Source organism: Apodemus sylvaticus, chromosome 1 (assembly GCF_947179515.1).
Source record: "Apodemus sylvaticus chromosome 1, mApoSyl1.1, whole genome shotgun sequence".
In the NCBI taxonomy this organism is placed as follows: domain Eukaryota; kingdom Metazoa; phylum Chordata; class Mammalia; order Rodentia; family Muridae; genus Apodemus; species Apodemus sylvaticus.
In genome coordinates this window covers 106,290,480-106,412,375 of record NC_067472.1, presented here as the reverse complement: position 1 = coordinate 106,412,375, position 121,896 = coordinate 106,290,480, and the positions used below count along the sequence as shown (strand labels likewise).

General features: G+C 51.1%; 2 protein-coding genes across 3 annotated transcripts; one reads left to right on the top strand and one right to left on the bottom strand.

Moving 5' to 3' along the window:
* The first annotated feature begins 3,694 nt into the window (after positions 1-3,694).
* Positions 3,695-77,313, top strand: Arrb1 (arrestin beta 1). Of its 2 annotated transcripts, XM_052157791.1 has the most exons (16): positions 3,695-4,310; positions 52,365-52,395; positions 54,290-54,350; positions 57,493-57,537; positions 58,233-58,429; positions 59,130-59,189; positions 59,967-60,034; positions 61,599-61,734; positions 62,865-62,949; positions 63,347-63,419; positions 65,195-65,332; positions 66,531-66,614; positions 67,535-67,558; positions 69,142-69,212; positions 70,353-70,404; positions 71,635-77,313. In XM_052157791.1, exons 1-16 carry the CDS (start codon positions 4,291-4,293, stop codon positions 71,744-71,746), a joined length of 1,257 nt encoding a protein of 418 aa, XP_052013751.1. In that variant the 5' UTR covers positions 3,695-4,290; the 3' UTR covers positions 71,747-77,313. The 2 variants fall into 2 exon arrangements, with proteins under 2 accessions (XP_052013751.1, XP_052013752.1); XM_052157792.1 differs by lacking the exon at positions 67,535-67,558 and having other exon boundaries at positions 3,697-4,310.
* Positions 77,314-94,256: 16,943 nt separating this feature from the next.
* On the bottom strand, positions 94,257-98,122 carry Tpbgl (trophoblast glycoprotein like). The gene has a single exon (XM_052157813.1). The coding sequence runs from the start codon at positions 97,848-97,850 to the stop codon at positions 96,696-96,698; it is 1,155 nt and encodes a 384-aa protein (XP_052013773.1). The 5' UTR covers positions 97,851-98,122; the 3' UTR covers positions 94,257-96,695.
* Positions 98,123-121,896: the final 23,774 nt, after the last annotated feature.

The window sequence follows — 121,896 nt, the reverse complement described above, 5'->3', positions numbered from 1 at the left end:
CCTGGTCTACAGAGTGAGCTCCCAGGACAGCCAGGGCTATACAGAGAAACCTTGTCTCGAAAAAAACAAAAAAACAAACAAACAAAAAAAAAAAAACAAAAAAAACCAAATCCAAAAAAAAAAAAAAGAAAGAAAGAAAAAATTAAAACTGAAAAAGTGTTGTAAACTGGTTAGCTGAAGGCATATAGCTTCAGGTGTAGCTGTGTAGCTGCAGGTGGCCCATTTCCTGGGAGCTTCAGGACTGGAATTCATTTGCCTTTTAGGAAAATCTCTCTGGTGTTAAGGATGGAGGATGCATATCAAGTAGGCTGAGATAGGAAGGGTGGAACTTCCCAGTCCTCTGGACCATGACTTCTTTTGCAGAAATACACAAGGAGGGCCCTGCAAGGCTGTTGAGCGGACTGCCCTACCTATACCTCCTGAATCCTCCACCCCCTCAGCTGGTTGCTGAGCAGGCTGACCTCGATCTCGCAGAGACCTGCCTGCCTCTGCCTCCTGGGCGCTGGGACTGGTGGTGTGTGCCACTGTGCCCTGCTTGCCAGAGTGTTCTTTTGTTGCTTCATGCTTACTGTTTGAAGATGTGATCTCAGCTTCCTGTTATGGCTACCATGCCTCTGCTCTACCATCATGGATTATTCTTTTTTTTTTTTTTTCAAGACGGGGTTTCTCTGTGAAGTCCTGGCTGCCCTGGAACTCACTCTGTAGACCAGGCTAGCCTTGAACTCAGAAATCCACCTGCCTCTGCCTCCCAAGTGCTGGCTGGGATTACAGGCGTGCACCACCACCGCCCTGCGCCATCATGGATTCTGGTTCCTCTGGAACCATAAGTGGAAGTCAGCTTTTCCTCAAGCTGCCTTGGCCACAGTACTCTATCTCAGACACAGGAAACTGTAATACAGCCTCCAAGTATAGCCGCAAGTCCTTTCCTCTCTATGCTTTGTGGGCCGCAGCTCTAGTCCCAACCACTGCAGTACTAGAATACTGTACCAAAAGGGATCCAGCCTCCGTTCTCACCCTTCATCTCCATCCAGTGATGAGCAGTCCAGCATTGGAGAACATAAAACCAGGGCTGTCATCTGCACGGATGTCCAAGCTCTTGACATCAGGACCCAAAACCGTCATTTACAAAGTTCACACACTGGAAATGCTGTCTAATCACACAACAATCTCAGAATGCTTTAAAGCACTTTATGTCTCTGTGTTGGGCTGCATTTATGGGTGTTCTTGGCTACAAGTAGCCCATGGGCGAAGGTTAGACACCCTGAGGCCCTAAACCCTCTTCTTAAATTGGCTTCCCAAGCACCTTGCCCCTAACTGTGAGCCCTGTGTCACCTGACTGCTGCCTGCCTTACCTGCAACCACTCTTCCTGTTTACCAAGCCCAGACACACCCTCCTGGCTCCTTGCTGGTCCTTTAGCTGGCAGCCCTTCATGTCACTGGCTTCTAGGTACAGGTCTCTGCCCAAAAGTCACCTCCTTGAAGAGTCTTATCTCTAAGCACGTTGGTCCCAGCCACTGTGTTTTATTTCTTTCATAAGACTTATAACTAAAACTAGATTGTTGACAGGGAGTTCTCGTGACCTCTAATGCAGTTTTATTAATTTTGATTACTGACTGAATATATAAGTGTTTTCCTTGGGCCTGACGGATGAAAGTGCCTTCTTAAGGGGCCTCCGCTCCCGTTCTAGACCCCTCTCTCTATTGAAAGCTCTGTCCTGCTCTGAGACCAAGCTAGAAATTCCTCAGAACCACAACTGGCACAAGGAACAATTATTAAACAACAACAACAACAATAACAACAACAAAACAAACAGAACCAGCCAAATTCTGATTCTCTTCCCTTTGAGGAAAGTTGGAGAAAACGGAGGTTAGAGGCCAAAGTCAAGAGGAGGCTGTGGGGGCCTGGAGAGATGGCGTGGCAGTTAAGACCACTAGCTGCTCTTCCAAAGGTCCTGAGTTCAATTCCCAGCAACCATGTGGTGGCTTACAGCTATCCATATTGAGTTCCAAAGCTCTCTTCTTGCATGCAGGTATATATGCAGATAGAGCACTCAAATAAATAAATCTTTTTTTAAAAAGAGGAGGCTGTGGATTTGGGCGAGCTGTTCAATTTTTCTAAGCGCTGGTTTGCTCATTCATGTTAGATAAGGCAGCACAGCATTTAGCTCATAGAGTTTCGAGCACCAAGTAGCACCAGGCACGCCACTCCCCCCCTGCCCCCATGGCGTTTACAGGCTGGAAAGGATGCCCTTGACGCCTTGCATCACACCACCATCTACCAATCTGTTCAGTGTCCCTCAGCGTTAGAGCCTTACTTTCCAAAGCCGGTCCAGGAAGAACTCCGTGGGGTGGGGGCTACCTGGAGCCATCTGGTGCATCTTTCTGGACTGTTTGTTTACTAAAGTAATCTAAAACATTGCTTGTTATAATGACATAGCCACAGATGCTTATTAAGTAGGATGACGAGTTTGGCTGAATGTGCTTGGAGCATGAGCACTGGGCACTGGACTGAGACCATCAGGCTTGGACAAAGCCTGTGTGCAGGGTACAGGACCAGGCCTCTTGATTTTGAGCTCACAAAGTAGCTTCCTGCTATCAACAGAGGATCCTACTCTGCTCTTTTCAAGATCCCCCCAAAGCCCCCTCAGAAGGATCAGGTGGCTTTCTGCTCTGTCCTGGTTGGAGCAAGGGGGGATCCCAGAGGCTAAGAAAGGGCAGGTGGTAAAGTTACAGACCTTACTCCATTTTCTCTTAGCTCTTACCATTGCCCAGATGTGGACCACCCTGCCTGTCCGTTAGCCTCTACCACCCTCCCCAATCTGGACATAATTATAGTCATTATCCTGGGATATTATTACAAACTCTATAAACAGCACACTCTATGTAAACAGCATAGGTAACTGCTTCTGAACATAATTACAGGAGATGTTTCCAGACCCGCAATTGCATCAGAGTAAATGATAGCTTCCTTTCCTATCGTTAATACTCCGATATTAGGGACCTATCAGTGCCAATTAGTCAAACTCCAGCAGTGAGGGTCTGAGAAAGACCTTACATTCTCCCACTGCCTGCAAAGCAAGAAGGAACCCCTCAAGATCCTTTCTAGGAGAAAATGGATTCAAACCCAGAACCCTTTCCTACCCCTCCTTAGCCTCTGGACTCTACCCACCCACTGCACACCTGCTGCTTCTGCAGGGGTAAGAAACTTGAGAAAAGTCAAGACTTCCAAGGATACCAAGAAAGCTGCAGACAGTAGGCTCTGCTGAACACCACTGTGTGCAGGTGTCTACCCACAAGAACAAGTGGATTCCTTCAACGATTGAACAGGGCATCTGCTGGTCTTAGAACCCAGCCAATAGTCTTGGAATGGCGGAGATGGCTGATGCCCAGAGTTGTCGCAGGCAACTAAGCTAGGCCTGGGTGCTATCAATGATGCTAGATGCTACCAGGCACCAGCTAGTTGGCTCTCGGTCCCTTCTTTATCTCCTGTTCTCACTGCTTCCTCTTTCTGCCTGCCCCTCCCCTCCCCTTTCCACTCTCATCTGCTCTCCAGCATTGCAGTCCGCTACCCGCCCCCACCCCTTCTTCCTGTCCCTGTTGTGCCGTTGGGTGGTATCTCTCCAGAAGGGCGGGGGCGGGGAGGGTGGAGCAAAGGGCGAAGGCCTGCCTAGGCTTTTGGAATCTTTCGCTGTCCTCACACAGGGGCGCCGCTGAGGCTAGGCCTTGGAGTCTGCGGATTTTCCGCTTGCATCTATCCGCAGACACAAAGGCCAGTCCTGGCGTGCGCGGGAGAGCGCGCTCGCACCCACGACTGTGAGCACACACGCACAACTGCACAAAGACGTGCTACCTCTGCGCGCGCGCGCGTACACATACACTCACACACACATACACTCACACACACACACATCTCTCCACCCCCAACCCTCTCGACAGGCTCTCGCGCACAGCCGTGCACACGCACCAGCACTGGCACGCGCTTGCGTGTACGCGCTCTCGTGGACCAGCCGCGGCCGGCCACCCAGTCCTCACTCTCTGGGCGCGCATTCGCAGAGCCGCGCACGAAGCCACACACGCGCGCTCACACCCGCACGCTCCACGCCCCTGGCGGCGGCCGGGGCGCTGTGCTGCTCCAGCGACGGGCGGGGACCCGGGCGGGGGCGGCGGCGGCGACAGCGGAGGAGGCGGAGCGGGGTAGCCGGGAGCGGGCTGGCCCGCGCTTCTCCTGGCGGCCGGGGATTTTCCAGCCTGGACGCTGACGCCGCGGACCTCCCTGCGGCCGCCGCGGACCATGGGCGACAAAGGGACACGGTGAGTGCGGGTGGCCGCCCTGTCCCGCGAGCGCGTAGGGACGACCTGGGCGAGGGCACGGGCGGAGGTTCCAGTCAGCGTCACCCGGGATCTGGCACTCTGTTGTCCGCCCCAAGTCTCTTGTGTGGTTCTCTGGCCAGAACCATGTGTAAGGACCGAGGCACCCAGGGTGGGCCACCCCATTTGGTTCACGGCTCCTGACGGAGACTAGCTCACACACCCAGCTCTGGTCAGTAGACTTGAGAACGCTCTGGGGCAGGCTGACACACGACACACACACTCATAAACACATGAGCACCCTTCTGCTGGCACACACAGACAGTCGCTGCCACACTTCGCATTTGTGACACGAAGACGTCACACACGGGCTCTCACGCACACACCAGTCTGTCAGCATATTCTTGCTGTCAGTCCTGTTAGCATACACAGGTCCTACTCGAACACTCACCAGCTTTAACACACCCTCGCGTTGCCACACACGTGTGGGCATACACCGACATATGTATCCTGTCACCTGGATTCTGCAAAGCATGGTCTAGCTAGTGCTTGCAGTCTGTCAACCCTCTCTGACATGACGCGATGCGGCCACAGGTCTTAGTGACACATCTAGGCTAACCACACACATGCTCGGGCGGAAAATGCCTGCAGGGTCTGACATCCCCAGGGCAGTGGATACACTCCCTTCTGAGTCCCCACAGCAGGACTGGAAACACAGGTCACACAGTGGAAGGCTCTGAGACCTGGAAGGCAGGTCCCATTCACATGGCTTCCTTCCCCTTTGACCTCCAAAGCACAAAGCTGGGGGGTGCATCTAGCTGAGTGGGGGTGAGGGGAACTGTTTTGTAGAGCCTGCCTTGAGAGGAAAGGTTAGGCCCTCGAAATGGAAATTAGGTCAAAGTAGGTGGGCTAGGGAGGAGCAGGGAAGCCCCTGGGGTCAACCCTTATGACCTAGACCAGACCTGGTCAACCTTCTACCGTTTCACCTTCCTGGCCCTTCCCTGAGAGGCTCCAGGCCCCCTTCCCTGGCCCCTCCTCTAGCCTTCCTGCACCTGCCGTTTATCTTTAGCATTGCTTTCCTTATTACTCTTCTGTTTGTGTCCGTCTCTCTGCCTTTACCTCCTTTCTTCCAATATTTATTTATTAAGCCCCTGTTGTATACTAGGCATAGCCTAGGGGATGAGAGATGATCAGGAAGAAAGCATCTCTGCAGTCACATGTTGGGACCCTTAAACATACGACTCCTCCCACTGACAGCTAAGCCTCAGCAGTGAATGAAAGCCGCTACAGAGGTTGTTCCCATTTCCCAGGAGTAGAAACTGAGGCATAGTGGCAACTCAGATACGTCATGTTTAGAAACTGCCTCCCACCAGCCTCTCCCTACTGATAGTTCTTCCTGGAGGTTAATTTTCCTATTCTGGTTTCCCCAAAGAGGAACCAAAGGGTGAGAAAGGTCACTTGGCTGGCTGAAGGTCAGAAGGGGGCAGAGGGCAGAGCCCACTGTGTCTGTGGCTCTCCTTGGGGCTGCACTGTGTGCACCGTGGGTGTAAGGACTAGCAAGGGACCCACTTGGGGACTGCGGAGAGCCATGAGGTGTCTGCTGCATTCACCTTGAGGGCCAGTGCAGCTGGTTGGTCAGCACTGTGACCCAGGCCTCAGTCCATGGAGGAAGGATGCCAGGCTGCATCTCTCTTCAGCCGCAGGCATCGCTCGCCCCCCCTCCCCGCCCGGCCCACCCCTCCCCCCAGATGCCTTAGAGACCCTCTGGCACTGTAGGGTCGAGCTTTGCTCCCTGCTGGGCACAGCAGGGAGTCAGCAGCCCGTGGCTTCTCTTTTGTTCGCTGCTGGTGACCAGGGTGACTCAGCCTTGCTGGGCCTCTCGGAAACTAGGGGAGAAGTGTCACAGCTCCCTGTCCCTTGAATTGTCATAGGATGAGGACACCTGTTGGTGAATCTGTCTGAGGCCAGAGCTTCGTCCTAGACTCCCCCTGCTGTGCTTCTAACTCAGGGGCAGACCCAGTGTTTCCACCTGTGTATTGGAGCAATCTGAACTTTGGTTTTCAAGGCTCCCAAAAGCTTACTGCGCTCCCTGGACAGGAGTAGGAGCTGCCTATGCCGGGAAAGACAGACTAGCGACATAAACTCCACCTGTCCATGTTTGCCTCCCCTCCCTGGGTCCCTCTAGAACCACGAATTCTGCCTTTCTCTTTCTAGATCTATCTGGACATGAAAGGTAAGGTCGTGAAGAGGTTTCTCCACCCTGTCCCATTAGCCATGAGATGTTGCTTTGCCAAGTGGAAGGGACATTGCAAATACTCAATACTCTTAGGCTCTGGAGTCATCATTGAATCTATCCCCATCGGTTAGAGGAAGTGAAAATGAGCATTAACCAAAACTGTCACTGTCCTTGCAGAAACCCCTGGGTTGAGAGGAGTCCCAGGGCGGAGCAAGCTAGCACCAAGGTACTAGCGCAGGTCCTTAAAGAGTGGCTTCTCTGTACCCCTGGGCAGGCGTTCCCAGAGCTGGATCCCCAGACTATACACTGCCAGGTGACTGTGGTGCAGGTCAGGTGCGCTGTGGGAGGTGGGAGAGGAATCCACGCCAGAACTCTGGACTGGATGTGGCCGGAAACTGTCCTGGGTAGTCAAAGTCACTGAGATTGACCTAGAAGCTTGAGGAGGCTGAGAAGTGGAACTGGAGCACCCTAGGCCTGGAGGTGTGAAGAGAAGCCCGAAACCTGGGGGTGGGGCCTGGTAGGGGAACACAGGCCAGTCATCCCCAGCCTCCGGAATGACAGGCTAAGGCAACAGGATTTTTCTCCCACTGCCAAGGTCAGCTGGGAGGAGAGGGTGGAGCAGTAGGGAGACAAGAGCAAGTCTTCCTCTCAGACAGGTGCTTGGGGGTTGGAGGAGGGGAGGCAGAGACCCTCTCCCTCTAGGAAGGAGCCTCAGAGCCAAGGCTGCATCTGTCTCAGAACTAAGGCTGGGGGGGGGGGAGATGGGGCTGATCAGTAAATAGCATATGAACAAGGAAGTGGGGGGGGGGTGTCAGCAAGCTAGGTGGTTAAATGCTCCTTTGCTGCCTGTCTGGGGATAGAATTATGTTCACAGGGGCTGGGGAGGTGACACCAGTAAATGCTTATTGCTTAAGCAGGAGGCCTTGAATTAGCATCTCCAGACCCACATAAAATCCGGGCATGGTGGGCTCTAACCCAATGCTGGGGATGGGGTGGGGGGTCAGGAGGGAAAGCGCTGTGGAGACAGGAATGTTGCTGGAACTCTCTGGCCAGCTAGCCGAGCACTCACAGTTAGTGAGGGATTCTGTCTCAAAGCATAGGGTGGAGAGGGTCTGAGGAAGAGATCTGACATTAACTTTTGGCCTTTATATATACACACACAAACATGCATGCACATGAGCACACATGCAAGAAGTATATGCATAATCTCACCGAATTCTTCCTACAGTTTAGTAACATAGGAATTGCAGTTCCCGTTTTAAAGGCTTGGAGAGAGGAAGCACGCCCACCACCATTCAGCCAGTTAGCATCTGGACAGAAGTTCCCCTGCCCATCAAGGCCTCTCTGTTGCTGTATACGTCTACTCAGAGGGAAAGGGGCCTGTCCTATTCACAGCTGACCTTTCGACTGCCTCCAGCTGGTCCACCAACTCTAAAAGAGACCAGAAGGGTCATCATGAGGCAACAGGAGGGACGGAGCGCAATTTCCTTTGCAGCAGATGTTGATGAACTCTTCCCCCACCCCCCATACATCCCTCTTCCCCACAACTCCATCCCAGGGAGGGAGGGTGCAGTAATGGGGCAATCACCAGCTCTCTGTGGACCTTGGCTGTCTTTCTTGCAGTGGTTAAGCCCTGGGTGACCCATCTTGGCTAGAACATGGGGAAGTCCTGTGGCTTTGGCAGGATTGCTTCTGGGTTGCTGCTGGGCGTGGCTGTGAGCCTGGCCCGGTGTCCCTGAATCCCAGCTGGCTGCTGGGCTGCAGACTCTGTTGACGGCTCGTTTCCTTTCAAGTCTGGACCTCCTGGCCCGAGACTGAAACCTCTAGTTGGCATGGGGTCAGGGGTCCTTAGTTGTGTGCTTGCCTCCCCCCAGGGCCTTTCCCACGGGCTCTGTTGGCGGAAAACAGCCACAGAGAGGGTCAGAGTGGCCTTGTGACCTCAACCAGGCTACCCTCCCTACTGCTTGCTGGGGGAGACACTGCAGACAGTCCAGCTGAGACCTGTGTGGGTGGCAGGGGAGCCAGGAGTGGGCTGAGAAAGATGGAAGAGGCTTTGACAGAGGACCTCCAGCTAGGGACAGAGGGGCAGGTGGGGACTTGAAAGTCTTCTGGGTGGATGGATGTATAGGGCCTTGGAGGATGTAGATGACCTTGATGTAGGGACCGTGACAGCAGGGGTACTGGAGCCTTGGAGAGCACTGGTGTGTTGGACAGAGAGAAGCAGCGGGCAGTGGAGGAGAGCTGGGGCCTGGAGTCCCAGAAGCAGGCAAGCAGTGGGGGGTGGGGGCGCTGCAGGAAGATCCCCACATGTAGGTAGAAGGTGGAAATGGGAGTCTGGGGATTGGGTGGGGTGGTGAAGGTACAGCTGAATACTGTAGACAGTGGAGAAAGGGCGTGGTCTCTGCTCTTTTATGTGCCTTCAGGACCTTCCCTCTGCAAAAATGGTCACAGAGCCCTTGACATCACTGAGGGCTTCCTGGAGGAATCTAGGTCTTATAGGATGGAAAAATCACAGTGTGGTGTGTAAGCTGGCTAGGGCAGGTATGCTTCTGGGGTGAGGGTCGTCTGACTCCAGTGGAAGTCTGGAAGGGCTTCCTGGATGAGGCGACCCTGAGCTGGGTGCTGGATCTCAAGGAAGGCCTAGGTGACAGAAGGAAGAGTCCATGTCACAGCATTGACAATAGCTTAGCTATGGGTCTGTGAAGGTAAGACTGAGAGGGGTGGCAGCCCTGACCCTAGGTGCTAGAGTGACAGAGTAACTTGGCATATTCTTACTTATACAGTGTGTGTGTGTGTGTGTGTGTGTGTGTGTCTGTCCCAGCTGGTGAGCTCTGCTTCCTGTTGGTGAACCCACCAGCCTTCAGCTCTCCGTCTTGGAAGATGCCCGGCAGACTGGCAGAGCTTTGTTGAACTAGACTGAACTCTGTCCTCTTTATGCCTCTGCTCTCAGCCCCGGGGCCCCTAAGTGCTGACGTCAGTTCCATCTCTTCCATTAGGGATCCTTCAGAACCAAAGAACTGCTCCTCACGCTGGGCTGGGTGTTCGGAGGAGGGGGATCACTGCTCATTTAGGCTGGGAGGTTCCAGGCAGAACCTGTAGCACTCTAGACTGGAGGCTGCCTAGGAGAGACTGCTTGCCCTCCATGGGGCATGGGGCTGCTGAGGGTGTGTGTGTGTGTGTGTGTGTGTGTGTGCTGGGACAGAACAAGGGTCCTCCTAGCAGATTCCAGGCACTGCCCTGCCGTGTGCAGGATGGATCCTGTCCCCGGGGGTGGGTGGCTTGATTCCTAGCAAGGGCGTGGAGAACGGGGGTAGGACTGGGTGGCTGTTTTGAGAGGGGAACAAAGGGCTCTGTTGTCCAGCCCCTTCTCTGCCTCTCTCCTCAGAGGAGCCCTGGCTGGGTCATCTCTCAGGAGACAGCCTCCTCCTTCCTGGGACTGGCCCATCTCTAGAACTCCCTCAGAAGAACTCCTTGTTCCTGCCTGGGAGATCCAATGACATATGAGGCCTCAGGAGGCCAGGCCCCAGGGGCTGGCCTCATAGGTCCCTGGAGGAGGTCTGTGTGGTCCCTGAAAGGACAGGGCCCTGTCCTGTGAGGTCCCCATAGGACTTGGTTCCAGGGAGAGAAAACCAACTGTTGACCTAAGAGCCTCAGCAGGGTGTGTGTGTGTGTGTGTGTGTGTGTGTTGGGGGTTGCTGTGGCAGTAGGCAAGACTCTATAATAACTCCTGAGCTGTGAAGCAGAGTGTCCCTGGCCTGGGACCTCTGGATTCACAGTGGCTCTCCTTGGTGCTCCTGTAGTTGCTCCTCCAATGTTGCCACCGAAGGGAGTAGAAAGGTTCGAGCAAAGAACCAAAGAAGTAGACTGGGATGGACCACTCTAGGAGCACTCCAGCCCTTGTTGACTGCTCATGTACTACTTACTGTGTGACCTAGGTAGACTGGGATGGACCACTCTAGGAGCACTCCAGCCCTTGTTGACTACTCACGTACCACTGTGTGACCTAGGTAGACTGGGATGGACCACTCTAGGAGCACTCCAGCCCTTGTTGACTGCTCATGTACTACTTACTGTGTGACCTAGGTAGACTGGGATGGACCACTCTAGGAGCACTCCAGCCCTTGTTGATTACTCACATACCACTGTGTGACCTAGGTAGACTGGGATGGACCACTCTAGGAGCACTCCAGCCCTTGTTGACTGCTCATGTACTACTTACTGTGTGACCTAGGTAGACTGGGATGGACCACTCTAGGAGCACTCCAGCCCTTGTTGACTACTCACGTACCACTGTGTGACCTAGGTAGACTGGGATGGACCACTCTAGGAGCACTCCAGCCCTTGCTGACTGCTCATGTACCACTGCGTGACCCAGGACATGTGATTCACCAACTCTGAGCTCTAGCGTCTCTAGAGAAGTCTATCCAGCCGGCATGTGTGAGGCCCTTCTCTTGTATTCTGATTATTGGCTTTTCCTCCGGGAGCCAAAAATGGAGGATTGGACAGCTCAGGCCTCTCTTAGAGGCCTGGTGAGGCAGAGCCTGCCAAGGAAGCGGGTCCAGGGTGTAGAGTCTTTTCCTCCTGCTTGCTTCTGTGGTTTCATGTCTTCCTTTGGAGGTGGTCTTCACTGTCTGAGTTCATCTCCAGCCTCCAGGAACATCAAATCAACTAGTCGTTGGCAAGTCCCTGATGGTCAATCTCCTCCGACTAGGTGATTCCTTCCTGGACATGTTCTCTTCCCTTCAACTCATCTCTCCATTAGACAGGGTTTCTCTATGTACCCAACTGTCCTCGAACTCACAGAGCTGCCAGAGTCTGCTTTCCTGAGAGCTGGGATTAAAGGCATGCACCCCCGTGCCTGACTCGTTCAAGGTCTTCAGGGGTCACTTCATTCAGGAAGCAGTCTGAGTCTCTGTGGCACTCTGGGGTCCTCTTCTAGGCTGGCCTCTTTGATGCCATCAGATCTATTGCGCATAGATTAGTTTGCCCTGGGTAGAATGGATTTCATGGGTTTCAAATCCCAGTGCTGACACTCAGAAGCTGATAGCCTGTTTAGCTGCTTGTAGCTCCCTGTCTGTAAGGCTGGGATGGGACTGGTTTGAGGGTAAGGGGAGTTGAAACAGGTATAGCTCTGAGGCCTGGCACAAGATTGGGGCTGAAGGTAAGTGTCGAACATTCTCCCTTACCAAGCTGAGCTCCCTCAGGGAGAGAACTGGCTCATCATCCATTTTCAGGTCCCAAAGGCTTCATCCTTGGTATGCAGGGGTAACTTGGCCCCACATAATGCCCTTCCCATTTGACAGGCCCAGTTTCCTCCAAGGAGCCCTCACTGACCACCAAGGCTTTCTGACCCCTGCCGTCTTCTCGTGCACACACTTACCTCTCGCCCTGCTTGCCTCTTGTGATATTCTCACATGAACCAAGAACTCTGCAAGGGCACCCGGCCTGGATTGCCGAGTCCCTGGTATCTGTGCAGGTGTGGCAAGGCACTGAGCACCGTAGATATTTGTTCAGGGAAGGAAGCTGGGTGTAGGCATTTCAGCGGGAGTCGTCCTCATAGGGGAGAGGAAGATTTCAGAGTATCGCAGAGCCACAGGGATTAAGATCAGGCTCACGGCCCAGAGGCAGAGGTCACAGAATGGCCGACTTTCTCTCAATGAAAGAGAGAGTTTCAGATCCTGGAGCTTCCTGTCAGAGGACTGATAACTGCTGTGCCGCTGCTGTCATCTCATGGTCGGGAGCACGGCCTGAGCATCTCTCTGCTTGTCCAAACCTCATGGTGTTAGGGACTGACCCCATGTGTGCTAGACAAATGCTCTGCTGCTGAGCTATAGCCCCAGTCCTGTTCTTGTTTTCAGGCAGAGTCCCTAGCACAGGCTAGCTTTTACCTCCCTAAATAGTCAAGATTGATCTTGAATTTCCCATCCTCCTGCCTCCACCTCCAGAGTGCTGAGATCACAGGCCTGTATCAGTCAGTGTGCTTGGTTTATGTGGTGCTGGGATTGGACCCAGGGCCTCGTGCACACTAGGCAAAGACTTAAACACTTCATCATCAGCTCAACTACGTCCTAGCCCCAAATCCCATTTCTTAAGTGTCTCCATGTGAAGCCATCTTCCCCTGACCCCGAAGTGTGGTCTTCTTCTGTCCTTCTCACCCCAGATACCCCTGAATCCTTCCTTCCTTCCTTCCTTCCTTCCTTCCTTCCTTCCTTCCTTCCTTCCTTCTCCTCCTCTTCCTCTTCCTTCTCCTTTCTCTCTCTCTCTCTCTCTCTCTCTCTCTCTCTCTCTCTCTCTCTCTCTGCTTTGGACAGTGGCATAAGAAAACAAGAGTCCCACTTGCGGGTGGACATCTGGCCTGCCTACAGTACACCCACTGTGGTTTGACCCGGTCTGAGGAGGGGGACGTGGCTTCCCATGACCTGCCCAGATCAAGGAGCTCTTTATGCAGTTGAAGAGCCTGCCCCGGCTGGCAGGGCCTAGGTCTTCCCTTGGCTGCTCAGAACCCACCTCATTATAAGGAACAGAATTCTGGGCACTGGACCCAGCAGGCTACGGTCATAATCAGCCAATTAAACTTCCCAAGAATGGGTGTTTGGCCCAGAGGAGTGTGTGGGGTCGGGGGTGGTGGTGGTGGGTGGTTAGGCTGGGAGGGAGTAAGAGGGAGGCTGGGAGCTGAGCCTGCTGGGCAGGCATGGGAAAGCGTAGCCGGAAGCGGGGAGAGGAGCTGGAGAGTAAGGAAACGGATCGATCAGAGAGGATGCCATCTGGGGAGAACACCCTGGCAAAATGGGAGCCATCCCCGCTTCCTCACTGTCTCTCCTGTGAAGGCAAGCTGCTCCTCTTTGAGCCTCACTTTCTTAATGTGTCAAACTGGAGGTGGGGGAGGCCTTGACCTAGGAGGCCTCCGGGACCTCTCCTTGTTTTGCAGGTTCTGTGATGAGGGAGAAAGACCCCAGCAGCACTGTTCAGTGCTCAAGAGCAGAGGCCCAGCCTCCAGCAGCCTGTATCTCAGGAAGAGTGGACAGTGCCATGCTCGGCTGGAACCCACGGGTCTGACTAGCGTGCGTGGGCCTAGCTGTGATAGGTTAATTGGAAGGAGAGGTTTGCTGCTGCTCTCCCCAGGTGCCTCCTGTCCCCAGACTTAGTCCTGCCCAGAAGTGTCCAAATTCCAAAAAGTGTCCTCAGGGAGGGACTGTTTAAAGCTCCATTCTCCCTCCCCACGGAGGGATGAGGCTGTGTCTTTTCCATTTCCAGGTAGTACTCTCAGTGGTGTGTGTGTGTGTGTGTGTGTGTGTGTTGGGGAGGGACTCCCCAGAAGTAGAGCCCTACATTTTGGAGTGTGGATTTTACTGTCAGACAAATTCATCTACTGCCCAGCAAGCTCTCACTTGTTCACTATCAGGCCCTAGGCAAGGGGCTTGGACTCTCTGGGCCTCAGTTTCCCCATCTGGGAAGTCTACTCCCTCCTGCCACACTAGATGGCAATGGCCTAGAGGTAAGGGTTTGATAAATTCACTACGCTAGACAGGAATGGTGGTGCACGCATATGATCCACACACGCAGGAGGCTTGCCTTGAACTTGAGGCCAACTAGTTTCGGAGATTAAAGGGCCAGTGAGCTGGCTCGGCGGTGAAGGCACTTACTGCGAACTCTGAGCCTGAGCTTCATCTCTAGAACCCGTGCAGTCGAAGAAGAGAGCTGATTCTCACACACACAGGCACACAAAAGAATCAAATGTGATGTAGACGGCACTTGGGGAGTGGACTTTGGCTTTCGTCTCTCTGTCCCTTCCACTCATGCCTCCCTGTGCCTTCTCCCAGCCGGTGCCATGCACGCCGCTGCTTGTGGTTAGTGGGGTTGCACGGGGCCGTAGGAGAAGACCAGTCACGACAGGAAAGGGAAGTAAGATTACCCAGGGCCAGCGTTGTAGTGCTGGGGTGGGGCGCCTCCTCTTTGGCCCCTGTCTGCCTAAGCAGATTCTCTAAAAGGAAGTGGGGAAAGATTGCAGAGCCGGAAGCTGGGAGCAACTGTGGAGAAAGGGCCCTTGGCATCCCAGCCCCAGCTCCTTTAACCCTCACCCCCTGTTCAGGGCCCAGAGCCTGGTTTGCTGCCAGGGAAGCTGGCGGGGCCCCTTTTCACACACTTGGAAGACAACAGCCTTTCCTGGTTCCCAGCATTCAGCAGGAGGGGGCTGGAGAGGTGTCCTGAGGTTCGGGGACTAGCGGGAGGCTGCCTCTGCTTCCCCAGACTCTTGCCAGCCTCAGAGTTGGGTTATGAGTTGCCCCAGCCAGGGCCTCTGACTGGGAGGCCGAGGCCTAGGAATCTGGTTATGTAAGTCAGCAAGACTGCTCACTTCCGCCTTCCCTCTGCAGTGAGGCCCTGCACGCAGGAGGCAGGTGCTGCTTTGTTCAGAATCTCTAGGCCCAGCAGGTTATGGTGACCATCCCGTGCTGGGGCGGAGTGGGGTGTAAGAGTGGTCTCCTTGCCCACACCCTGCGGGGCAGGCTTGTGGGCAGCCTCAGTGCTGGCCACTGGGTTGGCAGGGAGCATTGGCTCCTCCCACACGCTGAGAGCTGCAAAGCCTCATTAGAGGAAACAGGCGGCAGGCCCGACATCATTTGCCTACAAACTGCCCCCAGAGGGGAGCTGGCCTCTGCAGCCAGAAGAACAAATCGCCAGCATTTTTCAGTTTGTTCCACAAACATTTCTCTGGGGCTGGCTAGGCGCCAGACCTCTATTACAGGCTTGTCCCTGGAGTGGCCCAGTCTACCACAGTGGACATTTAAGGAACAGTTCGATTTCATGCGCCACCTAAGGGTGGGCCCTTTCTCCATATTGGCCCTCCCGGAATTCTCATGAATGAAAAGCAGCCTCTTCTAGGCTGGGATGTTCAGAAATGGCTTATTCTCTTTCTCCTGGGCTGCGTTACTTCCCTCACTCCACCTCAGGAGGTTGGGTAAACAGAAGTTTCTCCGAGTGTCTTGCCCGGCCCTGGGCTCTGAGATAGGCAGTGAGGACAACCTCTTCTAGCACCCGTGTGTCTGGGGGGAGAAAGGGGCTGTAACATTCCTTTTGTAGTTTTATTTTAATTTTTAAAAAAACAGGGATTTTCTGTGTAGATCTGGCTATCCTGGATACTCATTCTATAGGCCAGGCTGGTCTTTAACTCAAAGATCCACCTGCCTCTGCCTCCAGAGTGCTGGGATCAAAGGCGTGCGCCTAGCTGCTGCTGCCACCACCACCCAGCTGGCTGTAACATTCTTTTTATTTTATTTTTTTTTGAAGATTAATTTATTTTCTATATGTGAGTATACCGTCACTGTCTTCAGACACACCAGAAGAGGGCATCCGATCTCATTACAGATGGTTGTGAGCCACCATGTGGTGGCTGGGAACTGAACTCAGGATTTTTAGAAGAATAGTCAGTGCTCTTAACCACTGAGCCATCTCTCCGGCTCCGGCTGTAACATTCTTCCCACCCCCCCAGGCTGTAACATTCTTAAGAGAGTGGTAAGGGGGTATCAGTGTACAGATGGACAGCTCAGAAGCCACTAACAGCACAGGGCAGCCTTGAGCACGCTGTGGGAGACACATTTGATAGGACTCAGAGATGAAGTTGGAGCTCTGTGAAACAGGCGTTCAGCTGGGACTGGAACCCCCCCCACCCCCCCTTGTCAGCTTGAGTTCCATAGCTTTCAGTAAGGAGTTCCTTGGGAATGCAGACTGCTTCACACACACACACACACACACACACACACACACACAGAGAGAGAGAGAGAGAGAGAGAGAGAGAGAGAGAGAGAGAGAGAGTGAGTTCTGGATTGAAGCTAGTCACTGTAGTGCAGGCCTATAATCTAAGCACACGGAAGGAGGAGGTCATCTGCTCTGCACTGTAAGCTCCAGGCCGACCAGGGTGACATCATCGTGAGTCCCCCACACCCCCTTTTTGTTAGCAAAACAAAAACAAATAGGTCAAGAAATCAAGGGGGAAAGTGTCACAGCGAACGTTTTAGTGAGATTAGAAATGAGATGTACATATCTACAGATTCTGGGGTGGGGGAAAGCTAAGTCGCAGGAGACACAGCCTCTGGGGCTATGGCCGGGAAGGGGCATGCGTACTGGTCTGTATGTTTAGAGAGCCATCTTTAGGGACATTGAGGCCAAGCGGTGTGGGGGACAGGGAAGCAGCCTGGGTTTTCACCTCCCATACCTGCCTCTGTGGGTGAGATGCTAAGTTGTGGGGAAGTGGTACCCTTCTTTTTCACTGTAGTGTTTGTGCTAATGAGCAAGCCTGATTCTAACAGGGCTCATCTGGTGGATGAGGTTTTTGTCATGAGTCTGTGTGGCCCCAGGGCTGTGGGAGAAAAGTGAAGGAGTTTAAAAAAGACTTAGCTTAGTAAGGAGAATTTTGATTTTTTTTTTTTTTGGCAAGTTTTTTTTTTTCAATATCCTAAAAAGGACAAAGCTGATGACACGTTATAATCAGGCAGTTAATATGCACACTGCTCTTTCTGGCATGCAGCAGTGCGGTGCCTTTTCTGCAGCCATTCAGAAGCTCTGATTGAAATCACCATTTTGCAGAATGAACCCCGTCGTCGGGAATTTTCAGAGGACTGTGGTGAGCCCTACCCTGGCCACAGGCAGTCGTGGGTTTCTCCAGCCACAGTTTCCTTATGATGGTATCTGGGACAGACGTCACCTGAGTCTACACTCCCTGTAGAGAAGCCCCTTCCCTGCCCTGGGCAGTCTGAGCTCAGACATCCAGTCTGAACTGTGATGCTCCCTGCAGCCAGCTGTGGCCTGGACCAGCCCACTGGTCTTCTGCCTTCTGTGGCTCAGTATAGGGCCTTGAACCAACCCTTTTGTTTGGAAACACATCAGACCATGACCCTCCCACCTACAGGAGCATCTCTGGTTTTCAGGTGCTACCAAGAACCCTGCAGTTCCGGTCCCTAACTTCCTGCCTGCTGTCCCCACACTGTGGACATTGGCTTGACCTCAGTGGCCATTGACTTTCCATACCTGGGTATCTATCAGATCAGGCTTTGGGCCTGAAGAACTCTCCCCTCTAATTGATAGGACCTTCTTTATATGTTGTTTTCAAGATGTGATCTCATTATATATAATTCAAGCCGGCCTTGTACTCAAGGCGATCCTCCTGCCTCAGCGTTCTGAGTCCTAGGAATGAAGGTGTGTGCTCCTATTCTTGCCTCCGTCCTTAGAACCTTCCATCCCCTCCACCCATCACATTTTGAGACAAGATCTCATGTATCCCAGGCTGGCCTCAAATTCACTATGTATTTGAAAATGACCCTAAACTTGTGGTTCTCCTGTGTCCACATCCTGAATAGTGGGATTGCAGGCGTGTGCTAGCAGATGGGTTTGTGTGTTTCTGGAGATGGAATCTGTATGAAGCAAGCCTGCCTGCCTCCCTCCCTCCCTCCTTCCCTCCCTTCTTTCCTTCCTTCCTTCCTTCCTTCCTCCCTCCCTCCCTCCCTCCCTCCCTCCCTCCCTCCCTCCCTCCCTCCCTCCCTTCCTTCCTTCCTTCCTTCCTTCCTTCCTTCCTTCCTTCCTTCCTTCGGCACCATTTCCAGGTGTGGGGCTGCTCTGTGAGAGGCTGTCCTTTGGGCCAGAGTTAGGGAGGGAGGTCCGAGAGGGTTCAGAGGAAGTGGGCCTGGGCTGCTGACCCGAAGGAGAAGGAGAAGTACCCTTTCCTTCTTCTCACTTCCTTCCCGGCCCTGGTACTGAAAGAAAGCAGGCAGAGGCAGCAGAAAAGGGGAAATGGATGTACTTTGAACTGGGGACTAAGATCTCCCAACTTGGAGATGACTTAGTGGCTCAGGCCTCTCTCGGCCTTCTCCTTTCCCTACACACGGTCCTGTCTGCCCACGGAGGAAATGCAGACGCAGGCTATGGAGCTGACTCGGCCTCGTCCTGTCTCTACAGCTCTCTCACGTGCGAGCTGGAGCTTACCTATCTTCTTATCTGTCTTATTGGGTCTGAGTTCAAGTCTTGACAAGCACTTGTAGTTCCATAACTCTGGGCAAGTCATGGCACCTTTCTGAGCCTTGGTCTCATCTGCATACCATAGAAAAGATGATACCTACCTCATAGGGTGGTGTCGCTCTGTGGGTGAAGGGCTGAGCGGGTGTCTTTGATAGCACCCATCAGGGCAGAAGCTTCTGGAGAGAGCTGACAATCACCTGGGCCAAGGAAGGTCGGGGCACGCAGTACCACACCAGCCTTCTTGAGACTGTCTCAGTTTTGTGCCTTAGGGGACCCTCCTCCCCAGCTCAGTGCTGGGTACATTAGTAACTAAGTTACTGTCTTAGTTACTGTTCTAATGCTGTGAAGAGACACCATGACCAAGGCAACTTATAAAAGGAAGCGTTTAACTGGGTGCTTGCTAACAGTTTCAGAGGGAGAGTCCATGACCATCATGGCAGGAAGTATGGTGACAGGCAGACATGGCCCCAGAGCAGCAGCTGAGAGCTTACATCTGATCCTGAGGCAGGAGGCGGGGGGGGGGGGGGGGGGGGGAAGGGGAAAGGAAAAGGGATGGGGGAGAGGAAGACCGACAGACAGACAGACAGACAGACACACACACACACACACACACACATGCTGGTCCTTGCTTTTGAAACCTCAAAACCCATCCCTAGCGACGCGCCTCCGCCAAGGCCACACCTTCTAATCCTTCCTCAAACAGTCAGCAACCAAACATACCGCCACAAGTTTCCTTCTGTGTATTTTCCCTAAAGGCTTGTGAATGAGGTGTATCAGTGAATTTATCATTAGTGCTGGACAGAGTGGGATTAGGACAACTGAAGCAAGTCCTGGTTTGTGGTGTGGGACAGGAAGTGGTAAACGCACGTGGAAGGCCCAGGAGGTGGACAGTGAGTAAGGATGGGGCTGGGCTGTGGGAAGAGAGGTGTGCTTGGTGGGAGTGCACGGACACAGGCCCTGAGTGTGCAAGGCGTTTGCTCCGAAGTGCTTCCAGGGTCCAGTGCTTTCTTGGATGTCTGGCGAGAAGGCGAGGAAGGCAGTGGCTGGTTTCTGCTGTGCGGGAGGGTCTGTCAGGATTTCCCAGCTGCTGTTCTTCCCAGGAGCTCAGAGTCCTTTCACTCTGTGGCCACTGCCCTGGAGGTGTCTGCCGACTGCTTCTTCCCTCCAGGCTGAGTGGAGCCATTGCTAGGGTGGGAGGTGGGAGAGGAGGCCCACACTCAGGTCCGTTTTCAGAAATGAAGGGGTCAATTTCTCACCTGCTCCACGTGGTCACAGTCCTTCCACCCAGGTGTCTGTATCATGGCTCTTATAGAAAGCCCCTGGGTGTGTGTAGTGTAGAGCTGGCTTGTTCTGACTGTCTCCTTTTGCAAAATGGGGACTCTCTTAGGATTCCCATTGCTGTGAACAGACACGGTGACCAAGGCCACTCTTATAAAGGACAACATTTAATTGGGGGAAGCTTAGAGGTTCAGAGGTTCAATCCATTATCGCCAAGGCAGGAAGCAGGGCAGCATCCAGGCAGGCATGGCACCGGAGAAGCTGAGAGTTCTACATCTTCATCGGAATGCATCCAGGAGAAGGCTGACTCTCGACTCCTCACTGGGCAGAGCTTGAGCTTAGAAGCCTCAAAGGCCACCCCCTCAGTGACATCCTTCCTCTAACAAGGCTGTCTCCTCCAATAAAGCCACACCTCCTAATAGCGCCACTTCCCATGGGTCAAGCATATTCAAATCACCACAGGGATGAAACACCTTACCCCGTGTAGCTGCTGAGACGCTGCTGTGTAGTAGCTGGCAGGTGGGGTTCTTAGGTACTCTGGGTGGCACGTGCCGCTGGGGGGCAGATCCTGCCAGCCCACTCACAGAAGGATCTTCTCAGAGATGTGCACCAGGATCACCAAGAAGTCCACTGGTGTGGCCTTCGTGAGCAGCAGGCCCTGGACTCAGCTGAGCTTGGCTAATTCAGAAGCTGTGGCAAGACACACAGACCTGGACCATGGCGGCGAGGGTTCTGCACCAGAAGAATCCTTCGGAGCCTCATCTGTCTGTTGGGCTGGGGGCAGGGCCTTTGTGAAGGCGGGTTATGCTTAGATCGCCTCTGGGCCCTTCCTCCAGTCCCGAGGCAGACTGACTTCGAGGCAAAGCTGCACTCCAGCTCCAGGCGCCCCTCGGGGCCTCATCTTCTGTGTCCCAGGGCTCAGAGCCCTCCTGAATTTGTCAAAGAAAGATCATTTGTGCTGTTCATTTGTTTTTTTTTTTTTAATTTGTTTTTGTTTTTGTTGTTATTGTTAAACAGATGTCTGTGATGGGGATATAACTCTTGTATGTGGCCCTGGGCTAGATGTAGTGGTGTATGTCTGTAATCTCAGCACTTGGAGGCAAATGCAGTACACGCTAGGAGGCTGACCTGCTCTATCCGCTGTGGGGCACAGCTGGACTGGGAAGGACAATCAGAGCCCGCATGGGGCTCTCCGCAGGGAAGCGCTGAGGAGGCCTGGGCTGGGCTGAGGAGGCCTGGCCTGGTCCCTGCTCCAGATGCCTGCTGAGGCTTCCAGGGCAGCTCAGCTGAACTTGACAGCTCAGTAAGGAAGCCAGCTGTGCTATTCTCTTCTGTGGTCCCAGTGGGGGCTGCCTGTCCTTCCCCAATGTCGGTACCCAGTTTCCGGAAGAAAGGGGAGAGAGCAGGTTGTAGGTTATGAGAAAGATCAGGGACCTGGTTACTAGGCTAGGTTTCAAACCCCATGTCTAACAGGGATGGTGGTACATACCTGTAATCCCAGGGGCACTGAACAGGAGATCAGTTCAAGACCATCTTCAACATCTACAACTACCTGATGAGTCCAAGGCCAGCTTTGACTTCATGAGACCTTGTTTCTTTAAAAAAAAAAAATGGAATTTCACCCCTTCTGCTTGTCAGGTCAGTGAATGTTAAATAGTTACATAATTTTCCTGAACTTTCATTTTTATCTTAAAAGTGGGTTAATACTATATCCTTCCTGCCATGGGCTTGTGATAAGCCTCAAAAGAGATACTGTAAGACTCAACCCAGGACCTGGCACAGAGCAGGGATTCAGATTGTGCCTCACACATTCCCATAGCCTTCATGACCTTGTATCCTGCCTGCACCTTACCTGCCTGCCTGTGCCAGTGTCAGTGCACACTCCCTGGGCTTTCTTTTGTTTGTCTTGTGACCTTCCTCAGCTCGTACACAGTACCTTTGAGATGCTTTGAAATGGTCAGTAAGAAGAAAAGAACGTCCTTTTAGGTAAAAACCCAGGTTCTGTGCAGCTACTGTGTGCCCCCTCCCCAGGGAGCTTCTGTGTGTGTGTGTGTGTGTGTGTGTGTGTGTTCCCTGCTGGGCCCCAGTGGTTGTGACAGTGACTAGGCTCCTGGAGGCCATCAACTTTGCTCTGCAGAGCCCTGTAATCTAATTGCTGTTAGAGACACTCTGCCATCTGCGGTCTCCCTGCCGTGGAATGCTAGCGCCCTGGGAGCTGTGTCTCCGGGTTCCAGCGCCTGGCACCAGAGGTATGCAGCATGAATTCCATGCCGAGAACATAGCTGAGACTTGCTATTCTCCCTCTCATTAAGTCGAGGCTGCTTCCTCGTTCAGCCCAGGCATTTCTAGGTGCGGCAAGTCCTTCCCCAGGTTCAGATTGGGAAGCCAGATCAGTCAAGTGTTCTGCTAGGAAGAGGTAATGCTGGAAGTCACCCGATCGTCAAGGGTCCTTCCGTTTGAACTGCGCTCTGCCTTCCTGAGGTGGGGGACTGACGGCACAGACTTCCATTCCTAGCGGACACCCACCGCCGGCCTCACAACGGGTTTGGAGCTCTGTGCAAAACTGTTTATGTTTCCACAGCAGAATTTATTGCCCAGCCTGGCCTTCTGCAATTAATTATAAGCCAAACAAATAACTTGTCTCTGTGAGGCTGGGGATTGGCGTAAACATTTATGCCAGTCCAGAGGCTGGGTACTTTCCTCTGGCCTTGGGAACAGAGGGGCAGGATGGGGTGGGTCCGTTTCCGCCTGACCCCTGGAGGTCTTGTACGAGTGTTCTCTTTCTCAGTCTTCCAAATTATCCCAGAACAGGGTCCCTGCTTGGAAAGGGAGACTCAGGCAGAGTTAAGCAGTTTGTCCAAGACCACACAGCTTGCAGGGAGAGTTGTCCATCTGTCCATCTATCCATCCATCCATCAAATATTATTTATCAAGCTCTCATCAAATGGGGAGGGGTTTTCTTTCTTTAATTTACTTTCTTTAATTTTTTTTTTTTTTTTTTTTTTTTTTTTTTGGTTTTGGTTTTTTGGATTTGGTTTTTTTGAGACAGGGTTTCTCTGTATAGCTCTGGCTGTCCTGGAACTCACTCTGTAGACCAGGCTGACCTCAAACTCAGAAATCTGCCTGCCTCTGCCTCCCAGAGTGCTGAGATTACAGGCGTGCACCACTACTGCCCGGCAGGAAGGGGTTTTCTAAGGTGACTAAATTTGTAGGCACAAGGTGGGTAGCCTTGGGGCCATGCATGTGGTTTAGTTGGTGGTGTGCTTACCTGGCATTCATAAAGTCCTGGGTTCAATTCTAGTGCCACATAAACTGGTCAGGTTGGCCACCTGCCTGAAGCAAGAGGTTCAGAAGTTAGAGGGAATGCCTGGTGTGCTGGCACACTCCTTGAATCCAGCACTCAGGAGCCAGGAGCAGGTGGATCTCTGAGTTTGAGATTATAATTCCCTCGTTCTTCTTTCTTTCTTCCCTTTCTCCACACCCACTCATATACCCCAACCCCTTGTTCTCTGTCAAATCCATGGGTTCTTTTTCATTAATTGCTGTTATGTGTGTATACATCTATACCTATATATTCCTAAATGTGACCTGCTCCGTGTGTTATTGTCTGTATGTTTTTAGGGATGACCATTGATATTGGATAACCAGTCAGTGTGCTCGCCCTTGGGGGCGCTGCTGTCACCCACTCTCAGCCTCCTTAGTTACCTGTGAGGCCTGATGGGCTTCCAGACTCTGCAGCATAGCCACTGTGGTTCTTGTTCACGTCATGCCTAGGTAGCAAGACCTTATCTTAAAAACAGATGTTCTAAGACTCAGCCTCGGCTACAGAGGTAGGGAGTTTGCAGACCCTATCCCCAAACAGAGGAAGAAGGAGATGGATGTCTGTGAGGGTCTCTGGTGATCAAATGCCACCTGTCCTATGCAGTGATGGTCTAGCTGGGAACAGCATCTGCAGGATTACCTCAGGGGCAGCCGCATTGCTCAGCTGCCCAGGCAGAATATCCTTCATGCTTGGGAAATGTTTTAGCTTTGAGATTTTGGAATATTTGCATATATATCCTAAAATTTCTTGGGGGCTGAGACCCAAATTAACATGAAATTCACTTGTTTCATGTTTGCCTTATACAGGTAGCCTGGTGGTAATGGTGATTTTATAAGTAGGTGTGTGTGTGTATGTGTGTGTGTGTGTGTGTGTGGTGAGGACTGCCCTGTGCATATCGGGCAAATGTCCTAACACCAAGCAACAACCCTAGCTCCAGTTTGACACCGTTCAGTGCCTCTTTGTTCTCACTGTGACCCTTTCCCTGAGGTCAGGTATGCAGTTTCCCCCCTGCGGCCTGTTGATGTTCACAAAGTTTCAGATTTGAGAGTGTTTAGGACTTTCAAATTAAAACTCAACCTATCTCCTGCGGTTGTGCTAGGTGGCTCAGAGGAGGTGCAAGTTTGTCATGGTCCAAGGCTAGATGGCAGGAAGAGGTAGCGGGGAGTCAAACCAAGGATGTTAAAGATTGAGAAGTGAAGGTGCTGGTCTGGCCAGAGAACCCCTCTGTGCCCTTCCTGTCCAGGCTGCTTCTGGGTTTTCCAGCTCACTGCAGCCAACCGGCTCATGGATCTCTAGGGCCATCTGCTGGGGGCCACCTTCCTCTGTGCAGAGGAAAATGACAGGAGAGATGAAAGCCCTGGGCTCTACTAGAGGAAAATGACAGGAGAGATGAAAGCCCTGGGCTCTACTGTAGAGTCTGGCCTCACACTTGGGGTGTTTGGTCCAGGAAAACCTTGGTTGAGCAAGAGCTGGTCCCCAAGGGTGGGGCTGCCGCGCTCCCACCACTGTGGCTTTGGGCTAGCGTGAAGTCTGGACTCAGCTTAAGCTGTGCAGAGCATGTCAGCCCCCTTTGGGAGCCTGGGGTGTGGACACAGAAAAGAACGGATATGTGGAGTGAGGAATGCTGGGAGGACACCACCGTGGGAAGGCCAGAGGCTTTGGTTCCAGTTATAGACTGTACCCCAGATGACCATTAGTGTTGCCTTCTGGGGATGGGAACAAAATAATCCCTACTTGTGGGGTCAGGGTGGAAGTTACAGTTACTGTCTAACTAGGGGACCAAATTCTGGTCACAGATGTATAGATAGGCAGTGTGGGATATCTGTACTGTAGAATGTTATTCAACTGAAAGGCGACGGGATCCTGACTCAGGCTGTAATTGGGTGAATCAGCATGACGGCAGAAAGCTGAGATAGGAGCTGGGTACCAAAGGCCACGTACTCTGTTAGAGAACTTCTGTGAAATACCCAGAACAGGTGAGTCTGCGAGATGGAGATCCCGTGTGAGGGGATGGGGAGAAAAGACTTACTGGGTAAGGGAGGGCGTAGGGTTTGCAGCTTTGCATAGCTGTGCAGAGATGATAACTGGCCATGACTTCTTCATACAGAGGCTGGATTTTAATTATTAGTCAACTAATTGTGTGTGTGTGTGTGTGTACGTGTACATACATGTACATGTGGAGGCCAGGGGTAAATGTTCTGTCTCTCCATCAGTTGCTTATCCACCTTATCTTTTGAGACAAGGTCAACTCCCTGAACCTGAAGGACATCGATTTGGCTAAACCCCAGGGACCCTTCCATCTTTGCCTCCCTGGTGCTGGGGTATAGGAACTCACCTGGCTTTTTTGGGATTAAATTCTGGGTGATCAAATTCAGAGCCTCATGCTCATGTGACATGTGCTTTACCAATTGACCCATCTCCCTGGTTTCTAACTTATTGGTTCCTTACAGCAATTTGTTGTTCTTATGGATGGCCTTTGAGTGACAGGTGTCTCAGGCTGACCTCAGACTCATGATCCTTCTGCTCCACCTGCCCTCCTAGGATGATGGGTGTGTGCCACTGGGCCTGGCTCAGATTCGATGTTTTGAATGTTAATGGCATACTGTGTGAATTTCATCTCAGCAAGTTTGTGTTTTAAGTTGATAACAATCATAAGACTGGTGGCTTCTTTTGGGGAGGAGGGGGAGTTGAGATCTGGGATTTAGGTTGAAGCTGCTGAAGAAAGCAAAGCTCAGGTCTAAGAGGCTGTGGTAGGTTATCTGCTCAGAGTGGAGCCATTTAACAGTGGTTAAGACCAAAGTTCTTGGTGTCAGTGTTTTCTGTTGCTGTAGCAGAATATCGGAGGCGTATCTAGCTCACGGTTCTGGAGATTCCACGACATAACACTGGCCTGGGCTGGGTGCTGGGGGAGGCCTCAGGATAGATGAATCATCATGGCAGGAGGATGTGTGTGTGTATGATCTCAAGGTGGTGAGCCTGAGAGCCAGAGAGCCAGCCACTCAGGGGTCCACCTTGCCTAGCCTAACGACTGACTCTCATTGTGATAGCGTGTGCATGTTCCTGTAGGTGCACATGTATGTGTGGATGCCCCTGCTCACGTGTGTGGAGGCCAGAGCTGTCATTCTGAACGCTCCTCAGGAGTCATCTAGCTTGTTTGTTTGTTTGATTGTTTTGTTTTGTGAGATGGAGTCTCTTACTGGCCTAGAGCTTACCTACTGGCTCAGGCTGGCTACCAGTGAGCCCTAGGGAACCATTTGCCCGAACCTACAGTGCTGGTACGCTGCAGTCCTTTCACACGGGTCTGTCTGCTTTCCCAGCTGACTGGGCTGGCTCCAGAGCCCACACCTCACTCTTTCAAGAACTAACCTATGATGCCTGCCTTATTCCCTCCCGAGGGCAGTGCCCCTAGCCGCCGAGCTGCCACTGCTACCTTCATTCTTTCCCTTCCTCCCTTCCATGAAGCCCAGGCTTCATGTATGCAAGGGAAACATTCTACCATTGGACTGTACCCCAGCCAGCGCCACTTCTTAAAGGTCCAGCGCCTCTTGATGCCAGCACACTAGGAACAGGCCTTGGTACCTGAGTCCTAGGGGGAAACGCTCAAGTCATGTCCAAACCATACTGATTCTCAGGGGCTAGAGAGATTGCTCACTTGCTATTCAGCCATGAGAATTGGAGTTGGTTGGCTCACGGAGGTCTGTAACTCTAGCCTGCAGGGATCTGATGGCCCTTGGACACCTGCACACACATGCACACATACATTCACACAGACACGGACATACAGACACATAAATATGTTCTATTTAGAGACAGGGTTTCTCTGTGTAGCCTTGACTGTCCAGGGACTCACTCTGTAGACCAGGCTGGTTTTGAACTCAGAGATATCTGCCTCTGCCTCCTGAATGTTGGGATTAAAGGCATGTGCCACCATTGCCCAGCCATAAATAAGATTTTAAAAATCTTAAAAATAAAAACCGTGGTCTGGAGAGACGGCTCAGCGGTTAAGAGCACCGACTGCTCTTTCAGAGGTCCTGAGTTCAATTCCCAGCAACCACATGGCCCCTCACAGCCATCTGTAATGGGATCTGATGCACTCTTCTGGTGTGTCTGAAGATAGCTGCAGTGTACTTATATAAATAAAATAAATAAATCTTTAAAATAAATAAATAAATAAATACGTAATCGTTTCAGACAAAGCCATGTCATCCTGGTTCAGGTTTCTTATCATCTATTTGTTTTCATTTCCCTGCCTAGAAAGTGGGAATAATATAGTTTTTATTATGGAAATTTGAGTCTTCTATTATGAGAATCTTAACGCTTTTCATTTAATATTTTCAAATATTAAATGAGTTAATATTTGAAAGAATTCTACATCAGGAGCTGTTGTTATCACTCAGTCACGGTTTTATTTATTTGTTCATTTGCTGGGCACCCCCAGGGAGCCAGGGCCGGGGCAGGCAGGGTTCTGGAGACACAGCTGCATGCATGACTCAGAGCCCTCAGCGCCTGCTCTCAGGAACGCCTCACATCCTGGGAAGAGTCGGTCGCTGCACCTGCAGCTTGGCTATTGATGAAAAGCCCTCATCCCTTGCTTCTCCAGTCCTGGCTAAGCAAGTGCCTCCCTTAGGACCCAGCAGGACTTCTTAATGGCTTTGAAATGTCCTAGGCTGGGGAGCTGAGGACAGGGCTTGAGGAGGCCAGCAGCAAAGCCCAGGGCTTTGGTTTCCTTGCCTTGTGTGGACTGTTCAGACTGGTTCCCAGCATTTTCCTATCTTCCAGCCCTTGCAACAGCACAGAGCTGAGTTGGGCCTGGGGTTTTTGCTGCTGTTATGAGCACTGGCTGGGTCTGACTACAGAGTTCAGGGGCTTGAGATCCACAGGGTGGCAGGGGTCCCTAGAGGTCCTGAGAAGTACTTGGTGTTGTTGAGGAAGAGAACAGCAAGCTTAGAGGGGGAAGGGCTCTGGTGCCATCTGGCCACACCCATCCTTAGCAGGGCTGCGGGGGCTCAATCCCTTCAATCTCCGGAGCTAGGAAGGCCTGAGCTCTCATGCCTACTGAGACTTGATTGATAAGAAGTGAACTACTTTGAGGGGCCGCCATTTTGGCAGCCAGGGTAGGAATTGGGGTGAAGGATGTGGTTTCTGCCTGGCCAGCAGACATGGAGAACGGGGTCCCTGTCTTCTTTGGATGAGGTTATTCCTGTTTTATTTCCCATGCTGGGCCACAATCCTTGAGCAATCGGTGGGACCTAAGCTCTCCTGGACAGAACAATCTTACTCCAGCTGCAGTTCTTCCTTGCCCTGTCCACTCCTGAAGATTTCTGTTTGAATTTCTCTTCCTGCACCTTCAGTTGCCAATCCTTTCTTACCCTCAGTGGTTAAAACTTGACACACAGAGACACCTGGCCGCAAGTCCCTCCCAGCAAAGACTTCCTCAGGTGTCCTCACATCTCCCTACCCAGGATGCCGAGTGGTTCTAATGCCTGTATCTGCCCCCCCCCTCCCCCCCCGCCTGTTTGGGTAGGGTCTCCATTTACTGAGCCTTTTCTTCATCCACAGGCCTTTGGTACCACCTTGGTACCAGGAGAGTATGGGACAGACTGCATCTTCACTCGACACTGATAAAGGAGAGAGCACTATGGTCTTGGGAGCATATTCATTCATTCGTTCACTCACTCAGCAAGCCCCCACATGTGTCTTCATTTGCAGGGTGCAGTCCTGACATCAGGGCACTAATAGTGAGCAAGATGGCTAAGGGCACTGGTGCAGAGTTGCCTTAGATGTGGGTGTGGAGTGGCATGGCCCCAGTTCTGAGGGCACAGCAGAAGGCATTAATGTAATCACTCAGTAATTAAGCCACAGCAGCGCTCCTTCTCAGACAAAGAAAAGGACAGTCACCCATGATCCCACTATTCAGAAGGAATGTTTACGGGTCTTAGTGTGAGTTCTCAGTGGTGTGTCTCCAGCCTGTTCCCATACATTCAGCGCACCTGGGATTAGACACTCTGAGATGTGACTTATTTCCTGTTCAGTGGCTTCCCTTATTACTGGTGGGAGGAGGTCTGAGGACAGTGTGCAGGAATCAGTTCTCACCTTCTCCTATGCAGGAGCCCAGCTATCAAACTCAGGTCACCAGGCTTGGTGGCAAGCACCTTTGCCTGCTGAGCTATCTCTCTGGCCTCACCAGGAGGCATCCCCAGCTCTGTCCCCCTTTGGAGTGCATAACTCCTTTGAAAAAGACTTTCCTGGCTCCTCGGGCTAACCACTGAGATTCCTGGTACTTTGGAACAGTTTTAAGAGTCACCTGTACTCCTTGGTTGAGTGCTGGTCCTGCAGGACTGTGCTTCCCATTTGCAGGAGAGAGACTGTGGTCCTTTCCCACAGTTCATCTGTGATCTGTGCCAAGATATTCTTAAAGACATGGGCTATGAGAGGGAGGCCTCCTGACTACTCTGGTGGTGGTGGTGGTGGTGCTGGTGTTGGTGACTGTGCTGGTGCTGGTGATGATGGCGGTAGTGGTGTGGTGATGATGGTGGTGCTGGTGTGGTGGTGGTGTTGAACTAGGACATCTGGTTCTGAGAATAAAACAGCAAACAAAGAGTCCTCCATTCTGTAACTCAGCTGACAGTGCTGAAGAACCTGGTCCCAAGAAACCTTTCAGATCCAGCAGGTGTGTGTGTGAGTGTGTGTGGTGTGTGTGTGTGTGTGTGAGTCAGTGTGTCTGTGGTATGTCTGTCTCTCTGTGTGTGAGTCTGTGTGTCTGTGGTGTGTCTGTCTCTGTGTGTGTGAGTCTGTGTGTGTGTGAGTCTGTGTGTCTGTGGTGTGTCTGCCTCTCTGTGTGTATCTGTGTGTGTCAGTCAATCAGTGTGTCTGTGGTGTGTCTGCCTCTGTGTGTGTCTGTGTCAGTGGAAGGGCACTGGCTAAGATGATGCCCCCTCTTCCTTAGTCCCCTGCCTCCTCTGGTGTCTTCATTCCAGTCTGTTGTCCCACTGGGTAACAACCTCAGGCCTGCCTTGTCCCAAACTGGCACAGACCAGTTTCTGCTTGTCGGGAGCCCAGAGTTCTCTCAGCCTGCACTCCCTCCTTGGGGCTCCTTGGATTTGCAGTGGCTCGGGGCTTCCCCAGAGGCTAAACCTTTGTTCCCCCCCTCACCCCATGAGAATAATTTTGCACCATATTTTTGATTTTGTGCTAATTCCACTCAGCCCAGACCTGGGGTCTGGGGCTTGGGAACGTGTTAGGTAAATGAGTGAGGTATTTAATAGGATTTAATAGGCTTCCGGAGGCTACGGCCCCAGGGCTAGTGTCTCACCACGGCCCTGAGACCCGAGATTCTTCCCCTATCTCCTTCCTCACAGGTCTCAGCCTGCTGGGAATTCTGTTTTGGTTGGAAGGAGGCGAAGCGGAGGAGTTTGCGTGTCTGGCTCTTTCCTCCCTCTCATTCCTCCTCCCTTCCTCCCAGTGTCGCTCAAGATGTTTCCTCTGCCAGCCTGGCTCCGCTCCAGCCTGAGTCCACCTCAGGCAATAGCAGCGACCGTCTTGCTCATAGCTTCTGCGGGCTGTGGCTTTTCATAGTGGACTTTGATGCCTTCGGCCGTTTGGAGGAACCCAAGGAGCAAGTCCCTCAGGGTGGGACAAGCCACTTGCTTGCTCTCTCCTCAGCATAAAACCCACACCTGCTGAGGAGGCCACCAATCTGCTCTGGGTGGACTTTGGTTTCATCCTTTCTCTCTGGGGCCTCTGTTTTCTGGAAATGCTCAAAAAGGCCTTGTCCTTATTTGATAATAAATAGATTGGGCGTGCCTCACCCAGTACCTTTACTCCAGGCCTGGGGGCAGTGCAAGGCCTACCCTCAACCCCAGCAGTGCCTTGTGGGAGCTGAGTACCAATTCCCAGCCCAGGTCTCTGTGGGGACCCACACTGTGCCTGTCAGGTTGACATTCACCCAGGTAAAGCAGACACGTACCCTGGCCCTATAGAGTCAAGGCTGTGCCAGGGAGTACAACTGCTTAGTAAACATGGTGGAGAAACAGCCAGGGAGGCTGAGCTGGTGAGGGCCTCAGGGGCCTCAGGGGCCCTTGCCAGAGGAGGTGGAGCTGGCATGGCTTTTGAAGGATAAGGAAGAGCTGGCCAGGGAAGCCACATGGCAAAGGGCTCCCATGCAAACCGCCTGAGCAGTCAATGCAAGCCCTTCAGGGGGTCCCAGTTCCTACTTCAGCGGCTGGAGGGAGGCTGGAGAGAGGGCTCTAGATGTGCAAGGCAGCTCCAGTCTGGTGATGGCGCCCTCGACTGACAGAAGGGCACCAGCACTGGCCTCCTCAGCTGGGTCTGGCTTTTGTGCTGTAGGCCTGGGCCTGAGAGGCAGCAGGCCGCGTATGGGGAAGAGCGTGTTCTGAAGGCTCTGAGGAACCTGGGGGCTTGGTTATGTTCTCTGGGTGAGCAGGATGTGGGATGCAGCCATGACTGAAGCTGGTCTCACCCACATGTGAGATGGACCCGTGGGACCTCCACCGTCTGCCTGTGACTAGGCATTTTACCTACTTTGGTGAATTGCAGTTACCGCTATAATAAGGGTAGAGAGTCTGTCTGGCCAGAGAGTTAGGAAATTAAGCAAGACAGCTTAGGTAAAAAATTCCTTTTCTCTTCCCTCCTCCCTCCTGCATTCTGTTCCCTCAGACTCCTTTTCTGTGCACGGAGGGCTGAGGCCTGAATACCATGTGGAAGATACAGAGTTCTTGACATCTGGGCCGCAGCGTTGGCATCTCCGTTTTTAAAAATGCAGCTGCTAGGTCTGGGGGGATGGTTCAGAGGGTAAGGAGTGCTTGCTGTGAAAGCGTGAGGACTGAGTTTGAATCCCCAGGTCCCACATAAAAAGTTGTATGTGGTGGCATTCGGCCGAGATCCCTGTACCCTGGAGGTGGAGGCAGGCAGACTCTTGGAGCTTGTTGGCCCCCCCCACACACACAGACACACACACACAGACATACACACACACACACACACACACACACACATACACACAGACAAACACACAGACATACACTCAGACACACACACATACACACAGACACACACACAGACACACACACAGACACAGACACACATACACACAGACACACACACAGACATACATACAGACACATAGACACACACAGACATACAGACACATACACATATACACAAAATACAGATACATACACACACATACACATACACACAATATACAGACACATAAACATACACATGTGCACACAGATACACAGAGACATACACACAGACACACACACAGACACACAGACACACACAGACACACACACAGAGACACACACACACATACACACAGACACACACACAGACACACACACAGACACACACACACAGACACAGACACACATACACACAGACACACACAGACATACAGACACATACACATACACACAAAATACAGATACATACACACACATACACATACACACAATATACAGACACATAAACATACACATGTACACACAGACACACAGAGACACACACAGCTACACACACATATACACTATGGTGTTAAGAAAGAAATTCCCAGCATCCCCTTGATAAGATAAGGGACCAGCTTAGCTTTAACAAGCCATCCATGGTGTTCTCCCCTCCTCAAAAGCCAGAGCTGATCCCTTCAGGACTTTTGCCTTTGAACATTCTTCCATAGGGAGCTGCCCAGGATGCATGGTGGGAAGGGTTCCCCAGTGTTCTACCTGTCTTGACCCCTGCACAAGGATGCCGAGTCCTCCTTTTCTCTTTCTCTCTTTCTTTCTTTGTTTCTTTCTTTGTTTCTTTCTTTGTTTCTTTGTTTCTTTGTTTCTTTCTTTGTTTCTTTGTTTCTTTGTTTCTTTGTTTCTTTGTTTGTTTCTTTCTTTCTTTCTTTCTTTTTTTTTTTTTTTTTGGTTTTTTGGATTTGTTTTTTTCGAAACAAGGTTTCTCTGTATATCCCTGGCTGTCCTGGAACTCACTCTGTAGACCAGGCTGGCCTCGAACTCAGAAATCTGCCTGCCTCTGTCTCCCAGAGTGCTGGGATTACAGGCGTGCGCCACCACTGCCCGGCAAAGTCCTCCTTTTCATTCACACAGGGCCCGTAGATTCTGAAGCTAGCCTGTGTGCTGGTTCACGCTTAGCTGGGTAATGAAAGGAAGGTCTCAGCCTGCCGGGACCCTTCCCATCTGGGTCTCCTTGTCCTCACCTGCACAAGGGTCACATCACCCCTCCCCTGCTGAGGGACCAGTACAGCCTTCAGTACTGAGCTAGGGCAAGCCAGTGTGAGGTGACTGCCTAGCACTGAGTGACTGTGTACTTCTGGGGACTCTTGCCGCTGCACAGACATTGTTTATGGGTTAGTGAGGGCTCCATAGTGGGGAGACAGCTAGCAAGGGATGGACAGACGGACAGTGCGGGAGTGCTCTGAGGGGAAGGACAGGCATAGCTAGGGTCTGAAGGCAGGCTCTGAGGAGTCACCAGTGGCTCCCTGAGGATTCTGAGTGAGCAACAATTTAAAATGCAGTGGCGGCTGGAGAGATGGCTCAGAGGTTAAGAGCACTGATTGCTCTTCCAGAGGTCCAGAGTTCAATTCCCAGCAACCACACGGTGGCTCAAACCACCTGTAATGGGATCCGATGCGCTCTTCTGGTGTGTCTGAAGACAGTGACAGCTTGCTCACACATATTAAAAAAAAAAAAAAAACTTTGAAAAAAAAAGATGCTGGGAGCTGGGTGCTGGGAGGTGGGTGCTGGGTGCTGGGTAGTACTGCACATGCTGCTGAAGCAGTAAGATCACTCTCTGCTTTTTCTCTTTTTAACAGTAATTTTCAATCATTGATGACAAATCTTGAGAGAAGCTGAAGTAGAACAAGGGGTTGGGAGAAGAGAACATGAGCTCTGGAGATGGAGGAGTGGTCAGAAGCTCACCAGCCTGGTCTGGGTCCTTTCCTTCCCAAATGCGCTAGACCGCATTGCTTCAACCTAGGGTATTGGGAAGGAAGTGGAAGGGGATTTTGGAAGGGGAGTGGATTCCACCCAGACTTCCAGGAGAAGCTAGGAGGACGGCTAGGTCAGTTTTCTCTGAATGAGTCTACCCAGCAGCCAGCGTGGTGTGTGACGTACAGGACCCGAGAGAGTCATAGCTTTTCTCAAGCCCTGGTGTTGTCTCACCCGAGATACACTGGGTAGCCTCTTTAGTAATTTACAGACTTCTTCTCTTAAGGTCCTGGAGGTCTACAGCTCTGAGATGGGTCAGCAGGACTGTGTCCCTGCTGGGGACCCTGGGGCAGAATGCTAGTCCCTCGTCCTCACGGGCTTCTAGACGTTGCCAGCATTTCTCGGCTCCTGGCCCTATCCTCCATGGTCAGTGCCAGCAGCAGAGTATCTTCCAGTGACTCTGGCATTTCTCTCTGACCTAGTGATTGCTGTAGGGCCACCCACATACTTCGGGAGGTGTTCCCCATGCAAGGTCTTTGACTAGTCAGACCACCTGTGCAGAGCCCTCGCCCTCATCCCTCAGGATTAGGATATGGCTTTGTTCAGCCTGCTATACATATCTTGTAGGTAGATAGTTGTACTTGTGGCATGCCAATTAATTCCAGATACTTCCCTTTTCTCTCCTCTCCGAATTTCTGTTTCTTCATTGGTAAAATGAGACCCCCATCACTCCCATGGTCTCGAGCCCAGGCCTCAGTGCTCCTGGCTGACTGGGACTCAGGAAACACAGACTCGATCCCTGGCCCCAAGGATGCCCCCTCCCCTCCCTCCCTGGAGCAGTCGCCTCTCAGTTCCTGGCCAGAAGCACTTCCCATCATTCCTGAGCCACTGATGGGAAAGGCTGAGCTAACTGCACCCTGGGGAGGGTGAGGGGCAGAGGAAGGAGGTGGAGGTGGGAGAGGTTGGGCGGCCCTGTGCAATGGACAGGAGAGCAGATTTACAGCAGGGAGGTCGAGGTTATCAGAACTCAGAGGCCCCGGAGTGAGGATTCATTCTTGGCTCTCGCAGAGACGTGCAGCTCTGCTAGGCTGGCTGCCCTCCTAGGGTGGGCCCCTTCTGATAGGCCCCAGGGCCTGGCTGAGTGTGTGCATGGGTGTGGCGAAGGGGAGAGGTAGGCCAGAGACCAGCAGGACAGAAAGTGGTGAGTTGCATAAAGAAGAACACGCAGCCCCCCTGCCTCCCGTAACAGACTGAATCTCAGCTGGGGTCCAACTCACCTCCCTCTGCCTAGAAACCGGTCTTGGCTTGCTCTGGCTGCTGGCCTCCTTCTCTGCAGTCACTGAGCCTCATTTCTCTCATTCATCTATGTTTATGCATGAGTGTTCACGCGTGCGTGTTAACGGCATTATTATGGGGCGTGAGAGAGCAGAACAAGAGCGACTTTGAATGGGTTGTGTCTTCTGTCGGATCAGGGGTGTGGGTTGCACAGGCATCCGCCTTAATGTCTTCTCTTCCAACACTGCCTTTCAGTGTCTCCCAGGCTGGGTGCAGCTTGTCCTCTGTAATTTTTAGGCAGCCTCATCCATCTCCATGTTACTCTGGAATTACTGCCTTCCTCTTGGCACCCCTTCTCTGGTGCCTTTGTGGGGCTAGTGGCAGGACTGGACTTTCCCCGTCACACATGAAGAGTGTCTGGCAGAGCCGGACACTGCTTCTCAGTGCTGACATAGTTGACGAAAAGCAGAGAAAGGTTGGCAAAGGTACTGGGGGGGTTGGGACCCTGGGGTCTGGCGGAAAGGTGATGTTGAAAACCACATAGCAGCAGCCTATCCTGTAGCTGTAAGCCTTCTTCTGTGGGCTGAGCCAGTGCTTACAAGTGCAAGCTGGTGTGTGTGTGTGTGTGTGTGTGTGTGTGTGTGTGTGTGTGTGTGTGCATGCATGCGCACTGGGCACACAAGGAATTCCCAGTCAGCACAGGGAGGGGTGGACAGTGGGTATTCCTTTTGTTGTAGTTTATTTGCTTGCTTATTTTTTTTGAGTCAGAGTTTCTCTGTGTAGCCCTGGCTATCCCGAAACTCCAGTCTCGAACTCTGCCTGCCTCTGCCTCCAGAATGCTGGTGTTAAAGGTGGTCGGGAGCCACTACCACCCACCACCTGGCTGTTGTTCTCCTGTAAGATTATTCACGTTGAGCCGGTTGGTGGTGGTGCACGCCTGTAATCCCAGCATTCTGGGAGGCAGAGGCAGGCGAATGTCTGAGTTCGAGACCAGCCTGGTCTACAGAGTGAGTTCCAGGACAGCCAGGGCTATACAGAGAAACCCTGTTTCGGGGGAAAAAAAAAGATTATTCACGTTGGTTCCCCCACGTGCCTGGCAGCCCCGAGGGCACTGTCACCCAAAGCTTTGTTCTTCTCTTGTGCACGGAGCACCCACGCATTACTGCACTTGGCGTGTTTGCCCATTGCATGAAGACATCAGTTTGTTTATTCCTGTGGCCCAAATGAGGACAGGTGAGGTGAGGTGCTGTGAGACCGAGTGCCAGGGTGGAGATTTCAGCCTTTCCCCTAGTTTCCTCTACATTCATTGCCGCCTCCACCCATGCAGCTCTCAGAGGGTTTGAAGTGTGTCCTGAGGCTGGGGTGCTAGAGCTCCGTCTGCGGTAGAGCTGTGCTGCTGTGAACAAACCGGTGGTTGAGGCGGTCAGTGTGTCTCCTCCTGGCTGGCTTCTCACCACCCCTCTGGGGACAGAAGAAGGGAAACTGGGGAGTCGATTGAAGGTTTACAGAGGATGTGGGGTTGCTTATGACCGAGTCTGGAGAGAAGTTTTGGAGGTGTTTCTGAATGCTCCTCCCTGCTCACTGCCTCACAGGGCTCAGGAAGCCTTATTCTTGTGCTGCTCCGTGGCGCCCACCTCCCTTCTGGGGCCTCTGTATTCTTAGAAGTAATGGAAAACATTTCTTAAAAGGCCTTGATAATTCGGCCGTGTTCTCCTGACGATCTTTGGTTCTGGGGCCTTTGATAGTCTCCCCAGAACATATCATGTCTATTGTCTCATCAGCTGCCATGTCCCTTGGAGGTCATGTGACTCCACTGAGAGCCCCCTGCCCCCATCCAGCTGAAGCCAAGAGGGACTTGGGCCTGCCCAAGACCACCTGGCAAGTCTGTTTGCTGTGGCGCTCTGAGTTTTATGGTCACCTATAGAGACCAAGCGTGAGTCTCATGTCCCATTCTGGGCAGCTGAACAGCAGGACCGTGATGCCACAGCCCTGTTAGACATCCCGCCTGTGCCCTTTGCTCCTTCACAATGGTGTTGCCTGTGTTCATCGTGAGACAGGAGGATCTTGCGTTCAAGTCCAGCCTGGGCTACCTAAGGAAACTGTGGTCAACAAAGAATCAAACAAATAAGACGAGAGACGCTTCCCTGGATGGAGGTCACCAGGCAAAGGGATCATGCCTACAGGAAAGTGTGTGCAGGTGCTCCCCTTCCAGGCCCTCAAGCCAGTGCTCCCTACAGAGGGGCAAGCAGTCCTCTCCAGGTCCTCTGGTCTCCCTGGCCTCCTGAGAGTTCAGTGAACAGTATAGCCAGCAAGGGGAGGGGCAGAGCCTGGAGTCTGGCAGGCTGGACCTGCCTTCCAGAGGCTGTGGTGGCTTTTTCTTTCTTTCTCTGACTTCAGCTTCTCCTTCTATAAAAAAGTGAGAATAATGTCTTTTCCTCAGAGTTGCCCAAAACGTGAGACCTGAAAACCATTTGAAGTATTCAACACCTGACTCATTAATTACAAGAAACTCTTAAAGTAATTATCATGAGGGTTTTGTTCTCTAAATTCTAATAAAATTACTCAAAGTTTCTAAAGACCTGGGTGTGGTAACTCAAGCCTGTAACCCTAGTGCTCAGAAGGCAGAGACAGGAAGATCTTGAGTTCAAGTCCAGCATGGGCTACATAAGTAGACCGTGTTAATAAGAAGTATGTAAGTGAGTAGTGAGAACGCAGGGATGCGGCTCAGTTGTTAGACTGCTGGCTGAGCATGTGCAAAGCTCGGAGTTTGGCCCCCAGCATCACATAAACTGGATGTGGTGACCCACCCTGTAAGCGCTTGACAGACAGAGGCAGACAGATGAGAAGTTCAAGGTTATCCTGGGCTACATAATGAGTTTGAGGCCAGCCTGGGTCTCATGAGACCCTAGCTAAAAAACCAAAAACTTTGAAGAGAAGGGTACCCGTGCCTGAAGACACGCGGGAAGTGTTGTGTTCTGCATTTTCGTGCTTTCTTTTGGAGACCCCCTCACGCCCTGAGCTGTGCATCCTGTGTACAGGAGGATGTGTATAGCTCGGAACAGAAATGGGGTGAATTGTGTCTTTTAGAAGTATTCAGTTCTCTTACTATTTACAATCACTGAATTAGGCTTTAGTTTGGGCTCGAGGTACCGGGAGTCACGTGCTAGGCAAGTGCTCTGCTGCTGAGCTGCATCTCCGGCACCTTTCAGCTTTCACATTTATTTGTGTGTGTGTGTGTGTGTGTGTGTGTGTGTGTGTGTGTGTGAGAGAGAGAGAGAGAGAGAGAGAGAGACAGAGACAGAGACAGACAGAAATGGAGAGACAGACAAAGACACAGACATACACACACACATGCACACACACACAGGGAGAGAGAAAGGGAGAGAGAGAGAGAGAGAGAGAGAGAGAGAGAGAGAGAGAGAGAGAGAGACTGAGTTGCATATGGAGGTCAGAGGATAACTTGGGGAAGTCAGGTTTTTCTTTCACCCAGGTGGGATCCAGCCTTGGCAACAACCACCGTTGCCCTCTGAGCCATTTCCCAGGGCCCCCTTTGACTTTTGAATTTGCTTCAAACTGCGTACATTGTTCATTTACTTACTCCATTACTTGAGGTGAACTGTTCAACCCATGTGTTCGTTTCCAGTTGGAGACTGTAAGAATATCAAGTGGTGTTTGGAGGAAGGGCGTAATAACAGGTGCGGGCTTCTCCGTGCGTAGTTGATGAGCTAATGTGGTATTTAGAATACTGCCGACTTGTAGTAAATGGCGAGGCATCTGTTTTGTAATAATTTCTGAGCAAGAAAAGACTCAGATCATCAGCAGAGTCCGGCCACCCGGCTGCGCATGCGCTCAGCTGACATTCAGCCCTGCCGCCTCTGGGCTGCTTGGTTAGTAGTGAACTGGTGGGGGTAGGGAAGAGAGCATGAAGGCTGCTTGGATCAGAGGCAGGGGCATCACTCAGGGAAGGCCAGTGTTGCCTTCAAAGAGGAACCTAGGATGGACCCCACTGTGCACTCTTCCCAGTGCTCCATGTCACTGTGGCCAGGAGTGGGTGCCAGCATCATTTGGAGATGGGGAAGAGGTTTTCCTGGCCACGGAGGCATTTCCACAGGGACCTGACATACCATGGCGCCAAGACCAGAACTGGGTGCATGGCCTGATTGGTGCCCCCTTTTTCTTTTTTCTTTTTCTTTTTCTTTTTCTTTTTTTCTCTTTTGGTTTTCCGAGACAGGGTTTCTCTGTGTTGCCCTGGCTGTCCTAGAACTCACTCTGTAGACCAGACTGGCCTCCAACTCAGAAATCTGCCTGCCTCTGCCTCCCAAGTGCTGGGATTAAAGACATGCGCCACCACCGCCTGGCTTAGGCACCCCTTTTTTCAGGGACACCATTGCCACCATCCCCTCAGAAGTTGATGGTCCTGATTGACAATTGATAGCTTCTGCCCAGACACTTGACTATGTTAAGTACAACATGACAGTTTCATTTCAGTTGAGGAGTGGGTTAGAAGTTGGCATGGGATCCTGGGCAAGATTCCTTCCACATCTTTCCTAGAAGGGAGTCTACCTCTGTGTCTTAGTCTGAACTTGTCTGTTCTGGAACTGCTGTGGGGACTATGTGTGGAAACTATGTCCTCTCAGAGCTCCTGATCTGATGGAGGAGGAGGAGGAGGAGGCACATCCTGTCTGTCCAGAGAGGAATTCTGGTGTGATGGGAGAATTCAGCCCCTGTTCTTGGAACTCGGGGCTATTACCCACAAGTACCATAGTCCTCTTGTCTGAGGATGGAAGCATGGTCTTTGTCTTTTAGGAGCATCCAATCTGATAGAGGAGTCATGGCCACTCCCCTCAGGGAGATGCTGGCTTGAGCCTGACCTTCTTCCTCAGGAAGGACTCCCATAAGATCAAGCAGGCACACTTTGTCCTTGTACCCAGAGAACCCCATTTATTAGATGAACTCTGACTTTGGCATCTCCACCTTGCCTGAGAGTCCAGCTCACCTGAATAGCAGGTAAAGGCTGAGTTGGGCAGATGGGTACAGAATCGAAGACAGGGGACTGTAGAGGGATTCCTGCAGCAAGAGAGAGTGAGGTGGAAGGCTTCCCGGCGGAGGTGCCTTTATGGTAGTCAGGTGCTGCCTGTGACTTCGCTCTCAAAGGATTAAAATGCAAAAGCTCCCTGCACTGAGGAAGGGTCTCTGCATCTCTGTGTTGCCCGTGCTACTGAGGTGGGGGAAGGCTCAGAGAGACCCTCACCACTGGCTGCCTGCGAGCAGGTCAAGTGTTGCCAGCCTGGAGACATCCGCTTCTAGAGCCCAAGAAGCCCAGAGGAGGAGAGGAAACAGGACGCATATCAGGAACGCCTTTTCCTCTTCTTTGTAACTGACCCTCATTTGGGGCTGGGGAGAGCCATCTGCAGGGCTGGCCTGGCTGCTGCTGCCTTCAGCCCCCCGGCTCAGGGTCGTGCTGAGGGGCCCAGCCTCTACTCTGCTCTTTCCTGGGCTTGCACTGTGGCACCGCTGAGGCTGTGACTGCAAAATGGGGTAAGACTTCTCTCCTGCCTGGCCAGGAAGCAGCTGCTTTCCTCTGTGGATCTGCATCAGCTATTCCTTGATCCCTGAGAGGTGCAAAGAGCGTGTCCTCTGTGCCACTTCCGGGCTGCACTGGGCAGGGCAGAGTGCATGGAGAAGAGCATCAGGAGAGGAGTTGTTTGGGACTTGTCGGAGCACTAGTAGAAGTGACCGCAGGATCGAGGATCGCAGGCATGTGTGGGAGGGTCCGGTTGGAGAGAAAGACTTGGGATTAGCTGAGTCTTGGTAGCTGAGGTGCCCCAGCTGATAGAATTCTGCAGGCTGCTGATTGCTGTGGGTTCTAGGAAGGGCAGAGGTCAATTCAGCTGCAGAGTTCCTCATAGCTGGGCATGAGGCAGCACTGACCAATGGCCCAGCCAGTGCCTCCAGGGACACTGAGAGGGAACAGCTGAGGCTGAGGCTTCCTGAAGGAGGGATGAGACTTTTTCACGGGGAAGCTGGTGTGGGGAAAGGGGATGGGTGGACCGTGAAGGATGAGGAGAGGGACATCCAGAGGGGAAGGGACATCAAGAGGACTGTCCTGTTTTTGGCTCTGCCACTGTTACAGTCACTCCTTGGCAGGGTGAGGGCCACTGTGGAGTGTATGTGTGCTTTCATGTTGTGTGGATGGCGTGGTGCTCATCTCAAAGGGTGATATGGGAGAGCACGGAATGCACGTGTTTGTGCACAGAATGTTTAGTATTCGCTTCTATCTGTGCTGTGGTGTGTGTGTGCACATGTGCACACGTGTGTGTGTGTGTGTGTGTGTGTGTGTTGCATATAGTGTCTGTAGGCAGGTGTGTAGGTGTATCTGTGGTATGTATATGTATGTATATATGTATGCACACACACATATATAGTGTTTGCAAGCAGGTGTTAGGTACATAGTGGAGTCTGTGTGTATGTGTTGGAATTTGTTCATATGACGATGTTCTAGTCCTTGCATGCTGCTGTTTTTTGGTACCTTCCTGCACTGGCGTAGCGAGGGGTCTTTTTCACTTAGGGTAACACCCCACATTGCACCCGGGGCTTGCTCTCTGAAGCGCGCCTAGTGTTTCAGTGGTCTGCTGGCACAGGAGTCTCTCTAACAGTCTCTGCCCTGGTGGGGCGCTTACTTTCTCATCTGAGGGTGCTGGTGCGAGCAGGGTGAGGTGCCAGCCATAGGAAGTACACCGCCTGCAAGGCCCACTCCCTTGCTGAACTCTAATAAGTGTCAAGACTCCATGTTATTCCCAGGGTTACGTGGGGTGGATGGGCCTCTGGACTCTAGATAGAGGAAGGGACCTCAGTGTGGAAAACACTGGAGTCAGGTGAGGCCTGAACTTCCAGATGCTCTCTTCTGTCGCCTTTCCTTTCTGCCTCTACCTAACCTTCAGGAAAGCTGGGCAGGCTCGGGGCTATCTGTGGGCTCGGCTGTTCAGATGCCAGCCAGCTTAGTAACATTTGCTTTAGTCTTTGGTTTTTCATTCTCTAATGACAGAGATTCCCAGAAGATCGGCTGAGCTCCTCTTTGGCCCGGGGACAGAGTCTGCCCCTGGTTGTTCTACCCCATAAACCTTCACCTGTCTGGATTATGGCTGAGTGTGAGGAAAGGCTGGAGGCTCGTCTGCCTGAATAATTTCAGGGAAATCTTACAGGATCCCAGGAATCCACGGCCCCCAGCCCTCAGGCCTGCTGGACCCACTCTGTGCCCAGGGACTGTGTCAGGCCCCAGGGGAAGTTTTAAGAAGGCCCACGACTGGAACCAGGGTGGCAGAAGCCCAGGGTGCTCGTTCCAGGCTGACTGACATACAGTGGCAAGCCTGAGCCAGTCTTCTGGCTCTGGTGCAAGTAGCCAGCTTCCCCCAGCCTTTGGTTTCTCAGCCAGGGCAGTACTGTGACCTCTCAGCCCCCCACGCCCCAACGGTGGGGAGGTCTGTGAGGTGAGGTGACATTTCCTGTCTCCCCTCCTGGGCTGACCTGAGAAGCAGGTGGGCTGGGCACGTGAAGCATTCCATTCTGCTTCTTCCTCTCAGCAGACAGGCAGACAAGCCCAGCACAAACAACTCCGCCCAGGGAGAATATGGTAAGGTCCTCAGAGTCTCTGCTGCCTGCCGCCCGCCACCTGCTCCTCACGCCTCCCTGCTCCCTGATGGCTGTGCTCACACCCAGGAAAGTGGGTCAGAATGTAGGGAGGCTGCAGCTGAGAAGTATTGCCCCCTTGTATGGTCCCTACCCCACCCATCTGAGCCAGCACTGCCACTGGGGCAGGGGCAGGGGGGTGGGCTGGGGAGAGGAGGGGAAAAGATGTAGGGGTAGGGTTGGGCGGGGTGGGATGGGGCGGGGGGGGGGAAGCTATGAGTTCAAGGGTGTTTCTGTGTCTAGAAGTCAGCTGTCATCCACCCTCCTCCCACTCTCTCCCACTCTCTCCCTGCCCGTGGCTTGTGACTCTTCACTGCCTTCTGGATGTGTTCCGAGTGTCACTCAAGGCCCCTCACAGCCTTCTACCCACTGTGACTCAGTTGTACATAGAGATGATCCGTGGCTCTCCAGGAAGGATGGACTGTCCTCTAACTCAGCCTGCCCTTCTGGGGTCTTCCCAGGTGCTACGGACACACTCCAGCTGCACCCCGCTACTCTGAATCTTTCAAAAGTCTAGGGACCTCACTCCCCTTCACCCTTGTGTCTGGAAACTGGCCCCTGGCTTCTCCCCCTCCGCACACACATTACCATCTCCCTCCTGAAGCCTTTTCCCTGATGAGACACCAATGAGACAGCAATGTAATCTTCCAGTGCCGGGAACAGTTAAAATCATGGTCTCAGGACTTCTGATGCCACATGTCTGACATCCTAAAACTTGGGAGGCAGAGGCAGGAGAATCAGAAATTTGATCAAGATTGTTCTCTCTACCTGAGGATCTGCCCCGAAATGTCTAAACATCATTAGCTAGTTTTCCAGTTTCTATTCTTTAAAAAAGTTGTATTTTATGTGTATGCATATTTTGCCTGCATGTTTGTCTGTGAACCATGTGAGTGGCTGATACCCAAGGAGACTAGAAGAGGCATCACACCCTCTGAACCTGGAGATCACTGTGAGCTATCCTATGGGTGCTAGGAATTGATCCCAGGTCCCCTAGAAGAGCGGCCAGCCATCTTAACTGCGGGGCCATCTCTCCACTCCTAGCACTGCCATTTCTTATTGTGTGGCTTGTGGGAAATTGTTTTGTCTCTGTTTTAGATTCCTCTCATGTATGTAGAAATACAGTGCTACTCCTTACAGTTGGTGGAACATGGGAGTTGGTGTTTATATGTACTATCTGGGCTCTGTTGTAGAGTAGGTTTTAATATCAGCTGGAGGATGTCTAGCTGACGAGTTTTCCACATTCACTGGATCAGTAGAAATTGTTTTCAGTACTCACTAAGGAACAAGTTGTTTCTATTGCTTTCCTGGCTCCTATAGTGGACCAGTGTTGACTACACATCTTTCAGGAGGGGTTTCGGATATGGAGTAAGATCTGTTCTGTGTCAGTGACTTCCCTGGATGGATGTGCACATTTCTAATACTGTCTAGTGGAGGCTTTGGGCATGTCTCTGGAGTCTCTGAGTCCGGAGTCTCTCTTGAAGTTGAAACAACGTGTATGACTTACTCAGCACAGCCTGGGCACACAGGGAAGCAGAGTGGATGGTGGCCATTGCTCTCAGCAGGTCTCTCATTGGCGGGGACCATGTACTGGGTGTGTGGGTGGCTTGGCTGAGTGAACAGGCGATAGATGAGGCAGTCTTGGTTAGAGCTGGTCAGAGGCATGTTGTAATTGATCACCCTACACCCTAGTGGCTGGGACCTGTCCCGCGAAGCATTTTCTAAGTTCAATGCCTATTGGCCCCAGCAGTCAGGCAGAGTACAGCTAGAATCTATTCCCCAGTGCCCAGTGGCAGTACCACCGGCATCCTATGCCTGCCTTATCCATCCGACATTTTTATTGATTCCCTGAACATGTCTCTGCCCCAGGCAGCACACTGTGCCCCAGGGCCCCCTTGGCAATAGTACCCATAGGAGCCCAACTTTTATTTCTGTTACAAAAGTCCAGTCACCAGACTGTTCCATTGCAGTGAGTGGGGACATGTTGATGCAGAGCTGGCGATGCCGAGCTGGGAGTCAGGGAAGGTTTTCTGGAGACCGCAGCTGCAATGGCAACATTGTAGCCTGGGAGGGCTCTGAGGAATCACTGAAGTGTAGAGCAGGGTTACCCCCTACAGAGACTGTGATGCGTCAGTAGTCAGTATGCGGAGGCAGTGACTCAGTGGCGTGCTTGCTCTGCAAGTGTGGAGGCCTGACTTGATTTCACAGGGCACATATGAAACGAGTCCAGGGGTGGTGGTGTGGATCTGTCGTTTCCATTCCCTGGGGATTTGGGGGTGGGAGGGCGGGAAGAAGGAGGAGATATCTGAGGCTTGCTGGCCAGCCCAGCCTGCTTGATGACTTACAGGTACTGTAATAGGGAGAGACCCTGCCCCCTCCCAGATAAAGGTGGAGTGGTGCCTGAGGATGGACCCCAACCGCCTCCTCTGGTCTCTACGCACACACTCACACAGTGTAGGAGAATCTCCCCATGTGCGCCTGCACAGACGTGACATGTAAACACACATCCCAGGGCTCCTCACAAAGGAACCCTGACTAGCCTTGACTTCTCTTACCATTTGTTTCCAGATGGTTCTGTCTGTCAGGCCTGAGGCTGAACTCATTTATGCTTGGCATACCATGCAGGAGAATCTGAGGGAGAAAGAAGTGAGGTTTCCTCAGATCCCCTATTATTATTATTCGGCCACATTTCCTTTCAATCTCTTTTCTTTCTGTTTTAAAATAGAATTTTTTACTGTGATATTCACATCCTGGTGTACAAGTCTGTGGTTTTTAGCGTATCCATAGGGTTGTGTCACTGTTGCTGCTGACTAAGTCCAGAATGTTGTTGTTACTTCCTAAAGAAACTCTGAGTCCATGGGCACCAGTCTCCCTTCCTCTCTAAACCTTAGCTCTGGGCACCTCGCACCCAGTACCCAGCACCTACGAGCCTACTTTCTACCTCTGTAAATTGGCTTGGTCTGGAATCACACAGTATGCGGCTTCTTCATCAACTGGGCATAATTGCTTTCAGGCCTCATTATGTTGTAGCATAGATCAGTATTTCTTCCCATTTTGTGTCTGAATAGTATCCCATTGTATCTGTCTGCTGCATTCTTCCCAGCAGCACTAGGGTTTCTCTTTCTCCAGGCTCTTGTCCCCGAAGTTATATTGTCCTTCATTATTAGAGCCATATTTGTGGGTATGAGATTAGTGTTGGTTGGTTGACTGACTTCTGATTGACTGGAATGTGTGGGTGTATGCATGCACACACATGTGCTCCTGAAGGCCGGAAATGGGTATTAGATTCCCCGTGGTTGAAGTTATAGATAACTGCAAGCTGCCAAACTGGGTGTGTTGGAGCCAAACTCGGGTCTTGTGCAAGATCAGCAAGTGTTCCTAACCACTGAACCACCTCTTCACCTGTTTCCTTTTCTTGATAGTAACTCTTTTAGCACAGGTATTTATTTCATTTTTCTTTCCTTTAATTGCTTGTATGTTTGGTGCCAGATTTAAGAAATTCTTGCCTGCTGGATGGCAGTGGCACACACCTTTAATCCCAACATTCAGGAGGCAGAGGCAGGTGGATCTCTGAGTTTGAGGGCAGCCTGGTGTATTCCAGAGTGAATTCCAGGACAGCCAGCTACACAGAGAAACCCTGTCTCAGTAAACAAACAAACAAACAAACAAACAAAAACCAACTAAACAACAGTAACAAAAAATCATTGCCTAGCTCAAGGTCATGAAAATTTACACACTTATAGTTTCTTTAATAGTTTCATGGCAGTAGCTTTTATGCTTGGGTCCTTGGTTCATTTTGGGTCTCTTTTGTGTATGGTGTGATATAGAGGTCTAACCTCATTCCTTTACATGTAAATATCTAGTCCCTCTGTCATTTTTTGAAAAGAATATTTTAGCAGGTGTGTTGGCTCACACCTACAATGCGAGCACTTGAGAGGCTGGGGTATGAGGACCTGCAGTTTGGGGCCATCTTGAGGAACACAGGAAGGAAGGAAGGAAGGAAGGAAGGAAGGAAGGAAGGAAGGAAGGAAGGAAGAGAGGAAGGAAGGGAGAGAGGGAGAGAGGGAAGAAGGAAGAGAGGAAGGAAGGGAGAGAGGGAGAGAAGGAAGAAGGAAGGAGGAAGAAAGGGAGAGAGGGAAGAAGGAAGAGAGGAAGGAAGGGAGAGAGGGAGAGAAGGAAGAAGGAAGGAGGAAGAAAGGGAGAGAGGGAAGAAGGAAGGGAGGGAAGGAGGGAGAGAGAGAAGAAGGAAGGAGGAAGGGAGGGAGAGAGAGAAGAAGGAAGGGAGGGAGGAAAATTGTTATTTTTCTTCATTATCCTGTCTTAGCTCTTGTCAAAAAAAAGGCATAAATATAATGCCATGATTTGAATATAAGTAAATATAAATTGTCACAAATACATGGGTTTGTTTCTGTACTGTTAATGATCTTCTATTGATCTGTATGTCTACATTTCAGTGCCGTATAACCATAATCACTCTATCTTTAAAAAGGTCTATTGTTTTTAATTGTGTGTTTGTCTGTGCATGTGTGCACAGGTACTTGAAGAGGCTAGACATGTCAGAGAGTCCTGGAGCTGGAGTTATAGGCAACTGTGAGTCGCACGGTGTAGGTGCTGGGGTTTGAACGCAGGACCTCTGGAAGAGCAGTATGTGCTCTTAACCATTGAGCCATCTCTCCAGCCCTCTTAATCACTGTATCTTTGCAGTAAGTGTTGAAATTGGGCAGTCCAAGCCTTCCAATTCTGTCCTATTCTTTTCAAGGTTGTTTTGGCAATTCCGTTCCCTCGAATTCCCCGTGTGAGTCTTAGGATTTGCTTAACGCAGGCATTCCCCGTGTTAGGTTCCAGCTGGTCTGCTGCTGGAACACATGCCACAGGATTCTGAATTTTAAAATTGTGTATCTGACAAGATCCAAGGCTCTCTGTCTGTGCTATCATGTGGCAGAAAATCTAGATCACTTCTGAGTTTAGCGACAGAAGCAAGACAGAGCGGTAGGCAAAGCAGTGCTTCCCCAGGGTGCCCTAACCCTTGGAGCCTGTGAATCATGGGTGGGCTTCAAGCTTCTAATCTGCTTAAAGTAGAGAGATCATTCTGGGTTATGTAGATGGGCCCAGTGTCACCTTTATAAGGAGAGTGAGCGGATCTGAGTGGGGCGGTATAGTGAGAAGTCTGCCTTCTCTTGCTGGCTTTGAAGGTAGAGGCAGGAGTCTGTGAGACAGGGAAGGAACCTTCTGGAAGCCAGAGAAGGTAGGAAGCAGATTTGCTCCTAGAACCTCCAGGAGGAGCCAAGGGTTCCCAAGGCCTTGATTTTAGCCCAAGGGGGCCCGCCTTGGACTTCTGGAGCATAGAACTATACATGAATTTGTGTTGTCTGAAGCCATTGACTCTGTGGAACTTTGTAAGAGCAGCCACAGAGGATGAGTATGAAGGGCTTGGGGACCTGTGTGCAGCTTCCTCTGTGCGTGTGACACGTGGCATGTGGCATTTGTACTCCCATCTCATTTATCAGAACAAGTCCCGGGTACTTAACTCTATGGGACTGGAGCTGCTCAGTATTCCCACAAATCCAGCCTCAGGGGAGCAACACTGGTGCCCATAAGACTTATCTATTACATCTTTGTTGCCTGCAGCATTTTTCTATGATTTGGTCCATTCCATTTCTTTAAAATCCAAAAATAAATACATAAATACATAAATAAATAAAGCAAGCTGGGTGTGGTGGTGCATGCCTTTAATTACAGTGCTGGGAGACAGAGGCAGGCCAACCTCTGTGAGTTCAAGGCTAGCTTGGTCTACATAGTGGGTTTCAGGACAACTAGAGCTACATGTAAGACCCTGTCTTGAAAAATAAACTAAACCAACAGTTCCCAAAATAGTCAGGCATAGGGAGGGGCATATGCCTTTAATCCTAGCAGAGGCAGGAGAACCATTGTGAGTTTGAATGTTTGCCTGGTCTCCACTGTGAGTTCCAGCCCAGACAGGACTATATATAAGACCTTGCCTCTCAACAAAACAAAACAAAACAAAACAAAACAAAACAACCCTCTCAAAAAACCCCAAAACCAAAACCAAACCAAAACCTGTATGCATGTGTGCAGTGTATGTGTGTTTGTGCACACATATGTGGGTGTTTGAGTGTGGAGGCCGGAAGTCAACTGTGGGTGCCTTTCTTTTCATCCCTCACCTTAGTTTTTTGAAACAGGGTCTTCTGCTCAACTTGGAGCCTTCTATGAACCCAGAGCTCTTTGTGTAGGCTGGATGTGTGGCCAGAGAATCCCCCAGGATGCCTCTCCAGCGCTGGGGTTACAGTGTACTCTGCCAGATCCATCTTTTATGTGGGATCTGAGGGTCCAGACTGGAGTCCTCATGCTTGTGAAGCAGGAAGTTCATCCACCCAAGCATCTCCCCGTGCCCTGATATCTTAAAGAGACTTCCTAAATAACCGGTGAGGTGCAACCTCTGGCTTGGACAGTAAGGATCTCCAGAGCCTCTTTTGCATGAGCTTCAGGGACCACAGGTTACATCCTGGTATTAGGTGATTGGACCAGGGGGTGGGATACCTAATCAAAGCTGACCAATCGGATTCCTCTCCTGGGAATTTGGAATTAGGCCATTCAGTCAGTTAGCAGCGGGAAGCTGAGAGAGAGGCAGGGTAGAAACAGGGTTGGAGTGTGAGTCACATGCGAGCCCAAAGGATGGAGAAACAGAAAAATCCCTGAGTAAGCGGAGCGAGCTGGTCCACAGAGACAATGGAGCAGCCGCACAGACAGCCTCGCAGCCAGGAGGACCTGCAGCCCCAGAAGGAGCGGTGGAGACAGGGAGCTACGGCTTGAGGCTCCAATGGCGTCCCCATATCCCGCTCCAGCTCATCCTGCCTGCTCATCCTTCCCGTGAGATTTTGGCCTTCTTATTATGACCCTCCCTCTTTGTCTTTAGCTGTCTTGAACCCTAACCAAAAGGGGCACTGCTGGTCTCTCTCTTTTGGGGGACCCAGCTGTGACTGAGGCTCAGGTTGTGGGGCACGGGCAAGACTGGGGGTGAACCAGATGCAGCTGCTCATACCTGCGAGGCTGGCTGGGATCTTGGGTTTAGGTTAAATTGGAGCCTCCCACAAGAAGAGGTCTGTGCTGTGTTGCAAAGGTGGAGTCTTGACTGAAATATGCCGAGGAGTATTTTTCCCCCGACTGTATTAGGGGCAAAAAGTGGGTGGAGTTTTGAGTGGTGGTGCTTGGCTGATGTGGTGGTCCGGCTGAGCCTCGTCACTATGGAGACAGACTAGGGTGACCTCTTCGAGCCTCAGTGTCTTCATCTTTGAAATGGGATTGTCCAGGATCAGCATTGTCCTGGGAAGCGTACTCACAGGAATGAGCGGGCGATAACAAACACTCAGGGAGCGAGGCAGCTGCTGTTGTTGTTTGAGGAAGCCACGAGAGTCCTGGCTTCCTGAAGGAGGTGGCCCCGGGTGCTGACTAAGGTGGGAGCAGGACATTCCCCACTGATGGCTGGACTTCCTGCACCCCGCCCCTCACCCCAGCCACCTTTCCTTTAGTCCTCTTCCCCTCCCCTCTTGTCTGTTCTTCCTGCCTTTTCCGGTTTTAGGAAACAGTGGGCTGGATTAAGGGACCAGCCGGGGAGGGAGGCCTGGTCAAAAGCAGGTCTGGATTCTGACCTAGCCCCTTGGGTGCCATGCTCCTGGGCAGGTTAATGTGTCCCAAGGAGCCCCCAGTGAAGAGCTCCCCTCTGCAGTGGGAGTTAGAAAATACCTCTTCTACTATGCGAAGTGATTAGCTGCTCATTAAAGCTTCCCCTCCCCCTCTTCTGTCCCTCTCTTCCCTGCTTGGTGAATATTGTTCCCCTGGCCCTAGGTGTGCCGTTTCCTCTCCAGCAGTCACTGGAGTGACTTTCCCTGTCTCTCAGAGCCTGGGCTGCCCAGGCCTGGAGGTGAGCAAAGCTCGGAGAAGCTCAGCTCCACAGGAGAAGCACGGAGCTCCTGCTGGGAGCTGCTGCTCAGACTAGGTGGTCTGCATGTCCCCCCCCCCCCCTTACCTTAACAGTTACCACACCCCAGCCAATTGTGGTGTCTCCATACTCCCAACTCTAATAAATATTAATGAGGAGACGAGGCGCCAGGGCCCCTAGGGGAGAGCTTGAGGGAATGCAGGGCCAAGCTCTCCCTTGCAGGCAAAGCACAGACCCATCTTATTCCCTGGGCCCCAGGAGGGAGGGTGAGGCAGGCCCGAGGCTGTGGAGATCCCATAGAGTCTCAGGCCTAGATGCCTGCAGATGAGCACTGGGAAGGGCTGGGCTGCCCTGCTGCTCTGGTGGAGCCGTGTCTTCCAGGTCTGCCCCATCCTTTTGCTTCCTTGTTCTCTTTCCTCTGTCTCTTGTTCATCTTTTTTTTTTTTTTTACCTGTCTCTCCCTCTCCTCTCTCCCGCCTACCCTCCTCTTTTCCATACATTTCCTCATCCTCTGCCCTCTATCTTCCATGTTTCTTCTGCCTCCTCCTAGAAATGGCTGGATGGGCTGGGTGACGGCGAGGGGGTTTCAGGCACCCAGATACAGCTCTGGTAGAGCAAAAGGGTTGTTGTGGAAGGCAAATGGCACTCTTCAAGATCCAGAGACTCCACTACCCTCTGACTGACCTCCCAGCCAGCGCTCGCTCTCCCTACTGTGTGAGCACGGCGTCTCCCCCAGCTCTCTTGTGCAGTGTCCTTATCCGGATATTTACTGAGTGCTTGCCACCTGTTATCACTTAACACCTATTTGTCCTGCAGCAGTGAGGTGTGCACCCTTGGGTATGGACAGGAGGGAGAGATCACTCTGTGTCGTAGGCATGGTGGCAGAGCAGACAGAGGAGGCATGAGGTAGAGATTGTGGCAGGTGAGGGGGGGTTGGAAGAAAATAAGAAGGAATCAGGAGAAGGACTTGGGGTCTCGGGGGTTGAAGGCAGAGGTTATTTGGGAAGAAAATCCAGGGTAGGAGAGTGTAGGGTAAGAAAACTTGGAGAGCAAAGGCCTCGTGCAGGCGTCGCCTGGTGGAATAAGAAACAGCAAGGAACAGAGGGGCTGAAGAGCCGGGAGGCAGCCGAGGAGGGAAGGGTGGCAGGAGGTTACACGGGAAGAGGCGAGGCACTCAGGGGTTTTCCTGTGTGTGGGTCGGGTGGACTTGTGAGACTCCCTCAGCTTGCGCTGAAGGACTGAAGGAGACCTTCGGGCAGCTGGCAGTCACCCTGGGTGCCCGAAGTCAAGGCAGGAGATTGGCTGGACTGAATCCATTAACCTTCATCTCTCTTTTTCTCTATAGAGTGTTCAAGAAGGCAAGTCCCAACGGAAAGGTGAGTCTGTGCTGTGTGCGGACTCCTCACATCCCCACGCTCTGGGCTCCTCTGTGGACAGGAAACAGCCTCCCCAGACACCGCTAGCTGTCTGGGGTTGACTGACACAGCTCTGTCCTCAGGAGCCCTCCATCCTAACGGGAGGCAGGAGGGGAGCTGGAAACTTGCTGTGTGGGCTTCCGGGAGCCCCAGCTGGGGAGAGATGGATTGGACATCAGTGTGAGTGTGAGAAACAGGGGCGAGCTGGCCTCAGGGACGACACTGAGTCCCCTGGTGTCGAGATGTCATGGTGACACCTCGTTCCTTTTTCTCCAGGGGCTCTCAGGGCCTGGGCTTCTTTCCTTTCAGAGGCTCCATTTCACAGGCTGTGCCCTGTTTTACTTTCCATTCAGGAAATACGAAGTACTCAAGTCACTATGCCAGGGCTGGGCTGGGCCTTCTGGGGGTCGGGAGTGTACTGAGATAAGGGAGGGACAGTGCTCACAGCGCAGAAATCGATCATCCCACACCAAGTGCCAAGTGTGAGCTCTTGGGATGCCCAGGGAATGTAAGACCCTGCCTGGGAGTGTGTGTCAGCCATGGCTTCCTCTGCAGGTGACACAGTTCTAGGCAAATCGAGGTAAAATGGGGAGCTTTAGGGTGGAGCATAAAATTCAAGGAAGTGTGGGACATCCCAGGCCAGTTGGTGTCCAAGTGTGCAGAAAGAGCAGAGCTGAGGAAGACACAGGGCCCATGGCAGGAGTCCTGTGCTGGGCTCAGCAGCGTACACTGACTGGGTTGCCACGTGGACTTCCTTGTCTCCATTTGGTGTCCATAGCAGACATCACTAATCATCTTTTAACCTTTGCTGCTGAGCCGAGATCCAGCCTATCTCGGATTCCTTGGCAATCCAGGGCCCCAGGCATCTCAGACCAGTCAATTAGATTTGGTACTTAGAATGAAATCCATTTGTCATCCTTACCCCCCAGGCACAGAGGAATGGCTAAAAGGTTTTCCGAAAGGCCCAGCTGTTAGATTTGCATTTCGGTGTGGCTGAGGACTGCTGTGAACAGTCCCAGCTGGAGGCTGCCCAGTGTCAAAGGGGCTGACGTGGTCACCCTTGAGAAACAGGACGGAATGCAGGGGTCAGGACTGAGAGAAGGCCGAGGACCAGCGGCGGCTCCAGCTCTTGCTTTCTGGCTGGTGACTGGGTCAGGAGCTAGCTCCCTGATCCTCAGTGCCCCAGAGACTGTACCACCCTCACCTAAGTGGTTCCCTGCCTGTGAGGGAGGCAGAGCTAAAGAGCCCAGAGACAGTGTCAGCGCTGCACGGAGCACTTGGCTTGTCTGCCTGTCCCCCAGTCCTCCCCAGGACACCCCACTTTTCTGTTTTGTTCTGCTTTGCCTCTGTGGCTTTACCCCCAACTCCTCAGTGGTGTTTGGCTTGGAGAACTCCCTAAGTCTCAATGTGTCTGTCTCTAAAATGGGAAGAGCCAGGCGGTGGTGGCACATGCCTGTAATCCCAGCACTCTGGGAGGCAGAAGCAGGTGGATTTCTGAGTTCGAGGCCAGCCTGGTCTACAGAGCGAGTTTCAGTACAGCCAGGGCTATACTGAGAAACCCTGTCTCGAAAAAACCAAATCCAAAAAAAAAAAAACCAAAAATATAAATAAATAAATAAATAAATAAATAAAATGGGAAGAATAACAACTCTTCCCTAGGGGTTTGGGAGGTAGCGGTGTTTAAAACTTTTCAAAGGTCTATTATTGTTAATATTAGGTTTGGGGTAAGGGGCCATGACTTGCTGTGGTTCCAGTAATGTTAGGAATGTGTGTAGCTGCCAGCGCTAGCTTCAGGGTAGGGTCCTGTGTTCTGCTGTTCCGCAGCCACTAACGCTCTTGCGCCTCTCCTCCCCAGCTCACTGTCTACCTGGGAAAGCGGGACTTCGTGGACCACATTGACCTCGTGGACCCCGTGGGTAAGTGCTGGTCAGTGGGCCAGGGGAGAGCCCCAACTCCAGACACACAGAATGGGTAGGCGTGGCTTCCTGCTTCAGGAAGCAGCCTTCTGGACAGCTCCTTCGTATTCAAGACAGAGGCCTCTGACTGTCCAAGACTAGGAGATGGACAGCAGCAGCCACATCTTACGTAAGGCTTGCTGTGCAGCAGTGATAACTCCTGCTTTCCGGACAGAATGAGGCACAGAGAGGCTTAGCAGCTCCTTCCAGGTCACAAAGATAGTGAGTTAAAATTCTAGCCTCTGGCTCTGCTGTCTCCTAGGGAAATCTTTCTTAGGACTTCTGAAATAGGGGGCTGCCCTTGCCTACACAAGGCTCTGTTGGAGATGCTGTGTCACAGCTGAGATTGGCTCCCAAGGGCTTGGCTGGGTTCAGGATTTCCATCTCTTGGAACTGTTGTCTTGGTTGGATTATTCTTAGTTGATGGCATCTGTCTGCAGGATGTTTACCAGTATTCCTGGTGCCTGCCCATTGGATACCAGAACTTCCCCTACCACCACCACAGTTATGACAAAGCACTAAATGACCCCGTGGGAGTAAATTGCTCAGGCTCAGAACAGCTGCTTCTATAGAAAGACATTGGGCTCACGGGCTCTTTTCATGTCGTATGGGGAGGTTCAGAGTCATCCGGTTATCAAATGGAAGCCAGAGATGTTCAATTGTTACTTTTTAAAAAGATGGCCATGAAAAAAAAGGAGGTGGGTGGGTCACAATGATACACACTGAGGCCAGGTGAAGAAACTGGCCTCAGACATTGTCTTAGAGATGATGCCGTGCTCTTGTGCACTGTCCTCGGGCTAAGAGGGACCCTTGCTGTGCCAGAGCATAGCACCAGGTTTCACCTCCTAGAGAGAAGACGTTGGTGAACGAGAGCAGAAGCCCGGGGGCCTGATCCCATGCGGGGTTGACAAGGCTACAAGCTGAAGATGCTGGCTTAGATCCGGTCCCCTTCTTTAGAACAGAACGACCTCCCCAGTCTTGCCTGGGGACAGCTTGTAGGTCTTCTGATGTGCCACCCTTTGCTTATCCAGAACTGGATTTTCCGAGGCCCTGGGCCCTGAGTTTACCTGGGGCTCACTGCTTCAGGCAGTGGTTTCCAGAGAGTTCTCTGTGGGCCAGTGTTGAACATAACCGAGTACAGCAGAGGCTGTGGCCAGCCGAGAGGAGAGGACCAGGTCTCCCCCAAGAGGACCAGGTCTCCCCCACACACTGGCACTGGAGAGTCCTACTCTGTGCCAGGCTCCCTGTGGGGCCTGAGGACCCAGTGAGTTCTTAGTGCAGTATCCAGGTTTGCTCATTTGCCTCAGTAAGAAGCTCTCTGTTTATGACACTGCCCTCTCTCTGAACTGGTCCTATCTTCCCTTCCGTCCACCATCCCATCTGGGGCAGGGACCTGGTGCCAGCCCAGCGCCCAGCTGATGGAGTGTTTGCGCCAGCTCTGGGCGGCCTCTCCTCCCGGCCGTCACAGTTCATGGCTCTCAGGCCACTGAGCTGAGCTTTCCCTTCCAGCTTTCTTGTCTCTTGGCCATCTAACGCCACCTTGTTCTGTGGGGCCAGGCTCCAAGTTACCCCCTCGGCCCCACTGAGGAGGCACTGCTGGAAGGGGCACGTGCCTTCACTGGGACATTGTTTTCACCCTCAGCCGAGCTCCAGGTGCCCAGTCAGTGCAGGGCATGACACAAAGGTGGTGCCCATCATAGATGGAAAGGCATGCTGGAGGGATGGGCGACCCCGAGGGTGTACTGGAATATCCCTATAACCTGGGCTAAGATACTGTCTGTTTCTTTCTTTTTGTTTTTTCTTAAATAATAATTGACTTATTTTATGTATGTGAGTACACTATAGCTGTCTTCAGACACACCAGAAGAGGGCATCGGGTCCCACTACAGGTGGTTGTGAGCTCCCATGTGGTTTCTGGGACTTGAACTCGGGTCCTCTGGAAGAGCAGTCAGTGCTCTTAACCATTGAGCCATCTCTCCAGCCCTCACTGTCTATTTCTTAAGATATTCTGAGTAGTCAGTTATAGGGGTGGGTTATGTGTTACAGTGGGTGCGTGTGTATGTGTGTGGGTGGGTGACAGAGATGGTCCTTGGGACAGTGCTCCTGCCTCCTGGGGTGCTCAGCTGAGATGGATTCTCTGTGTCTTGCCAGATTCTCTGCTCCCAAGGACAGCCCTTGTGAGAGGCATCGTCTCCACTGTGCATGAGTCATTTTTATTGCTGTGACAAGATGTTCACTGATTTGGGCGATGGCTGTAGAGGTTTCAGCTCACAGTTGCTCAGTGCTGTGGTGCTGCAGTGAGGCAGAACGCCATGACCAGGAGCATAGGGAAGAAGCAGAGAGGGAAGAAGGCACTGAGAACCAAATATGTCCTTCAAGACGTGCTGAAGTTCAGGCCCTCTCCTGTGGTGCCTGCCACCTCCCAGCTCTACCTTCCATTAAGCTATGAATTCCCTGATGGGGTAGAGCCCTGTGAGCAGACACTGTTGCTTTGGAGACCAGCTTTTCAGTACATCAGCCTTTGGAGGACATTTAAGATTCAAACCATAATGTTCATGGTCACACGGGCCAGGGACTGTCCAAACACTTCTATGTGTGACAAAATTTACCCGTGTGCACATTGACACACACTGCTCATTTGTTGTCACATGAGCCCTGAGAGACACTGATCAGAGCCCCTGATTCACAGACCCTCCTCGCCATCACCATGTTCAGGAAGCTCTGGAAATCTCGCTGATCCTAAGCCTGCTGCAGAGTCTGTTTATTACAAAGCTGGCCTAGCATGACTCAAGGCCATTTACCATAGTTAGCCTGTTGGCGAGATTAGTCACTTAATGATGGCAATTCTGAGAAATGTCCTTATGTGGTTTTGCCACTGTGTGGAGGACACAGTGTGCTGTGAAACAGTGTTCTGTGATTCGAGACTGTAGCTGTGCTTTCCTGTAGAGCTGTTGGTGGCTCTGACAGTAGGTGCACGTCCTGCAGAGGGTCATACCCAAATGCACCGTGAGCCTTATTACCTTTGGGATTTGGTTTGAGCGGATGGTTGGGGCTCAGGTTGAGAAGGTCATGCAGGGGGGATTCTGTTCGTTGTCTCCCCCAGATGGTGTGGTCCTGGTGGATCCTGAGTATCTCAAAGAAAGGAGAGGTAAGCTGTGTCTCTTCGACTCTCACATGCCGGATGTACCACATCCATCCTCTGCTCTCCAGTGACATCAGCAGGCTGCCTTGACACTTAGCAGGACCTCAGCTAATCCCATGGTGTCATCCCTGGCCTCCATCATTCCTTAAATGAACCAGTGCATTTGCCGTAGTAAGAACTTTGGTTTCCTCTGGTGCAGAGGTCTCCTGCTTCTCCCTCAGCATGTGAAAGCTTATGCCCCAAGCCCGGTCCCATCAATAAGACAGTAAGGCTTGGCAGAGGGAGGATGACAGCAGAACAGGAGAGCGTTTGTAGATGGTAAAGGTGAAAGGTCTGTGTATGAGGTTAGGGCTAGGCCGGGCTGAGGTCCCCTACTGTTTAGACACAGCCTTCTGTGGGCTCCATTTAGGCTGTCTCTGTGCCCCTCTCTGCAGTCTGCCAATCTAATTTAACTACCATGGCTGCCAGGCTGCCTAACTACCCTTCCTGCCCCTCCATACTCCGGGTTGGAGTGAGCTGGGGAGGGCCGTCAGGAGGCTCCCTCCTAAGAGACAACATCAAGGCTGCTCCTGACGGCATCTTGCCTCAAAGGGCAGTGCACTCGATCTATTTAAGCCTGGGACAGGCTTGTAGCCTCTAGTAGGCAGACCCCAGGGCTGCCATGCTCCCAGACCCCTCCTCAGTGTCCCTGCTCCTCACAGTCTACGTGACGCTGACCTGCGCCTTCCGGTATGGCCGGGAAGACCTGGATGTCTTGGGTCTGACTTTTCGCAAAGACCTGTTTGTGGCCAATGTGCAGTCCTTCCCTCCGGCCCCCGAGGACAAGAAGCCGTTGACTCGGCTCCAGGAGCGACTCATCAAGAAGCTGGGCGAGCATGCCTACCCCTTCACCTTTGAGGTCAGCACGCCTTCTTGCATCCCAGGAGCATTCTGGGATGCTCTCGGGGCAGGCACCTGGGGAACCCGGGAGGGCAGCTGCTTTAGCTCACCCAGTCGGGACCCAGGCACTGTCACTTACATTACCTGTTCAGTGCCTTGCCTCTGGCCACTGTGGACACGTCCCCTTAACCTCTAGGCTACCCCCTGGCCCTCCTACATATAAGTGACTAGAAAAAGGAAGTCCCAGGGTTGGTTGCCGCAAAGGAAGAAATCCTGCCTGGCCCGGGGTCCCTGTGTACCTCCCTTCAGACAGGCCGCCTACATGTCCAGCTCATCCCCTGTCCTGCCTCCTTACCGTTCCAAGACCGTGTGGTTCTGGAGTTCACATCTTCCTGTTTCTGAGACTCCATGACTCTGGGGCGAGGATGAGTTGAGAACTTAGGTGAAGAACATTCGAATTCTCATCTTCCACAGTCTGCCCCGACTTTCTGCGGGGAATGGGGTAACATGGTTGGCCAGGAGCGAAACAGTCTATTTCATGGGCTCCTTGTCAGGTGGAAAAAATACAGCTTGTTTTCAGAGGACTTGTCTGATGGAGGAGAGATGGTCTGTCCTCAGGGGACCTGGTCTGATAGGTGTATCGTAGTGACAGAGGCAGGGTGTAGGGAGAGACAAGGCAGAGGTCAAAGGTTACCTCCCGTTATTTGTCTCCTGAACAGATCCCGCCAAACCTTCCATGCTCAGTCACATTGCAGCCTGGGCCTGAGGACACAGGGAAGGTAGGTCACTCCAAGAAGACCATCTTGGGTCTAGATTTTCCTGTCCCCAGGGTCCTGGTTTTCCCCCCATAGGGTAGTGGACAGTTGGAACTTCCCTTCTGGTTAAAGCTGCCTGGGCCCAGGCCTGGCCCATGTTCCTTGGACGATCAGTCAGTCTCCCGAGACAGGGCTGCAGATGCAGGCTGGCCTCGCCCCACATTTGGTGATGCGTCATGGGCTTCCTCACGTCACTTTTTCTGGCTCTGGTGTGGACTGCACAGGACTAGTGAATTCCAAGCACTGCATAAGACCTCACACAGGCCCTGGCAGCCTGTTTGGAGATGGGATCAACTGCTTTTTTGACAGAGAAGGTAGCTGAAGCTTAGAGAGGGTTGACAGGAGCAGGTCCAGGCCCCAGACTTCAGAGTCCACTCTCTCATCCTCAAAGCAGAGGCCATGAGCATGCTCCTTCATAAAGTTAGAGAGTCAGGGACACCGTGACACCCAGCACAGGGTCGTCTCGTCGCTGGTGGCTGTCTTGGGGAGGACAACCACCCAGTCTGAAGTAGGAGCCCCAAGTGGGATTGGGGTTGGCTGGTGGGCTTGCAGCTTGGAAGGAGCTGGGTCAGGGGCATCAGGACAAAGTCAACATTGGGTACCAGGGTTTTAGATTCATGTCAAGGAGTTCCAGGTGACAGAAGCTCGTGTTCCCACCCAGCGTTCTGGTTTGTAGAATGGAAGGGTAGTTGGGGACCTTGCCTCCCAATTGCCACAGAGTCAGCATGTCTTCCTCCACAGGCCTGTGGTGTGGATTATGAAGTCAAAGCCTTCTGTGCTGAGAACCTGGAGGAGAAGATCCACAAAAGGTGCGCAGGAGGCTGGTGGGAGAGGGGAGGAAGGGCAACGGGGAGGGGAAGGAGCAGAGATGAGGGGAGGCTTTGCTGTGAGAAGGGTCTAGAAGTTGTCAGGTCATGGTGAGCTTCCTGGAGGAGGGGGTCTGAGGGGACTGAGTCAGGCTTCTCTCACATCCCTCCCTCTCTCTACCTCACCCCTGCAGATGGCAGCCTTTTGATATTAGAAAGACCCCAACTTCAGTTAACTTTCAACAGTGGGTAGCTGAGAGGCCCTCAGCAGGAGTGAAGCCTGTGTTTGTGGACAGATCTGAGCAAGGACAGAAGTGGAGAAAAGGGAACCTAGATGGGAACTCAGTGTGCCTCAGAGGGGACTCTGGCTCAGAGAGCCGATGTTCTCCCACAGTGCTCGGCAGACAGGGTGGACACAACAGCTGGTCCTGACCTCTCATGGCTGCCCTTCCTGGGGGTCCTGGGGTTCAGGACCTCCTGCCTTCTGGCCTTCACCTGGCTATGATGCCCCTGCATCCTAAGTCGGGTTCTTAGATCAGCCTGCTGAGGGGTGTCCACCAACCTCTTTCGGGATGAGTTTGCCACCTGGTGGCGACTAGGAGTATCACAAGCATTTCGTCTGCTGCATGGTTGTTCCTGTATGGGGGGGCGGTGGTAAGACTCTTGTGTCTGCCCCAACTTTCCTGTTAAGATCTGCGATGAAGGGAACCTAATGGCGTATGGAATATGAGAGGGATTTTGATCAGAATAATGAGCAGGAGGAAACACTGAGAGTCACCACCCCCATCCTCTCCCAATGGGGCATTTTAGGTCTACTCCCAAGATTCACTGGTCATAATGATACAATAGCTGTCAGTCCTCAAAGGCTTAGCTAGTTCTGGTCATGTTGACAGCAATGGGCAGATGTGGTTTCACCTTCCCAGGGGTCCTAAGGGCTAAGTGCTGTTGTCACTGTCTCATAAATGAGGAAACTGATGCACAGGGAGGTAATTTCCCCAGGTCATTGCGGTAACTCGCTAGCTCAGTCCATCCTTGCTTCTACCCTAAGCCCTGTGACCTCCACCGAACCCCTCTCATTTGGGTCTCACTGAGTCACCTCTTCACTCTCCTGCACCTCTTGGCTGAATCGGCATTCCATGATGACCGCCGCCCCCCCCCCCCCCCCGGGCCTGTCCGTTCTGCATGTCCCCACTGAGCAGGTGCCAGGCAGCAGGTTCTGACCCACGTGCTGAGACTGTGGAGTGAACCAGCTGGGCCAGAAGCTTCCATCCTCCAGCGGCGACACTATCAGGAGACATAAGGAGCATGCATTAAAAAATTAATCCCTTTCTTACCATTATGCTGGGGACTGGGACACACAGACTCAAATGAAGTGCTGCTGTCGGGTGGCTCAAGGACAGAATTGAGGAGGCTGGGGCTGAGTCACCTGGTGACAAATCCTCCAGGCTAACCTCTGTGATTGGCAGGCAATGGGAAACTTGAGCAGGAGGAGGGTCCAGGTGTCACAGAGAAGGGCGTGTGGAGGCTGGTGACCCTGCCTGTCTTTCTCCCCACACATTTTCCTTAGGAATTCTGTGCGGCTAGTCATCCGGAAGGTTCAGTATGCCCCTGAGAGGCCTGGCCCTCAGCCCACGGCTGAGACCACCAGACAATTCCTTATGTCGGACAAGCCCCTGCACCTTGAGGCATCTCTGGATAAGGAGGTAAGAGGCCCAGGCCCCATTGTCCCCAGCTCTGCTATCCCTCAGATCCCAGTGTCTCCTGACTGCCCTTGAGGGTTTGGGGAATCCTGTTGGGGTCTAAGGATTGGCAGAGGTGTGCATGTGCACCTACCAGACGGGAGCAGTGGAAGGGTCCTGGTTATTATGCCTCACACTCTGATAATTGCCTGCTTCAGACGGGGTGGAGAAGCCCAGTGTGCAGCAGGGTGGTGCAGGGAACAGGACCCAGGGACTCCTTGCCATTACCCTCTCATCCATGACCTAGAAGGCGAAGAACTCTTGAGGTCAGATGTCTCTAAGCCAGCTGACTGGGTTGTGGGTGTGCCCTTCCTTCTTGGGGCAGCCAAAGGCAAGGGCCTGGACAAGGTGGTGAAGGCCCTTCCCTGAGAATCCCAAGCAGGTCCTTCAGTAACTGATTAGTCTTTATTCTCTTCCCCTAAATCTTCCAGAGTTTAATGTGTCTGCGAACCCAGACCACCAGAGCCCACAGGGACTTGAGACGTTGTTCTGTCCAAGCCCGCACATAGAATAAAGGAGAATCAGAGTCCCAGATAACCTGTCCAAGGTCATGCCAGGGTTGTCACCATCATTGCTATTATTGCTGTCTTAGCTAGTGGTCAGAATGGGGCTGGAGCGGAGGATGGCAGCTTCTTTTTCCTGTGTGTGTGTGTGTGTGTGTGTGCATGTGTGTGGACCTGGAGGACAACCTTGGAGGTAGCATTCTCAGGAATTCCATCCACCTCCTTTGAAGCAGTCTTCACTGGTCTGGAGCTTACCAACTAGGCTAGACTCTGTGGGCATCGAGCCTCAGGGATCCTCCTGTCTCTGCCTCCCTAGCGCTGGGATTGCAAGCACTCAGCATTTTCACACAGCTTCTGCAGATCAAACTCAGGTCTTCGTGTTTGTAACACAAGTTCGTTACTGGCAAAGCAGTCCCCTGAGTCAAGGAATGTCGTCTTCTAATACAGATGTTTTTGAAAGGTCCCGCAGTGGTACCGAAGGTCCACATACTTGGTAGTTTTGTGACACTTTTATCTCAGTGGGAAGTGGCTGGTGAGCTAGGGGCGGGGTTTAGTGTTCCTGCCCACGCCTTCCTGTCGTTTGCCTCACAGATCTATTACCACGGAGAACCCATCAGCGTCAATGTCCACGTCACCAACAACACCAACAAGACTGTGAAGAAGATCAAGATCTCTGGTAGCTGGGGGTCCCTCCGAGGGCTGGGATAGCTGCAGGCATGGCCTTTGTTAAAAGCCTGAGACACTTTCATTAGTAGCTTCGGAAGCTTGGGTCTGCCGGCAGCCTATAGTGGCTTCAAAGCTGGGGTCTGGGCAATGGGTTTACTGCTTTGCATACCCCTTCGTAGGCTTTCTGGGCCCTGGCCAAGCTGTGCTGGGAGGAAAGACTCGGTCATGGAAGGGACTGAGCTTTGGTGGGGCTTTCTGTTTGGGTGGAGTCCGGGGCGGTGACCTCTGGTAAATGCTGGCCATTGTCTCAATCTAAGCAAGCACACCTACCACAGGGAGCTTGGGGTCTATCTTGAGAGGTACTCTCTGACTCATGTGCCCACCTCCCCTGCCCTCTCTCTCTCCAGTGCGCCAGTATGCAGACATCTGTCTCTTCAACACAGCTCAGTACAAGTGCCCAGTGGCCATGGAGGAAGCTGAGTAAGTGTGTTTGAAGCCAACTTTGGATGGGTGGGACTAGATAGGAGGAAGGGAAGTTCTGAGTCCAGGCCCAAGCATCTCCTCTCAACCTGCAGTGAGATGTCCTAGGTTAGAGCTTAGGTGACATGCTCCTTTTCGTGCTGAGTAGCCTGACTGGCCCTTGTTTTGGTCTTTGAGTCTGGGTCTCACTTTGAGATCAGGCCTGAAACTCACTATGTAGTCAAAGCGTGCTTGGAATCAGAGCAATCCTTCTCCTTCAGCCTTCCAAGTGCTGACATTATAGGTGAGAGCAACCACACCTGCCACTTTGACGTGGTTTCTAATATCCTAGAGATGGAGATATTATTATTAAGCCAAATATTCTTGCATTATTGGATATTCTCAAATTCATTGTTGTTTAAAAATAAAACTCATAGCCGGGCGGTGGTGGTGTGTGCCTGTAATCCCAGCACTCTGGGAGGCAGAGGCAGGCAAATTTCTGAGTTCGAGGCCAGCCTGGTCTACAGAGTGAGTTCCAGGACATCCAGGGCTATACAGAGAAACCCTATCTTGAAAAAAAAATGAACAAACAAAAAAACAAACCCCAAAAAATAGATAAATAAAAAACTCACAGCCAGGAGGCATGGATTTCTGGTGAGTGTTGGGGGTACATTGAAGTGACCCAGAGCCGGAATAGCATTTAACCCCAAGTGGAATGCCGTATTCTGTCACGTATTTGCATCTGTAGTCTGGAGAAAGGTTAGCTGCCTGGGCTTCCAGTGAGCAAGTGTTTCTGTGGGGTCGGACTTGGGGTTGAGATGTGGCTGGCTCTGCTCCCTTCAAGAGGCAAATCTGGGTCTTACTCCATGGCTACCCCAGTGTCAGGTGCATGCATCTGACTCATCTTTGAAAAAGGAGAGAGGGGATAAAATAGCACCTGGCCAAAGTGAACAACAGAGGTACCTGTGCATGACTCACATATGACCGATAGCTACGCATTGCTGCAGGTGAAGTTTCAATGGTAGAACCTAGGTGGGGGCTTCCAAACACTTACTCATGGTTTGTATGCAGTGATACTTTTGAACATAAATGTGGGCTGGAGAGATAGATGGCTGAGCAGTTAAGAGCACTTGCTGTACTTCCAAAAGACCAGGGTTCATTTTCCAGTACCCACACCAGGCTGCTCACAACAGCTTGTAATTCTAGTTCTAGAGGATATGATGCACTCTTCCTACCTCTGAGGGCACTTGCGTGTACAAGGTGCACATACAATCATGGAGGCATGTATATGCATGCATGCACGCGCGCGCGCGCACACACACACACAAATAAAAACTTAATCATTAAATAAGTACTAAAAATAAATGTGCAGGCTGGAGAGATGGCTCAGAGGTTAAGAGCACTGACTGCTCTTCCAGAGGTCCTGAGTTCAATTCCCAGCAACCACATGGTGGCTCATAACCATCTGTAATGGGAATCGATGTCCTCTTCTGGTGTGTCTGAAGACAGTGACGTGTGTTAATATATATAAAATAAATAAGTAAATCTTTTTTTTTAATGTGCAATTTAAATGTGCATCATGGCCATGCCTACTCTAGGATTAGTCCTGCTTGTGTGTGGTGTGCCTCTCCTCCTTCCGATGACCTTGGGCTTCCTGCTTGAGCTGTGTTTGGCCCAAGTGGTTGCCTGCATCTGGGAGAGAGGGGTTGCTGGCAGAGGGAGCTGTGGAACAGGACCAGTCCAGACATGTTGGCCTGTGATAAGGGTCATCTTCATGCTGCCTCTCTACTTCCCAGTGACAATGTGGCACCCAGCTCAACATTCTGCAAGGTCTACACACTGACTCCCTTCCTGGCCAACAACCGAGAGAAGCGGGGACTCGCCCTCGACGGGAAGCTCAAACACGAAGACACGAATCTGGCTTCCAGCACTCTGTGAGAACCCTCCTCTAAGCCCAGGCCCCTAGTGCCCGCTCCACAATGGCGCCCCACCCTCTTGGCCCACCACCACGAGGATGAGTCTCAAGTCTTGACCAGGGCCAGTCCCCTGGAGTGTGACTAGCCAGGGAGGCTCTCTACATACTCCTGCTTGCCCAGTCAGAGACTACTGGGGCCCATCATTTGATTCTGGGGGACACAACTGGAAAATCTTTCTGCAAGAATTGGCCCAAAGCTCTTAGCCCAAAGTCCTGAATACAGACTGCGTGTGTCCCTGACGCCTTCGAGGCTGGAGGGAAGAGAGTTGCTTCCTGAAGGGTCCTGGGAGGAGATAAATGGGGGACTTGGAGAGGCTGGGGAAGAGGTGGGGAGCTGGGTAGATAGATATGGGGGCCCTTCAACATGAGGTACCATTTGGTCCGTGGGCATCACTGAGCCTTCAGTGTTGCCCCACCCTAGAAGAGTTTGGACAGTTGTGGGAGGACTCTCATTCTCTCTGATGATATCTGGCACTCTGAAAAGGATCTGGTCTTTGTCTACTGATTCCGAGACCACCGTCCCCACATACAGACTCTTGGCTCAGGCTAGACCATCACATCATTGCCCCTCATAGGCCTCCCATTTACCAACAAGCTCTTTGTCCCCTCCTCTACCCTGACTTATATCTGAGCTGCCTTCAACGCCCCCATGAGGCACCATCTCCTCAGCACATCCTTCCCATGCCACCCTGACTCCCAGCTTCCCTTGGCTTCTCAGCTCTCAGTGGGGCTCTTTCCGCTTACGGGTTACTGAGCATAAACAGTGCGAGAGAAGTGAACGGTGGGAGGGCGGTTAGGACCGGTTCTCACTGCACGGTGTCACACTGGAGAGGCAGGGAGGAAAGCCCACTAGGTCTACAGGGCAAGGACATCTCATAGCTAGATGTGGAACCCAGGGCACTGGGGCCCTGGCTCAGAGGTAGAGCACTTGCCCCTCACGCATGAGACTCTGGATTTAATCTCTAGTACTAGAGAGGGACAAACACAGAACCCGGGGCTACACATTCCAGTGCACTGGGCACAGCTCTCTTTCCTACCTCTGTTGGACCTGGTGGCTCAGGAGAGGGATGGACGGTGGTGCCTCCCACCATACTCCGATGCCTACCACATCCCGCCTACCAAGGACCCCAAGGAACAGCTTCCCTGTGTCCCTGCAGGTTGCGGGAAGGTGCCAACCGGGAAATCCTGGGTATCATCGTTTCCTACAAAGTCAAAGTGAAGCTGGTGGTGTCCCGGGGCGGGTAAGTCCAGCCACCCCAGAACCCCTGCCCATCCCGCCTGTTTGCCTGGCCTTTAGCTGCATCTTCCCATGAAGAGGCGGGACTTGAGGACTTGCTTTTCTCTTCCCTCCTCTGATTCCTCTTCCTTCTCCCCTGGCTGGGGCTCCTCCTCTTTAGCCTAGGTCCTGGTCTGGCTCTGAGGACTGCGCACAGCCTCTATGAATCTGAGTGTCCTCACACTGTACTGGGACTCTCAGGGGCTATACATGGACTTCCTCACATCTCGGGGCACAGTGCGCACACACCACTCTTGGAGATTGAAAAACCCAGAGCTGAATTTGGGGGGTTACTAACTGGTCAGTTTTCCTGTTTTATAGATGGGGGGGAAATAAAGCCTAAATAGTTCTCCTGACGACTAAGTAGCGTTTGTTAGGGTGGTGCCTCCTAGCCAAGGATGGGGCCCACCTCTGCCCTCAGAGCCCTTGGGAGGGAGAAGCAGGAGAGCGGGCGTTCTAGGCCATTCTTGGCAGCATAGCTAGTTTGAGGTCAGCCTGGACTGTCTCAGTTGAACAAAGAATATTGTCTCTGCGGCTGGCAGAGACAATAATACTGACTTTATAAAACAGAACATTTCTAAACCCTGTGGCCAATCTTGTGTTCTGTGACTTTGCAGGACCCATAGTCTTCTCACATTCTAATGACCCCCAAAGTCTTCTGCTATTAGATAGCCTGGGAGCAGGGAGATTAGTTTTTACAGATGAAGATCCTGGGGTCCAGGGGCTCTGCAAGCCCCTCCCTCAGTGCCCTAGAAGGCGTGCCAGCTGCCCAGGGGTCGGGAGCGCGCCCTTCGGCGGGTGGCAGAGCAGTGAACGAATGTCCTTTCTTTTTTCTCCCGCTCTGCACTCTGTCCTGACTGCTTCTGCCTTCTCTGGCCCACTCAGCCTGTTGGGAGACCTTGCATCCAGGTAAAGCCCCTCCTTTGTCCTGCTTTGTCTACCCTCTTAGAGGTCCTGGGGTCACAGACCCAGCTGATCAGAACCACAGGGTCCCAAGAGGGAAAGATCTAGGGTTATCTCAGATTGCAGGATGGGGACGTGCTGCAGTGGGAACTGTGCCGGGACAGACTGGGAGATGTGGCTCCTAGCAGAACACCTCAACGGCTTTCCTTCCCACTCAAGTGACAGGACCTTTGCAGACAACAGCGATGTGGGCAGTGGCCCCTAGCAGGGTCATCTCCATTACTGACCCGAGTCCTAGGATGTCCGAGAGATGCATTCTTCATGGCTTTCAAACTTCTACTCCACTGAGAATTCATGGCTAACCTTGGTTACTTGCTCTTGTTCCCAGACCACACATAGGAGTAGGTGTGGCCCAGATATGATAGTGTGGCCTCCTATTGTCACACGATGACTGTGCCACTCATCCTATGAGATCTGAGTGAATCAAGAGAGAATTCTCTCTTCAGTGTCAAACAGCGAAGAGTTTGAGTCCAGACTTGGGGCCAGGCTTGTAGAGGGAACTGGAATCCCAGCACGGAGACAGTTGTGTCCTTACTAGTCTCAGCCTAGCAAAGCTGAGGCCCAGGTCCTTCCAGCCACATCTAGTATGGCTCCATTGAAGACTGGCTGAATCTGGCTTGAACCAGCTCACCACACCCGACTGTTACCTTCACTGCTGGCAACACGATCCGTGAGATGTGGTTGTGTTTTCTGAAGACATTCATAATTTTAGGGAGGTTCTGCTAAGATGATGCCACCCTTCATGGTGAGGAACCCTCAGGGCTACTTTTAATCAGTCTCTCAATTCCTTTATCATCCAGTGGCTAAGGGGACGGGTGATGGAGCCAGAGTCCTCCCTTACTGTCAGTAGCTGTGCAGCCTGAGGCAAGAGGCTAATCTCCAAGTATCTAAGCTTTTGGTCCTCGCCTAGGGCATCATAATAACAGGGCTGTAGTGAGCATCCCAGGAGTTGTCCTAAGGAGGGGCTTGGTACACTCTGTATCATGCAAGTGCCTGTTCTTGTCCTCAACCTGTCTGTCAGGGATACTATCAGGGAAGGCCTGGTCACCAACAACGGCTGATGACCGAATCTCTCTCACATATGTACACACAAGAGGTGTCAGAATCTGCCTATGGTGTGGACAGTTCTGAACCCCAGTTCCTGAAGCCTGTGGGTGACAGGGAGGGGGTGGGTAGGACTGGGAGAAAATTGGGAAGGGTGGTGTCAAGAGGCCATGGTGATTTGAGAAGGGCCACCTTGGTTACCCACTGACCATGGTATGAGTCCCCAGCGGGTATGGTCCCCTGCCCATAGTAATCAAACAATCCTTGTGGCAAAGGGAGTTTCTGGTTTGTTTTGGTTTTTTTCAAGGGCGTGGGTGGGTGGGGCTTTTGTCTCTCTGTAAGTACAGGAAAAGAGGCAGGGTCAGAGTAGCAGAACTGGAGTGTAGTTGCCTCCCCGCAACCTTCCCAGGCCTCAGACTGACAGGGCAGCAGGTCTTAATGTCTGAGGCTCTCTCCAAGCTCACTGGATTGGGTATGTGTTTCAGTGATGTGGCCGTGGAACTGCCTTTTACCTTAATGCACCCCAAGCCTAAAGAGGAGCCCCCACATCGGGAAGGTGAGTGGGACTCTGTCACTGGAGTGGGGTTTACCAACCTCCCTGTTATCCCCCCACCCTGCTTCTTTCTGGGTTAGCCTTCAGCCCAGAACCACCCTTTCCCCAGCTCCCAGTCTTTTGCAGGGCCTATGACACAGCTACTATTTGCTTTTGACCCAACTAGGAGACAGAGAGCCCCTACTCCTATTCTCCACGGCGGGGGGGTGGGGGGTGGGGGGGTGGGAGTGGGTGGGGGGGGCGAGGGGGGGAAGTGGGGGGTAGGAGTGGAGGACAAGCCACATTGGTGGATTTTAATTTTAATTTTAAAAATTATTTATTATTATTTAAAAATATTTATTTATTATTATTTAAAAATATTTATTTTTATTTTGTGTGTATGGGTGTTTTGCCTGCATGTATGCCTGTGTACTGTGTACATACAATATCCTCAGAGGCCAGCAGAGGGCATCAGATCCACTGGTACTAGAGTTACAAATGGTTGTTAGACACCCTGTGGGTGCTGGGAATTGAACCCACAACCAGAAGACCCAGTATTCTTAACTGCTGAACCATGTCTCAGTCCCCATATTAGTTGAGTTTTTAGTGATAACAGATTAGTGACATTCCATTGCAAGGGATGTTACAGTCCCTCTCACAAATGGAGTCTGTGCCTACGAGTAGATGGTGAGATGCTGCAGATGGCACTCGGGGTGCAGAGAGGTTACAGTGTGAAAAAAACAGGGCAACATGATAGCACATGCCCACCGTCCCAGCAGAGGGAAGTGTGTAAGGCCGGAGGATCGTGCTTAGGCAGGAGGATCGTGCTTAGGCAGGAGGATCGTGCTTGAGGCCAGCTAGGGCTGCAAAATGATCTTAGAGTAAATGGAACTCAGGCAAGCAAGAAACTAATGTGTCTCATGTTGGAGACCTGCTTCCTGCAGGATCCTCATTGGGCATGGACGCCTCCCTCCCTGCGCCTGCTGCTTTTGACCTGAGAGCCTTCCCACTCACCTTCCTTCCTTGCCCTCCCATCCTCTGAAGATTGTGTGTGTGTGTGTGTGTGTGTGTGTATGTGTGTGTTCCTTGTCCCCTCCCTCACCTCTCATCCCATACCCCCATGGACCCCTGGGTGCCTCACAAGCCTTGTCTATCTATGTTCAGTTCCAGAGAGCGAGACTCCAGTAGACACCAATCTCATAGAGCTTGACACCAAGTAAGTTGAACCTTCCTGCCTGTGATGTCTGGGGTGGGGCTGGAGGCGGGACAGGGATGGAGAGGTGGAGGGGTCATTTGCATAAATGTTTCTTAACCTCTGAGGAGCAGCTGGTCTAACCTGTCTGCTGAGAGCCACCTCTGCTCACCTCTTCAGCAACCTGCTTGCCTGCATGTGACTTGAAGGACCTCCTCTTCCTCCTGCATTGGTGGGGGTCTGTCTTCCTTGCACGTTCGTCAGTCAGTCCATCCGTCTGCAGCACCACTCAGCTGGCTGACACGGGGCTGGTTCAGACTCAGGGGCTCCCCTCTCTTACCTGACCAAGCCAGTTGGAGGCTGCCTGTGGGGTGGAGAAGGTGTCTGGGCGCTGTCACTCTCAAGGCCTAAGGACCAAGAGATTCCGATTCCCCTGCGGTGGAAGGCCCTAGGGCACCAGACAATGGCCAGAGGAAGAGGACCTGGGTCAATGGCTTGAATCGCCTCTGGGGCCAGGTTGCTTTCTCCTTCCAGCTCCTCAAACCTCCTTTCCTTGATTCTTGGGTGAGATCTGAGAAACAGAGGTTTCAAGTTGCCCTGAGGAAATCCATTCTGCTGGCTGAACTCCAAGGGCAAGGGACTTCCCCATCTGCCTGGGCCTAAGGGAAACAGTCCTTAGTCCTGCAACCTCAAACCAGGCACCTTTCCCTTTCATTCTGTCCTCATATAGATCTCACCACCCAAGCCTGGTTCAAAAGTCCCTCTCCTACCTAGGGTCCCTGTGAGTTCGAGTGTCTAGGAGAAAGGCCTGTATGGGCTTTTTCTTCCTCAGAGCCCTGCACCAACTTCCTGATTGAAACAGTCATGCTCCCTAAAGCAATCTTGTTAGTTTGATTTGGAGGGGGTGAAATGGGGTTTCTTGGGTTTGTTCTTTGGGGATTCTGATGTAGGGCCACATTGCTTCTCCTGCTTACCTTCTCCACCTCTCCCCCCCCCCCCCCCAAGAACAGGGTCGCTTTCCTAACCCTTATGTGTTGAGAGGCAAGCTTTTTGCAATTTAATCCTGAGAATCTCCAAAGCCTCCATTGGGCTTGTAAATGGGCCAGCCAGGCGCGCCTTTCTGCCTGAGGTCATCCCAGAGACCCTGGAGAGTGGGGCTCTCCCTTGAGTCCGCTCATCATTTGGCCAGGCCTCTGGATCTGCCTGTTGCCTGCCCCTGCAAATACACGGCATTTTCCTTGTCTCTCCCACTAGTGATGACGACATTGTATTTGAGGACTTTGCTCGCCAGAGGCTGAAAGGCATGAAGGATGACAAGGACGAAGAAGATGACGGCACCGGCTCTCCGCACCTCAACAACAGATAGACTGGGGCCAGCCTCAGCCCGGCAGCTCCAGGTTCACTCTCGCACTCGGATGCTTTCTCGTCTCCTTCCCATTCTGGTTCTTCCTTTTGTTCTTCCAGTTTCTACCAAGGGGCCCCAGTGGTCTTCCAAGCCTCGGTGATGAGCCTTTGGTCTCAGAACTGGCCTACATCACCACGCCAGCAGGACCACGTCCTCAGCCATCTCTCTGCAATCACCTGCCCACCCCCTTTTCATGCTCATTCCCAGGGAGGCCACACCACCTGGCCTTGGGATTTGGCTCGAGGTGGGGAGCAGAAAGGGGATGGTGGGGCTGAAGGCACAATGATGATGGATGTGAAGATGTAGAGCGGGTGGGCAAGATGGCTCAAGACACCCAAGAAGACGTCTGTAGTCCCAGTATGTGACAGTTTTGGCAGCTAAAAGATGACTGTATTGAAGATGGAAGAGGGCAGGACTATGAATAGATTCTCAATGCTTTTTTTTTTTTGTGGTCCAGGCCCACCAGAGACTCCTCCCCCTCCCTCATCATTGGTCCATGTCCCTGTGTCTCATGGGGAGGCACACAGACCCTAGGAGTGAAGAGCAATGGACTGACTTTCTAACCAGTCGACACCTCAATTGAGGCAGGCTACAGATCCAGCCATACATATGTCAGAACTGATAGAATGAGATATCACAGCTTCATTGCATTTTTGTGTGTGGGCACAGAGAGGGGAAGTGGGTGTTTAGTAAACACCAGCCCCTAGCAGTGAGCCAAAGCTACTGAGGATGTTTTCTGAGGGGAGTTTAAGAGATGGGGCCGAGTAGGGAAGCATCCATCCTCCTCTTTTGTAGTGGATAGTCCTACTGGAAGCAAGGATGGAGGGACACAGACAGTTGGAGCCACCAGTATCTCCCAGCTTCCTCTAGTGTGCTTCTCCAGTGACTGGCCCTGTGAGAAAGAAGAGAGAAAGAGAGGTGCCTGAGGTCACTATTCCCACTGTTAAGGGATCCCATTCCCAGAAGGTGGCATCCATACAGATGTTTCCAGTAGGAAGGCAGCTCCTCTCCTAAAGGAGTTGGTCCTATTAGTACCCAGAGTCATGGGTACCCGGTTTCCATCAGCTGGTGTTAGTATGACTTGACCGGGGTGAATCTCAGGGTAACAGGGCAGACAAGTGGTAAAACAGAAAGTGCTCAAAGATATCCTTGTTTGGTCTTCCATGCTAGCTTGTTGTGTGACCTAGGGCCAGTTCCCTCCCCTCTTAGGGCCTCAGTTTCTTGTTGGAAAGCCAAGAGGTTGACCAGATGATTCCAAGAGTTTCTTGTTCAAGTTTCTATAAGTGTGTGGTTCTCAAGAGCTTTTGATCTTCCAGTTGGAGCTGGGGCTGCCAACTGTTCCATTTGCCTGTGGAGGAGGGTCATGGTACCTTAGAGGACCCAGGGCAGGGCAGGCAGGGCAGGGCAGATCACTGAACACACCTTCCTGCCTAGGCAGGGCTGCTCTTGGACCTTCTCTGCTTTATCTGATGTCAATTGTGGTCACAGCCTTTGTGAACTTCTCTATCCCAGAGCTTCTATTTGCTGAGGCTTGCATGAGAAGTATGTGGACAACCTTGGGTTTCTCAAATATATTGATTAGTAGCAGGGATCTCATCTTGATTTCTGTTCCCTTTCTCTTAGTTCTGTACTTGCCTGAGAAGGGAGACAACAGCTTTTGTTTGGTTTTGAGACAACATATCATGTAGTTTAGGCTAGCCATGAATTCACTACACAGCTGAGAATTACATTGAATTCCTGACCCTCTTTTCTCAAGTGCTGGGATTGCAGGCATGCCTCTGCTACTGCTGGTGGCACGCTTTATTGTACAGATTAGATCCCAGCCTTTCTTAGTCCATCATGCTCAGTGATTGCTATTATTCCTGGTGAAATGGTCCAGGCCCACTGGCCCTGAACCTCTTAAATCTCATAAACAGTCAACTCAAGGCACCTCTTTCCAGATTAGAATAGCCATTGTGGGGCGGCCATATTGCCTGGCCAGCTCTGGGATCATAACTGCAGGTTCCCCTGGCATCCAGCCCCTGCCAGAGCTAGCTGGATACGTTTGCACCTATAGAGTTGATTAAACTCTTGAACAGTGCAAGGCAAGCACGTGCCCTCCACTGGCTTCCATTAAATCCTTTGGAGCTGATACAAGACCCTTTAGCATTTGGGCTAACCTCTCCTGTCCCCCATCCTCAACTTAGACAAGCGTAAGGTCTCCCAGTCTGGTTTCTTGAGCTTCCCACACTTCAGCATCCCCACTCACTCTTTGGGTTTGTCCCACCCATCAACTAAGATTTCTCTGCCTGCAGGGAAGCGTCAGAGCCCTGGCTTCCTCTTTGTGTTTTGAGCCAGGGCTGCCTAAGGGCAATGATCAAGTTGGAGTCTAGCCAGACCATCCTTTGATGACAGCTTTGTTCTCTTATGCTGAATACTCTAAGATGCATCTCACCTTAGAATCCCTGTCTATAGAAACCTTCTGGCCAGGGGAAAGTTAGAAGAGGTCATTGACGGTTCTGGCTACAGCTAGTCCACACTGTGCCTTGATGTAAGTTTGAATACAGTGTCCATTCTAGGTGGATTCAAACCCTGGAAACGACACTGCAGGGGGCTGGAATTCGGTGTCATTTGCCCCTACTCCACAGTCATACTCTGCCATACTGTGTAAGATGCACAGGCTCATGCATTTCTTTGGCCTATTGTCTGCTGCAGACACCATGCCCCATCCCCATCCCCTGACACAACCCAGCACTTCTCTATAGGGCTCTTCTTCTGGAGTGTTCCTGGCCAGGCAGCACCTGGGAGTGAAACTGGAGGTGGAGGAGCCTCATGGGGTTCCAGGCACCATCCAGTGAGACTGGGTTTTCTTGTGCTGACAGACCGGGACTTGGGCCACCAAACAACCCACAGTGGGACTTTCCAGTAGACCAAAGGGCACATGTTAATGCCAGTCTGGGCAAGAAGAGCATGCTTTGATAAAAGTTCATCAGTTGAGGGTTGACCGGACTTGCCCAGTACTCCAGCCAAGAGAAGAATTCATCTCCTAGAAAGACAAGAATTGAGTTGCTTGACTGGACCCCATGGCCATTTCAGCTTCAAAGAGCAACTGGCTTCCCCTGGAGGGTGGGTGACAACCTGATTCCCATCTGATGCAGGGAAAGGGACTGTGTCCTGAAAGTCCCCAAGGCCACCTCTCAGTCCCTCCTAACTGGAACAATAGCCTTTGTCTGCTTTATCTGAGGGCTTGCTGTGGGTGTGAAATGAGATGGGAACCAGGAGCTAGTATTTTGTAGGTCAGTCAGCTGCATGGGTGTGGCCCTGTCACTGCAGGGATGAGGCCTGAGGTCACACAGGAAGCTTGCTGTGGAATGAGCCTTCTGTTTGCCAGTCTCTGTCCTGATGTCCCCGGTTAGATATCAGCCAGGATGATAATCAGCCATTGTGGCTTTGATCACACTAGGGAAGAAGTGTAGGTGCTATTGTCCTAGGATGGGCCCCAACAACCTGGACACAGAAGACACAGATGTTGTCAGTGATTCAGGGGCAGGGAGGAGCATTTGAGCCTGGACTCATCTCCCAGAAGCCCACAGAAGTCAAGAAACCTGGGCTCTGACCACAGGTCAGGGAGTTGAACTCAGTATTGTGACCACCCAAGAAATCCAAGGGTGAGCGGAAATAGCTGTTGCCTCTTCTAAGTGTAAGGTCCCATCCTGGGTCAAAAGAACCACCACAGCTCCTTGGAGACCGTTGGGAATGTCCAGCCCTCTTGCTTTGAGAGCTGAGCCCTAGCCGATCCACTCACAGAAGCTTCCATGTCCTGGGGGGTGGGGTGGGGGGCAGCTCTTTCCCACCAATGGTTACGGCCTGTATGTGCGGCTTGCAGCCCTTGGTGAAGGGCTGGGATCCAACCTTTAACTCCCAGGACACAAACTTGGGTCTGTTCTGATATTTCCTCTTTTTTAAACTTAAGGACCAAATGAGATTTCTCTGATTTTTATCCACACAGCCTGTCTTGGGCCTGGTCCAGGCAGCTCCATAACTTCTGCCCACCTCCTGGCCTGAAGCAGCCTCCTGATGGGGGTGGATCTACACCTCTGCCACCCCAACCCATGCACACTAGCACCTCCCTCAATATCACCAACTTGTCACCCCCAAATGGGAGGTCAACGCTGAAGCACAGGTCCCTGGGACCCACGGTCTACAGACCAGGCACATCTCTCAGTGTTCTGCACAGCCTCTCTGAGGGCTGCTTCCAGGGGAAACTGAGGAAAGGTGGGGAGGGTGAGTCTCCAGCCCTCCCCTCATTCCTACTTTCTCCAGAGTAACTCCTTTTAACTCTCTTGTTTATTGAGGTTTCACTTTTAAATTCTTTGAAGAAAAACTTCAAACCACCATTTTGTGGTTTGATTTTAGACCAGCAAGCACAGGCTCTCTTGGTTCTGTGTGTTGGGGTGATTCCAGCATCCTCACACAGAGATACTTATTGTTAGGACTCAGGTCACCTGGCCCAAGCATTAGAACATACACTGGTTTCCTAGTTGACCCACCCTGCACTTTGGGAATGAGTGTGATGTGAGCTGGGCCTGGTGCTCGGTGAAGGGAGGGGTTTTGTCCTGACAGTGCATGTGCTGAGTGGGACCATGGAGTGAGGAGCCAGGCCCAGTGTCCTCCCGAGACGCATTCTCAGGGCAATGGGAGGAGAACCCGGGGCTGGCTTCATTATGCACAGCCAAGGAGTGGAGAGCCTGGGTCGTGTAAGAGATGCACCACCAGGGAGGGCGTTTATGAAGCAGGGTTCCTGGGAGGCATCTTAAGCAAGTCTTCCTCCAGTGAATCTCCTAGGATTCCACTCCTACCCCTGTGGGTGTCCATGTGCACAACAGCAGGCTTTTGTGCCCAAAGAGAGGCTGGCTCCCCTTCTGCAGTCCACCAGTTTCTCTGCTGGCCTGCGGTGTCATGGGGATTCACTTGCAGGACAGTTTATTGGTGAAACTTGGGCTAGCCTTTGGCAAAAAGTCCAGCCTGGGCTCACTTAGGGCATTCTAGATGAGCTGAAGCTCAGGGCATTGTCAATCACATGGCACAGGGGAAAGGATGCCAACTGGTGTTTTATTCAGTCCAAGCGTGGCCTAGGAGACCCCACTGACCTCAGGTTCCCCATGTGTAAAGGGCTAGTGCCAGGCTCCGCCTACTTCACAGGGACTACTGAAAGGGATGTGCGGGTGGTGGGTAAGAAGCAGCGGTGGGCATCTCTGCTCAGTGTTAGGCCCAGTCACAGCTGCTGCAGGGCTGCCTCTTCCGACTGGTGGGAGCTGATGTGTCTGGGTGTGGTGTCGAGGGGTGGCTGGGGCGGCCTCAGGCCTGTGACCCTCTGTGAAGTGATGATTTGTGTGGCACATTCATTCCTGGACCACGTCCAGGTTAACCTGTCGTACCTGTGGCTGCCCTTGTCCCGTGAAGTCATTATAGTTTATTCAGCTGCAACGGGACAAATGAGCAAAAGAACCTTGAACGAAAGGCCATTAAAGGCCTTTTGTGATGGAGGACACTGGCTGTGTTTTCATTTCTTGTCTCACATGCCCTGATAGGAAGAGAGCAGAAGCGCCCTCCTGCCCTGCACTTCTATGGGTTTGTGCCTCTGCTGTGCCCGCCCTTGTGAAGATTCCCTGACGATTTCTCTGTTCTGCCTTTCTACTGTCTGGCCTTGTGGCCTTCGTGGGAAGTTGCCACACCTTTGATCTCTCAGAAACTGTCTGGGTTCCCTGGTCCCTGTGTTGCTCCCGAGTTGAAGCCCCTGCCTGTTACTGTCCCCTCAGCTTTAGCCTGGTCAGGATCTGGCTCTGCCCATGTTACATAGCCTGCCCTGCCAGGTCTTACTGAAATGACTTCAGTTCCCCAAGTTTTACCTGCTCCGGGGCTAAAGGAGCACCCAACATCCTAATAGATTATGTTGTATTTTCAATAAAAAGAAGAAGCGTGCTAGGCAAGGTAGTAACCCGCCCTTAACATGCTCTCAGAGACAGGTAGGCAGGTCTCTGAGTTTTAAGCCAACCTGGTCTACATTGTAAGTTCTGGGTCTGCCTGGGCTACATAGTGAAGAGTGTTTAAAAAAAAGAGAGAGAGAGAGAGGCCCATGAATATGATCAATTTTTTTATAAAATTGATTATGTGACAGAGATGTATTTTTTAATATTCCTATAAAAACTGCACCAACTTACGTTGACGCTTTGCCCTCCTGGGAAGCCATAGGTAGGTTGTTCCACTTTTCTCTTACAGACAAGGCAGGGCAGGAGGAAGACATGGGCGTCTCATCTTTTTCGTTGATGTTTGAATCTTTTATTTTATATTTAGGAGTGTTTTGCCAGCATGTGTGTATGTACCGTGTGCATGCCTGATGCTCCGGGAAGTCAGGAAAAGGGCTACAGGTGCCCTGGAACTGGAGCTAGAGATGGCTCTGAGTCACCATGTGGGTACTGGGATCTGAACCCCTGTCCTCTGCAAGAGCAGTCAGAGCTCTTAACCTCTGAGTCACCTCTGCAGTCCCAGGAAATTTGATATTAAAACATTGGAGATGAAGGGGAAAGTGGGGTATGAGAAAAACCCAGCGGTCAGAGAGGAAGCCTTCACCTCTCTGGGGGAGAGGGCCTGGGAGAGCGGCTGGGTGGTGGTGCTCCAGCGGAAGGGACTTGGAGGGACAGAACATCTCAAGAAGGAAGAACACCAAAGAAGCACAGGCTGTGCTGGTGGACGTTCTGAGTTGTGTTTGTTTTAGTGCGTGTGTACACATTCTCACGTGCACAAGTGAAGCCACAGGCAGACGTTTCCCTCAGTCTGAGGCTGGTGTTTCCCTCAGTCTTCCTCCATCTTTTTTTTTTTTTTTTTTGAGACAGAGTCTCTCCCGGACCTGCAGCTCACTGATTTGGCTAGATTGACTGGCCAGCAAACTCCCAAGGGCCTTCCTGTTTCCGCCTTCCCAGGACGGGGCACTGGGTCAAAGGTGCACCACTGATCCTGTGTGGATATGTGGGGAAAATCTGAACTCAGCTCTCCCTGCCTGAGCCAGTGCCCCACCCCACATGCTTACTCCTCACTGTTAGCTTTTTTGGGCTAAATAGTGCCTGCAGGAGTAATAAATATATCTCTGGACGCATCTGAGAGGGCTTTTCCAAACAGGCTTAATAAAGGGAGATCTGCCCCAAAGGTGGTGACACCATCCCATAGGCTAGGGGCTTAGATGGAATGAAGGAAGGAAGAAGCCTGCTGGTATATGTTCTCTCTCTCTCTCTCTCTCTCTCTCTCTTTCTCTCTCTCTCCTGACTGCCACAATTCCTCTGCTACAATCTCCCGCTACACATCTGGAACCGTGAGCCAACGAATCCTCCAAGTTATGGATGCAAACATTTTGTAACAGCAACAAAAATGGACTCACACAGCCATTGCTGCGATGCCACCCAAGCCAGAGAGTGGGAGACACACTCTGGCCTCCGTTTCCCTCCTGTCTTCTGGTTTCATGCCAGTGCCTATTCTTAGCTGAACTCAGTTCTAAGCTGACTTCCAAGGAATTCTGGCAAATGTAGTTTGCTTCTGCAGGTGCCTGGTAATACAGAAAAAGAGGAAAGTGAAGGTTAGTGTTTAGACCAGATCAGTTCTTCATCTTCCCAAAATGTAAATAATTACTTATTTATACCTATAATCCTGGCACATAGAAGGCAGAGAGGCTGGAGGCTTGCCATAAACTTGAGGCCAGCCTGGTCACCACTGCAAGTTCTAGGCCAGCCTCTGCTTTGTAGGGAGATCTTGTTTCAACAAATAAAACATGCAAGCAACAACCCCACCCGTATCCCTACCCCCAGAGGATCGTGTGGTGGGTCACATGTGCACACGTGTGGAGACTGGAAGACAACCTTGTGGAGTTGGTTCTCTCCATCTGCTTTTCTGTGAGTGTTGGGGCTCAAACTGAGGCCAGCAGGCTTGAGGAGCAGGTCCGCTTACACGCCGAGTCGCCTCACCAGACATTGATTGTTGCACTGGCGACATTAGCATTCCATAGGCAATTGTAACAGGACCAAAAGTTTACATAGTGTAACACTCATAGTATCCAGAACACAATCTAAAATTGCTGAACACACACACACACACACACACACACACTGACTAGCACTTAAGATAAAAAAATACAATCTGATGCCACCTATTATCAGAGGTGGCAGTTGTCATTTGAATGGGCAGAAAGGCAGTTGCTCAAAGCAGAGATACAGAAACTATAAGAAAAATAGCAAATCGAAGATTTTAGAATTAAAAAATATATCAAGTACAATTCTCACTAGCTAGGTTCACATAAGGGAGGTAACAAAAAAGGTCACTGAACTTGAAAATAAATGACAGCATTATTCTCTCTGAAAAGGGAGGGATATATTCTTTTAAAAGCTAACAGAACCGTGGTGACCGGTGTGTGTCACAATGTGTGGGGTGTGATTACAGAGTATTCCTGTCATCTGAGTCTCAGAGCAGAGGAGAAAGACATTGGTGCAGACAAAAAAAAAATATTTGAGGAAATAATGGCCGCTAACACTCCCTACCTCAGTTTCTTGAAAGACACACATTAACATAATCAAGTGAATTAGGCAGGAATCCCTGCAGGATGGGAACCTTGTGTGTGTGTGTGGGGGGGGGGGCGCTACATTCTGAAGGGGATTGGCTTACATGGTATGGCTGGGTAGCCCAACGATGACTGGCTGCTTACTGGAGAGGCAGAGAAAGTAGTAGCCATTCTCCCTACACACCTGGATGCCTCAGGGGCTCCAGTCTGGAATTAAAGGGCTGGAGGATTCCTAGGGAGTTGCCAGTATCTAGGCCACACTGGGAAACTGAAGAAGCTGGAGTCTCCTGTCAGTGGGGCTAGAGGGGCTGTAGCAGCCGCAGCGGCAGCTGTGGTAGACACACTTACACAGGAGCTATGGAGGCAGGCAGCAGGGGCTCCTCCGTGGATGTGATATGTGGGCCATCTGTTAGGAGAAGCTGAGGGCGATTCCTTCCACCTCTCAGTCATCCTCTGGAAATACCACCACAGACACGCCCGGAGGTGTGTCTCCTGGGTGCTTCTAGCTCCTGCGGACTTGGCATTTAAGATCAACCATCATCATGAGTAAAAGAAAAACCACACAGAGACACATATCGCCAAACTACTACAACTTGTTGAAACTCTTGAAAGCCACTGGAGAAAATGATGCATTCTGGAACATTCTTCCATTTAAAGACTTACTGCCCAAACACAGATTTTCCAGGAGAAAACACGGAAGTCAAAAGAGCACAAAATAGATTTAAAAGGGCTATCAGGAATGTCGACTCAGAATTTTATACCTGGCAAGAAAACACCCTTTGAGAATCTTTGTAAAATGGATTCTCAGACCAAGAAAGATCAAAAGATCACAGGGCTGAAGGGATGGCTCAGTGATTAAGAACATTGACTGTTCTTCCAAAGGACCAAGATTCAAATCCCAGCACTCACATGGCTGTTCACAACTGTCTTTAATTCTAGTTCCAGTGGGTCTGATATCCTCATACAGCCATACATGGAGTCAGAATACTAATGTAAATAAAAACAACCCACATTACCTCCATACTTACTGAAAAAAAGTGTGTGTGTGTGAGTGTGTGTGTATGTGTGTGTGAGTGTGAGTGAGTGTGTGTGTGAGTGAGTGTGTGTGTGTGTATGGTTGAAGGAAAATTATGACAGAGACAAGCCTAGGTTTTCAGGAATTAAAAGAGGCAGACATGGTAATGATCCAGGTAAATATGTAAGGCTTTGTTGACTTAAGTTCTTTAAGACAATGGCAGGAGAAAGAAGACTGTATCACTAATAGATATGTCAGTACTGATAGATAGTTGAACTCCATTAGACATCTATAATGTGAGGTCAGTGAGGGAAGAGAAAGAAATTTATCTGTTCACACATCTTCTGTATTTGAGAGCTGTCGAGATAGCTCATTAGGGAAAGGTGCTACCACCAATTCTGACAACCCAAGTTTGATCTGCAGAACCATGGGGTAGAGGGAAATCTACCTCTACATGCTATCCTCTGGCCACCACAAGTATGTTGTGTAAGCATAGCTACATACACATGTGCACAAACATACACACACATACATGTAATAAGAAAGATGTAAATATACATATTATACTTGATGAAAGTCCCAAATAAACCAAGAAAAGTGTGTATATCACAATCCCTGAAGCAACAGCTGAAAAATAGAACCAAGCCCATAAGTGAAAGCAGAAATGGTAATGTACTAAAAATCATTCGGATGTTACAAAAGAAGGCAGGAAGTGTAAAAACAACCACAAAAAAGAAAATTTAAAGTGGTAGACCTGAAACCAATCATATCAGTACTATAATAAATGAAAATGGACTAAATACAATGACTGAAAGGCTGGGTTTGCCAGACTGGGTTTGTCGTCTGTCTTAAGCTTTCTATTCCTGCACAAACATCATGGGCAAGAAGCAAGTTGGGGAGAAAAGGGTTTATTCAGCTTATACTTCCACAATGCTGTTCATCACCAAAGGAAGTCAGGACTGGAACTCAAGCAGGTCAGGAAGCAGGAGCTGATGCAGAGGCTGTGGAGGTATATTTCTTACTGGCCTGCTTCCCCTGGTTTGCTCAGCTTGCTTTCATATAGAACCCAAGACTACCAGCCCAAAGGTGGTACCACCAACAAGGGGCCCTCCCACCTTGATCACTAATCGAGAAATTGCCTTACTGCTGGATTTCATGGAGGCATTTCCTTAACTTTCTCTGTGATAACTCCAGCTTTTGTCAAGTTGACACACAAAACCAGCCAGTACAATTGACCTCTTGTCAACTTGACACACAAACACATCACTATTAAGCCTCAACCCCCTTTTTTTTTTAATATTTATTTATTATATGTTAGTACACTGTAGCTGTCTCCAGATGCCAGAAAAGGGTGTCATATCTCTTTATGGATGGTTGTGAGCCACCATGTGGTTGCTGGGATTTGAACTCATGACCTTTGGAAGAGCAGTCAGTGCTCTTACCCGCTGAGCCATCTCTCCAGCCTAACCCTTACTTTCTTATTCATCCCCAAGATCTAAATAACTTTAAAAGTTCCACAGTCTTGCATATTAAAAGTTCAATCCCTTTAAAATATCCAATATCTTTTAAAACTTAAGGTCTTTTAAAAATTCAAAATCTCTTAACTGTGGACTCCACTAAAATACCTTCTTTTTCCAAGAGAGAAAATATCAGGCACAATCACATCAAAAGCAAAATCAAACTCCAACCGTCCAATGTCTAGGATCCAACTCACAATCTTCTGGGCTCCTCCAAGGGCTTGGGTCACTTCTCCAGCCCTGCCCTTTGTAGCACACAGCTTGTCTTCTAGGCTCCAGATGCCAGTACTCCATTGTTGTTGATGTTCTTGGTGGTCATCTCATGGTGTTGGCGTCTCCAAAACACTGCTGTCTTCCACTACAACTAGGCTTCACCAATAGCTTCTCATAGGCTCTCTTCACAGTGCCAACTTTGCATGACCCCTTTAGTCCTGGGCCATCAATTGCAACTGAGGCTGCAACTTTACCAATGTCCTTCCATGGCATCTTACAGTGCCAAGCCTCAGCTGCTCTTCATGACCCCTTCATGCCTTCAAAACCACCTGGGTGACTCTTACACATTACCAAGTCCAGCCACAGCAGAACTTACAACGTTGGCTATCTCTTGAACACAGCCTCTGTGTGCTCTTAGAAAACACTTCCCAGAAGATTTTACCTCAGTAATGCTGGTCTTTTCTTAATCACCGCTAATTTCTTTGCTCCAGCTAACCAGCATCAATAGATCCAGTAATGCATAGTAACACTTTAGTATTTCTGGTATCTTGTTAATCATAACTGATTCTTCAGTGACAGCTAACCAAAACCACAGAATCTTCACAAGCAAAATATGGCCCTGATAAGAGTCTTTAATCTTCCCTCTGAAATTTCACAAGCCAGGCCTCCATCTTCTGCACTGTTCTTAATATTATCTTCCAAGCTCCTACACAACATCCCACAGAGCTCTGAACATGGAATGGATCTTCTAGCCCAAAGTTCCAAAGTCCTTCCACAGTCCTCCCCAAAATATGGTCAGGTTGTCACAGAAATACCACACTGTGCTGGTACCAATTTGTCTTAGTCAGGGTTTCTATTCCTGCACAAACATCATGACCAAGAAGCAAGTTGGGGAGGAAAGGGTTTATTCAGCTTACACTTCCATGCTGCTGTTCATCACCAAAGGAAGTCAGGACTGGAACTCAAGCAGGTCAGGAAGCAGGAGCTGATGCAGAGGCCATGGAGGGATGTTTCTTACTGGCTTGCTTCCCTTGGCTTGCTCAGCCTGCTCTCTTATAGAACCCAAGACTACCAGCCCAGAGATGGTACCACCCACAATGGGGCCCGCCTGCCTTGATCACTAATTGAGAAAATGCCTTACAGCTGGATCTCATGGAGGCACTTCCTCACCTGAAACTCCTTTCTAGGTGATAACTCCAGCCTGTGTCAAGTTGACACACAAAACCAGTCAGTACATCATCTAACTAAATTCTCTGTGTAAGAAACTCGTTTTAAATACAACGATAGAAAGACATGTTTAAATTTATATTCTTTTACTTTTTCTTTTCAAGACAGGGTCTCACTATGTAGCTCTGATTATCCTGGAAATCACTATGTAGACCAGGCTGTCCTCAAATGCACAGAGATATGCCTGCTTCTGTTTGCTGGGATTAAAGGTGTGAGCCACCACCTGGGTGATATGTTCAAATGTGAAGGGCAGGGGCCAGGTTTATTGGTTCACACCTGTAATCCCATAGTGAGGCGGTCAGAGCAGGATTGCTTCAGCTCTGAAGTGAGCTCCAGACCCACCTGGGCTGCACGAGACACTGACTCAAAACAAAAGAAATCAAAATGGTCCCTCACAGGTTGGGAAAGCTATGGCATATAAACAACAATAAAAGGTACAGTTAACATTAATATTAATAACTGATAAAGTAGGCTTCAGAACAAGAAGTGTTAACTGGGTTAAGGAAGGGTTAAAATGTGTAATAATATAAGATTCAACTTATCAAGACACTATAATTCTCAATGTGTGGTGCGCCCGATCATTGTGTGCCCATATAACGAGGCGTCCAGGGGCGGAGCAGAAAGGCTGGATGGATGTGGGGACCTACACCCCCTCTCTGACTGAGGCAGAAGACACCATGAGGACGCAGAAGACCCGAACGACAATACCCATTAGCTTGGCCGAAAAGACATCACAAACTATTTTGCTCCCAAACAAGATATGTGCATTCTTCCCAAATACATAGTTTATGCTTTCTCTATCTAAAGACATTCTTAATAAACTTACAGTTTTTATGTCATAAAAATATTTTCTCTGATCACCACAGGAATAAACTGGAAATTAGCATTAAAAAGGTATCTAGGAAATTTGCAGCTATTTGGAAATCAAGCAATATCTCTAAAGGCCTCAAAAAGTAATCCACAAGGAGAGGAAATACTGTTTTGAACAAATACAGAATTAAACAGGACTGAGAAGGGGCGGGTACTAGAGTATGAAGGTGTGCTCGGGCTACACTCACATACTTGCATGGAAACAGCCAAATGCAAGATAACAACAGCAACAACAACAATAATAATAACCAAAACCCCCTTTTACTTCAGGATAGAAAATGAAAATAGGAACAAATATTTAAATTCATGAGATAGAGTTAAAATGCTATTATCTCAGTAGATGCAGGAAAGACACTTGAAAATACAATATCCATTTATGATTTGTTTTATTGTTTTTAATAGTTTTTTTTTTTTTTTTTGAGACAGGGTTCAGTGATCTTGGCTTGGCCTGGCTTCTTTCTACAGAGCTAAGATGGCCTCGAACTCCAGATTGCCCGGCTTGCCCTGCGAACTCCAGATTGCCCGGCTTGCCCTGCAGAATGCTGACATTACAGGCCTGCGCCACTGTGTTTCTATGGCTCTGGAATTGAGCCTAGGGCCTCCAATGTGCTCAGCACCAGCAACGGTTGCACACCTGCCGTATGACTTTAAACCAAAAACTCTTAGAAAAACTTAAGAAATTACATCTAGGGGATGGAGAGATGGTCAGCAGTTAAAGTGAGAGCCTGGATTCAGTTCCTGACACTACCTCGGCAGTTCACAACTGTCTGTAAGACAGTTCCAGGGGATCCAACACCCTCTTTTTGGTCTCTTTGTGTACCGGGCCTACATATATTCAGGTAAAATATTACACACATAAAATAAAATCTCATTTATTGTTTCTTTGTCTGCTTTGTGTGTGTGTGTGTGTGTGTGTGTGTGTGTGTGTGTTTAATGCTGACAGACTGAATGTTCTTTAAAACTGGGACTAGGCAAGGAAAAATGTCCTCTCAACACCTATTCATCCTTTCATAGGTCCTAGTCAGCACAGCAGGGCAAGAGAAAGATGTAAAGAGGACTACCATTGATAGGGGAGAAATAAGATGGTACCACTCACAGACAACTTGATTATATCCTTAAAATCTTCATAAAACCTACTAAAAAGGGAAGCGATATTAAGGAGATTTAGAGGAGTTGAGGAACACGATCAGCACACTATACCATCTGTACCTCCTTATGGGAACATCGAACACTGAACTGATTGAAATTATTATTTTTTTGAAACAGAGTCTCACTATGTACCCCGGTAGTCTTGGAACTCACTATGTAGATCAGGCTGGCCTTTAACTCACAGAGACTCTGCCTCTTGAGTGCTGGGCTTGTACCACTATTCCAGGCTGGAAATGTAACTTTTAATTTAAATGTATGTATTACGATCATGTGTCTATGCGTGAATGACGTGTGTAGAGGAGGCATGTCGTAGCATGCATATGGAGGTTGGAGCCCATTCCCTCCTTCCACAGTTACATGGGCTCCAAACATAGAACCCAGGTCATCGGGCTTGCATAGAAAACGCCTTTCCTGGCAAGCCATCTCGATGTTTCTGACATCGAAATTTAAATGAGCATATTACTTAAATCTGAAATAGTTAAAACACAATAGAATAGGTACATGAACTCTATGCAGAAGGTTAAAAAAATACTGATGAAAGAAATAGAAACAGATCTAAATAAAATGAGAGCCAAACCGCCTTCAGAGATTAGACGACCTGACAGCACCGGGTGCCTGCCTGGAGCCTGATTCCTCCAGAGGCTGAGACGGGGAGCATTGAGTCCAGGAGTTCAAGATCAGCCTGAGCAATGCTGCAAGACATAAACAGGATCATAACTATTACACACCAACCCTCCTCAAACTGACAAGCCAGGGAAATCCAAATCAAGACCTTGGAAGGACTTTGTGGCACATGTAGACACACCACCTCTAAAATTCACATGGCAAGGTGAAGGAATGAAAATAGAACAGCGATTAAAAAACTAAGAAGGTTGGGGTTGGAGAGATGGTTCAGTGGTCAAAGTGCTGTCTGTGCAAACCCAAGGGCCAAAGTTCAGATCCCCAGGACCCACAAAAATTCCAGGTAGGCCTGGTGGCTGCCTGCAATTCCAGCTTTAGAATACAGATACAGGGTTTCTCAGAGCAAGCTGTGGGGTGAGACTAGTCACATCTGCGAGCTCTGGGTTTGAGATCCAGGACTGCCAACATCAGTCTTGGGTTTCCACACCTATGTGGACCATGACACACATAAAAACATGTACACTCATACATAGCACACATGAGAAAATGGAAAAGGAAAGCAAAAGAATGATGTTGGGGGCATGTATTAGCTGACAGTAAGACTCACTGTGAAGCTATAGCAACAGAGACTGTGGCAGTCAGTGATGAACGGGAAGACACACCAACAAAGCAGAGTGTGAATCCAGAAATGGCCGCATGTATACATGACCGTTTGCTTTTATACAAATGGGAGGAGCAATTTGTCTTAGGGTTTCTATTGCTGGGACAAAACCACCTTGATACAAAGCAAGCTGAGAGGAAAGGCTTTATTGGACTTACACTCCTGCACTGTTATTTATCACCAAAGGAAGTCAGGACAAGAACTCAAACAAGGCAAGAATTTGGAGGTAGGAGCTGATGCAGAGGCCATGGAGGGGTGCTGCTACTGCCTTGCCCCCCATGGCTTGCTCAGCCTGCTTTCTTATAAAATCCAGAGCCACCTGCCCAAGGATGGCACTGTCCTCAATGAGCTGGGTTGTCTCTAATTTTCCTGGTCACTAATCAAGAAAGTGCCTTACAGAGTTGTCTTAATTAGAGTTTCCATGGCTGAGGAGCGACACCATGACCAAGGCAACTCTTTTAAGGGACAACAATTGGTACTAGGTTACAGGTTCGGAGGTTCAGTCCATTATCATCAAGGCAGGAAGCATGGCAATGTCTAGGCAGGCATGGCGCTGGAGGAGCTAAGAGTTTTACATCTTGATCCAAAGGTAGCCAGGAGAAAAAATGACTCTTCTGCACTGGGTGGAGCTTCAAAGCCCACCCTCACAGTGATGCACCTCCTCCAACAAGGTCGCACCTAGTTCAACAAGGCCACGCCTCCTAATAGTGACACTTCCCATGGGCCAAGCATATTCAAACCGCCACAAAATGGATCTCTTGGAGGCATTTCCTTAACTGAGGCTCCTTCCTCTCTGATGAGTCTAGCTTGTGTCAAGTTGACACAAAACCAGCTAGTACACAGTTCAACTGTAATTTTAACAAACTGCTGGTGATGATATAGAACCTGAATGCTCACCCACTGCTGGAGGGAACTGGAAATGGTACACTACACAGGGCAGTTCTGGAAGCTTCTTATATTTTCTAGTGAAGCATTTTCTCTTTACTAGAGCCATAAAAACGGACAATCTCACAAAGATCTTAGCATAGATGTCCACAAGGGCTATGGTCACAATAGCCAAAGACTATAATGGAGACACAGGAGACCACAGTTCAGGGCCAGTCTGGGATACATAGTGAGACTTTGTCACAAAATAAAACACCAAGAAAATACAAACTAGAAAGAAGTTGAATGTTCTTCAGCTACCAAATGAGTATATACCATTGTACTTAACGGAAGACAGCTTCTTAATATCGATGAACCATCTACCTACGATTTTCCCAACAATGGCGTCTCTGATGAATTATGGACAAAATAGAAGGATCAATCTGTGTTCTGCTCAAGCATGTGGGTAAGCGCACCTCGGTGGAGAGGAGAACACGACCAGTGCTCGCTGGGTTTGTGTGGAAGCGGTCATGAGGAGGAGTCAGGAGGGCGACTTTTAGTAGACAGTGACCTGTTCTGTATCTCTTCAAAATCCATGTGCCTCAAAGGGTGGATTTTAACTGTCCAAATTTCAACATGAAAGAAAAATAAAAGAAGCCAGGCATAGCAGTACACACACTCACAATCTTGGTACTCAGGAGACCACGACAGAAAAGTCTAGTCTCCATTGCATAGGGAAATCATGCCTCCAAAAGAACAATAAAGGAGGAGGAGGAGGAGGAGGAGGAGGAGGAGGACGAGGAGGAGGAGGAGGAAGAGGAGGAGGAGGGGAATAGGGAGGAGGAAGGCAGACAGGCCAAATAATTAATAGTTAATTACTACAAACAATAGTTTATTGGTATACACCAACTGCTGGGCTGTGTTGGGCTTCTGTAAGAGGAACCAGGAAATCCTCCTCCGATTGCTCTACATTCATTGGACCAAAGTTTAGACCTGCTGCTGCTGCTGGCCTGACATGGAACACAGCATGCCATGCTAGGGAAGGTCGTCATGCTCTGCTGCGGTAGCGGAGACAGGGATCAGACAGGCTTCCAAGAGGAAGAGAAGTCCTCATGAGTGTTGAAAGATAGGAAGGAGGTAGGCGTGTGTAGAGGGACTGTGGGTATTCCTGGGACATCAGGAAGATACTCAGGGTGACACAACCTGGACCTGTAGGTATCTAGCGGAACAAGGGGGGCTGGGAGAGCCTGGCAGCAAGTTAGACCAGAGTGTCCCAGGCCATCAACCCAAAGAGTGTGGTCTCTCCGAAGAGAGCTGGCTAGTCGCAGTGGAGTGGGAAGGGTCCTGTTAGTGTGTTCTCATCAGTCTGGCTGTAGTGTGAAGTATGGGACAGAGGGGGCGCTGCAGGCAGGAAGGAGACAGGGTGAGGTCCCATTGAGTCACGCAGAGTTGGGGCAGTGGTGGTGAAGAGGACATACTGGAGAGGTGCTTAGGCCAGGATTCACCCTAATGGATACTGGAAACTGTGGCCTGGGTCCCTTGGCTCTGGCTGCTTATTCCTGGGTTGGTCTTTCTCTGCTGCTTTCTCAGAAGGCTCTTCCTTGAATATGTCATTCAGAGGATGCCATTTTCTTCCATTCTCTACTCCATATCTCCCTTCTAAGAAGTATCTCACTGTCTGGGTCCTAAGCTCATTGGCCATACGACCTTCAGCATGCTATTCACCTGTTTGTGACCTCAGCTCCCCATCTGTGAGGCAGAAATAGTATCTGTGCCATAGAACTTCCATCAGGGTAACAGGTTAAAAGAAAAAAGTGTCTAGAAGAATCCCTGATATATAGTAAATTCCAAGTGACACCACATTGTATTTTCTCTATTTTACTTAAAAGAGTATCCTTAGCTTCCCAGCACTTCCTGGGTACTTCAATATCTCATGGACAGAAAGAAAAAAAGAAGTTGCCCTATCTCCGCCAGCAGATGGCGCCTGCATGCAAAGAAAAGAGAAACCGGGTACCTCCACTACACCTCTGCCAATAAGTGTATTGGCAGGTCTGAATGAAGAACCCACGCTGCAAAGTCAGGGAAGGCTCTGCCTAGACAGGACCCTGAAAAGGTATCCAAAATAGGGCCAGAAAGCGAACCCATACTGAAAAGATGACACGGAGAAGCCAAGTCTAAATTATGTCTTGCAGGGTCACATTCTAAAAGCTTGGTTTGAAGTCAGGGTCTTATGTTGCTCAGATTGGACTTGGAATAGCTGAGGTTGGCTTTGAACTCCTGATCCTCCTACCTCTGCCTCCTGAGAGCCAGAATCACAGGCATCAGCACTTTGAGGGAGAGTAGGGAGGAGCCGGCCACCCAGGCATCTTCTGTCACTGCGATTGCAGTTTAATGAGGTGGGAGGCTGTGGGAGTCTAGAGAGACACAGGCAGGGAGGTCAGAGCGCCCTGTGTAATGCCTCTCCCTCTGAATTTGTGTCTCTGTGGGGTAGGACTGAGACCGGGTGGAGTTTTGAAAATATTTTCTATGTACTAGGATGCAGACCTGAAAGTGAGAGAGTTCTGCCCCCATCCTGATGTGGGCAAGGGCAGAAAAGCAGCCAGGGCAGGCGAGGGTCCAGATGCACATCACTGGGACAATCCCAATGCTATGTTGGGAAGATGGTGCTTTGCTATTGGACAGGGCAGGGGCCAGCTGGCAGCATCACTAAGATGTGAGGAGGAGCTGTCATGGCAGAGATCAGGAAAGGCAGGGTACTTCTTACTCGGCTCTTGGAGACTATCTAGTCCAGACCAGCAGTCAGCACTCCCCCCGCCCCCCCACACCTTGTCAAAAGTCACCGGGTCTGAAGCCTGCAGCCTATATAGTTCTAATTAGTCCTTGTCTCCCTTCAGTCACACACACACACACACACACACACACACTTTAAAAGCAGGGTTGCATGTACCCCAGGGTGATCTGGGACCTCCTACATCCTGCTTGAATTTCTGATCTTTTTACCTCCGTCTCTCAAACACTGGACTTACAGGCATGTACTACTATGTCCATTTATGCAGTTTGGGAGACCAAAGCCAGGGCTTTGTGCATGCTAGGAAAGCCCTCTGCCTATTAAGCCTGCTTATTTAAAAAAATGAAATAAACATTTTAAGTCTTTATTTTTATGTTATGTGTATGTCTGTATGTGAAATGAATGCACAGGACCTTTGAGACCAGAAGGGGGTGTCAGATCCCTTGGATCTGGAGTTATAGGCAGTTGTGACCCCAATGTAGGTTCTGGGAACCAAACTGGTGTCATTGGAAGAGCATCAGGTGCTCTTAACTCTCTAGTCATTTCTTCAGCCTCTTCCTCCTCTTCTTCTTTTGAGATTTAAATGAAAAGTTTTGGATGTTATTTATATATTTGCTGTGCCCGCCTGTATGTATTTGTACATTCCTGTGGGTGTCTGAGGAGGCCAGACAAGGGTGCCAGGGCCTGCAACAGTCGCGAGCAGCTGCCCTGGGTGCTGGGAGCTGAACTCTGCTTCTCTTCAAGAGCAGCAAATGCTCTCGGCCACAGCGCTACCTCTCCAGCTCCCACTGCTGTGGTTGTTTGAGGTCTCGTTCTGGCCTAGGATGTCCTCAAATGTGTCAAGTCCTCTTGCTTGGTCTCCCAACACCCAGGGTTATATGTGTGTGCCACCATGCCTGGATTTCCATGTACTTGTCATTATTTTTAATTTCTCCCGTGATTATTGATAGTGAGTCCTTTTACATCAAAGTTTCCCGGTTTGAATGGTCAATTTAGGAGTTTCCCAGCGTCATGTGCATGAACGGCCACATTCACAGTGAGCCTGTACGGCACCATCTGGACCTGAGACGGCAGTGAGATCTGGTTCTTTCATGTGAGCCCTGTGCTCAGCGGGTACCAGCAGAACAGATGCGGGAGGGTGGGCTGAAAGTCAGGGCCTTGAGCTCAGGTGTCCAGAGTCACGGCAGACACAGCCTCCAGCACAGCTGCTACCTCCAAGAAGCCAGGTCAGAACTCCAGCAACTAAATTATTTCAAGTTGCTGCAGATGTGTGTGTGTGTGTGTGTGTGTGTGTTCCTTATCCTTTTCCCGTCCCCAACCCCGCCCCAATCTGGGGCTTTCCTCTCTAGGCCCTCATGGTTCAGCTTGGTCTCCAACCAGTACCACAGGAATAAGAGGATGCCGAGTTCAGAGGTGATGAGCCTGGCAGGTACTCAGACTCTGGGCAGATCAGCAAGGGGGCGGTGCTGGTGCAGTATGGAACCTGAATGGGTGGGTTCCAGGAACTGAGCCCCCACCTCCACACCCATCCAAGGAAGAGTGAGTTGCCGAGTTGCCTATCAGTACTCTGGAAAAGCTGCCCCAGCAGGACGCTGAAGGAAGCAGGTGGACTCACTAAGTAGGGGAGGCTACGGAGGAGGGGTTCAGAAGGTGGCCAAGTGCATGAGCACAGCATCATTAACTCCCCTGCGCACTTCTCTTGGCTTGAGAGAGGCCATGCCAGTAGATTAGGGCTAAGCGTCTGCCAGGTTGGCTTAATGAAGAGGGAGATGGGCTTCAGTGAGTGTGTGTCTTCAGAGGTCACAAGTCCAGCTCAGCCTCAAAGGCAGGAAGACGAAGCTGCAGAGAAGCAAGGGAGTCTAGGGGACAGTGGCAGCCTGGGCTAGAAAGGGGCAGGTCGGCAGCATCCCCCAGCACAGTGAAAACTCACCCACTATGGCCTGGAAGAGGGGAGCTTAGTTCAGATTCAGACTCTGTCCTCAGGTTCATGCCAGGTCCTCACGGGCTCTCATCCCAGATCTGAGGGCACCCGTAGGCTCACGGTCACCGACACGAGAGGCTTCTCCTAGAGAAGTTTTTGAAAGGCAATTTCATACTGCTCACGGGTCACAGCAGCCTGGGAAGGCTGCCATGTCTCTCTGAGTACGCAGCGGGTTCATGTCTACCACACTCTGACAGTTACGCCCACACTCTTCCCACCTTGCCTGCTCACTGCCCTACCTATTCTGTAAGGGGACATCCCAGAGATGGCTTCTTCCCTATCACTCTATCCCTGCTGTCCCCACCCCCTGGGGCTCTGCCCACTCCTCACTCCTAACAGCTTCTGGGAGAGGCTTTAGACTGAGTGGATGCTATCAGGTCAACGTGGCCCATTCCTGGAGTTACAGCACGAGGGAGGCTAAGACTGGAACGTCTTAAATTCAAGGAGAGTTTGTACTACATAGCAAGAGCCTGTATCAAAACCAACCAAACAAAACACAAAGCAAGGGCTTGGGGGTGTAGCTCAGTGGTGCGGTAATTGTAAGGATCTGGATTTGACTCTCCAGGATTGCAAGAACCAAACAGAACAAACCCCAACTCAGCTCAAATGCTGCTTCAGCTACAAAATCCTTTTAGACTGGATCAGGGCTCTTCCTAGACCTTGATCAAATGACTCCTCTCTGGGTCTTTAGCCTCCTTTGGACTGGCAGAGCTGTATTCAGTACAGGCTAAATGGACGGTGAGATTTGCAGAGAGGAAGACTGGGGGCATGGGCTGGAAGATTGCATAGCAGACCAGAGCTAGGTTCTAATGCAGTCCATAAAAGACATGAAGGCAAAAGCCCACTTCATATACTGTGGGCCTTCAATTGAATTTTTTTTTTTTGATATTTGCTGATATTTCATGGCTCAGTAGAACTAAGTTCTTAGGACTTTGCAGAGAACTGAAAGTAGCAATATGTAAAAAGTGCACTTGTTTGCTGATAGCAATCCCACAAGCAATGACATGTTTTATTTGCCAGGATTTACTGCAGTCAGAGACTTCATTACCAGAGGGTACTCTTTCAGTGCTGAGGTGATCTGTTGAGAGGTGGTTTTCTAACCTGTCTAAGACATCACTATTCTTCTCCAGAGGATGGTCAGGGGACATGCTGAAGGTCACTGGCAGATGCTCCTGAAAAATGGTGGTGGTGGGGACAGATACAGACCCTACTAGGGGCAAGGCAAGGAGACGGTGCACTGTGCCCCACTAAAGACAACAGGGGCTTCCCATGGAACTGGGATGGCCCTTTCAATGTTTAGAAGCCATATATTCTAGACATATGTGACTCTGAACTTGAACTTCTAAAATACACGCCAGAACTTCAGACTTCTGCTCCCATGATTCTAGGGCTCTGAGACCCTAAACAACCGACCCTGGGAATACTGAGGTCAAAGATGAGCACCGTCCTTAACGCCTGTCTCCCCAAGTCATCTTTATTAGGGGGCCACTGCCTCCTGCCTGCTCTGGGGCAAACAAATAAGCAAAACAAAAAACAAAAAACCCAAAAACCCAAACAAAACAAAACACCCACAGCCTGACACAGGAGGAGGTAGCAAGCAGATAGGTCCACAGTAGACAATGGCCCCGCAGACAGTTTTGCCCCAACAAAGTGCCTCTCCATTATAGCTATCCTCCTTCCCAAGAAGCTCATCTGAGACTAGGTTGTCGGTCTTTCTTTCTCCCTTACAGTGCCCCACCCCAAACAAAGGACAGAGTGTGGGAAGCAAGAATAGTGTCCCATGCTAGTGTGGAGAAGCCCACTCCAGACCGCTAACAAGCAGGCAGGTTTGGAGAATGATGGAGCACCCCCGTGTGTCTAGCCTCAATTTTGCTATGTGCACTCACAGCCTATTTCTTTTCCCCACATCTCTGGAGAGTGCATAAGGGCCACTGCCCCAAATGGCCCCCTGTCACCTCTCACTCCCACCAATGCCCCAAGGTCAGTAGGACAAACACAGAACCACTCACAAGAGCAGAGAGTATAGGAGATTATTGCAGACTTTATAGAAAACAGCCCAAGGGAGGTCCAGATCTCTCAGTTGAGGGTGGGGAGGCCGGCCTCAAGCCAACACACAGAGGAAGAAGACTTCCTTCCTGTGCAGAGGCAGCACAGGCCCGCCATTCTGCCTGACTGAGGGTGAGAGGCAGGGAGGCAGTCCCTCCTCACTCACCATTGTGCTTTGGGATCACGCAGAAGGCAGGACACTGAGGCCACAACCTTGACCAGGAAAGCTTTCCAGTGAGACTGAGACAATAGGTCAGAGTGCATCCCTTCCAGAAGGCATGAGAGGCAGCAGCAAGGAGTTCCCCGGGGAGGACCACGGAGGTGGTGGAGCACAGAGCGCTGGATGGGTAGCAGCTCCAATCCTCACTTTTCCAGACAGACTGGTGGCCCTGGTTTGGAGACCCTGCTCACCCACCTCCTCCCTCCCTCACTAAAGTATGCTTATATGCTATGGGGGTGCTTTTACTTGTCCTGCAGGTTGGGAGAACTTCTCCTAGGAGGGCAGTGGGTAGCACCCCACCATAGGGAGTCATCTCTGGCCCCTGATCAATGAATGGCAAAAGTGCCAGCTATGGGTGTCAAAGGAACTGAGAGCCTGAGGCTTGGACCAGAGCATGAAAGTGACTGGGGTGAAGAGCTAAGTTTCAGATGGAGGACAAACACTGAGCGTTGGGACATCAGAGCCCCAACAGAAAGGCTAAGGATGGACACCAAGGCTTGCCCCTGGCATGAGAGAGACAAGGCTGGAGCTGAGACCCAGCCAGGGCCAAGGAGTGGAAAGGCCTGAGCTAGAATCAGGTAGGAAGCACATCAGACTAGAGGGGTCACTGAAACCATAGAGCTTTCAGATGTGGGTTACATGATGGAGAGCCCAGAGTTCTGGGGTGGGACGAAAGGCTCAAACTTCATAAAAACTTTCCAAAGAGACCAGAAGGGTAGATTCCCCCTGAACTCTGAGAAAGGGACGGAGGTCTGCTAGCCGGGGCATAGGTGTCAGTGCAGTCTAGCCAGGGTGTCTGGCTCAAAGCATGAAGAGTGGTGGAGAAAGTGCTAGAGATTTCAAAATGGAAGAGCAGGGTTTTTGGGTGAGCCTGGAGAGGAAGAAGGAATTTCAATGGCCCAGTAAGGACAGGCAGGCAGGATTTGTTTCTGGAAACAGATTTCTGGGATTTTGATCTAGAAACTCTAAGGCCAGGGAAAGAGTACACCTTGGAATTTCGGTATGGGAGAGATACTACGACTGATCCAAAGGTCTCAGAGGTCCAAATTCTTGAGTGTGTTATCTCCAGGGCCCAGGACAGGCAGGGAAAGGCTGCATGGCCCCAGTAAAGTCATCAGCTGACAGGAATTGCCTCCCTCCAACTAGGGGAGTGATGCTCAGAGACCCGAGCCTGGAGAAGTGGCTCGGGAGCCGGCAGGGGCGGCCGGAGCGGGCGCGCGGCGCGGGTCTGCATCCTGCTCGTAGCGGTAGTGGTAGCCCTCCATCTGGTCCCTGCAAGCCTCGCGCAAGTTGCGCATCCAGCGCTGGATGCCGCGGCGGTTTAGGTAGAGCACCATGAGGAAAATGAGGCCGATGAGCGCCAGCACCAGCCCGAAGAAGACATAAGAGGCTTCCAACTCCGGTCCGGCGGCGTCTATTCCTTCCCCGCTCTCGTGTGCATCGCCTTCGGAGCAGCCTAGCCGCGCCTCGTCCAGGTCCATCAGAGGCTGGTCGAGCAGTACGCGCGGGGAAGCGCAGCGCAGGCGGCGCGCGTCGGGTACGCGCTCGGTGGCGTTGTGCAGCCAGGCCAGCAGGGGGCGCGAGTTGCACCCGCAGCTCAGTGGGTTGTCTGCCAGCAGCAGGCGCGGCTGGGGCAAGTCGCCATCGCGCTCGAGCGCGCGCAGCTCGTCGGGGCCCAGGCCGGCTAGCGCGTTGACACGCGCATCCAGCTGCTCCAGGCGCGGCAAGCGCAGCGCGGCGGGTGGCAGGCGGCTCAGCGCATTGCCTGCCAAGCCCAGCAGGCGCAGCTCGGCCAGGGGAGCCAGAGCGGCGTCCAGTGCATCCAGCATCCCGGGGCTGCCCCGAGCCAGCGCGTGATTGAGCAGTAGTGAGCGCAGCGCAGGCAGCCCGCGAAAGGCGCGGGAGCCCAGGGCGCGTAGCGGGTTGTGGCTTAGGTCGAGTGCCGCCAGGCTGGGCAGCCCGTCGAAGGCACCGTCCTCCACCACCTCGATGTTGTTGTGTGTGAGGCGCAGCGCCGTGAGGAGCGGTAGGCGCACGCCGTCCGTCGCCTCCTCGTCCCCTCCCGCGAAGGCGGCGGCGCGCAGCACGGTCAGGTTGGCGCCCACGATGGTGAGGTTGCGCGCGTCGGGTGGCACGTCCCGGGGTGGCTGCCGGAGCTCCGCGCCCGACGCGCAGCGCAGCAGCAGTCGGGGGCTGCCGAAGCAGTAACACTGGAAGGGACAGGGCGCGGCGGACCGGCTCAGCGCCGCCGCCAAGAGCAGCAGCCCTGGCAGCGGGCTCCAGAGTCCCCGCTGTCCCGCGCGCGGGGCCATCGCGGCCGTCCCCGCATCCAGCCCCCGGCCCGCAGCGCTCACCAGTGAGTTGGGAGCGTTTGGAGAAGATGGGATGGGGTGGCACGGGAAGGAGGCGGTGGGCTAGACCTTGACCCGGAGCAGCTGACAGTTCCGACCGGTCCTCCCTCTTGGAAAGTCCGAGGAGCCTTCACTTTGATGGCTGGGGGCGGCAGAGGTCAGGCGGGGAGCTGAACCCCCCGCCCCCGCTGCCCTGGTCGCCCTGCGCTCCGGCCTCCGACTTCCGCGGCCGTTCCGGGCTCCGAGCCGAGTGGGCAGGGTTTGCCTCCCCCTCCCCGCCTCCCGGCCTCCTCCTCCGCCCCCAGCGGAGTCTCCGCACCTCCTCGCCGAGGGAGGCGGGGTGGGAGGCTCCGGAGCAGCAGGCTTAGGGCCGCTGCTCTCTCTTGCTCCCCTGCTCTCTAGTTCGTAAGCTGCTGAGAAGTTTGGCTCCCCAAGCTCTGACTTGCTTCTTTTCCCACCCCCTTCGATTAGGCAGGTTCTTTCCTCCTCCCTCCGAAGCACACGTGGGGCGGGGCGCCCAGGGCCGACCTAGCAGGTGGGTCTGTGCACCCAACCAAGGTGGGAGAGTTTACAGCTGTCCCTAGAAAAGGAGGCCTGCGGGGTGGGCTGACACAGTTACTCTTCTTGTAGTCAAGGAAAGGGGCTGAGGCAAGGGAGCCAGCCTGGAAAATCCCTAGCCTCGGACGCCTCCTCTGCGAACCCAGTTCCCTTAGGCTGTGTCGCCACCTCTGCAGGTCCTGTGTGTCTAGTCTTTTATGGACCCTTTCCTATGCCCTAGGGAAGCCTAAAGCACCCTCTGTCCCCACATCTCCCACGCCCCTAATTCAGGCTGCCCTGCAAAGACCACTCCCACCCGTTCCACCCTTCAGGCTGGACCCCTCCTAGGCTCAGGGAGCGTGGACGGAGTGATTCAGCTCTTTGCCTCTCACCCCACCCCAGCGCTGAGCACTCCCAAGGTTCTGTGTGGTCAGCTTGCCCCTTCCCCTCCACACTCCCCTACCAGGCAATACTGAGTGGGGTGCCAGTTAGGGAGGGGGCACCAGGAACAGGAAAATCAGGAACTGATTTTGTAGTGGAGGGTGGTGGGTGTAGTAAGATCTGGGGCTGAGGTGGGGGCTGAGCTGTTAATAGACTTGTTTTGTTCTGGATTTTACTTATTTACTTTTTTTTTTTTTTTTCTTTTCTCTAGAACTGAGAAGCTCAAGACCTGATTTAAAGAGACAGACTCCGGAGAAGGGAGCATTCCTGGTCTTGGCATGAATTATTCAGGTTGGAGAAGCTGACATTTGATCTGCAGGCCATTCGAGTATCTCACTTGGCAGAGCTGGTTGGGATAGAGGCTCCCCTCCTCCCCATAAGAATCAGTCAGTCTCTTTCTCCTGAATTGGGGACAATTGGTTGATTTCTTCCCTGAAGCTGCATTTAGCAGATCGACCAGCAGATTGAAACCACTTTATGAGGCACACCCTGCAGTGGCCTGGGTCTCAAGCAAACACCAACACTAAGGGCTGGGCTGGTCATGATGCTGAGGGTCCCCTAGCTCATGGTGACCTAGTCCTGTCTCCATGATAACTCTCTAGATGCCAGCAGATGACTGTAGTAGCTTTCGTGTTTAGAGTTGGACATATCTGTGCACCTGGCCACATGAGTTAACACATACATGTGTGCTTCTATACAGAAAGGCAAACTTTACACAAAGAGACCTATACACGCCCATGTGCTGTCTAACAAATTTGTTCTTACTTGGATGTGCAGGCATGTGCATGGGAGACTTGCACACAGCATTTCCAAACAAATGGGTCTCACTCACATAGACACATGTAGGCTCCTTCATGCCTGTGTACATAGCAGCTGTGAGTGTGACCTGGTGTGTGTCCATAGATTCAGAAGCATTCCAAAGTGCTTGATTGTGCACTTACCGGGCCAACGCAGGTTCAGCTGCAGCCTTAGAGGGACAGCTTGCAGACTCTTGTGAAAGTCTGTACAGACGGAGCCTACCCCTGCTCTGGACTGCATCCTTGGCCTTTGGAGGTCTTTTATCACACGGTACAGGTGCTCAAATAATGACTGACCAGAAAGGCCTGCTTCCCTGACTCAGCTGCATGGAGACCTCCTGACACCGGTCCCTAAGGAACTACAGACCACCGCCAAGGCCAAAGCTCCCTCTTGGGTTTTCCTGGTGGCTGCCTTCTGATCGCTGGTGACTGCCCTCTCCAAGGGAGGGGGGCACATGGCTGCAGGCAGCCATCATTGATTGGTGTTAAACACCTCAGTTGGGGAAGAGAAGCCTAAGAAGAACCTGCGATCATTAGGCAAGGGGACCTGTGTTCTCTGGAAGAAGAGCTCCCTCCCTTCGGGAGCTGTCAGTATATTATGTCCAGTAGGTGTCTCAATAAATTCATATCTGCTCCCTGCCTCAGTCAATGGTAGTATCTGCTCTTTGACTGTTTATCTCCTTTGCAATGTCTCCCCTGTTTTCTTCTGGACCTCCATTTAATGGTCAGCGTCCTAGAACTCTCTCGGCCTTTTTAACCGTTAGTAGTGGGGACTCCAGAGAAGTCTGATTCCTGTGTTGTCAGGGCACAGCTCAGGGTTCAGCACAGAGAAAGAGCCGAGAATGAACCTTCACTGAAAGTCTCGGGCTCGAGGGAAGCTCGCTGAGGACCCTTCCTCTATAACTGTACCAGGAGACCCCCACTCGGATGGTTAAGTGCTTCCTCCCAGGCAGGTTTGGAGCTCAGGTTTCCACAGCTTCTTTGCCATGACAGCCCTCAGGGCTCCGGGCTTCCTCCTTCAGCAGTGCGACTGGGAGCCTGTGGTGGTGAGCTGGCCCTTTCCTTGAGCTAAGAGTTAGGCAGGCGCTGCATCCCATCCAGGCAGAGTAGCTGGCTGCCGTGTGCCTGGACCAGGCTTCCGGGTTTTTGTTTGTTTGTTTCTGTTTTGAGACAGCGTGCTACCATATGGTTATGGCTGACCTGGAACTCACTTATGTAGACCAGGCTGGCCGTGAACTCACAGAGATCTGCTGGTCTCAGCTTCTCACGCTCTGGGGTGACAGGAGAGTCCCATCATGCCTAGCTTGGACTTCTGTTCTTGAGGTTCTTATCCTACTGGATCTCAGGGCCACTCTCTGAGCCCTGCCAGAGGATGCTCCTTCCTGTGCTCAGGGTTTCACTCGGGCCTTTTTTCTTCTTGAAAAGACCCTGCTTACCGTACACTCCATTACACCTTGGCACACAGGGAGGTTGGTAACTTCTCTGGGGTCACCCATCAGGATCCCCTCACTCAGCAGGCACCAGCTCCTCTGTGCCCTCAGAGATGCTTAAAGAACCCTCAAATTCCTGAGCAAGGCTCTGTTTCCAGACCTCAGTTTCCCTATCTGAAAAACTAAAGAAGAGTGTATATGGACCAAGGGTCTCTTAGTCCTAGGCTTTTTAGATACTTAGGCATGGAGATAAGTTATAACTCATTCCATCCATGCCACCGACACCTTTGTATGTGGCCTTGAACTTGGCTCCCTGGCAGCTTAGGCCTTAACTTGCTTAGTCATATAGTAAAAGCAATGATAAAAGCTCTCTCTCTCTCTCTCTCTCTCTCTCTCTCTCTCTCTCTCTCTCTCTGTGTGTGTGTGTGTGTGTGTGTGTGTGTGTGTTTGGAGGGGTCCTTTTCAGCTGACCCTCTGTCCACCCTTCTTTGAGGCAGGTGGAGGTGAACCCCGCAGCCTGGCGGTGGGGAGGCCCTGGTCCTCTCCTGTGCTGCCCTGGCTGGAAAAGGGGAACCGTCACTGTGGGCCTCCCTCGTCCATCACTCCTCACAGCCTCCCTCCTCCCCCACTGCCTTGAGACACAGGAAAATCCATAGGCCCGAGATTCATTTTCTCCGTTGAGTCAGCAGAGGCCATCTATACTCTGCTTGGGAGGGGCAGGCAATTGGCTTTTAAATAACTCTCTGATATTTAATACCCTCCTCCACTCTGTGGCCTGCCTCTGGGGAAGGCTAATATAAATGAGTGGGCTGAGTCTTGGGGAAGAGTAAGTGCTCTTGCCCCCTCCTCCCTCCTCCCTCCTCCCTTGTCCACCCATGCTCCACTGACAAAGATGATTCTGTTACTACCCTGTCTGGGGTTTGACGGCTTACACAGGTACTTCAGGCTGGCTTTTGAGCCCATATGTTTAGCAGAGGGCAGGGATTTGGTTTTGATATACTGCTGGGGTGTGACTGAGCAGGCCACTGTGTCTCTCAGTTCCTCTCCTCTGCTACAAGGTGGCTTGGCTAGTGGGTTGTAACTGGTCCCTCTAAAGCGGTGGGATGCCATGTTTTCTGTGCTGCCTCGGGCCTCCTTCCCTTGTAGAGACCCCATGCTTCTCCAAAACTCTTCTGTAAAGAGCTAGGGGGCAGGGCCACTGACCCTCAGGCGCCGGCAGTGGTGGGTGCAGGGCACCATTGAGTCAGAGGCAGGAGAGGGTGAGAAAAAGGAAGCACAGAGTTGAGTCCCTTCTTTTCCTTCCCCTCCTCTGCCCTCTTCTCTTTCTTTTCTTTTTTTTCAAGTAAAAGTGGAGGCTAAGAACAGGAGCCCATTTGAGCCTTGGTTCTATTGGAGCTCAAGCAGGGTCTCAGCAGCTACGGTGCAGCTGGAGGAGTTGGGAACAAACCCCTCTTCCTCAGCTGCTGGGGGGATTGGGGCGGGAGGCCAGGCTCCCAGTTATGGAAATGAGTGGGCTCAGTTCTGGCTTTGTTGATCTTCCATCCGCATCACTCAGAAAACAGGGCTTGGTGACTGTTGTCTGTGAGAGAACACTGGTTGGTTTAGAGCTACGTTTGAGTGGCTGGGAGTGTGAGTGTTGCCTAGCACACACCAGGCCTTGGATTCAACTTTCAACTTTGGAGGAAAAAAAATCGCAAATAAAAATGATGTGCTTGGAGTATTTGCATCCACATACATATTCCCTTCCCATACATACGCTTTTTTTTTCTTTGAAAGCTATGCTTGGGGTCATCTCAGATGAGTCGCACCCCAAGGGCTGCATTTCTATGATCCAGGGACCACATGCCAGGCATGTTGTTGATGCCATTCACATGATCCAGACAGGAGCTGGGGCAGCGCTCTGGGCGTGGCCTTCCATTGCAGGACCTCCCTAGCCTCTGCTTGGGCCTTTGTGTTCTTCCTCATCTATGTAGTCTTCCTGTTTTCAGAACCACAGAGTCTTGACATCAAAGCGCCGAGTTCTTAGAACCGCAGCCTTGGAGAGCTTTAGAGCACAGGGTCTGGGCAGCGGAGGAGCACAGGCTCTCTCTTGTGGTGTTAGTTAGGAGTGGTGGGAGCTAACCACAGCCAGGCTGTGGGAGGCGCTTCCCAGCATCCCCAAATGCATCCTAGCACTCTGGTCTGTGCTTTCATCTTGTGCCTTCTCACGCTGACTTTGGTTTGACCACTTTACTTCTTTGGGATAATGGCGTGTCAGTCAGTAACTGTGGTGTAAGCAGGGAGTTAGCAAGTGCTTATCCTCCAGTCCCAGGATGTCCCTGGACTTGCTATGTGTAAAAACACAAAGATGGGATCAGAAGTGAGGTGGGATTCATCTCAGCTGAATCCCCGGAGGCCAGCCAGATCCTAGGTAATATAACCAACTGCTGCGGCAGCGGCTCATGGGAGCCCAGCTGCTGCACACTACCCAGAGATCCAAGCTCTCTCAACTCAAAGGAATCCTTACCTTGCAGGGAGCTGTCCTCCCACAGCCTGTTGATCTGTCCATGGTTCTGAATTCCTTCATCCTGATTATTGCTTTCTGTCTCTATTATGAGTGTACATGCAAATATGAAGGGTGTATATTCTCTCTCTCTCCCTCTCTCCCCCCTCTCTCTCTGTGTGTGTGTGCCTGTCTCTCTCTGTGTCTCTGTCTCTCCTCTCTGATTCTCTCTGTCCTCTTTCTATGTTTCTGTCTATATTTGACTGCTTCTGTCTCCATCTTCCTCTCCCTCCCTCCCTCCTCCCCACCTCTGTTTCTCTCTGTCTCTCTCTGTCTCACTCTCTCTGTCTCTCTGTCTCTCTCTGTCTCTGTCTCTGTCTCTCTCTCTTTCTGTGTGTGTACATGTGCATGTAAAATCCAGAGAACAACCTGAAGTTTCACTCCTCAGACACTGTCCACTCATTTTTAGAGACAGAGTCTCTTGCTGGCCTGGAACTCACCAAAATGTCTGGCCAGATAGCCCTAGGAATCCACCCATTTCTACTTCCCCAGCATTGGGGTTACCAGCAGATGTTACTATACCCAGTTTTGTTTGTGTGTTTAAGCGTGACTTCTGGGGCTGAAAGGGATGGTTCAGAGGTTTAAGAACAAATACTTCTGTTGCAGAACACTGGAATTCAGTCCCCAGCACCCATGCCCAGCAGCTCACACGGCTTCTTGTAACTCCAGTTCTTCCTTGGGCACCTGCAAACACACACACACACACACACACACACACACACACACACACACACACACACCCCTAGATGCTATATATGAGAAGTGATCATATGATATTTGTCTGTCTGAATCTGGCTTATTTCACTTAACAGTAATCTCCAATTACATCCAATTTTCTGTGAACGTCACCATTGACTCTTCTTTAGAGCTGAATAAATGTCACTGTGAATATGCAGTACATGGTCTTTATGAATTCATGAGTAGATGGACATCTAGGCTAGTTCCATTTCCTGGCTGCTGTGAATGCATGTCAGTGAGCATGAATGAGCACATATGTCTGTGGTATTCTGACTGGGAGTCCTCTGGGTAGATCCTCAGGGTTGTTATAACTGGATCATGTTAGTTCTTTCCCTAGGTTTTTGAGGACCCTCCACACTGACTTTCATAGTGGCCATGCCATTTACCCCCACTAGCAGAAAACAAGCAGCCCTCTTTCCCCACATCCTCACCACCATCCTCTACTATTTATTTTCCTAATGACTGCCTAGAATGAGGCTACTCCTTATGGAAGGGACCCTACCAGATCTTAGTGTCCCTGCCACCCGGACTTCCCAGAGAGATCACTGGCCTGGACTGCTCCATGCAAAATGATATTCAGTGATAGAGATGTGTAATAATTGGCCACCCCAACAACAGTGTGAGTCAAACAAACCCTAATCAGGCTGCAAATAACCCAGGAACGGAGACTCTGGGCCTTTGAGAGGTCAAGCAGGAAGGGCAACACTGGAGTAACATTTATTAGATAATAAACACAGATGGAATTTGCTGTTACAAACAAGGAAAACTTCAAGGAAAAATGCAGAGGAACACACGGGCACTTCGGAAATAGAGGGACATCATTACAAAGTCAGATGAGCAGAAAGAGTTATTGGCACAGGCAGAAGCAGACCTTGGCCACAGACCCCACAGTCTGGGCAACACTTGTTGCACAAGGATGTCCCTGGCGAGCTTGCTCTCTAGGGAGGCTGGCCACCCAGCCATCTTATTCCAAAGGGCAGCTTATGTGACCTCCCACACACTGGAAATAGAAATGACAGCTATGGAGCGCTCTGGGGTAAGACGCCAACCAAATAAGGAGGAAGTCTGACCTTTGAGGCCCCTGATGTCATCTGGATGAACACTGTAGCTGTGCACCAGAGCCTGCACCAGGCTCTGTGGATAAAGGTGACCAAAGGAGCAGGTGTGTCTTCCAGGATGTCTCCCCCTCAGGGGCCCAAGGACACACCTGGAAGCCATTAGCAGCAGCTCCGGCACCAGGTGAGAAGGCATGCTGGGAACATGTGGCGGTTTCCCCACTCACTGGCAGTGGTGCCTGAGGACACCTTGGCTCAGAGCAGCTCCAGCGCCTTTCCCCAGCTCCAGTCAGGAATGCAGAGCACTGTGCAGGCCCCAGCTCCCAATCACTGAATCACTGGCGATGCCTCCTCAGTTCTTCCCAAGCCTTTGATACATGGTCTCCCAACCTTCCCAGTGACATTCCTCCTTAGGAAGCCTTCCACTGGCCCTGGTTGCACTTTCTCAGCTTAGGCTCAGAGCTCCTGTGAGCCAGCCTGACCTATTACCCTTCCTGTGGGCCCATGCTCCTTTGCAATCAGCAGCTTTGCCCGGGTCCACAGCCCTCCTTACTCAGCTGACCCAGTTCCATTGCAGTGCAGCTGGAGTCCTCCCCCAGTGGTCAGGGTGGGTTCGTGTCTCAGTACTCCATGATACTGCTGATCTTCATTCTCGTGACTCACAGCTATACTTCTTGCATCACTGGGTAGCTCATGATGGGTCCTCTTCTAACTTCCTTGCCTCAGGTTGGCCACCACTCTCCAAGGTGCTCCTTTGCTTGCTCACGTCAGTGAGTCTAGGTTCCTGGATTTCCCTAGTTGTGTCCTACAATGATAGAGACAGTGGTTACCCCGGGTAAGGTGGGATTGGCTTTCTCTTTCCTCCATGGGGTGTCCCTGGTGATCTCTGTGATCATAGTACTCTGGAAGGCTGTGGATGGGCAGGAACACCTTGAACTTTGACCAAAACATTGATTCTTGTTCTGTATGTTTCTGGGCTTAGGACAGAGAGCTCCAGATGACAGCTGGGTGGCAGATAGGAGGCAAGGAGCCCCCTGTGGGGTAACCCTGTTTTCCTCTAGTCTTCAGGATCCCGGGGATGCAGCAAGATAAGCAGCTCCCTCCGTGCTTAGCACAGGCCCTGGGCTGCTTTAGCTTGACTCAGCCAATGTGTCCCAGCCCTGCTTCTCAGGGGGCAGGGGACGGAAAAGGGGCCAATTGGAAGTTCAGAAAAGGAAAAGCTAAAACGGAGCCCACAATGGGCGCTAATTAGTCACTGTGAGAAAGGAAAAGGAGGTCAGAGGGCTGAGGATCCTTTGGAATGAAAGCACTTAGCAGGCAGAGCTCAGCTGCTCCCGCCTTCACATTGCCTGGCACAGGCCTTGGCCCCTGTGCCCACCTGATGTGGGATTCTGGGCTCCACAGCCACCCATAGACCCTGCTGGATCTTCTTCAGAGGAGGCAGCTGGCTGAAGGGAAGAGGGAGGGCAGGCCAACTTCACTGTGTGTGCATTCACTGTGTGTGCTTGGCATGATGCATGGAGAACATTACACGTGATCAAATTTACGTCTCTCAGAGCCTCTAAAACACAGAGTGTGCCTGGGGTTTTTAAACTTAGAGATGGCCACTCAGATGAAGTGGTTGATTTAAGACCAAGGAGTTTGAAAGATGCTCAGCAGAGGAGAGGTGGGCTCAGGCTCGCCACCTGCTTTGGGTGCTGTGACGAGAGCACTTAGAGGACAGAACTGTGGCCCGTGGCGCCCCAGTATCCCCAGTGATGACTCCAGGAAGGGTCAGGTATGTGGTGGGTGCTGAGAGGAGCTGCTGAACTTCGTGGGAACTAGATGCTGAGCCAGGAAAGGACAGAAAGAGGGAACAGATGGGGGAATGGCGGACGTGCTCAGACGGGGAGCAGAGAGCTTTCCAGCCCAGGGGATGCCAGGCAGTGAATTCCAGGAGCCTGCATCAGTGCCTGAGCATAGCTATTGCCCAGACACAGGGCATGAAGGTGGAGCTGGGAAACATGGAATAGATCATTTGTCTTCTTCTTCATCGTCATTTTCCAAGATGGTTAAATTGAAGCAGAAAACCAAACCAAATGAAGAATGTTTAACCCTTGCCGAGTCAAGCCTCCCCAAATGGAGCTGAGCATATCACCAGCAGGCCAGGTACTCACAGCTGAGCTGGGATTCAGATTGGGTGATGGACCCCGGGGAGCAAAGGGTGTACTGGGCTCCAGGAAGAGCTGCAGTGTGTGGTCACCACGTCTCTCCACACAGGCTGGACTTGATGGCAGAGAAAAATGTCCATAACAAAGATGTAAGGCATAGGAAAGCAAACCCTCAGCTGTTCCTGCCTGTGTGCACCCTGAAGTAGCAATGGGGGAATAAGACAGACATGTTGAGGGCTAGGCTGGTGAGCAGAGCTGGTTTAATTTTCACAAATACCACAGGCCAGGAACTGCAAAGCCTCGGGGCTCTATTTTCCAGTTCTTCAGATACTGAGTGTGGTACTGTATGCCTATAATCCCAGCAGTCAGGATGTAGACTCAGGGAGACCAGAAATTTGGAGTCATGATGGACTATGTAGTGAATTTGACACTAACCTCAGATGCATGAAAGCCAAGACAAATAAAACAAAAATCAAGTCAACACTATCCTGAAAGTTGTCAACCCTGTTTAAAGACAAGAAAACTAACTCAAGTGGTTGGGCAGTCTTGTAATCCCAGCACACTAGACGCAAAGGCAGGGTCGTGTTGAGTTCAAAACCTCCATGGGCTGTATTATGAGACCCTGTCTACAAAATCAAAATAAGCTGAGACAACATGAAGATGGTGAAATGGGGGTAGAGAGATGGCACCGAGGCTCCGGGAAGCTGGGATCACACCGCTGGGCTGTTGACTCAGGCTCTTCTATCCTTATGACCACCCCAAAGTCGCAGCAAGAAGCCCGGCTCTCCACACCCACTGGCAATTAGAGGCCCCTTGGTATTGTGAAAAATGCCAGTGAAGTGTGTCTGATTAGACTTGTCAGCGCCCAGCATGGGACACGTACGCACTTAAGACGGATCACCATCATCCTTGGCTGAGATGTTGCGTAGGGGTTTCTAATCACAAATTACTGCTGCTGGATTCCATTAAGCTTCCTCCTGTGCCGGCTTTCTGTGTTCTCAATAATCATACAAAAATCTGAGAGCTGTGGTCAGCTAAGTTTATTTTCTAGGTCTTAAAAATAGGCAGCCAAGCTTTTATTAAGACACAGTATTGTCAAGTGAATGCCTGATGCAGTGTTATTAATACAAGGCAGCAACTTCTTGAATTTCACCAATCCCCAAGTACAGTGACTCAGAGCAGAACAGACATTTATCACCCTCTCAAAGATCACGTTCATTTAAAAAGTAGATTTTCCAGTTGGGTAGTGGTGGCGCACACCTTTCATCCCAGCACTCAAGAGGCAGAGGCAGGCAGATCTCTGAGTTTGAGGCCAGTCTGGTCTACAGATCTAGTTCCAGGACAGCCAGGGCTATGCAGAGAAAGCATGTCTTAAAAAACCAAAACCAAAAAACAAACAAACAAACAAAATCCTGTGGGGGAGGGGTTCTCTTGTATTTTAACTTGTTTCCAGCCAATGGCTGTCTATTGAAGGAGTGTAGTATGCTGACAGCAACCTTGCTGGGTGTGGCTCTTCACTGATCCTTGAAAAGTCTTTAGATTTAGTATCATTAACAAACACTGCAGTAAAACAAGGTGTAAACTGGACATGGTAGCATGTGCTTATGATCTCAGTACTTAGGAAGTGGATCCAGGAAGACTGAGGCTGGGCTGAGGCAGGTGGCTCGCTGAGTAAGCTCGCTTGGGCAAGCGTGAGGAGCTGGTTATGAACCCTCAGCGTCGTGTAAAAGCTGAGTGTGGCTGTGCATGCTTATGGCACCAGTGCTGGGGAGCAGAGATGGGCGGATCCATGAGGCTTGCTGCTGAGCCCAGCCTAGCCAAATGAGGAAACTTGAGGCTCAGTTAGAGACCCTGCCTCAAGAGCATACATGGGAGAGCAATAAAGACATCCCATGAGTACACATGGGAGCACACACAGGCATATATGTATGTGTGTGTGTGTGTACACATACATATGCACACACATATACCATACTAGATGCAGACATGCACCCCCTCTCCAAGAAACTTAAGACTACTTTTGGCAAGATTGGTGTTAGGGGCTAATCTGGGCTTCAAAAGACCTTATCTCCAAAAAAGAAAAAGCAATCATCTCCTCTCCTGGGATGATAGAATCTTGAACCTTGGCAGAAGACCTTTGTATCTCAGACATGGTCCCTTGAAAGGAGTCCGGATGCTGGACCAAACTGTGATGCATGGGGCTGCCTTGCCACTTAGGGTCAAGAGCCAGTGACAGCTAGACAGAGGCCCAGTGGTGCAGAGCCTCATGCTCTCTCTGTCAGTCAGATGCATTTTGAGGGTTTGGATAAGGTCAAATTATGCACACCCATCAGAGCCGTGGATGGGATAGTGGTGATACTGGATGGAAGCACAGACTGTCAAAGCGGTCCACAGGGAACAACTATAGGCTCAAAGGCATGGTGGTAAATTTCAAGTTTCATTCGGACTCGAGGCTGGGGTGAGGAGACAGAAGGAAGCACCGCTCTCAATAGCTCACTTAATTGTGAGAACCCTAAGAGAATCAAGAGATGGATGAAGTTTATATCAGAATTCAGGTTCTGTACAGTGTGGTGCTGCACACTTTAACCCTTGCACTCAAGCAGAAGCAGATGGTTCTCTGTGAGTTCAAGGTCAGCTGGAGAGACAGTGAAACACCCTAGTTTTTGTGAGGTCCTCTTTGTTGTTGTTGTTGTTGGTGGTGGTGGTGGTGGTGGTGGTAGTGGTGTGTGTGTGTGTGTGTATGTGTGTCTTTGTGTTTTCAAATCCAGGCTCATCATAGTCTTGTAGATTCTTCATTTCTTCATGGAAAGTTCTGGATATAGGAAACAGCACTCAATACAATTTGTTGGAAAAGAAAACAAAAAAGCTGTGTCTGTGAGACAATTCCTGAATGAGTAGAAAGAACCTTTTCTGGCTTCTTTTCTAGGCCTGTCCTTGAGCCAAGCTTGGGATGCTGAAAACTCCAAGCCCTGGGACAAGCTGAGCTTCTGGTCTGGGAGCAGAAACCCGCCCTGCCCCGCCCCGCCCCGCCCCCATACCGCAAGAGAGGAAGGATGCTGTAGGGACCCAGAGGAAGTCAGGGGTTCAGACTCCCCACAGCCTGCTTCAGAAGAGTTCTTAGCCTGAGCACCCTGGTTCGTGGGCTTGGCTAGGAGTCCAGGCAGACAGAGATGGTCCAGTCCTGACCCCTCACCTCTGCTCCCCAGTGTTCAGGGACACCATGGCCCACTGCAAAGCCCCAGGAGGAGCAGACCTGGAGAGGAAGCTTGCCAGGTCTCCCACTTTGCCCCCTTTTCATAAGTGGGAGCGATAGCAGGGGTGGTGGGAGTCCTGGAAGGCCCTTGGGAATCAGCGGGGGTTGTGCCCTTTGGTGCAGTAGGTGGCTTCAGGGCTTTGGCTCCCAACACTTTACTTTGTAACTCTCCTGCTGAGTTCTGCAGCTGTTCCTGCAGGCGGGATGGGCTGGGGACTCAGGCTCAGGGGCAGGGGATATTCGGGGAACAGATGTCCTAGGAGTCGTTTGAAGCAAAGAAAAGGACAGCAGCCCAAGCTTTAGGGCCACAAGGGAGAGAAGGTGAAACACACAGCAAGTGTTTCTAAGGCGGGAGACAAGGCCCAGTGGGTTGGAAACTGGGAAGAGGTGTTGTGTGCAGACACACACACACACACACACACACACACACACATACACACACACATACACACACACATACATGCACGCGTACACGCAGTTGTTGACTTATACCCTGCTCAAACAAAGGCCTTCTTAAAGATCTTGACCTTGGCCTAACAGGGTGTACAAACTTGTAATCTCAGCATTCGGGAGGGGGAGGCAGGAGGATCAGGTGCCCAAAACCATCCTGGTCTACCCAGCAGGTTTAAGGCTAGCTACATGGGCTACCACATGAGACCATGTTCTCCCCAACTTACCCCACCCCAACCAAAGAAGTTGACCTTTATCCCAGAGGTCAGAAAGAACTGAGGAGTGCTTTTGGGCTGAGAGGTGCTGCCAATTTATTGCATTGTAAAGACGACTTTCACAACTTGATGGAAGGAGCAAGGGGCAAGACAAACTCAAAGCTTGGAAGAGTGCAGGGGGGGGGGGGGATGGAAGACAGGGGTGCTGGGGTGGGGGAGCTGTGTGGAGATGCCGAGAAGTGGGTGGGGGGTACTGGGGATGGGAGACAGATTGCATACACTGAGTCAGAGCCTGTGGCCTCGGTTCCTGGTTTGTGGATGGTAGGACATTTGTGGAGGAACGAGGTGAGGTATCTGGTGACTAGGAAGGGTGAACTGAGCTTGGTGCTGATGAAGTAGGCATGCTGAGGAACCGGACATTTCAGACCCTGACAGCTGACACATGAACTTTTGGAATAACTGTCATGGGAATAAGTAAGGTTCTTGCCCCAGAAGACCCCAAACTCCTTTTGGGGAGAAGGAGTGCTGGGAACAAATCCAAGACCCTCAAACATACTAGGCAAGTGCTCTACCACTGACTGAGCTATACCCTCAGCTCGCTAGAGGGTTGTCTATATCCATTAGCTACCCTTTGGGGGCTGCCAAGGTCTCGAGTCTAGGCGATCTGAGTCACCCACCCCTAAGTAGTAGTAGAAGCATTCTTCCCTGAGTCCAGGCTTGGTCCCTGGCTTTCTGCAGCCTCCTCCTCCCCCTCCTCCTCCTCCTCCTCCTTGTCCTCCTCCTCCTCCTCCCCCCTCCTTCTCCCCCTCCTCCTCCTCCTCCTCCTCCTCCTCCTGCAGAGAGGGTTCTGGAGGCTGCTGACCTCAGCAGGGTATTCACCCCACCCAGCCTCTCTAGCCCTGCGCCTGCCACCCAAGTGTAGACACCGGACCAGAGTTCGGCAGAAGCTGCTGAGGTAGTGCTGGCATGGACTGCTAAGCTGGCTGGCTGCCCTGCCCAGCCTCCTCAGCCCAGCCTTGGCCTGGGCCTTTCTCCTCCCGGCAGTCCCCACTCCACTGCATCTCTCTGTGCAGCTCTCAGCCTTAGGGCATCCAGCGGCCCCGGCCTGGAGAGTCTAGGGGCACGCAGAACTGGGATTGTCCCGGAAGTAGGAGGAAAGGGAGTTGGGGAAGAGGTAAAAGAGACATAGAATGTCCTTATTGGGCTTCAAGGCCTTCGGGTTAGGCAGTTTTATAGGCACAGAGAGGGGAAGCAAATTGCTGGAGGATGCACAGCACGCAAGGAAGACTCCTTGAACTTTGGAAGGGGTGGGAAGGAGAAGGGTTCTGAGGACGCCGTGAGAGGGAGTAGGGAGGCCTGGGGTCTGGGGATGGTTTGGGGAGTCAGACCTGGTTGAGAAGACTTTCCTGTACATCTTAGGCCCCCACTATTGAGGAGTCCTGCCTTCTTCCATCTGATTAGGGCATTTGTAGGCCAGGGAGCAGCTTTCCCATTAGCCTGGGGTCCTGGGAGGCTGTGGGTTGGCCCCAATCTCTCTCATCTGAGTAAACGGACTTGCAGAACAGAGTAAATGGGAGGCAAGGGGCTGGGGCTTACAACTCAGATAAGAGAGGCACAGAAGAGCCTCAGAGGGGCCCAGGTTCCACAGCGGAGCAGCCCTGCCTCACATGGAGGGGGGGGGGTGTTAAGCCTCCAAGCCTGGGAAATGGGAGATAAAGACAGCTTCGGGAGGCCAGCCCCTCCTCAGAGCCGGAGTCCTCCCAGCGCAGACCAGGCTGATAACAGACGCGTCCTTACAAGATGTGGAAGCTCTGGGCTGTTCCCACCCAGGCTCCGTGCCCAGCCTGAGATAAGGATGGTGACTAGGATGGACTGAGGCCGCACCAGCCCACAGCTCGGAGCTGCCAGGCTGCTTAGAAAACTCCCAGGTGCCTTTGCACCCTGAGGACTGCTCTGGCAGTACAGAGAACCAAACCTCTTCTTAATTTTATTATTTTTAACTTTCTTTCTTTCTTTCTTTCTTTCTTTCTTTCTTTCTTTCTTTCTTTCTTTCTTTCTTTCTTTCTTTCTTTCTTTCTTTCTTTCTGTCTTTCTTTCTTTCTGTCTTTCTTTCTTTCTTTCTTCTCCTCCTCCTCGTCCTCCTCCTCCTTCTTCTTTTTCGAGACAGGGTCTCATTATGTAGCCCTGGTTGGTTTGCAACTTGCTATGCAGACCAGGCTAGCTTCAAATTCACAGTAGTCCTCCTGCCTCTGCTCTCCAAGTTTTGGGACTGAAGTCCTGTACCACCATATGCTTGTGTTTTAAATATATATATTTTTTCCTAGAGTGTGTTTACTATGGAAAACTTGTAAAATAGAATTAGAAGGCAATAGACCCACATTTGTTTGGCCAATTTCAGTCTAGTTTCCCCCCCTAGTTGTCTTTATCTCTTAACTGTGCTATTGCTGCTGTTTTGTTTTTTTCTTTTAAGTGTTTGGCTTTGTTTTCTACGCCTTGTTTCAAACAGAGAAAGTACAGAAAGATAAAACAAAACAAAGGAAAACACTACCCTCTGTTTCATTATCCCACCAATCAGCATGTGAAAACACTGGAATAGTTACTTGAACAATATTCTGTGCTTCACACCCTTCCCCTCCCCTCCCCTCCCCTCCCCTCTGTGCCTTCCCCTCCCCTCCCCTCTTCCCACTCTCTTCGAAGCACTGGGACCAGCTGTTGCGACCACAAAGGATAGTTCTGAAATCTTTTCAACAAGAGAATACATTGGAAGCATGTGACTCATTTCGCAGCTCAAGCATCTATGCAGAGGAACCCTGGATGTGCTATGTTTGGTGCTGGGCCTCTGGACAAAGAACAGGACAGCCCTCAGGTATCTCTTCGCCGCTCCACCAAGTTCGCCTGTGGGGAATGCTTCAGCGAGAGCAGCCAAAGGAAAGAATGGAGGAGAGTAAAACAGGGCTCAGGGGTGGGCAGAGTGTCTCTGCAGAAGCTTCCGAGTGGGTTAGCTCAGGCTTGCAGGCCTCAGCTGACTCAACCCAGGATCCAAACGGCCAGAAGCGCCCCTTATCCTCGCTATCTCACGGTGCTTTCCAGGGGACAGCACAACCCAACACCGAGTCCCAACTATGGTCCGTGGTGCGGCCTGGCTTTCTCTTCCACGCTAGTAGGTAGAGCTGGTGAGTGCACACCTTTCCCTCCCATCTGCAGGGTACCTCTGCCCTGCGCTTGTCTGTCTATTCCTGAGCCCCTTGCTTACCACGCCCTCCCAGTGGTGGTCAGGGATGTGCCAGGAGCCCCCAGAGGTCAGCTCTTTTTGACCAGCAAGTCTGCTTGCTGAGTACCTCAGGCATTTGGCAAAGGGCTTCAGACAGGCCAACCCAACAGGAGCTACAGAAGCACACAGCAGTCTCACTTAGAGCTAACTGGATTTAACCAGTTCCATAAGGGAGAATGTTTGTTTCCCTTTTTAAATCTCCTGGGGTCAAAACTCTAGTGAGACTCATCTCTGCTCACTTCACACTCCTGACTCCAGGATGCTGCCTGTGCCCCAGAAGCGGTGGCTGATCTGAGAACTGGGGTCCCCGCCTTAGTTTTATCTTGACACGCCATCCAAGTCAGACCTGGACCCAGCAAGGCCTCCTGCCTCATCCCCTCTTCCTGCCATCCACCATACCTGCTGTTTCCTCACCCACAGCCCCTCCGCCTGGTCAGCCTGGCTCTCTCTCCAGTCCATCCTTCCTTTACAGCCTGGGGAACTTGTTCACGCCTCCTTTGGAGAACCTTCCAAAACTGGCCCCAGAGACTTCCTGGCCTGTTGCTTGCTCTGTGCTCTACCCATAAAAAACTCCATTACACCACTTGACACAGAGGGCCCCAGGACATGGTGCCTGCTTCTCTGTCCACCCTAAGCCACAGAGGCAGAAGATGCATCTGGAGAGGTCACAGGCTACATGTGATACATGGCTAAAGAGAGAATCGTGTGTAGATGGTATAGACTGAGATATCTTAATTTGGAGACAAGATAGCAAGCTTTTAATTTGGCTCTCTTCTAGACCAGGGAATGGAGGGTTAGATTCCAGAAGGAAGATGGAGGCGGGTGTGGATTCACCGCTCCCCGTCCCCTGGACTTCTCCCATTTGTTTTGGTGCTCAGGTCCAGAAGTCCCCCCAGTGAAGGCATGGCATCTGAGGCCCCCACCCCTCCCCTCAAGTGCCAAGCCCAAACCTCAATCCCCTGTTATGTAAGTGAATTATCCTCTGTCCCTAACCAGAGCCAGCCAGATCTCCTTCTAATTGATTTAATCTCCTCATACAGAGAGCGAGGCTAGGGTTGAAGAGATGGCGCTGATCAGGAGCCAACCCCGTCAGTGACGTGGGCACATTCATTACAGGGAAACTGGGTCATGGATTGGCTCTGAGTGGCTCTGATCCTCCTCTCTCGTCATTTGGGGTGCATGAAAGGGCATTTTCAGTGACTCCCCATCCCTCACGTCCCAGGCTTCTATGGAAAGAAGCTGTGAATCCCATAAGACACTTGTCTGCCTCTTAGATCTCCTCCAGTCCCGGACAGAAATTCCCTGCATTCCACTCTGAGCACAGGATACAGAGAAACCTAATTTGTTGAAGAATGAAAAGATGAGCAGATGTTTAATTTAGTGGGTGGATGGGGGTGGAGACCTTAATTTACCTTCTGCAGTGAGTGTGTCTGCCCTCTGCAGCTCCCTTGAAAGAGGATGCTCAGACCTGCTTAGGTGCCGTCTCCCTGGAGACTGCCCTTTGGGAGCTTCAGGGAAGGGAAGCTCACCCCTAGGACAACCCTTCTCTGCGTGGGGACACTACTGGGGAAAAGTTCTTTCTCGTACAGGGCAGAAACATCAGTCTTGGACTTCTCTTTGGAATTAATTCTGCCTCCAAAGACACAGGGCACGCCCCATGGGTCCTAGGACAGTCGGAGCCTAGGACAAGGTTATTACCTCTTCTGACTTTGTTCCTCTGGGACGAACACTCCTGGCTCGTTCATCAGCTCTCTAGTTGGTAGTCTTTCTCTGGTACTCTCTCCTGTCTCTCCTATGTGCATAAGCTATGGATGTCACAAAGGACTTCAGGGCAGTGTGAACAGTTCAGGGCGTGGCAGGACCATCTGTCTTCTTCTTCTTTCTCTCTTTTTTAATCTCATTATTACATTCCCATTGATACAGCCTGAGACCGTGGATACCACAGCACTTTCCACTCCTGACTCAGCAAAGCAGAGTGAGAAACTCCCATCATCATTCTGGAATTACCAAGGGAAAGTCTCCAGGGAAAAGACCTCCGTGGGCTGTCGAAATGGTTCAGTGGGTAAAGGTGATTGGCACCAAGCCTGAATGCCTGAGTTTGATTCCCAGGCCCCACGTGGTAGAAGGAAAGGACCAACTCTCAGTGCTGTGGCATGCAGATTCACAGTTTCACACACACACACACACACACACACACACACACACACACACATGCACACACACACATGCACACATATGCATGCATGCACACACACAAAATAAATGAGTAAATTTAATAAAAAGATGTTTGTGACATCAAGTACATACATTTTTTTATATAGGACTTTCCACATACCCTGACATTTATCTCCTTGTATAATAAATAATGTGATTATACATCTACTCATTCAATTATATAGGACTCCATCTATTTAACAGTTATCCTAGTTAGGTTTCTGTTATTGTGATAAAACACTAACCAAACCCAAGTTGGGGGAGGAAGGGCTCATTTGGTTTATAAATTCCACTCACATGCCATCTCTGAGGGAGGAAAGACAGGGCAGAAACTCCAGGCAGGAGGGGAGGCAGGAGACACGGAGGGCGCTGCTTACTGGCTTGCTCTTGGGCTTGCTAGGCCTGCTTTGTTTTGCCACCAGGACCACCAGCCCAAGAGAGAAGAACCTGCACTGGCTGGGTTCTCTCATATCAATTATTAACCAAAGAGAGGCCCTCACAGGCTTGCCCACAGGCTAATTTGATAGAGGCAATTCCTTAACTGAGGGTTCTTATTCCTTGCTATGTCAGTTTGTGCCAAGCTGACAAAACCCAAGCAGCACAGCAGCCTCTCCATCTGCTGTGTGTAGCCCTTCTTTCAATCTGTCCACAGACTCACTCAAATGTCAGTCATCTTTCCACCAACCATCTAACACTCAGTTTACTTTCAGTCCATTTTCCATCTCGCCTATCTATCTGTTCACCCACAAACCTATTCAAATATCCATGCATCCACTCCACATATTTATCTTCAGTGTCTCTACTTTCCAGTGTCCTGTGAATTCATCATCCGTCTACTTACTGATCCATCTGTCATGCACACATCCATCCTCTATCTGCCCACACATTACCTTCTGTTCATCTATCCACTGTTCATACATTATCTATCCACCCATCCTCTATCTGCCCACACTTTAACTGTCTATCCATTCTCCTTCCTTCTTGTACTATTTGAGATCCCACTACATGTCAAAGATTGTGCTGAGGATTCCGAGGAATTCAAAAGTAAAATAAAAGTCATTCTCTCTCTCTCTCTCTCTCTCTCTCTCTCTCTCTCTCTCTCTCTCTCTCTCTCTCTCCTATTCTTGAAGTATGTAGAAGCAAATAATGGGAATGGTGCTGAATAGTAAAACAGAAACAAAAGGCTTTGGAGAGGCAGAGGTGGAGCCCCATGAGAATGAGGCTGTGGATGCCTTCCTGGCCGAAGACGTTTGGTTTTGGCCTTGATGGGACAGCAGTCTAGATGCATTGGTACATTGAGTATAATTCCAAGCAGAAGAGACACATTGAAGATATGTCCTTAGAGAACATGGGTTATGTATCATTCTTTCTATGCCTGTCAATCAAGGACTTGGGCACAGTAAAGACATCTAAACTATATTTGCAGATTGGCTTATATCTTCTCCCATTTTTTTTCTGATGGGGAATCCTGATGCTGGATTAGGATAATTCTTTTATTTTTTTGTAGAGGTTTCTACAAGGGACTGAGAAATGGCTGGCTTGATAGGAATTTCCTAGTATACTTGAAGTCCTGGCATACTTCTGGATTGATAAGTACCTAAGGTTGAATGTCTGAACTTCAGCTGAGCATTTCTTTTCAATCTTAATGACTTGTGGGATACTGTTCTCTTTAGAGACATAGGCATTTCTATACATCTTAAATGTTGCTTTCTTTTGCCACCACCAATGAATAAAATCTTACCAGTGTTCAATTTTTAAAAAAGATTTATTTATTTATTATATGTAAGTATACTGTAGTTGTCTTCAGACACACAAGAAGAGGACATTAGATCTCATTACAGATGGTTGTGAGCCACCATGTGGTTGCTGGGATTTGAACTCAGGACCTTTGGAAGAGCAGTCAATGCTCTTAACTGCTGAGTCATCTCTCCTGCCCTTTCTTCAACTTTCTAATCTTCCATTCCCCAGAAAGGAAGTCTGTGATGCAGATAAAGGAATAAATTCTGTTTGTAAAAAATTCTATTGGGGTAGAAAGAAGCCAGAAGCCATGAATTCAAGTCCAGTTTTGTCTTGAGCTTCTGTGTGACCTTGGACAAGCCCTTTTCCTTCTCTTTTAGAGGTTTCCTCTGATAGCATCTTAGCATCAAATGTAGCATTTTATGCTAGTCCAATGTCTTCTTCCTGCCAATGTAAGATCAGGCTCAGAAAGAAAAGGCACATGGCTAGTCCTGGCTAGATTTGTGATGAAGTCAGGGTTAAACCCCTAATTTTCAGAGCTCCTGTTTAGAGGCACCTTCATCAACCACCACATTCCAGATCTGCCTGCAGCTGCTGTATATCTTCAGGCAAGTTTCCTCTTCCACCTCCACTGCCCAGGAAGAACCCCGTGAACCTTTCAAGTGTCCTGGCTGTGTTCTACTGATTCATCCTGGGAGGGGGCTGGGAGGCAGTGTTTGAGAGCAAGCGTCCCCAGCCTAACGGAGTTAATTATGTTCATCAGGAAGGGAGAAGAGAAAGGAACAAGGCGCTCTGGTTATCTACTGGGCTTTAATCAAATTGAGGAATGAGGAAATCCATCACCCACAGGCGGAGGGAGTTGGAGAGCTCTGCTTCCTCCGGCTCGGCTCGGAGGCCCGGAATGGGCTGGGCGCTGTCCAACGTGCTGACATCTCACTCGCTCTGAGATCCTGGGAGGAGTCTGGAGAGGATTACCCCAGCTTCTAGAAAAGAGGGTGCAGAATAGACCCTAGAGAGGGTCTAAAGGTGCTGAGTTCCCATACCACTTCCTAAATCTTCATTTAAAAGATTATGTCTGTCTGCTTTAAGGAAAACACCCCTTCTTGTGTCCAGTCCTGGGCTGAGATGGAAGGAATAGAGTTTGGAAAAGCCCTAGATTTCCTGCTGTCAGTTAGACTTCTGGTGCAGTCTGAGGGTGGAGACACAGCCCTTGACCTTGGTGACCTCCTTATCTTAAAGGGACCCGTGCTTTCTAACTTTATGCAATCCTCAGTTCCAACAGCAGAGACACAACTTGTCTTTGGAAATGTATTGAACTGGGGGGAAGAATTCAACCATTCACCAGAGTTCAGACATTAGGGAGGTGCAGCTGTGTCTATCCAGAGCCTCCATCTTCTGATAGGAAGATAAGTTCCCAACCTAGCTGAGGACTGAGAGAGAAATCTCATGTATAGACAGGGAGACAGGACAGACAGATAAATGTCCTGCATATACAAAAACTAATCAAAGAGGGCGGAGCTTCACACTCCTAATCTGGGTTATGGTGCAAAGCCCTCTTGTCCTCTTTAGTCCCCTTTGGAATAACTAGCTAGAAGCTTGTTTTCAGTGAAGGCTCCTGTCTCACAAGCCATCCAGGATGAAGAGAGTGAAGTACCCATCTGGTCAAATATGACACAGCAGCAGAGTTGGGATGGGGGCAGGAATTGGGGAGGCCATTACTTGGTTGGGAGGGAGAGCTGAGGTCAGGGTGGGGGTGTCAGGGTGGGTTGTGGTGGGGGAGCAGCTCAGCCCGTGTCCAGCTTGCCAAAACACAGCATCTGGAGCAATTCCCTCTAGTGTCTGGAACTGACGAGAGGCACTTTAATGAATCGTTAAAGCTAGAGGCTATTAAATCAAAAAATCACAGGCTTCTCAGCTTTTCGAGTCCCAGTCACAGCAGGCTAAAGTATTAAAATCCATAGCATCTCGGAGGGAAGATTTGGGGCATTTTAAAATCGCAGAACTACAGAGTATTAGAGCCATAAGAGAAAAGAAAATATTAGAGAATCTTAAAGTGTAAGAGTTTCAGCCTCAAAAGAAGAAACCACTCAGTTCATTGACCCTCCCCCCAACTTTACATACTTGGTGCTGGGAGCATGTTGTCCTGCTTAGTTCCCATACACCCTAAGTCATTCACTTCTGTCTCTACTCTATGCTAGACTTTTGACAAAGCTTTGTATAACTTCCTTGACAGGGGAGTCATTACCTCTAGGTACAGCTCTAGCCATTGCCAAAGGGCTACTAAAGAGATTCCCCACATGTCAGCTGCACCCTCTGTCTCCCTGCAGTGTCTCCACACTGGCCCTGCTCATGTCCTCTGATCCACACTGAGCAAATCTAATCCCCACTCACATGACAGCTGTTGGGATGGTTAAAGACAGCCCTTATTTCTCTCCTCTCTGCTAGGCTAAGCGGGGCTGTTGATCATCTAGCTACAAATGGGACAACAAATCAAATGATATCTGGGCTGGAACATCCCTCAGAGGTCACCTTGACCAGGGTTGTCCTTTTACTGCTAGGAAGCCTAGTGTGTATGGTTGGGAGCCTGAAGTTTCAGGGAGGCAAACCTGGATTTGAAATCTAGACATCTGCCATGAACTTGCTGTGGAGAATTCAGGTCTCGCTCTCCAGTCTCCCTAGGCGTGGGCTAAAGAGAGCAACCTGAGTGTGAGAGAAGCTGGGAGGATGAGCAGGATAATGCAGGGAGCTCTTAGCAGAGTGCTTGGCACACAGCAGGCAGTCGATAAATATTAGCTATAATTATTGGAGGCCCAGTGGGGGTAGGGGCTTACTCAGGATTGCAGAGCATCTAAGATGCAGAGCTGGGGTTAGACCAAGGACTTCTGTCTCCCGGTCCAGGGCCCTTCACTTTCCCACTACCCCCCCCCCCCCCTCTGCTTCGGAAAAAGAAAGCCCCAGAGGGAGGCAGGATCAGTTAAAGCGAGTGGAAGAATGGAAGCCCCTGCCCCTGCAGACGCAGGGTTATTTAACAAGGAGCCCAGAGGGGAGCGGTACTGGGCTTGACCTGGTGATTGAACCACCTCTCTGACAAAATCAGCTTTTCCCCTCCTGACCTGTGTGGGAGCTCCCACCCCCTGCGGTCACAAATGCCTGATGTGGCCTCAGCCAAAGGAAGAG

Bases quoted from the DNA above. Each gene is read 5' to 3' on its own strand.
- Arrb1 (XM_052157791.1), top strand. From the start codon at position 4,291: ATGGGCGACAAAGGGACACG. The intron at 58,430-59,129 runs GTCAGCACGCCT...TCTCCTGAACAG, and splicing joins CCTACCCCTTCACCTTTGAG to ATCCCGCCAAACCTTCCATG. The intron at 63,420-65,194 runs GTAAGTGTGTTT...TCTACTTCCCAG, and splicing joins GTGGCCATGGAGGAAGCTGA to TGACAATGTGGCACCCAGCT.
- Tpbgl (XM_052157813.1), bottom strand. From the start codon at position 97,850: ATGGCCCCGCGCGCGGGACAGCGGGGACTCTGGAGCCCGCTGCCAGGG.